Source organism: Coregonus clupeaformis, chromosome 25, assembly GCF_020615455.1.
Source record: "Coregonus clupeaformis isolate EN_2021a chromosome 25, ASM2061545v1, whole genome shotgun sequence".
Taxonomy (NCBI): Eukaryota; Metazoa; Chordata; class Actinopteri; order Salmoniformes; family Salmonidae; genus Coregonus; species Coregonus clupeaformis.
This window is the reverse complement of record NC_059216.1, coordinates 35369663-35496588: the sequence shown is the minus strand read 5'-3', so window position 1 is coordinate 35496588 and position 126926 is coordinate 35369663. Positions and strand designations below refer to the sequence as shown.

General features: G+C 42.5%; 5 protein-coding genes across 8 annotated transcripts; 4 read left to right on the top strand and 1 right to left on the bottom strand.

The window, feature by feature from the left end:
• The first annotated feature begins 21339 nt into the window (after window positions 1-21339).
• LOC121538889 (dnaJ homolog subfamily C member 5B) lies at window positions 21340-28851 on the top strand. The gene is made up of 5 exons (XM_041847061.1): window positions 21340-21486; window positions 22798-22928; window positions 25957-26170; window positions 26478-26628; window positions 28295-28851. The coding sequence occupies exons 2-5, from the start codon at window positions 22813-22815 to the stop codon at window positions 28348-28350; spliced, it is 537 nt and encodes a 178-aa protein (XP_041702995.1). The 5' UTR covers window positions 21340-21486; window positions 22798-22812; the 3' UTR covers window positions 28351-28851.
• Window positions 28852-54383: 25532 nt separating this feature from the next.
• Window positions 54384-69724, bottom strand: LOC121539619 (putative deoxyribonuclease TATDN3). Of its 3 annotated transcripts, none has more exons than XM_041848255.2 (9): window positions 69543-69724; window positions 69390-69422; window positions 68296-68454; window positions 68131-68193; window positions 66285-66394; window positions 66088-66143; window positions 56838-56950; window positions 56499-56579; window positions 54384-54927 (listed from the first exon to the last, which is right to left on the bottom strand). In XM_041848255.2, exons 1-9 carry the CDS (start codon window positions 69594-69596, stop codon window positions 54784-54786), a joined length of 813 nt encoding a protein of 270 aa, XP_041704189.1. In that variant the 5' UTR covers window positions 69597-69724; the 3' UTR covers window positions 54384-54783. The 3 variants fall into 3 exon arrangements, with proteins under 3 accessions (XP_041704189.1, XP_041704190.1, XP_041704191.1); XM_041848256.2 differs by having other exon boundaries at window positions 56499-56576; XM_041848257.2 differs by lacking the exon at window positions 69390-69422.
• Window positions 69725-69794: 70 nt separating this feature from the next.
• On the top strand, window positions 69795-76974 carry fuca2 (alpha-L-fucosidase 2). The gene is made up of 7 exons (XM_041848254.2): window positions 69795-70089; window positions 70319-70506; window positions 70684-71023; window positions 71598-71808; window positions 72385-72575; window positions 75426-75534; window positions 75823-76974. Exons 1-7 carry the CDS (start codon window positions 69896-69898, stop codon window positions 75958-75960), a joined length of 1371 nt encoding a protein of 456 aa, XP_041704188.1. The 5' UTR covers window positions 69795-69895; the 3' UTR covers window positions 75961-76974.
• Window positions 76975-81185: 4211 nt separating this feature from the next.
• On the top strand, window positions 81186-96357 carry LOC121539620 (human immunodeficiency virus type I enhancer-binding protein 2 homolog). Its single transcript, XM_041848258.1, has 7 exons — window positions 81186-81380; window positions 84303-88334; window positions 90366-90535; window positions 94102-94277; window positions 94484-94582; window positions 94772-95616; window positions 95817-96357. Exons 2-7 carry the CDS (start codon window positions 84303-84305, stop codon window positions 96282-96284), a joined length of 5790 nt encoding a protein of 1929 aa, XP_041704192.1. The 5' UTR covers window positions 81186-81380; the 3' UTR covers window positions 96285-96357.
• Window positions 96358-109435: 13078 nt separating this feature from the next.
• Window positions 109436-118707, top strand: LOC121539621 (beta-taxilin). Of its 2 annotated transcripts, XM_041848260.2 has the most exons (11): window positions 109436-109536; window positions 110548-110794; window positions 110958-111049; window positions 111317-111487; window positions 112455-112649; window positions 115267-115386; window positions 115642-115716; window positions 117178-117270; window positions 117435-117530; window positions 117840-118424; window positions 118455-118707. In XM_041848260.2, exons 2-11 carry the CDS (start codon window positions 110563-110565, stop codon window positions 118605-118607), a joined length of 1812 nt encoding a protein of 603 aa, XP_041704194.1. In that variant the 5' UTR covers window positions 109436-109536; window positions 110548-110562; the 3' UTR covers window positions 118608-118707. The 2 variants fall into 2 exon arrangements, with proteins under 2 accessions (XP_041704194.1, XP_041704193.1); XM_041848259.2 differs by having other exon boundaries at window positions 117840-118707.
• The last annotated feature ends 8219 nt before the right edge of the window (window positions 118708-126926 follow it).

The window sequence follows — 126926 nt, the reverse complement described above, 5'->3', positions numbered from 1 at the left end:
CACAAAGGTTACTAGGAAACAGTGTACAATATAAGAAGATCAGGTTCCTCCCCCAAAACATTTTTTTATAACTGCTTTTCTGACCTGACTTGAATGCAATACTTCTTTCATAGGGTTGTTTTCCATTTGCACACTACAAGTGTTGTCAAGTGTTTTCAGAAAGGTGTTTATTTTCTGGCTTAGCTTATCCCTCTGACATTGAGTCTCTCCTTCTCTCCTCTAGCATGTTGTTGTTGGCTGGCCAGCTCCTTTTCATAGATACAGCTAATAGTGGACATTTGCCTCAGTTTCATGATAGAAAACACCCCTGCCTTGCTGTCTCTCTCTGTACTTCACAGAGTGCACTGCCCCTACCTGTGTCTCTCTGTGCTTGGCAGAGTGTACGGTTTTGGCCTGCACTGACTGAGATCTCCTCGAAATCAGCAGTGGTGTTCCTCGAGCCTCGACCCCAACCGTTCTAGGTTTCTCTAGAATGAGATTACTGTGCGATGTCTGGCAACGTGAGACTAGTTTTCCTCCGTCACTGGAAAGAGATTAACTGGAGTCAATCTTCTGTTGTCAGAGACCGAGGCGGCACAACCCACCCTTGCCTTTTTAGTTTTGGATCTCTTTCATGGTTTTGTAGTTAGTGGCGCAAGGTTCACAGACTTCACAGAGAATAAGTCGTTTTTTTTGTGTTCCGTCATCAGTGTCTCCTGAGGATGTACCTGTGCCTCGTGTCTAGCAGGTTCAGTTGTGTTGAAGAATAACATCCTCCTGGTGATTCAGAAACCTCACATCCAAAACAGACTTTACAGTTCTCTGGGAATTGTTGAACTCTGTTGGTATGAAGCCTAAAAATATGCTTTAAATGTTATGATAATACTTGAAAACAACTTGGCTTTGCTGTACCACAGCCGAAGCCTGCCAGCAGCCTACCATTACAATGTAGAAAATAGTTATCCATATTACCGGAGCTTAATCGTTCTAATTCTTTCTATGGTGGATTCGCAGCTGCAATTTATGGAAGATGCCAAAACTTTGGAGATAACAATAGATGGTGACGTCAAACACTTCAGTGGTTACCATCTGGGGCAAAGTTGTTCAAATCCAGCTCCAGAACCAGCCATAGAACCAGCTGGCTAATATTCTGAATACGGTATAGTAAAAAAGAAAACATCAACAACAGATAACATTAGCAAGCTAGATAAGGTCAGCATGCTGTTGTTGATGTTTATCAACTTCACCTGGAAATTCCCACACCCAATTTGTGAATATGTATAAGTAACCTAAACGTGCATTTAATCTCTAGGACCGGAAATTACGTCGAAATAGTGGCGGCAACTTCTTCTGGAGGGGTGGCTTTTAATTTGGATAAAGATAATTTTGGTGCCCTAAGGACAGACTTCAAGCACAAAAGGTAATACCAAAAAGTATTTACTGCTGCTATCTCCAGGAAGACGAGGGGTGGTGGTCTGTGTCTATTTGTCAATAACAGCTGGTGCGCGAAATCTAATATTAAAGAAGTCTTGAGGTTTTACTGGCCTGAGGTAGAGTACCTCATGATAAGCTGTAGACCACACTATTTACTAAGAGAGTTTTCATATATATTTTTCGTAGCTGTCTAATTACCACCACAAACCGATGCTGGCACTAAGACCGCAACTCAACGAGCTGTATAAGGCCATAAGAAAACAAGAAAATGCTCATCGAGAGGCGGCGCCCCTAGTAGCCGGGGACTTTAATGCAGGAAAACTTAAATCTGTTTTACCTCATTTAACCATTTACATTACATTACATTTACGTCATTTAGCAGACGCTCTTATCCAGAGCGACTTACAGTTAGTGAGTGCATACATTATTTTTTTTATACTGGCCCCCCGTGGGAATCAAACCCACAACCCTGGCGTTGCAAACGCCATGCTCTACCAACTGAGCTACATCCCTGCCGGCCATTCCCTCCTCTACCCTGGGCCAATTGTGCGCCGCCCCATGGGTCTCCCGGTCATGGCCGGCTACGACAGAGCCTGGATTCAAACCAGGATCTCTAGTGGCACAGCTAGCACTGCGATGCAGTGCCTTAGACCACTGCGCCACTCGGGAGGCCCAGAGGGAAAAAAACTTCTAGACCACCTTTACTCCACACACAGAGATGCATACAAAGCTCTCCCTCGCCCTCCATTTGGCAAATCTGACCATAATTCTATCCTCCTGATAGTGACTCGCTCAATATGGAAGTGGTCCAATGACGCAGATGCTAAGCTACAAGACTGTTTTGCTAGCACAGACTGGAATATGTTCCATGATTCATCCGATGGCATTGAGAAGTATACCACCTCAGTCACCGGCTTCATCAATAAGTGCATCGATGACGTCGTCTCCACAGTGAACGTACATACATACACCAACCAGAATGGATTACAGGCAATATCCGCACTGAGCTAAAGGGTACAGCTGCCGCTTTCAAGGAGCGGGACTCTTAACCCAGACAATTACAAGAAATCCCGCTATGCCCTCCGACAAACCATCAAACAGGCAAAGCGTCAATACAGGACTAAGATTGAATCCTACTACACCGGCTCTGACGCTCGTCGGATGTAGCAGGGCTTGCAAACTATTATGGATTACAAAGGGAAGCCCAGCCGCGAGCTACACCGTGACACAAGCCTACCAGACAAGCTAAATTACTTCTATGTGCGCATCGAAGCAAGCAACACTGAAGCATGCATGAGAGCACCAGCTGTTGCGGACGACTGTGTGATCACGCTCTCCGTAGCCGATGTGAGTAAGACCTTTAAACAGGTCAACATTTACAAGGCCGCAGGGCCAGACGGATTAACAAGATGTGTACTCAGAGCATGCGCTGACCAACTGGCAAGTGTCTTCACTGATATTTTCAACCTGTCCCTGACCAAGTCTGTAATACCTACATTTTTCAAGGAGACCACCATAGTCCCTGTGCCCAAGAACGCCAAGGTAACCTGCCTAAATGACTACTGGCCCATGGCACTCACGTCTGTAGCCATGAAATGCTTTGAAAGGCTGGCCATGGCTCACATCAACACCATCATCCCAGAAACCCTAGACCCACTCCAATTTGCATACTGCCCCAACAGATCCACAGATGACACAATCTTTATTGCACCCTCAACGTGATGAAGACAAAGGAGATGATCGTGGACTACAGGAAAAGGAGGTCCGCGCCCCCATTCACATCGACGGGGCTGTAGTGGAGCAGGTCGAGAGCTTCAAGTTCTTGGTGTCCACAACGCCAACAAACTATCATGGTCCAAACACACCAAGACAGTCGTGAAGAGGGCACGACAACGCCTATTCCCCCTCAGGAGACTGAAAAGATTTGGCATGGGTTCTCAGCCTGGTATGGCAACTACTCGGCATCCGACCACAAGGCGCTACAGAGGGTAGTACGTACGGCCCAGTACATCACTGGGTTCAAGCTTCCTGCCATCCAGGACCTCTATACCAGGCGGTGTCAGAGAAAGGCCCTAAAAATGGTCTAAGACTCCAGCCACCCTAGTCATAGACTGTTCTCTCTGCTACCGCAAGGCAAGCGGTACCAGAGCGCCAAGTCTATGTCTAAAAGGCTCCTTAACAGCTTCTACCCCAAGCCATAAGACTGCTAAATAGTTAATCAAATGGCTACCCAGACTATTTGCATTGACCCCATTTTTTTTACATCACTGCTACTCGCTGTTTATTATCTATGCATAGTCACTTTACCCCTACCTACATGTACATATTACCTCAACTAACCTGTACCCCTGCACATTGACTCGATACTGGTACCCCCTTTGTATAGCCTCGTTATTGTTATTTTATTGTGTTACTTTCTTTTTACTTTTGTTTATTTAGTAAATATTTTCTTAACTCTTATTTATCTTAAAACTGCATTGTTGTTTAAGGGCTTGTAAGTAAGCATTTCACGGTAAGGTCTACAACTGTTGTATTCAGCACATGTGACAAATAAAATTTGATTTAAATCTACACTGGAGTTGCTTATCAAGAAGACAGTGAATGTTCCTGAGTGGCCAAGTTACAGTTTTGACTTTAATCTACTTGAAAATCTATGGCAATACCTGAAAATGGTTGTCTAGCAATCATCAACAACCAATTTGACAGAGCTTGAAGAATTCTGAAAATAATAATGGGCAAATGTTGCACAATCCAGGTGTGGAAAGCTCTTAAAGACTTACCCAGAAAGACTAACAACTGTAATAGCTGCCAAAGGTTATTCTACAAAGTATTGACCCAGGGGTGTGAACATTTATGTAATTGAGGCATTTCTGTATTTCATTTTTAATACATTTGCTTTGTCATTATGGGGTATTGTGTGTAGATTGGTGAGAAACAAATATCAATTTAATCCATGTTGAATTCAGGCTGTAACACAACAAAATGTGGAATAAGTTAAGGGGTATGAATACTTTCTGAAGGCACTGTAGCACACATAGAACAGATCTACCGCTTCTTAAACTTGCTTTCAATGAAAATGACAGATCTATAACACACATGTATTTGAATTTGTTTGGGTCACCCAAAAAGTTACATATTGCAGCTTTAAACAGTGCATTCAAATGGCTGCCAAAACTTTTTTTAAATGACCTTTTGAGGTTGGCCTCAAATGACCTTGACCCAAACTAACATTTCTACCCCAGGGCAGCATAAACAGTCTGTTCCAATTTTTAGGTTTATATTGCTTATTAAACTAAACTAAAGGTACAATGCAGCCGTTTTTATCTCAATATCAAATCATTTCTGGGTAACAATTAAGTACCTTGTTTTCAATTAAAATTGTCAAAAAGAAACAAAAATAGCTTCTTAGCAAATGGTAATTACTCAAGCAAGAATTTTGCTATGACTCTCTGGGAGTGGTCTGAGTGAGGAGGGGAAAACTGAAAATGAGCTGTTATTGGTAGAGAGGTTTGGAACTCTCTTTCTTATTGGTCTATTAACTAATTTACTGCACGGTGATGTCACCATGGAAGGCCAAAATTCCACCCCACCAAAACAGGCTGAACTTTCAGGCTGTCTTTTCAAACAGCTCTTACACTAAAAGGGTATTATCATAATTTTCACAAATTCACAGTATTTTTCCAACCTCATAGTGTGGAAATATATATAAAACACATGAAAATCAAGTTGACTACACTGGGCCTTTAATAAAACAAACGTTAACTGACCTACTGGCAGGTTTTGGGACCTAACTTGCTAGCTATTTCTGTTTCATAATTCAACATTAGTAGGAGGTAGCAATCTGCTCAGCTAAGCTACATTTAGCATTTTACATTTCTACCCCCAGGGAAGCATAACAGTCTATTCCAATGTGTATGCTTATAAAGCTTATTCAACTAAATATTTTTGCTAAAGTAAGTGGGAGCTGATTTACTGGTATATTTGAGATCTAGCTAGATAGCTCTATTCTATGATGCAACATTAGAAAGATATAGCTAGCTCCTAGCCAACCAGCTCTGTTTAGCTTAGCATTTTACATTGCATTTACATTGCTGGGGCAGCATAACTGTCCATCCCCGCTCTTTTAAGTTCATATAGCTTATTCAACTTAACATTTCAATAAAGCAAATGTAAGCTGACTTACTTGTATATTTTATACCTAGCTAGCTATCTAGCTCTATTTATTAATTCAACATGAGTAGCTAAGAGGTTTGTAAATGCTTCGCTAGCTAGCGTGCTCTGATTAGCTTAGCATGTTGCTGCTAGCTTGCTACATTTTACTCTTTGCTTCAAGTCAGGAGACCAGTTGTATATTAGAGATATTGTCACATTTGTCTGACTACTGAAACACAATAATGATTTCAAAACGTTACAATTTGTAACTCAAGATTCTCAGTTCAAACTTCCTCCATATGTTTTCAAAAGTTGTGCATCTCCACCCATTGACTCCATCCATTGACCTTATTATCAGAGGTGGGACAAAGTCATTGTTATGCAAGTCACAAGTAAGTCTCAAGTCTTTGCCCTCGAGTCCCGAGTCAAGTCGAGTCAAAGATGAGGCAAGTCCCAAGTCGAGTCAAAAGTCAAAGCCATCAAGTCTCAAGTCGAGTCCAAAGTCCTACCATTTTAGTTTCGAGTCATTTCAAGTCCTCTTACCACAGAAATAAAATGTATACAAATCATGTATGTCTGTAAGATTTGTATTTATTTAAACCTTTTATACAATAACATTAATCAAATACAGCAAAAAACATAACATTTAATTTTCACAAAAAAAATGCTTGTATTTGAACAGCATATTGCACTAGAACAATGCAGAGAGAGAGAGAGAGAGAGAGAGAGAGAGAGAGAGAGAGAGAGAGAGAGAGAGAGAGAGAGAGAGAGAGAGAGAGAGAGAGAGAAAATGGTTTACGGGGAAGGACAAACACCAAAGCTCTGGAAGTAAAAACAGTGTGGGAACCTGCACTGCAAATGAACAGATCTTACTCCATGTGAAACTCCTACCACAGGAGAGAGAGAGCTGTGTGGACAGGTGATGAGCAGAGAGTGAGTGTGTAGATGCGCATGCGTGCTGTGGACAGGTGGAGGGAGGCCCCTATACTGCATTGCATTTGCAAAGATCAAATTGGCCAAAAGTCTGTCAGTCATTTGTGCACGATGGGGGACGCAGAATGATGCCACCATGGCTGAAAAACTCGCTCCACTGGAGCACTAGAAGCAGGCACTGCCAAGACTCGGATGGCTACTTGAAAGAGTGAAGGAAGAGTCTTACTGTTCAGTGCCCAGAACAAAAGGGCATTCTGTCCTTCTGCCATGTCAATGTAGTGACTTAGCTGTACTGCTGGTGGGGTCCCAACATCCCTTTTCTGCCTCTTATGGTATGCAGCAAACAGCCCTTCTCCTTCCATGTCCTCTAGTTCTTCTTCAGCAGGCACCGGCACAGGCTGCTCTGTCTCTGCAGCATCTTGCAGGATCAATTCTAAAAATAAAACGTGTCACAACAGCAGAAACAAAAGAGCCCTTATTTCTGATGTTGATGATACTGTTCAAGACTGAAATTTTTATTATTGTTAAAGTCAGATTAATATCACATTAGATCCTATATCAGATTAAGATCAAATTATTGTACGTTGCATTTAAGTTGCATTGCAAGTCAATAATATTTACCTTTAACTCGTTGTGCCACCTCTGCCTTGATGTCACGGTTGACCAGCACATGGGGCTCAATCCACAGCAGACAAAAGGCTGGATCCAAGGCAGCTGCTTTCAGGTAGACTGTGTCTGAAAAGGGGGCAGTGATCCCTTCTTGAGACTGGGCCATTTTTACATTAATGAAGATCCCAAGAAATCTTTTTTTCAGGGATGCCTGCAGACCTCTGACCAGGCCACTCAGGAAACGAACTTGAGGCTTCAGCTTCTCAAGATGGTGATTGAGGGACAAGATGGATGGAACAACTGCACTGATTGTAATGACTTTCCCCTGTGTCAAATCAGTTGCTTCTCCGAACGGTTTTAAGATGTCCACCAACTCCTTCAGCAGATTCCACTCTCGTGGTGTGAATGACAGTTCTTTATGCCCGGCCTTCTCAAGAACTGCGCAGAGCTTTTGCTGATCACAATGAAGGACTGCTTTTACCCGCCGCAGTGTGGAATTCCACCTCGTGCTCACTGCAGCAGGGATGCCTCTGTGCTCCCAAATTCACCATCGAAGATGTCTTTAAACGTTGTGCTTGTGTGGAGCAGGGAGCTAAGTTTTGATAACTTGGAGAGAGAAGGACATGCCGCTTTTGTTTCTTTCAAACCGTCTCCCACAACCAGGCTGCAATGTGTGTGCAAAAACACTGCAGGCGCTGTTTCTTTGCCATAGCAGCATCGACGGTTTGCTGGTCTTCTTGGGTTAAGTCATGCCATAGCTCAGGATCATCAAGATTATCTCCAGCATCTTCATCTTCCTCCTGTTCGCTGGGGAAGCAGACTGTAAATGCCTTGCGCATGTTAGCAGCATTGTCACTAATTATATAGTCCAATTTAGCTTTGATGTTGTATTCATCACATATTGCCTCAAATTGGTCACAGATTCGCTCTGCTGTGTGAGAGCCTTTGAAGCGGTTGCAGGCCAAGAGATTAGTCTTTAGCTGTACCCTCTCTGCATCTCGCCTCCATCCAGTGCACAGTGACACCAAGGAATCCCCTCATCTTTCGATCAGACCAAATGTCCACAGTGACTGAAACATGGTCAGTGTTGCTCAATTGAGTTTTTAACTTTGACCGTCTCTCCTCAGCAAGGGTGCCGCGAGGGGGTTCTAGGGGGGCCATGGCAAGTTGGCATGAAAAGTATAGAAAAACAAAATAATTGAATAAATTAAATAACTAAAGTAAACCAAAATAAACCAAAAATAAGCTAAACAATATTCCCATTAGTTAAGAACTGCACTATAATAATCTATTGCATCTCTGAACATTACTACTATAATCGTTATTATTTTATTATATACTGTATATATCCCAGTGGTGCGCTGCCTCACAGACCTACTGTAGACTACGGTAGCACCTCTGTCCATGCGCTGTCTGCTGTTTGGGCATGATATGAAAAGGGAAGGCTAATGGTGGATCTACTGTGACTGTGTTATCATTTTCCTCTTTACAATGTATACGTCTTAATGTATCTTAAACCCATTCAGTATAACAGGAAACATAGTAAGACGGTCTTACTATGTTTCCTGTTGTACTTGGATGGGTTTAGGGATGCACCAACTACATCCGAGTTGTGAAAGGGGGTGCATTCATTGTTTAATTGTGATATTTTGTCTTCAGCGACAGTTCTGCTTAGTTGTGATTAACCAAAATTACATAAACGACCTCAATGAGGCAGCACACCAGCAACTCTGAAACTGAATTCAAGCTTAACGTGAAAAAACGCTTAACGTTGCTTAATGCCTAATATACTAAGACAGTAATATTATAAGACCAAACTCTGCAAATATCATATTAATAAAGCATACTATGTACAAAACATCAGATGAGCCCCAGAATTGAACGCAAACGCGTTTAATAACACGTTGCTTTTCCTCCATAGAAAACCATTATAAGAAAAAGGCTTAACGTGTCTTATGTACTAAGACAGTATATTAAAAGACCAAACTAAGTAAATATCATATCAATAAAAGTATACTATGTACAAAAACATCAGATGAGCCCAGAATACATAGTAGCCTACATAAGACATGTTAAGCCTTTTCTCATAATGGTTTTCTATGGGAGGAAAACACTTAACGTGTTGTTAAACGTGTTTGCGTTCATATTCTGGCCTCATCTGATGTTTTGTACATTTAGTATACTTTATTAATATGATATTTATAGTTTGGTCTTTTAATATTACTGTCTCAGTATATTAAGACACGTTAAGCCTTTTCTTATAATGGTTTTCTATGGGAGGAAAAACGCAACGTGTTATTAAACGTGTTTGTGCGTTCATATTCTGGGCTCATCTGATGTTTTGTACATAGTATACTTTATTAATAAGGATATTTACAGAGTTTGGTCTTTTAATAACACTGTCTTAGTACATTAAAGAACGTTAGCGTTTTTCACGAAAGCGTTTTAGAATGTCCATATAATAGCAGTTCAAAAATCCATATTTTTGTAAGCATGAACCAGCAAGGGAGACGTGCGTTTGTCTCGTTGATACAGTAAATATGCAGCAGCTAGCTAGTAAGTTACGGTACATCCGATAAGGTGCGTAGCATTCGTTCAAAACTTACCTTTCTTTGTGCAACTTCAGGTGTCGAACAAAGTTGGACGTTGTGGCAGCTCCGTCTGTAATCTTCGATCCGCATGTTTTGCAGATTGCAACTCGTTTTTTGTCGACTACCTCGTAATTTTTATAGCCAAACCAAACTATCTTCGGTATCATTTTGACAACTGGCGCGTTGTTGCTTGATGTGCTTCATTGGTTGTCTTGCAATGTGCCTGCTTAGATGCTGTCGAATCAAAACAACGTGGGACTACAGTGATTGGATAACGTGCAGGCAGCGGCGCTCTCTGTATGCATACAGGTGGATGGTGCACATTTTTTCACAGATGCAGATAAACGGAGAGCGGCGCGGCCGTGTGAAAAATTTTTTCCCCAGTTTTCATGGGAAGTAGCAAGTCTTCTCGAGTCATAAGGTGCAAGTCCAAGTGAAGTCACGAGTCATTGATGTTGAAGTCCAAGTCGAGTTGCAAGTCTTTGTACATTTTGTCGAGTCGAGTCTGAAGTCATCAAATTCATGACTCGAGTCTGACTCGAGTCCAAGTCACATGACTCGAGTCCACACCTCTGCTTATTATTCTGTGGGTTTTATGGCAGACTACATCCCAGAAAGGTGTATTGCTGCCACCAACTGGACAGGTTGAAAAAAAAACAAGGTAAGAATAATATCCTTAGGTGATGGGGGAAAACTAACTTAATCCACACAACCAAAACAAAACTCCAACTTCTTCCGTCCTTCAAAGCTTCATATCTCCCTACTCAGGCTCTGGGGCCTGAGAGGGTGGTACTGCTCGTGACAATAGTATATGCATCTCCTCCCCTGAGAATTCTTCCAGTCCCAGGAACCACTCTGCTGCATCCAAAATGATGGCTATTTTCCTGGACTTCCTCTCCACTTTGGCAGTGCCGTTAACCACCATACATACAGATGTAGGACCTTAATTTGAGCCAGCAGGAAAATTATCTTGCAACAACAGGACATGTGAATTACTTTGTGGATTATAATTAATGGACATTTTTGTTCTCCCCTCAGCAGCCTCCTGTGCTTTCCACATGCCCAAAATCTCTACAGTGATCACACTGCATCGGTTTTTGGATAAACCCTCTAACATGGTCATTCATATACCCCAACTGCACCTGGGTAAGGATGGACTCCTTTTCAAAAAAGAAGACAGACAGACTTCACCTTCTCTCCATTCACCACATGATTCATCCGACGTGCATCAATCACTCCAGGGATACTTTTCATTTCAAATTCCCACGAGAAACCAGATATTACTCCCTTTTATTTATTAACTTTTATTCATTCAAGGTAGCCCAAATGAGACCAGTGTGTCATTCCCAATGGTGCCCTGCATACAAACATTTTCTCCCAACAGGAATAACAATTTACATTACAATTAAAACAAGAAGAATAAAAATAACCACAAGGAACAACCTCTACACCACAATTTCAACGAATAAACCACTACAATCAATCGAAACCACTGCAATCCTCAATGAATTCATTCAACACCTGAGTCCTAAACTGCCCTAGTGGCACCAGGGAATCAAGATGCAAGGAATTTTGTAGGTTAGTCCAACAATGGGGGGTTTGGTTTGCTCATTATTTTATACGTTAGCAACTAAGTTAGGTAAATTGGAAACTTGTGTAGCTGGGCTTTGTAAACAAAACGGGAGAAATTAATTGATCTACGGGACTTTAATGAGGACCAGCCAACCTTTTGATACAGGATGCAGTGGTGAGTATTAAAACTGTCACTAGTGATAAAACAAATGGTGCTATGGTAGACGGCATCAAAAGGTTTAAGAGTGGTGGCTGCTGCAATCTGGTAAATGGTGTCACCATAATCAAGAACTGGCAGGAAAATTGACTGTACAATCGGCTTCCTGCTATTTAGGGAGAGGGAAGATATATTCTAAAAAAGAAGCCCATCTTTAAATCTTATCTTTTTAACTAGCTCATCCGTATATTTTTTAAACATGACATTTTTGTCAATCCAAATGCCCAGATATTTATAGGCGGGAACCTGATCAATGGGAGAACCATCCAATGAATAAATATGTAGTCCATCTAACTAGAGAACAACATGTATTTAGTCTTACCCGCATTATGTACAAGTTTTAAACCAACCAGGGCTTTCTGTCAGGTAACAAGGTCAGATTGCAGCTCTAACAGCCTGGTCAACAATTGGGGCAATGGCATACATAAGTGTTGTCTGCATACAGATGAATATTACACGTTTTAACAGATAGACCAATATTATTTATATAAATATTAAAGAGAACAGGTCCCAGTTCTGACCCCTTGAGGGTGCCCTGCCTCAAAGAGCCACGCACTACATGGCAACCCTCTCGAATCGGGTGAAACACAAAACACGCTCCTTCTGTTCCTCAGAAGTACAAGAAATCAGAACAAGTCTACTTCTCGTAATCCTCACAGAATGTATTTTACCGATCACTCTTTCCACCAGTCTGGATATCTCAAATGGGTTCCTCAGATTTGGCAACTTGATCCGCTCCTCTTCAACAAACCGTACTCCTCCTATAAGACAAGAGGGGACATTCACAGAACTGGACGTTTTATTTTCGAACAATACTCTGCTCTGTTTTCTATTCTTTTGGACAACAGTCTTCCTTGATTCCACTGCCATTAGTTCCAAGATACACACCTGCTTCTGCTTCCGCCATCTTGCCGGTTGAGATTCATCTTCTTCTATGGTATAGAATTTTATATGCATCCCGCCACCTACTATGCGGGATGGAAACAGGATTCCCCCAAAAAACGGAACTACCGAAAAACGACAACAAAATTAAAAATAAAATTAAAAAACCAAACAACTTTTCTGTAAAACTAAATAAATTAAAACAGATCTGATCCCCACACAGCCTCAAGGGGAACCTGGGAGGGCAGGTCTTCCGGTGCCAGTACCCCTTGCAAGTCTTTCGATGTAAAATCCTTGAGTCCCAAAACGTTTCTGCTGCAGCCACAATAATGTCTAGTTTCTTCGACTTCTTTGAGACTTGTGCTGTACAGTTTATAACTGTGGCAATGAACACAACAACATCCACCTTTTTAACACACAGGGTAAATTTTGTCTGGCAGCAAACATTTACTACAGGCTGTGGTGCGTCCACTACCATCTCTTCACTAGCATCACTTGTTTTCTCAACTCTTTTAATCGCCTCCGCATAGGAGATTCGATCGACCGCTCTAACTTTTGCCACCTCAATTTCCTTCACCCTCACAGGGCACTCCAGGAACTCAGGATCATGATCCTCACCACAATTGCAACACCGTCGTCCTTCTACACATCTTTCTTCAGTATACTCTGTTCGTCTGCACACACCTGAAACATGGCCAAATCCTTTACAATTCTTACACTGCAGTGGTTTGGGGACGAAAGCTCTTACGGCGTATCTTACGTAACCAAGCTTCATATGTGTAGGTATTTGCTCTTTATCAATAAACAACAGGACCGACAGACTTTCTTCTTTTTCTCCATTCACCCAGCGGGTCAGACGCCGGACACCAACCACACCAGGAATTCTCTTCAGGTATTCAACCTGAACATCTGTCGTCACCCCTGAGATGACTCCTTTGACGAGTGATCTACTCCGAAATTCAAAACACAAAACTTCTGTTGTCCGGATTCTTTTGAGGCACATTGCAATCTTCCTCTGCTCTTATATAAGAGCACTCTGACAGACCCCACTTTTCCAAGCGCATACTTCACCATTTGACACCTCAAACGAGTTTCCCACATACGCATCCTTACTCAACAAACGCATCACAACAAGAAGAGATTCATTATCATTTACACACGTATCCTCCACTCCAATTTTAGACAATTTATTTTTTGTTCCAGTTTTCGATATTACTGTTGTCCATTCAGAACATTCATCTTCACCAAATTTACTAGACGCGCTGCTTAATTCGAACTCAGCATCCACTTCCGCCATCTTCCCTCGATCATCCTTCCCGGTTGAGATTCGACCTGTTTGCCCATTGAGCTTCTTCTTCTTCTTCTTCTTCTTCTTCTTCTTCAGTGGGGTTTATCGGCGGTTGGCATCCAACGTTATGGTGCATTATCGCCACCTACTGTACTGGAGTGTGGGCCAGAGACTTGGAGAAACTAAATCCTACCTGCCAGACCCGTTGCTCTTAAGAAATATAACAAAATATTTGAGACTATATCTAATGACGTTCTACTCAATATACTCTTGAAACTAATTTCCTGTATCCCCTTCTCCCTCATACCAGATCTCAACCTCTCTCTTTCCCTCTGATACTGCCCACACTGTAGCAATGCATGCTCCACGGTCTCTGTTTCCTGACAATAATCACACTTTCATGTTGGATGCTTTCCTATCACATTTAAGTACTTATTCAACTGGCTGTGTCCCACCCTTAATCTTGTAAAATAGCCTCCCTCTTCTGTCCCTTCCTGCCGTCCTCCCCTCCCCGACTTTCCTCTGTACTTGAAATAAATGCCTGCCCTTAGTATCTCTATTCCACTGCTCCTGCCATCTCTGCACCATCACTGTATATATCAGGCTTTTTGCCTTTGCCTTGCTCATTGAAACTACAACCTCAACATCCCCACTACTAAGTGCTTGTTTAGCCAGTACATCAACTGCCTTGTTCCCCTCCACCCCCACATGGGCTGGGACCCAAGTAAATCTTATCTGTATACCCATCTGTCTAATCCGGCAATGGGTTTGTAGCACCTCATAAAGCAGGTCTTGTCTGCTACGTGAGCTAAAGGACTGGAGACTCATCAACACTGCACATGAATCAGAGCAAATAACTACTCTGTCTGGCTTGACTTCACCCACTGCAAGGCCAACAGTATGGCCATCAGCTCCGCTGTATATACAGCCAGATGATCTGTAATACGTTTCCTGACTGCCACCCCACATTCCTGCACTACAAATGCTGACCCAGTATGTCCTGTCCTTGGATCTTTAGAACCATCTGTGTAAATGGCAACAATATCCAGACGTCTCTTAAACAAATCAGATGGATCAACACCCTCCCTATCTTTCTGTAGTCTCTCCAACACTTCTAGATCAACTACTGGAGGCGGGAGTAGCCATGGTGGATTTACAGGAATAGCTACCGTTGGACTAAACTCCCTTCCATACAGTCCCATCTCCTTCGCTCTGGTATTACCCACCCACCCAAAGCTTGTATTCTGTCTTCGCTCATGTTCCCAGCATGCCTGTAAAATCCCTTTCACAGGATGAGACACACAATGTCCCTGTATGTTGACCCAATAATTCATTGCCAGCTGCTGTCTCCTAATCTGCAATGGCATATCCCCCATCTCCACCTGTAGTGCAGACACTGGGGAGGTCCGAAACACCCCCACTTCATATTCTGAGTCCTTGCCCCTGTATGACATCTAGCCTTTCCAATGAGGTCCGGGCTGCCGAACCATACGCATAACTCATCTCCCACCTTCCTCCTGGTAAAGAACAGTCTGAGTTTTCTCTACAGAGAACCTGAATCCCCACATTAATGCCCACCGCTCTACCTCATCAATTGCTTCCTGTACCAGCCTGACTATGTATGGCACATTTCTTCCCCTCTTCCATAAGGCCCCATCATCTGCAAATCACGACCTCCCAATATCCGTCCGTACCTGAGAGTAAACATCATTGATCATGATTGAGAACAACAGAGGACTAATCACGCTCCCCTGTGATGTATCGTTATCCACCAGGTAGCTGCCTGATAGAGACTTCCCCACCCTCACCTGGATAGACCTTCCAAACAGGAAGTCCTTTATCCAGTTGTACGTTGTTCCTCCTACCCCCATAATCTCAAGCTTGATTAACAACCCCTCCTTCCACATCATATCATACACCTTCTCCACATAAAAAAAGACAGCTACAACAGTTTCCTTGTTCACCTGAGCCTTCCTGACCTCTGCTTCTAAGCAGAGCACTGGGTCCATAGTTCCCCTACCCTTCCTGAACCCACTCTGATGTGGCAATACTAGCCCCCTGCTCTCCAGGAAGTAAGTTAGCCTCTCCGTGATCATACGTTCCATACTCTTACATACATGTGATGTTAAAGCTATTGGCCTATAGCTTGTTGGCCTCGTTGGGTCCTTCCCTGGCTTCCGGATTGGTACCACTACTGCCTCCTTCCAACTGCCTGGTAGTTTCCCCTCCTCCCACACTTTGTTGTACAACAACAATAACTTATCCAGTGCCTCATCACTAAGATGGGCCAACTAAGATGGGCCAACATAGCACACCTCATCTTTCCCAGGTGAAGTTAACCCAGCCTTACTTATTGCCCTTTTCACCTCTGCCATGGTAAATGGTGCACTCAACGCATCATTTACATCCTCCCTCCTATCCAGCACTCCAGGATGCTTCTCTTTCGTTCTCTCTCTCCCCCTCTGCCCCTCCTCTGACAAATTTGCAGAGCTATGCACTTGGACAAACGCTTTGGCCATCTGTTACTGCCACATCCTTCCCACTCGTCTACACTGGATAATCCCACTCCCTTCTAACCCCACTCATCCTCTTAATCATCCCCGACACTTCTCCCACAGGTGTCGCCATTCCAATGGTGTCACAGAACCGACGCCAACATGACCTCTTTGCCTGACGGATAGTTCTCCCCACCAGGGCGTGCTTATACTGAATCAGATGTTGGAAGTTATGCATCCTTTTCAGTTCTTTAAATGCCCTGTTCCTACTTCTCACCATTGCCCCACACTCCTCCATCCACCATGGGACTGCTTTCCTCCTCCTCCTCTCTGAACTCTTAGGTATAGCCTCAGTGGCTGCCCCCACTAACGCTGTTCTCACCCAGTTATTCATACTATCCACATCCCCTCTAATATCCACCCAAGCCATCACCTTCTCAATCAGCTCCTGAAACTGATCCCGCTTTGCCCTTCCAAACACCCACCTGCCTCCTCCATCCACTGACACCTCCTCCCTCCAGCCTACTGTGCATACTATGGGGTAATGATCACTCCCTACTGTCGACTTCTTCCATACCTCCCACTCACAGATTCATGCCATCGCACTAAATACCAGAGTGAGGTGCAAGGCAGACTCTTTCCCTGTGGCTACATCATCCTGGTCCCTCGGCCATCATTCAGGCACACCAGATCTTTCATTTCTATCAGATTTTCCATCGCTTGGCCATTTCCATCCATCCGTTTCCCCCCCCAGAGCGTGTTGTGGGCATTAAAATCCCCACACCACATGACCTTACTTCTATCCTGACACTCCACCCTCTCCAGCACTTCCAGGTCCAATATCTGACACAGATTATAGTAGTTCACTACCACTAGCACCCCTCCTCTCAACCACACCTCCACCACCACATATTCCTGTTCAATACCTTTGCCTTGCATCCTGTAAGGAAGTCCTTGCTTTATGAAGGTGGGCACATCCCCCCCTCCCCCTACATCTCTGTCCCTACGAACCACTACATATCCCTGTATGATAAACTCCACAGTCGGTTTGAGCTATGTTTCCTGCACACAAATCACATCAGGCTTAGCTGGCATATCTATAATGAACCGCTTGAACTCCTGCCCATTAGCCAACAGGCTTCGAGCATTCTATTGTAGTACTACCACCATAACTAAGATCCAGTAAAACATGACTCCACCCTCGGCTGATTGAGGTCATCTCGAACCTCTTCCCATGTCAACCCTGTCATACTCAGATGTCTCCCAGCAGCTTTCACTATTAGCTGAATCCTCTCTGTTTTAGACTCTACTTTAGCAGTGCTATTGATAGCTCCTGCTATGAACGTCATCAGCTTTCTCTTATCTATGTATACCATATCGCTGCCCTCCTGCTCCGTAATCCCCGGCCTAGATGCTCCTACCCATCTCTCCCTTGAACCTGTATCTCCCTGGACCTGGACCACCCTCACTGCCTCAGCATATGACACCCTTCTCTCCACTCTCATTTGTAGCACATCCACTGTCTGCTTCATAGCCTCACACCCACTATATGCCACACTATGAGCCCCATTGACCTTTCAAAACATATCTAATTTGTTCTGCCCTAAACCACTCAGATTATTTTAGGCCCTTAGAACAAAATTGACTACACTTTGTCAATCTGCATATTGAAGGTATTGCAGTGTTGCACAGGATCACAAATTAGATCACTAATTGGACTGTAGACCTAGGCCTATATATATCACCAGCTATAGCAAGCTGATATAGAGGAGAACGTTCACCAGGCTCAATTTCAAACTGAACACTGTAAAGTGAATTGCAAATATTCTATTAACTATCATTATGGTACGATAATAAAGTTGTTTCTATTTTTTACAGAGGAAAGGACTGTACCTCGCTCCACCAGATGAGAGTAAGGTCCTGGGTCTGGAGGTGGCTGACACGGGGGCCACAATAAAATAACAATAATGAGGCTACATAAAAGGAGTACCAGTACCGAGGCAATGTGCAGGGGTATGAGGTAGTTGAGGTAATTGAGGTAATACAGTATGTAAATGTACACTGAACAAAAATATATAAACGCAACATGTAAAGTGTTGGTCTCATGTTTCATGAGCTGAAATAAAAGATCCCCGAAATGTTCCATACGCACAAAAGCTAATTTCTCTCAAATTGTGTGCACAAATGTGTTTACATCCCTGTTTGTAAGCATGTCTCCTTTGCCAAGATAATCCATCCACCTGATAGGTGTGGCATATCAAGAAGCTGATTAAACAGCATGATCATTACACAGGTACACCTTGTGCTGGGGACAATAAAAGGCCACTCTAAAATGTGCAGTTTTGTCACACAACACAATGTCATAGTTGTCTCAAGTTTTGAAGGAGCGTGCAATTGGCATGCTTACTGCAGGAATTTCCACCAGAGCTGTTGCCAGAGAAGTGAATGTTCATTTAAATGTTGTTTTAGAGAATTTGGCAGTACGTCCAACCGGCCTCACAACCGCAGACTACGTATGGCGTCGTGTGGGTGAGCGGTTTGCTCATGTCAACGTTGTGAACAGAGTGCACAATGGTTTGCGGTGGGGTTATGGTATGGGCAGGCATAAGCTACAGACAACGAACACAATTGCATTTTATCAATGGCAATTGGAATGCACAAAAATACAGTGACGAGATCCTGAGGCCCATTGTGAGGCCCTTTTGTTTAAGGTATCTGTGACCAACAGATGCATATCTGTATTCCCAGTCATGTGAAATCCATGGATTAGGGCCTAATGAATTTATTTCAATTGACTGATTTCCTTATATGAACTGTGCCTCAGTAAAATCAATGAAATTGTTGAATGTTGTGTTGATATTTTTGTTCAGTATAGGTAGGAGTAAAAGTGATTAGGCATTCAGGATAGATAATAAACAGAGTAGCAGCAGCCTGTGTGGAGAGTGTGAAAAAAGTGTGTCTGTGTGAGTGTGTGTTTTGTGTGAGCGTATGTAGTGTATGTGTGTATGTGTATGTGTGTGTGTGTGTGTGTGTGTGTGTGAAAATAACAGTCTATGGGTGGCTGGAGTCTTTGACAGGGTCAAAAGCCTTGGCCAGGTCAATGAAGACGGCTGCACAGTACTGTCTTTTATCGATCGCGGTTATTAAATCGTTTAGGACCTTGAGCGTGGCTGAGGTACATCCATGACCAGCTCGGAAACCAGATTGCATAGCGGAAAAGGTACGGTTTGATTCGAAATGGTCGGTGATCTGTTTGTTAACTTGGCTTTCAAATACTTTCGAAGGGCAGGATGGATATAGGTCTGCAACAGTTTGGACCTAGAGTGTCACCCCCTTTGAAGAGGGGGATGACCGCGGCAGCTTTCCAATCTCTGGGGATTTCAGACGATACGAAAGAGAGGTTGAACAGGCTGGTAATAGGGGTTGTGACAATTTCGGCGGCTAATTTTAGAAAGAAAGGGTCCAGATTGTCTAGCCCAGCTGATTTGTAGGAGTCCAGATTTTGCAGCTCTTTCAGAACATCAGCTATCTGAATTTGGGTGAAGGAGACGCGGGGGGGGCATGGGCAAGTTGCAGCAGAGGGTGCAGAGCTGGTGGCCGGGGTAGGGGTAGCCAGGTGGAAAGCATGGCCAGCCGTAGCAAAATGCTTGTTGACATTTTCGATTATCGTAGGTTTAACGGTAGCGACAGTGTTTCCTAGCCTCAGTGCAGTGGGCAGCTGAGAGGTGCTCTTATTCTCCATGGACTTTACAGCGTCCCAAAACTTTTTGGAGTTAGTGCTACAGGATGCACATTTCTGTTTGAAAAAGTTAGCCTTTGCTTTCCTAACTGATTGTGTATATTGGTTCCTGACTTCCCTGAAAAGTTGCACATCGCGGGGGCTGTTCGATGCTAATGCAGTACGCCACAGGATGTTTTTGTGCTGGTCAAGGGCTGTCAAGTCTGAGGTGAACCAGGGGCTATATCTGTTCTTAGTTCTGAATTTTTTGAATGGGGTATGCTTATTTAAGATGGAGAGGAAAGCACTTTTAAAGAACAACCAGGCATCCTCTACTGACGGAATGAGGTCAATATCCATCCAGGATACCCGGGCCAGGTCAATTAGGAAGGCCTGCTCGCTGAAGTGTTTTAGGGAGTGTTTGACAGTGATGAGGGGTGGTCGTTTGACCGCGGACCCATTACAGACGCAGGCAATGAGGCAGTGATCACTGAGATCCTGGTTGAAGACAGCGGAGGTGTATTTAGAGGGTAAATTAGTCAGGATGATATATATGAGGGTGCCCATGTTAACGGATTTAGGGTTGTACCTGGTAGGTTCCTTGATAATTTGTGTGAGATTGAGGGCATCTAGTTTAGATTGTAGGACGGCCAGGGTGTTAAGCATATCCCAGTTTAGGTCACAAAGCAATACGAACTCTGAGGATAGATGGGGGGCCAATCAATTCACATATGGTGTTCAGGGCACAGCTGGGGGCTGATGTAAAAAGGGCTTTATAAATACAATTTGATTGATTATTCAATCATTGCACCCACACTGCTAGCCTGTCAACTTGGTTCTATTTGTGACGCTGCAAGTCCCGCCTCTCCCATCTCCTCATTGGTTTTTAGGAGCATATTCCCATGTGGGTGATTGAAAGATGAACTGAGGTACACACTCCAGTCCAGTTGGTAGGGGTAATGCACCTTAAAGTTGGTTGCCAATCGCCATATAAAGTCCAAAGTGGAGATAACTAGAAACAAACTCTGTTTATCCTTTTATTTGTGGATTAATTGTCAGAGTAGAGGACCTTGTGCGTTTCTATCCCAGGACAAATTAGCTAGCAACAGCTAAATTGACATAAATGTTTAATGCTTTTCGACCTGTCCCCAAATTAATATAGTTGGTTCAGAGTTCGTTTTGATATTTCAACCTGCGCATCCTGATCGCGTCTGGTGAGGGTGGACAAAATTAACATGCGCGCGATGGCTAGTCAGCATGTTACAGTTACATGTTATACTGTGTGTTCCTTTTCCGTATGTCGCGGATAGAAACATATGGCAAAGATTCTATGCACATGGCCGCAATTACGTTCCATTACAATGAGAGCGCGTGTGTGATTTTATGCGCAAACCCGCCACAAGCTAACCCCGTGACTACAAACCGGAATTGGCAGGCTATACTTAAATTTTCTACTTCCTGCATTCACCGGCAACTTTTGTTTTGGGAGGGAGATTGTTTCTGTGAGTCTACACTTGTTATTTTTTTTTATTGGCAATTGCGTCAAAGGTAATTGTGCCACAGACACCACCAAATTCTAGGGACACCAGGAGACTATCGACCCCCGTCGAAAAAAAGTGGGTAGAATGTGTGTGATTGTTTGGTCTTATGCATTTTACTTCCTCATGCATAGTTTATCTAAACAACTGAAAGTGTAACTTTCCCACAATCTGTTTCAGGATCAGTCTTTAAAGGTGGATGGATTATTGTATTTTTTTCTCATCGATGTTTTCATTGTCTCAAATTAATAAACTACAGAGGTTCATTCAAGGAGCATGCATGATCGAGTGTGAATGGTTATGCGGTAGGTCAGTAGGTGGGGTGGGGTTAGCCCGGAATCTGTGCGTTAGAGATGTCGACGATGAGTATGACGTGTCTGTTCGCTAACGCCCAGGACACTGATTCAAACTCCCATTAGACTGCTCTACAAGCGTTATGATGTCAAAATCAGTGGTGTAGGCAGAAAAATCATCATTAAATTATCATAAATGCATAGCCCACCCTATACCCTACTATAATCGATCGCACCCAACAAACCATCTAACATGTGATTTTGCATTACAGACCAATATAGTCTTGTAGGCCTTCGTAAATCCATGACTCTTACATTTAACATGCAACTCACATAGACCTACACATAATAAACCATAGGCCTATAATTAATGAGAATAGAACATAATTCCCTGATATAACAGTAATAATCACGATAGGCTTGGCAACCTCTCACTGGCTCAACCAGGAGATGGTAGGCAAGGCTCAGCGACCAGGAGATGGTAGGCAAGGCTGCCGCAAATGTAACCATTTAACACTAGGTGAGCTGAGAGCTTCATATTGACTCAAAACAAATTTACTTTTTAAAGTACTCTGCCATTTTTAAAGTTGTCTCCCCGTCCTTGACTTATCCTAAATAAGTGTAACACACTATCTTTGTTAGAATCTTAATATCACAAACATAATTTATGTTATAAGCAGTTTTAAGAGGACATGTCATTCCCCCCCCCTTGTACATGTTGTTTATTTAGAGCTTTTTTGGAAGTACATACTGGGAGTAAATGAAGATAGTTGCTCAGCTAAACTCCATTTGGTGAGTAACGAACATATTTTTACATTATAATGCTTGCAGAGCTGTCTAATGGGAGTTTGAATCTGAGCTTCCAGGGCGTTAGAGAAGAGACAGGTCATACTTATCGTCGACATCTCTAACACACACTGGCACCGGGTGGGGTTAATGCATCATTGAAGGGGTGAAATGCAGGCTGGTGACAGACAGAAAGATAAGTTGGCAAATTGTTTGCATCATTGTGTCATGAGCTAAAACACAAGCAAAGTCTATGATCTTTCACAATATCCTCATGGCATACCTGTCATAGCTGTTGTATTTATCACAGTTGCAGGTCTAAAACATGGCGGAACCAAACCAAAGGCCTCAACGTAAGATGTCCACCGCAGGTGACAGTCTATACAAGATACTAGGACTGGAGCAGGGGGCATCCGCAGAAGAAATAAAGAAGGCATACAGGTATAAACGGGACCTCCTAAACATTTTATGGGCCTAATCATAGAATTACATATATAATCCCTATTAATTCAATATAATGTATGTGGGCCTAGTTGTAAAGATTTGTAATTTAACTTTTAAAATGTATTACCATTTATTGTGGCATAAACATAACCAGTCATTATGTTTTTATCTGATTGTCAAACGATCACTTCAAAGGGCTCCTTTACTAGGCTACCCGCACATGTTCATCCACTGGCAACATATTTCCAGCCTCCAAACAGTGGTGAATGAAAGAGACATCTGTTTCACAGAACACCAAAAAGTGTAATGACATTTGGCGATTGTCATTAGGCCAGAATTTATGGGTCCACTACTGTCTGCGTGCGTCTCTGTGTGGCCCACTCATCTCTGCCTTGGCAAAATGTCAGCGTTCTCGTCACATTTTGGAGTTTAGGCTATACCAGTTGCCTGTTTTGCATGTTATTTTGGCATTAATACGTGCCACATATCAGTTTGCAAACAATGTAAAATAAAATAAAAAATCATTGAGTTAATATAACCTCCATACAAACATGGTCTCTTTTTTGCTTTCTTGAGTAAGTCAGCTCCAAAATAATAATAATAATATGCCATTTAGCAGACGCTTTTATCCAAAGCGACTTACAGTCATGTGTGCATACATCTTTACGTATGGGTGGTCCCGGGGATCGAACCCACTACCCTGGCGTTACAAGCGCCATGCTCTACCAATTGAGCTACAGAGGACCACAAAATGCAGGTATTTCAGCCTAGCTTAGTGCTTCCTGTGGTGGTGGGGCAGCCAGCGGAAAATACGGAGCCTACAGGTTGGTAATGGTCTCTAGTTGCGCCGTGATTGGCTCAGTGTTCTGTCACTCATGGGGACACTAGTCACTGCCAAATCTACTGGTAGTGCTCGAAAATTCAAGCCCCTTGGGTGCTGCCATAGAGTTACATTAGAAGTGCCCATCCAAGAAGGCTCAAGGTCATTGGCCACAGATAAAATGATGTCAAATCACGTTATATCTACAGTAGCTTTGATTGGACTGATAATTTCAACATCATACTTTCAAAATGTTAGTTAGCAGTCATCATCATGAATCAAGTCGACAATATACTGGCAAATATTTTTTAATCCTTGTCATATGAAGATAAATAAGAGAAATTATAGATAAAACGTATCGGTGCTCATCGGCCATTGGACATAAACAATACACAACAAGTTGGAAATTGCAAATTCAACAATAAGTGGTTTGGAAGGAATCAGTGTCTAACTGCAAGTATTGCAAAGCAATCACTAGCCTGCTATTCAGTGGAGTGGGTGTGTGGTCCCAATTCTCAGTTTAAGGGTCTCTTTTCCAAGCTTAAAATGATAAACATTCAACATTGGCCATGCTGTCAATCCAGCATGATTTCTGCCGCGCTCAAAACAACTTTTAACTCTGAACTGGGAAATCTGACTTCAGTGAGTTCAAGACAACTGAGAACTCAGGAAAAAACGAGCTCCGACTGGGAAAATACGTTTTGAACGGTCATCCAACTCAGAATTGTAAGTCTGGAACTCGGGCCTCTTTCTAGAGCTCCGTCCTGAAGATCACTGACGTCATCATGGTTCGACCTTGTTTTTTTCCGAGTTCCCAGTTGTCTTGATAACAAAGTTTGATGACAAAATTAGCCCACGAAGGACCGCCACGCCTGTTCAAGTGAGCACAGCACAACAAGGTGAGTCCAGAAATTTATTGTATGCTGCTGCATAAATGATGTAATATGCCAGAGAGATATGTATACTGTAGCTAAGAAAGTAATACTAAGTGTATGTTGTGTAGTAAGCTGTTAGTAGCCCATGTGCCTCACCGTAATAATTTGGTCTATTTTCCTCTCTTAATTACGCCTACTGTTCTGACTTGTTGGTGCACATGTAGCCTATAACCTGTTTTAGAGAAATGTAATCATCAAATATTGTAAGAGCTTTCATTGTCTGCTTATATGCCCCCTTTATTTATCCTACGGTTCTGACTTGATGTACAGGGAGAACACTGTAAGAATGGCCCATGTTATGAATTTTGTCGCTGTACATTTCAAAAGTGCTGAACAAATAGTTATGTTGACTACGTCCGTCCTAGCTCGCTCATTAATGTCTTAATCGAAATTATGGATTGCCTCTTATCCGCTTGTCGTCCCCTTATGCCATAGTTTGTACATCTCAGTTGTCAGTAGAAACAACATTTGTTTAAGCAAGTCAGCCATATCAGCTATGTTTTTTTTAAAAGGCAGTAAATGTGACAGAATTAATTGTTTCACTGTCAGACAAGGCTCTGCTGATAGCCAGGTGTAGCAGTGGTAAGGTGTTAGGGCCTACATAAAGCTGTCCCAACAGTTTGTGGGCACCGTTTGTCAGCGTTATAGTGCAATTAATGTATTGTTTAGTGTTGTGTAGTGGCTTTGCTGGCATGCATCCCCCCAAAATTTATTTTGTTTGCCCTACCAAGATTGACATGCTAAAATCGCCACTGGGCTGTACCACCCGCTTTCAAGTACATTAGCTCATTTTTCATGCCTCTGACATGCGGTAATGATAAATAATGGTGTAATAGCCTACCGTTTTCTTGACATTTTGATTGAATTATTGTGATAGGCTCATGTTTTACCGGTGCGTACCCCCACTAATTATTTTGCCGGACCGTATCGCCTTACTTTCACCACTGGTTATAAAACTCTCAACCACAGACAAAAGCTTTGAGAAAGACTACAGAACAGTTAAAAACGCATCTGTTTTCTTAATGAAAGCACCATTAACTGAAACTATAGCATAGGCTGTCCTTACTCTTTTTGGAAGTATCTAGTAATATAAAAAAAAAAAATAGACATATATTTGCACACTGGTAACCTGATCACCTGCTCTGTGGTTTTTGCAAATGAGGTCAAATGATTATTCTCTTTATTTATAAACTCAAACTTTCCCAAAAAGTAGAACACGACTTTCAGTTTCCCTGTGACAATATAAATAAAAGTCTCCTCCTCCTCCCAGGAAACTAGCACTGAGGCATCACCCTGACAAGAACCCAGACAACCCAGAGGCAGCTGAGAAGTTTAAGGAGATCAACAATGCCAACTCCATCCTCAACGACGAGACCAAGAGGAAGGTCTACGATGAGTACGGCTCCATGGGCCTCTATGTGGCTGAGCAGTTTGGAGACGAGAGCGTTAAATATTACTTCCTCATGCACAAGTGTTGGTTTAAGGTGAGAAGTATTTTAAGGTTATACACATTTTCATATGTATACACTTTGTAGATGCTTATACCCAAAGTGACTTATTATACAGTGAGTGCATACTGTACATTTTTATTAAGTGTATGTGATCCCCTGTTAGAAATGAACTCATGACCTTGGCGTTGCTAAATTGTACTGAATGTTAATCATTAGGGTCATTAGGGTTCACAGAAAACAAAAATTGGGTTATTATAGTTTTCTAACACTTACAAGTGTATGCATGACAACTCATGTCAATTATGCCCTGTGTGAAACAAATTCCTTCTTTATTTTCCAGACCCTGATGGTGTGTTGTGGGATCTTCACCCTCTGCTGCTGCTGTTGCTGCTGCTGTTTCTGCTGTGGCAGGTGCAAGCCACTGGAGGAGGAGCACGGATACGTAGACCCAGACGAACTGGAGGCTCAGATCAGAGCTGAGCAGGACAGGGGTGAGTGGGGCAAGGCCTGGGGGGAGGTGCATGAGGGAGTACTAGATGGTCCTTTAAGTATTAGGCAGAGGCTGCGGATCCATAGGTAACCGCCTCGACCTGCCCCCTGGATCCCTTTTCCCAGAACTGAAGATCCGAATCCCGTTCGTGTGGTCTCCCTCCCTTCACATTTCTCAATGTCAACCGTGAATGATAATTCTTCAAGTTTTACCGGTGAAACGTCCATGCAGCATCTACATACCAACCATTTGATCTCATTCAGTTTCATGGGGATATGCATTTAGATCTTCTTGAGTTACACAGTGTTGTTTCAAAGTAGCCTACAGTGTTGTTTTGAATGATGTACAGTGAGCGGATTTTAGAGCAGACGGTGTAAACAAACTGTAGCATAGCCTACCTGTGTTTAAAGCACATGTTTTGCTACTGGGGCATGCTGTTGAGTTTTGGCCACTTGAGAGAAAAATGCGACCAATCGCACAATCATCCTAAAATCTCATAAGGAATTAGGTGGTGTTTTTTGTCTTACAGTAACGTTATACTATGCTATTATATTCGGTTCTGTTATGTTGAATACTAACATTATGTGATTTTTGCAGACATTGATTCAGCTTTGAGCTAACTTTATTAAACGAGCACCATTTGCCACCAGTAGCCTGTTGTCTGCAAATGGTGCGTAAAGTAGAGAATCCCGCACATACGCAAAACCTTTGGGACCTTTAGCCATCGGGAAGAAGGGTCCAGAAAAGTCAGATCCGCAGCCACTCCATAAATATTATGTCTGTGTGGGTCAATGAGGTAAACAATACATCTTTAGAAGCTAGTTTTAGAATCCGCCTCTTTGTTTAGAGCAACCAGCACATCACTTTTAAGATGGTTCCAGTGCACTATAACATGCTGAAAGTGCTGAGACTATAATAATAATGACTCAGTCAGGCCCTAGGGCAGCCTCTGGCAACTCAGTTGAAACTCCAAACTAGGTTGGCTTTAACACTCTTTGTGCATTTTGTACACTGTATTACGTGCTTACTGCTTACACCTATTGATTAGTGCTATTGTGGGCTATGTACTGTAGCAGCTTTTTAACCCATATGCTTCTGTTTTGTTCTCTTTTGGCAATTGAGCTTCGAATGTGCTCAGTAACTCTAACTGTACTCTAACTGTGCCAGTGTGCTTATCACTGTGATTGCTTTTGTTGTTGGGAACTTTCTTTAGTCTTGCATGCTACAGCTCTATCTAAAAAGCTTGTCGTGTCCCTTCACACCACTAGCTGAACTAATGCCAATGCTTTCCCCCATTGCCAACCATGCGTTCTTGTTACTGTTTGTTTGTGATGTTGACATGATTAAGGCAATGCTTTCGTTCTGTTAATCAATGGCTGTGTTTACACAGGCAGCCCAATTCTGATGTTATTGGCAAAACGCTGATCTGATTGGTCAAAATACCAATTAGTGGAAAAAGAATGCAGCCTATGTTTACAAAACAGGTTTTGAAAATGTGGATTATCATTACTAAAAGGAAGGGTTGGTTAAAAAAAGCAGAATACACATTTTCATTTCATATGGATTAATAAAAGTTTATTTTTCTAATAGGTAATTGCTGCCTGCTTGTGTCCTGGCTTGGCCTAGAAGAGCTCAGTGAATTAACAGTACATATGTTCTCCCTGCAGGTGAACATGAACCCATTGTGATCCAGCCTCATACTGCTGATAATGAGAAGACCTAGTCCGACCACGACCAGTCTGCAGCCAAACCGCTCTGACCCAATACTCACCGCAGCGGACCAGTAAGAACCTGTCAGCGAGGCGTTTTCCCATAGCCTGGTCCCAGATCTGTTTGTGCTGTCTTGCCAACCCCTATGGTCATAAGGACTTAGCAAGACAGCACAAACAGATATAGGACCAGGCTAGTCTGCCCACTCTGGTTACTCCCATCTAGGGTTCCAAATTCTTTCCCAAAATTCACAGGTTTTCCTGAAATAAGGAGGGACTAAGCAGGAAATCCGGAATCCTCCATCCAGGATATCTAGAAAACCAGGGAATTTGACAATACTGTGATCAATTTCTGTGGTTCCTTTTTTAATCAGTGGCAGGTGCTTAAATCATGCAGTCAGCCCACCGTACTATATGTGGCCAAAGCCTTCTATTTGGATATACACTCAGCAAAAAAAGAAACGTCCTCTCACTGTCAACTGCGTTTATTTTCAGCAAACTTAATATCTGTAAATATTTGTATGAACATAACAAGATTCAACAACTGAGACATAAACTGAACAAGTTCCACAGACATGTGACTAACAGAAATGGAATAATGTGTCCCTGAACAAAGGAGGGGTCAAAAAGTAACAGTCAGTATCTGGTGTGGCCACCAGCTGCATTAAGTACTGCAGTGCGTCTCCTCCTCATGGACTGCAACAGATTTGCCAGTTCTTGCTGTGAGATGTTACCCCACTCTTCCACCAAGGCACCTGCAAGTTCCGGGACATTTCTGGGGGGAATGGCCCTAGCCCTCACCCTCCGATCCAACAGGTCCCAGACGTGCTCAATGGGATTGAGATCCGGGCTCTTCGCTGGCCATGGCAGAACACTGACATTCCTGTCTTGCAGGAAATCACGCACAGAACGAGCAGTATGGCTGGTGGCATTTTTTGAAATTATTTTTTTATTTCACAAGTTCTCATTTACAACTGCGACCTGGCCAAGATAAAGCAAAGCAGTGCGATAAAAACAACAACACAGAGTTACACATGGGATAAAACAAAACATACAGTCAATAACACAATAGAAAATCTATATGCAGTGTGTGCAAATGTAGTAAGTTATGGAGGTAAGGCAATAAATAGGCCATAGTGCAAAATAATTACAATTTAGTATTAACACTGGAGTGATAGATGTGCAGAAGAAGATGTGCAAATAGAGATACTGGGATGCAAATGAGCAAAATAAATAACAATGTAAATAACAATATGGGGATGAGGTAGTTGGGTGGGCTAATTACAGATGGGCTGTGTACAGGTGCAGTGATCGGTAAGCTGCTCTGACAACTGATGCTTAAAGTTAGTGAGGGAGATAAGTCTCCAGCTTCAGAGATTTTTGCAGTTCGTTCCAGTCATTAGCAGCAGAGAACTGGAAGGAATGGCGGCCAAAGGATGTGTTGGCTTTGGGGATGACCAGTGAGATATACCTGCTGGAGCGCATACTACGGGTGGGTGTTGCTATGGTGACCAATGAGCTAAGATAAGGCAGGGATTTGCCTAGCAGTGATTTTATAGATGACCTGGAGCCAGTGGGTTTGGCGACGAATATGTAGTGAGGGCCAGCCAATGAGAGCGTACAGGTCACAACGGTGGGTAGTATATGGGGCTTTGGTGACAAAATGGATGGCACTGTGATAGACTACATCCAATTTGCTGAGTAGAGTGTTGGAGGCTATTTTGTAAATGACATCGCCGAAGTCAAGGATCGGTAGGATAGTCAGTTTTACGAGGGCATGTTTGGCAGCATGAGTGAAGGAGGCTTTGTTGCGAAATAGGAAGCCGATTCTAGATTTAACTTTGGATTGGAGATGCTTAATGTGAGTCTGGAAGGATAGTTTATAGTCTAACCAGACACCTAGGTATTTGTAGTTGTCCACATATTCTAAGTTAACACAGTGTCCAATGAAGGGCCAGATGTATACAAAATGGTGTCGTCTGCGTAGAGGTGGATCTGAGAGTCACCAGCAGCAAGAGCGACATCATTGATATACACAGAGAATAGAGTCGGCCCGAGAATTGAACCCTGTGGGACCCCCATAGAGACTGGCAGAGGTCCAGACAACAGGCCCTCCGATTTGACACATTGAACTCTATCTGAGAAGTAGTTGGTGAACCAGGCGAGGCAGTCATTTGAGAAACCAAGGCTATTTAGTCTGCCAATAAGAATGCGGTGATTGACAGTCGAAAGCCTTGGCCAGGTCGATGAAGACGGCTGCACAGTACTGTCTTTTATCGATCGCGGCATTGTCATGCTGGAGGGTCATGTCAAGATGATCCTGCAGGAAGGGTACCACATGAGGGAGGTGGATGTCTTCCCTGTAACGCACAGCGTTGAGATTGCCTGCAATGACAACAAGCTCAGTCCGATGATGCTGTGACACACCGCCCCAGACCATGACGGACCCTCCACCTCCAAATCGATCCCGCTCCAGAGTACAGGCCTCGGTGTAACGCTCATTCCTTCGACGATAAACGCGAATCCGATCATCACCCCTGGTGAGACAAAACCGCGACTCGTCAGTGAAGAGCACTTTTTGCCAGTCCTGTCTGGTCCAGCGACGGTGGGTTTGTGCCCATAGGCGACGTTGTTGCAGGTGATGTCTGGTGAGGACCTGCCTTACAACAGGCCTACAAGCCCTCAGTCCATCCTCTCTCAGCCTATTGCGGACAGTCTGAGCACTGATGGAGAGATTGTGCATTCCTGGTGTATCTCGGGCAGTTGTTGTTGCCATCCTGTACCTGTCCCGCAGGTGTGATGTTCGGATGTACCAATCCTGTGCAGGTGTTGTTACACGTGGTCTGCCACTGCGAGGACGATCAGCTGTCCGTCCTGTCTCCCTGAAGCGCTGTCTTAGGCGTCTCACAGTATGGACATTGCAATTTATTGCCCTGGCCACATCTGCAGTCCTCATGCCTCCTTGCAGCATGCCTAAGGCACGTTCACGCAGATGAGCAGGGACCCTGGACATCTTTCTTTTGGTGTTTTTCAGAGTCTGTAGAAAGGCCTCTTATGTGTCCTAAGTTGTCATAACTGTGACCTTAATTGCCTACCGTCTGTAAGCTGTTAGTTTCTTAACGACCGTTCCACAGGTGCATGTTGATTAATTGTTTATGGTTCATTGAACAAGCATGGGAAACAGTGTTTAAACCCTTTACAATGAAGATCTGTGAAGTTATTTGGATTTTTACAAATTGTCTTTGAAAGACAGGGTCCTGAAAAAGGGCAGTTTCTTTTTTTGCTGAGTTTATATATTTTTATGTCTCAATATAAGGGTCTGTATGTGGCTCATTGTAATTATATATTGGGGTATATGTTTACAAGAATCGTACATTCTTATGATTGTCCAACTGCCACGTTTACCTTAATGCTTTCTTTGTAGATTTGAAAAATTTAGCATTTTTGAATAGTACGGAACAATATGTACAGAGTAACGGCTTCTATGCATTCTCAATGGAGAGTGTAGGGAGGGTGATTGAATAGAAACTGATGTGCCTCCCAAATGGCACCATATTCCCTATGTGTAATGCACTATTTTTGACCAGAGCTATGTAGTGCACTACTTTTGATCAGGGCCCATAGGGCTCTGGTCAAAAGTAGTGCACTATATAGGGAATAGGAAGCCATTCGAGAAGGAAGGGAAGGGAAAGCACAGCCTGAGTCTGAAGTTGTAAATTAATGTGCACTTTAAACACCTTCTAGGTCGTTCCACAAAATTAGTCTATTTTGGGTCGTGTAACTTGTTAAAAAAATATATACATTTCACATAATTTTGTCATAAAGAGTACATGTTCAACTTAATAAAAAACATGTTTTCCCATCTCGAGGTTAAATAAAAAAAAGTAAAACAAATCGAGGTTAAATAAAAAAAAGTGGGTTAAAATCTTCCTAGAAGTCACAGAGGGTGCACAAAGGAACATGCCAAAATGCTGAATCTTTGCACTTTAGAAAGATTCATATTAATAATCAGATATATTGAAAGTTACATGTTAAATGGCACTTCATTTAATGTTTTTTTTGTAAATATTGGTGCACAATTTCTACTTTAAATATTAAAGGGACTCATTTTGTGGAACGACCCTTCTAAGCGTAATCATCCAGTTATAATAAGGGCTGCTGTGGACTGCCACTACCCGTTGTGTGGGAGCCAATAACTGCAGCTTTAACCTATGAACCAATGTGAAGAGACGCCAAAAGTTTGAATGTGGTGTTTATATGTTTGTTTTAGGCATTATTTTGGCTGTTTGTTCAGACTTTATTTTCTGTTTTCCAAAGCTTATGATTCCAATTGTAGGAACTGCCATACATGTGCTCACTTTTTTTCATTTTCTCATATTAATCTCTTATACCTCCCTCTCTCTCTACATGGAATAATATTGTAGTTCTTGTCATTTAAAACTCACTCTGTATTTCTTCCTGACCCATATGACTTCCCATTTCTTCTGATGTTCTCTTGTGTGATCTGGATTCAGTGTCAAATTTTGTTTCTGTGCAGTATAGTGTACACTCTATTTTTATATTGAGCTCTTCCTAAGCACACCTGCTTGACTTTTTAAACACTTGGACACCAAATAATGCCATTTGTTGAAAGGCATTGTCTCACACACCAGCGATCCTCAGATTTTAAAGTGGCTTTCTTTTGTAGTTCAGCAGTATCATATTCAGTGAAAACTGAAGAAAAAAAATCTATTGCAGTTAAAACATATTGCTGTGATTATTTCTTTCATTTCTCTCCTTGGGGATTTAACTGTGTCAAATGCTGTTGATATGATATTTTGTCCATAGCTCTTTCATTTTCCCAACCTAATATGCAGGATTCCTCAAAGGCTTTATTGTTAGTAATACATTAATTCAAATTCTCCTTTAATTAAAATGTTTCCTTTTGGTTTTTATCCTACTTTCTATTTTATATACTGTTGATACTGTAAAATATATTTATATAAGTGTATGTTGAATAAATTGGGGGTTATGTAAAGAATTGTCTGCCTATTCTGCTTGTTTATTTCTCAGAGGTTCTACATATTAACTTATTTTTCATGAAAATACCATACTTCTACAGTATATGAATGTGTGTAAAGATCCTTGTAGTAAAGAAGAAGAGACACTTGATGCTCAAGTCAATCGGTAACAGTAGCCACAATAGACAACTGACTTGGTGTGAGTTGGCTTGTTATGAAAGGCTGACTGTGTAATCATGGCCCACAGTCATTGAGTTAGCTCCCAGTCCCCATACAAAAACCACACCTGATGAACAGGTGGCAGGTTTTCCACAGACGCAGGCATGAACCAGATCAATGTTAAGAGACTGGCAGTTAAGTTGGAGATTTCTATGTGTTGTAAACCTCGAGGCAGCAATGCCATAAGGACAGTGGTGTTTCCTTTTAGTTTTAGAGGCACTTGTTAGCCTGTTTGATTCTTTCTAAACTTTCAGTTGCTGTTTTGGAGGAGAATGACACTCGTTCCGATTATGGATGTGAGAAACACCATCTCATCGAGGATGATACTACAACATACTCAATGACATTACTGGGGTATGTAGCACTGGCGTACCGGACACCCCCCCGCAACCCCTGCAATGTGGGGAGCCCGCAACATCTGGGGGCCCATGCGCCTGTCATCTGTCTGTTTTTATTTAATAAATAGTTTTGACAGTAACCCTCTAAAAAGTTATTCATAAACCTTTTTAATTTCCAAATGTACTAGGAAGCTAAGCGTTTGTTTCTTGGGCTTCAAGAATGTGACTGAAAAAGTGAAAAAGAAACTGATTGAAAGTACAGTATGAGGGGATATCAGTGAACAAATGTTGTAGTCAAGGCTACGACGGCACCAGTGCAATGAGTGGAGCTTACTCAGGTGTTCAAAAGTGCATATCAGACTGAGAGCCTAATGCTTCTTAGGTAGTTCTTTATGAGTTTTAGTTTAGAAAACGATCTCTCCGCAGAAGCGATAGTTACAGGTGTGGTAAAAACAGCTTGATTGCTGTAGCAACGCCAGGGAAACTGGGCAGAAGGGAGTTGTGCTTCAAATACAGCAGTTCTGTAACGTTTTTAATTGAGCGGAGCCTCTCATTCTCCTTAATTTCCGGCCTCGACACGTTACGGAAAGAGATTAACTGTATAGGAAGCTCTGGGGACAGGTTGTCTGGATACTGGACAGCCAATAAATTGGCCAATGCAAACAGAATATCATCTTTAGCAGACAAAAGTTATTGGCTGTCCAGTATCCAGACAACCTGTCCCCAGAGCTTCCTATACAGTTAATCTCTTTCCGTAACGTGTCGAGGCCGGAAATTAAGGAGAATGAGAGGCTCCGCTCAATTAAAAACGTTACAGAACTGCTGTATTTGAAGCACAACTCCCTTCTTCCCAGTTTCCCTGGCGTAAGATGTTTGTGATTTCTTTCATACTGGTGAACTGGCATTTGAGTTGTGTGGTTACAATATCAACAGTCCCTTATCTATGGTATATCTTGTCATGCATCATTCAAGACTAAGTTTAAATTGTGTGCAGCGCAATGGACAGGTCTCAGGAAAGTGCGGCGATGCTGATTTTAATTACAGACGGCTATATCAGTCCGCTAATACAGGACTAGTAAAGGCCCAGTGCACTACTTTTTTTCTAAATTGTTGTATTTGTTATCATGTTTTTTTATTTCATTCAGATTTTTCCGGGGGTGCTGCAGCACCGTTAGCACCCCTACTTCCTGCGGCTATGCTCAGTATACTAAACAATAGGGCCTGCAACCTCGACCTACAGGCCGTGGTGAAATTATTTGCACACAAAAAAGGAGAACATCAGGACACCAGGGGAGTCTCTCAAGTTGGTTTTAATTTGATTTACCTTGAATATTGCAGCCCATTTGTGTAGGCTATTAGCCAGACAAAACAACAATAAATAGTGGCTGAATTTATCCTCAAGCCGACTACTTTTTTCCTCATTAGGCTATTTGATGTCATTTTTTATAAAAAGTTTATAAGTAGCAGCTAAATACAGTATATACAGTTGAAGTCGGAAGTTTACATACACATACAAACGTTTTCTGTAAGTCTTCACAAGGTTTTCACACACTGTTGCTGGTATTTTGGCCCATTCCTCCATGCAGATCTCCTCTAGAGCAGTAATGTTTTGGGGCTGTCGCTGGGCAACACAGACTTTCAACTCCCTCCAAAGATTTTCTATGGGGTTGAGATCTGGAGACTGGCTAGGCCACTCCAGGACCTTGAAATGCTTCTTACGAAGCCACTCCTTCGTTGCCCGGGCGGTGTGTTTGGGATCATTGTCATGCTGAAAGACCCAGCCACGTTTCATCTTCAATGCCCTTGCTGATGGAAGGAGGTTTTCACTCAAAATCTCACGATACATGGCCCCATTCATTCTTTCCTTTACACGGATCAGTCGTCCTGGTCCCTTTGCAAAAAAAAAAGCCCCAAAGCATGATGTTTCCTCCCCCATGCTTCACAGTAGGTATGGTGTTCTTTGGATGCAACTCAGCATTCTTTGTCCTCCAAACATGACGAGTTGAGTTTTTACCAAAAAGTTATATTTTGGTTTCATCTGACCATATGACATTCTCCCAATCCTCTTCTGGATCATCCAAATGCACTCTAGCAAACTTCAGACGGGCCTGGACATAAACTGGCTTAAGCAGGGGGACACATCTTGCACTGCAGGATTTGAGTCCCTGGCGGCGTAGTGTGTTACTGATGGTAGGCTTTGTTACTTTGGTCCCAGCTCTCTGCAGGTCATTCACTAGGTCCCCCCGTGTGGTTCTGGGATTTTTGCTCACCATTCTTGTGATCATTTTGACCCCACGGGGTGAGATCTTGCGTGGAGCCCCAGATCGAGGGAGATTATCAGTGGTCTTTTATGTCTTCCATTTCCTAATAATTGCTCCAACAGTTGATTTCTTCAAACCAAGCTGCTTACCTATTGCAGATTCAGTCTTCCCAGCCTGGTGCAGGCCTACAATTTTGTTTCTGGTGTCCTTTGACAGCTCTTTGGTCTTGGCCATAGTGGAGTTTGGAGTGTGACTGTTTGAGGTTGTGGACAGGTGTCTTTTATACTGATGATAAGTTCAAACAGGTGCCATTAATACAGGTAACGAGTGGAGGACAGAGGAGCCTCTTAAAGAAGAAGTTACAGGTCTGTGAGAGCCAGAAATCATGCTTGTTTGTAGGTGACCAAATACTGATTTTCCACCATAATTTGCAAATAAATTCATAAAAAATCCTACAATGTGATTTTCTGGAGAAAAAAAATCTCAATTTGTCTGTCATAGTTGACGTGTACCTGTGATGAAAATTACAGGCCTCTGTCATCTTTTTAAGTGGGAGAACTTGCACAATTGGTGGCTGACTAAATACTTTTTTTCCCCACTGTACACTCAATTAGTATTTGGTAGCGTTGCCTTTAAATAGTTTAACTTGGGTCAAACGTTTTGGGAAGCCTTCCACAAGCTTCCCACATTAAGTTGGATGAATTTTGGCCCATTCCTCCTGACAGAGATGATGTAACTGAGTCAGGTTTGTAGGCCTCCTTGCTCGCACACGCTTTTTCAGTTCTGCCCACAAATGTTCTATAGGATTGAGGTCAGGGCTTTGTGATGGCCACTCCAATACCTTGACTTTGTTGTCCTTAAGACATTTTGCCACAACTTTGGAAGTATGCTTGGGGTCATTGTCCATTTGGAAGACCCATTTGCGACCAAGCGTTAGCTTCCTGACTGATGTCTTGAGATGTTGCTTCAATATATCCACATAATTTTCCTTCCTCATGATGCCATCTATTTTGTGAAGTGCACCAGTCCCTCCTGCAGCAAAGCACCCCCACAGCATGATGCTGCCACCCCCGTGCTTCACGGTTGGGATGGTGTTCTTCGGCTTGCAACTACCCCCTTTTTCCTCCAAACATAACGATGGTCATTATGGCCAAACAGTTCTATTTTTTGTTTCATCAGACCAGAAGACATTTCTCCAAAAAGTACGATCTTTGTCCCCATGTGCAGTTGCAAACCATAGTCTGGCTTTTTTATGGTGGTTTTGGAGCAGTGGCTTCTTCCTTGCTGAGCTGCCTTTCAGGTTATGTCGATATAGGACTCGTTTTACTGTGGATATAGATACATTTTTACCTGTTACCTCCAGCATCTTCACAAGGTCATTTGCTGTTGTTCTGGGATTGATTTGCACTTTTCGCACTAAAGTACGTTCATCTCTAGGAGACAGAACGCGTCTCCTTCCTGAGCGGTATGACGGCTGCGTGGTCCCATGGTGTTTATACTTGCGTACTATTGTTTGTACAGATGAACGTGGTACCTTCAGGCGTTTGGAAATTGCCCCCAAGGATGAACAAGATTTGTGGAGGTCTACAATGTATTTTCTGAGGTCTTGGCTGATTTCTTTTGATTTTTCCATGATGTCAAGCAAAGAGACACTGAGTTTGAAGGTAGGCCTTGAAATACATCCACAGGTACACCTCCAATTGACTCAAATGATATAAATTAACCTATAAGAAGCTTCTAAAGCCATGACATCATTTTCTGGAATTTTCCAAGCTGTTTAAAGGCACAGTCAACTTAGTGTATGTAAACTTCTGACCCCCTGGAATTGTGATCCAGTGAATTATAAGTGAAATAATCTGTCTGTAAACAATTGTTGGAAAAATTACTTGTGTCATGCACAAAGCTATACACAATCCTGTCTCAGAGCTCTACGGACAATTCCTTCGACCTCATGGCTTGGTTTTTGCTCTGACATGCACTGTCAACTATGGGACCTTATATAGAGAGGTGTGCCTTTCCAAATCATGTCCAAACAATTGAATTTAACACGTGGACTACAATCAAGTTGTAGAAACATCTCAAGGATGATCAATGGAAACAGGATGCACCTGAGCTCAATTTCGAGTCTCATAGCAAAGGGTCTGAATACTTATGTAAATAAGATATTTCAGTATTTATTTATTCATTTTTTGCAAAAAATTCGAAAAATCCTGTTTTCGCTTTGTCATGATGGGATATTGTGTGTAGATTGATGAGGGAACTATTTAATCCATTTTAGAATAAGGCTGTAACGTAATAAAATGTGGAAAAAGTCAAGGGGTCTGAATACTTTCCGAATGCACTGTATGTAGCCTACTTAAAGACAGATATGACAACACTTTAACAGGACTTTTGAGAATTGGACATTCTTATTCATGAGATCAGGAGAAGTGAAGGAGAGACTACATCAGTAAAGTTTCACAGCCGTTAAACTATAGGCTCCCTAATCAGAAGTGGACCGGCCTGGTTACAGATTAACACCCGCTCTGGACAGTGCCAGGACAATATGTGACCGACCGGCTCGATTCGGTCTTATGTAGCAAAATTTGAAATTGTGTTTTTTACATTGAATAAAAGTAGAGACTCAGAGCTAGAAAATGGTATATCATTCACTACAGTTGAGGAACAATGGGAAAGTAATTATGCTTTGAAAGTTAATAAACTTGTAACCTCTCTTTTGAGAAAATGGCCCTTGAATGTTTTGGTACACCTACTGGAGAGCTCTTCTTTGTCAACACCCATTCAGCATCGTTCACACCCTCTTAAGCCTTAGCCCCACCCATCTCTTTAAGGATTCACGTGAGGCCATGTACTAAACAACCAGAGATTTCAAGACTAAAGGCTGGTTTATACCACGGGTGTGTTCGTAAATTCAAGCTGGAGTGCCAGAGTGTGCTCAGAGTGCGCCCTGGGCGTTTGTGAACTCAGAGCGTTGTCAGATTGTCTGTTTGTAAATTCTGAGTGTTTCGCTCTCGAAGCGTTCAGAGTGCACACTGGATGCTCTGGCCCGAGGAGTAGGGTTGATCTGAGCGTTCTGACCAAACAACAGCAGTCAACACCCAAGCTAACTGGCTAATGTTGGCTAGCTTGCTAGCTACTTCCAGACACAAATGAGTGAACACTGACCATTTTACTCGCCCTAGCAGAGCTGGTTAGGCAGTTTTTATGTTATCCAGAGCATTGGTGACTGCAACTGTGCTGCTGGCAACAATTTAATTACGCTTTTTTGCCAATGTTTACTGACACTGGCCATATATATACATGTATATGTGCTTTCTTGAGCAGGAGGACCTTGCGGGCGCTGCAGGATTTCAGTCCTTCACGGCGTAGTGTGTTACCAATTGTTTTCTTGGTGACTATGGTCCCAGCTGCCTTGAGATCATTGACAAGCTGAGATTAGGGAGTGCTCCTAATCTCAGCTTGTTACCTGTATAAAAGACACTTGTCCACAGAAGCAATCAATCAATCAGATTCCAAACTCTCCACCATGGCCAAAACCAAAGAGCTCTCCAAGGATGTCAGGGACAAGATTGTAGACCTACACAAGGCTGGAATGGGCTACAAGACCATCGGCAAGCAGCTTGGTGAGAAGGTGACAACAGTTTGGTGCGATTATTCGCAAATGGAAGAAACACAAAAGAACTGTTAATCTCCCTCTGCCTGGGGCTCCATGCAAGATCTCACCTCGTGGAGTTGCAATGATCATGAGAACGGTGAGGAATCAGCCCAGAACTACACGGGAGGATCTTGTCAATGATCTCAAGTTAGCTGGGACCATAGTCACCAAGAAAACAATTGGTAACACACTACGCCGTGAAGGACTGAAATCCTGCAGCGCCCGCAAGGTCCCCCTGCTCAAGAAAGCACATATACAGGCCCGTCTGAAGTTCGCCAATGAACATCTGAATGATTCAGAGGAGAACTGGGTGAAAGTGTTGTGGTCAGATGAGACCAAAATCGAGCTCTTTGGCAGCAACTCAACTCGCAGTGTTTGGAGGAGGAGGAATGCTGCCTATGACCCCAAGAACACCATCCCCACCGTCAAACATGGAGATGGAAACAGCACAACTTCACCGCATCAAAGGGACGATGGACAGGGCTATGTACCGTCAAATCTTGGGTGAGAACCTCCTTTCCTCAGCCAGGGCATTGAAAATGGGTCGTGGATGGGTATTCCAGCATGACAATGACCCAAAACACACGGCCAAGGCAACAAAGGAGTGGCTCAGAAGAAGCACATTAAGGTCCTGGGTGGCCTAGCCAGTCTCCAGACCTTAATCCCGTGAAAATCTGTGGAGGTAGCTGAAGGTTCGAGTTGCCAAACGTCAGGCTCGAAACCTTAATGACTTGGAGAAGATCTACAAAGAGGAGTGGGACAATATCCCTCCTGAGATGTGTGCAAACCTGGTGGCCAACTACAAGAAACGTCTGACCTCTGTGATTTCCAACAAGGGTTTTGCCACCAAGTACTAAGTCATGTTTTGCAGAGGGGTCAAATACTTATTTCCCTCATTAAAATGCAAATCAATTTATAACATTTTTGACATGCGTTTTTCTGGATTTTGTTGTTGTTATTCTGTCTCTCACTGTTCAAATAAACCTACCATTAAAATTATAGACGGATCATGTCTTTGTCAGTGAGCAAACGTACAAAATCAGCAGGGGATCAAATACTTTTTTCCCTCACTGTATATCCATCCTGCCCTGCCTTTCGAAAGTATTTTAAAGCCAAGTTAACAAACAGATCACCGACCATTTAGAATCCCACTGTACCTTCTCCGCTATGCAATCTGGTTTCCGAGCTGGTCATGGGTGTACCTCAGCCACGCTCAAGGTTCTAAACGATATAATAACCGCGATCGATAAAAGACAGTACTATGCAGCCGTCTTCATTGACCTGGCCAAGGCTTTTGACTCTGTCAATCACTGCATTCTTATTGGCAGACTAAATAGCCTTGGTTTCTCAAATGACTGCCTCGCCTGGTTCACCAACTATTTCTCAGATAGAGTTCAATGTGTCAAATCGGAGGGCCTGTTGTCTGGACCTCTGGCAGTCTCTATGGGGGTGCCACAGGGTTCAATTTTCGGGCCGACTCTATTCTCTGTGTATATCAATGATGTCGCTCTTGCTGCTGGTGACTCTCAGATCCACCTCTACGCAGACGACACCATTTTGTATACATCTGGCCCTTCATTGGACACGGTGTTAACAAATTTCCAAACGAGCTTCAATGTCATACAACACTCCTTCCGTGGCCTCCAACTGCTCTTAAATGCTAGTAAAAATAAATGCATGCTCTTCAATCGAATGCTGCTTGCACCCGCCTGCCTGACTAGAATCACTACTCTCGGCGGCTCTGACTTAGAATATGTGGACAACTACAAATACCTAGGTGTCTGGTTAGACTGTAAACTCTCCTTCCAGACTCACATTAAGCATCTCCAATCCAAAGTTAAATCTAGAATTGGCTTCCTATTTCGCAACAAAGCCTCCTTCACTCATGCTGCTAAACATGCCCTCGTAAAACTGACTATCCTACTGATCCTTGACTTTGGCGATGTCATTTACAAAATAGCTTCCAACACTCTACTCAGTAAATTGGATGTAGTATATCATAGTGCCATCCGTTTTGTCACCAAAGCCCCATATACTACCATACATACATATCACCGTTGTGCCCTGTTCGCTCTCGTTGGCTGGCCCTCACTACATATTCGTCGCCAAACCCACTGGCTCCAGGTCATCTATAAATCCCTTCTAGGCAAATCCCCGCCTTATCTTAGCTCATCGGTCACCATAGCAACACCCACCCGTAGTATGCGTTCCAGCAGGTATATCTCACTGGTCATCCCCAAAGCCAACACCTCCTTTGGTCGCCATTCCTTCCAGTTCTCTGCTGCAAATGACTGGAACGAACTGCAAAAATCTCTGAAGCTGGAGACACTTATCTCCCTCACTATCTTTAAGCATCAGTTGTCAGAGCAGCTTACTGATCACTGCACCTGTACACAGCCCATCTGTAATTAGCCCACCCAACTACCTCATCCCCATATTGTTATTTATTTTGCTCATTTGCAACCCAGTATCTCTATTTGCACATCATCTTCTACACATCTATCACTCCAGTGTTAATACTAAATTATAATTGTAATTATTTTGCACTATGGCCTATTTATTGCCTTACCTCCATAACTTACTACATTTGCACACACTGTATATAGATTTTCTATTGTGTTATTGACTGTACGGTTTGTTTATTCCATATGTAACTCTGTGTTGTTGTTGTTTTTTCTGCACTGCTTTGCTTTATCTTGGCCAGGTCGCAGTTGTAAATGAGAACTTGTTCTCAACTGGCTTACCTGGTTAAATAAAGGTGAAATAAATAAAATAAATAAAGATAGACCTGTATTGTTTCAATTTTCGTTGCTTCTGAGTAAGACAAAGAGCCTTAGAGTGACCACAGTTTTCAGTTCATCCTGTCTTTTACTATCTTCCAAGGGCACAGCTGTGTGGAGATATGGGCAGTAACGGAGCTAATGTTATTACTTGTTTGTGCGCTATGATCCGATACACATAGCCACAAGAAGAAAACACGGTGGCTTCTGATCTGCCAGGGAAGGGAGGGCTAGTATAAAAAGCAGAAATTGTTCTAGACACTTTGCAGAATTTATGAAGAGATATACAAATCCTGTTGACTCTGTATTAACTTCTGCCTGCAATTGCATAACTAAAGATATTTTACATATACTCAGAAGCCGTTGTCTGTGTCATTTTCTAAAGTTTAAAGTTTGTTTAAGAATAAGAGAATATCAGCACTGTGCAAAGAATCCTCAACAGGAGACTCAAAGAAGGCAGGCTCTAATGGCCGGACAGTGTGACACGGGAATGCCCCGATGATCCGGACAACCCCGCAAATTAATATTCTTATGAGATAAACCTGAGACTCATCTTTTTCTTGTACAGAAGACAGTTTCATAATCTTTAACATAGAATACGTAGCCTGTAGAGTCCAAACACTTCTTGTGTAAAATCTATACATTTTATGTTACACTGAAATACCAATTATACTTATTTTATAACATAGGAAAATCAGAAGAAAGATATCACATTGTTTCAGGTTACATCAACATGTCATGAGTCCTTCAGTTTTAATACAGTTTAGAAAACATGTTTAAATGTCCTTTTGCGCTCTTGGTGCCATTTTCTCTTTGTTATAAGAGTAACAATTCCTGATTCTCCTCTTGGGATACACATGCAGATCACCAGGTGGTCTGCTGACTTTGCAGAAGGTTTATGTCTCCTGACCTGCTCAGGGCCATTCAGAGTCGTAAAGAGATAAATGGAGAGAAGTTTATTGGTCTTGTGATGGGTTGAAAGGGGGCACCGTCAATTACAGAACTGTAAATCTTGGCCTAGAATGTGGTATTCTGTCCACTCGTGGGCTCTCATTACAACAACACTTAACTAACTGATTTAAGTCGTTTAAGTTCTGACTAGTATTTTTCATAACACCCACGACATTCAAAACCTCCTGCGACCCACCAGTTGAGAATCGCTGGTCTACTGCATGCAGTACCAGGACCCCACGGACTGACACCACTATCACTATGGGGGTTGAGACTGAACTAAAGGGCTATGGTGGAATGACTGAACCCATTATGCGTTCAGTCATAGGGAGATCTTACTGATGTATTCAGCATGAACCCAGAACAAAATCTAGCATGTGCTGGCTGGCTGCTTGATAAACATTTATGTTAACAGTGAGTGACTTAGTTATTCTCTAATACCTTGTTGTATACCTCCTGAATGTAAAATATACAATTCAATCTCTGTAAAATTGCTGTTTAAAAGCAGGCACATTTGTGACTGACCGCCTCGATTCTGTCTTATGTAGCAAAATTTGAAATTGTGTTTTTTAAATGGGATAAAAGTAGAAACTCAGAGCTAGAAAATGGTATATCATACACTACGGTTGAGGAACAATGGGAAAGTAATTCTGCTTTGAAAGTTGATAAACTTTATTATTATAAACTTGTAACCTCACTTTTGAGAAAATGGCCCTTGAATGTTTTGGTACACCTACTGGAGAGCTCTTCTTTGTCAACACCCATTCAGCATCGTTCACACCCTCTTAAGCCTTAGCCCCACCCATCTCTTTAAGGATTCACGTGAGGCCATGTACTAAACAACCAGAGATTTCAAGACTAAAGGCTGGTTTATACCACGGGTGTGTTCGTAAATTCAAGCTGGAGTGCCAGAGTGTGCTCAGAGTGCACCCTGGGCGTTTGTGAACTCAGAGCGTTGTCAGATTGTCTGTTTGTAAATTCTGAGTGTTTCGCTCTCGAAGCGTTCAGAGTGCACACTGGATGCTCTGGCCCGAGGAGTAGGGTTGATCTGAGCGTTCTGACCAAACAACAGCAGTCAACACCCAAGCTAACTGGCTAATGTTGGCTAAGCTTCAGCTACTTCCAGACACAAATGAGGAACACTGACCATTTTACTCGCCCTAGCAGAGCTGGTTAGGCAGTTTTTATGTTATCCAGAGCATTGGTGACTGCAACTGTGCTGCTGGCAACAATTTAATTACGCTTTTTTGCCAATGTTTACTGACACTGGCCATATATATACATGTATATGTCCTTTCTTGAGCAGGGGGACCTTGCGGGCGCTGCAGGATTTCAGTCCTTCACGGCGTAGTGTGTTACCAATTGTTTTCTTGGTGACTATGGTCCCAGCTGCCTTGAGATCATTGACAAACTGAGATTAGGGAGTGCTCCTAATCTCAGTTTGTTACCTGTATAAAAGACACCTGTCCACAGAAGCAATCAATCAATCAGATTCCAAACTCTCCACCATGGCCAAGACCAAAGAGCTCTCCAAGGATGTCAGGGACAAGATTGTAGACCTACACAAGGCTGGAATGGGCTACAAGACCATCGGCAAGCAGCTTGGTGAGAAGGTGACAACAGTTTGGTGCGATTATTCGCAAATGGAAGAAACACAAAAGAACTGTCAATCTCCCTCGGCCTGGGGCTCCATGCAAGATCTCACCTCGTGGAGTTGCAATGATCATGAGAACGGTGAGGAATCAGCCCAGAACTACACGGGAGGATCTTGTCAATGATCTCAAGGCAGCTGGGACCATAGTCACCAAGAAAACAATTGGTAACACACTACGCCGTGAAGGGACTGAAATCCTGCAGAGCCCCGCAAGGTCCCCCCTGCTCAAGAAAGCACATATACATGCCCATCTGAAGTTTGCTAATGAACATCTGAATGATTCAGAGGAGAACTGGGTAAAAGTGTTGTGGTCAGATGAGACCAAAATGGAGCTCTTTGGCATCATCTCAACTCGTGTTTGGAGGAGGAGGAATGCTGCCTATGACCCCAAGAACACCATCCCCACCCGTCAAACATGGAGGTGGAAACATTATGCTTTGGGGGTGTTTTTCTGCTAAGGGGACAGGACAACTTCACCGCATCAAAGGGACGATGGACAGGGCTATGTACCGTCAAATCTTGGGTGAGAACCTCCTTTCCTCAGCCAGGGCATTGAAAATGGGTCGTGGATGGGTATTCCAGCATGACAATGACCCAAAACACACGGCCAAGGCAACAAAGGAGTGGCTCAAGAAGAAGCACATTAAGGTCCTGGAGTGGCCTAGCCAGTCTCCAGACCTTAATCCCATAGAAAATCTGTGGAGGTAGCTGAAGGTTCGAGTTGCCAAACGTCAGGCTCGAAACCTTAATGACTTGGAGAAGATCTGCAAAGAGGAGTGGGACAATATCCCTCCTGAGATGTGTGCAAACCTGGTGGCCAACTACAAGAAACGTCTGACCTCTGTGATTTCCAACAAGGGTTTTGCCACCAAGTACTAAGTCATGTTTTGCAGAGGGGTCAAATACTTATTTCCCTCATTAAAAATGCAAATCAATTTATAACATTTTTGACATGCGTTTTTCTGGATTTTGTTGTTGTTATTCTGTCTCTCACTGTTCAAATAAACCTACCATTAAAATTATAGACGGATCATGTCTTTGTCAGTGGGCAAAGGTACAAAATCAGCAGGGGATCAAATACTTTTTTCCCTCACTGTATATCCATCCTGCCCTGCCTTTCGAAAGTATTTGAAAGCCAAGTTAACAAACAGATCACCGACAATTTAGAATCCCACTATACCTTCTCCGCTATGCAATCTGGTTTCCGAGCTGGTCATGGGTGTACCTCAGCCACGCTCAAGGTTCTAAACGATATAATAACCGCGATCGATAAAAGACAGTACTATGCAGCCGTCTTCATTGACCTGGCCAAGGCTTTTGACTCTGTCAATCAATGTGTCAAATCGGAGGGCCTGTTGTCTGGACCTCTGGCAGTCTCTATGGGGGGGCCACAGGGTTCAATTCTCGGGCCGACTCTATTCTCTGTGTATATCAATGATGTCGCTCTTGCTGCTGGTGACTCTCAGATCCACCTCTACGCAGACGACACCATTTTGTATACATCTGGCCCTTCATTGGACACGGTGTTAACAAATCTCCAAACGAGCTTCAATGCCATACAACACTCCTTCCATGGCCTCCAACTGCTCTTAAATGCTAGTAAAAATAAATGCATGCTCTTCAATCGAACGCTGCTTGCACCCGCCTGCCTGACTAGAATCACTACTCTCGGCGGCTCTGACTTAGAATATGTGGACAACTACAAATACCTAGGTGTCTGGTTAGACTGTAAACTCTCCTTCCAGACTCACATTAAGCATCTCCAATCCAAAGTTAAATCTAGAATTGGCTTCCTATTTCGCAACAAAGCCTCCTTCACTCATGCTGCTAAACATGCCCTCGTAAAACTGACTATCCTACTGATCCTTGACTTTGGCGATGTCATTTACAAAATAGCTTCCAACACTCTACTCAGTAAATTGGATGTAGTATATCATAGTGCCATCCGTTTTGTCACCAAAGCCCCATATACTACCCACCGTTGTGACCTGTTCGCTCTCGTTGGCTGGCCCTCACTACATATTCGTCGCCAAACCCACTGGCTCCAGGTCATCTATAAATCCCTTCTAGGCAAATCCACACCTTATCTTAGCTCATCGGTCACCATAGCAACACCTACCCGTAGTATGCGTTCCAGCAGGTATATCTCACTGGTCATCCCCAAAGCCAACACCTCCTTTGGTCGCCATTCCTTCCAGTTCTCTGCTGCAAATGACTGGAACGAACTGCAAAAATCTCTGAAGCTGGAGACACTTATCTCCCTCACTATCTTTAAGCATCAGTTGTCAGAGCAGCTTACCGATCACTGCACCTGTACACAGCCCATCTGTAATTAGCCCACCCAACTACCTCATCCCCATATTGTTATTTACATTGTTATTTATTTTGCTCATTTGCAACCCAGTATCTCTATTTGCACATCATCTTCTACACATCTATCACTCCAGTGTTAATACTAAATTATAATTGTAATTATTTTGCACTATGGCCTATTTATTGCCTTACCTCCATAACTTACTACATTTGCACACACTGTATATAGATTTTCTATTGTGTTATTGACTGTACGGTTTGTTTATTCCATATGTAACTCTGTGTTGTTGTTGTTTTTTCTGCACTGCTTTGCTTTATCTTGGCCAGGTCGCAGTTGTAAATGAGAACTTGTTCTCAACTGGCTTACCTGGTTAAATAAAGGTGAAATAAATAAAATAAATAAAGATAGACCTGTATTGTTTCAATTTCTCGTTGCTTCTGAGTAAGACAAAGAGCCTTAGAGTGACCACAGTTTTTCAGTTCATCCTGTCTTTTACTATCTTCCAAGGGCACAGCTGTGTGGAGATATGGGCAGTAACGGAGCTAATGTTATTACTTGTTTGTGCGCTATGATCCGATACACATAGCCACAAGAAGAAAACAAGGTGGCTTCTGATCTGCCAGGGAAGGGAGGGCTAGTATAAAAAGCAGAAATTGTTCTAGACACTTTGCAGAACTTATGAAGAGATATACAAATCCTGTTGACTCTGTATTAACTTCTGCCTGCAATTGCATAACTAAAGATATTTTACATATACTCAGAAGCCGTTATCTGTGTCATTTTCTAAAGTTTAAAGTTTGTTTAAGAATAAGAGAATATCAGCACTGTGCAAAGAATCCTCAACAGGAGACTCAAAGAAGGCAGGCTCTAATGGCCGGACAGTGTGACACGGGAATGCCCCGATGATCCGGACAACCCCGCAAATTAATATTCTTATGAGATTAACCTGAGACTCATCTTTTTCTTGTACAGAAGACAGTTTCATAATCTTTAACATAGAATACGTAGCCTGTAGAGTCCAAACACTTCTTGTGTAAAATCTATACATTTTATGTTACACTGAAATACCAATTATACTTATTTTATAACATAGGAAAATCAGAAGAAAGATATCACATTGTTTCAAGTTACATCAACATGTCATGAGTCCTTCAGTTTTAATACAGTTTAGAAAACATGTTTAAATGTCCTTTTGCGCTCTTGGTGCCATTTTCTCTTTGTTATAAAGAGTAACAATTCCTGATTCTCCTCTTGGGATACACATGCAGATCACCAGGTGGTCTGCTGACTTTGCAGAAGGTTTATGTCTCCTGACCTGCTCAGGGCCATTCAGAGTCGTAAAGAGATAAATGGAGAGAAGTTTATTGGTCTTGTGATGGGTTGAAAGGGGGCACCGTCAATTACAGAACTGTAAATCTTGGCCTAGAATGTGGTATTCTGTCCACTCGTGGGCTCTCATTACAACAACACTTAACTAACTGATTTAAGTCGTTTAAGTTCTGACTAGTATTTTTTCATAACACCCGCGACACATTCAAAACCTCCTGCGACCCACCAGTTGAGAATCGCTGGTCTACTGCATGCAGTACCAGGACCCCACGGACTGACACCACTATCACTATGGGGGTTGAGACTGAACTAAAGGGACCACTATGGTGGAATGACTGAACCCATTATGCGTTCAGTCATAGGGAGATCTTACTGATGTATTCAGCATGAACCCAGAACAAAATCTAGCATGTGCTGGCTGGCTGCTTGATAAACATTTATGTTAACAGTGAGTGACTTAGTTATTCTCTAATACCTTGTTGTATACCTCCTGAATGTAAAATATACAATTCAATCTCTGTAAAATTGCTGTTTAAAAGCAGGCACATTTGTGACTGACCGCCTCGATTCGGTCTTATGTAGCAAAATTTGAAATTGTGTTTTTTAAATGGGATAAAAGTAGAAACTCAGAGCTAGAAAATGGTATATCATACACTACAGTTGAGGAACAATGGGAATGTAATTCTGCTTTGAAAGTTGATAAACTTTAGAAAATGGCCCGTGAAAGTTTTGGTACATCAACTGGAGAGCTCTTCTTTGTCTATACACATTCAGCATCGTTCACACCCTCTGAAGCCTTAGCCCCACCCATCTCTTTAAGGATTCACATGTGATGCCATTTGCTAAACAGAGTGATTTGTTTAGTTACGTAAACAACCAAAGATTAATCACCCCCAGACACACCTGGCTAACTTGATGGGTCATGTAATCTGGCGAAGTGTTTTGTTTAGACATGTAGCTCGCTAGCTAGCTAGCTAAACAATGAACCGGCATAATCCCAACTCTTACTACTACCAACCAATACAAACATTGTCATAGCTGTAGTATGAATCTGCAGGTAGCTAAAGCTAACCAACCAGGTTCAATGTTAGCTAGCTAACATTAGGCTATAACTAAGAATGCTAATTTTTTTATGATTCTAATAATATTACTACACAGATCATACACGTAATGTTAGCTAGCGAGCCAGCAAGCTAACGTTCGCTAGCTAACAGTACGCTTTAACTTGCAATGAAAACGACTTTCTGACAAAATTAGAAACTTAAAATACCTGAAAATGTAGCTAGACTCTTACCCGTGTACATGGATGAATGCTTCATGGCAGACTGGAACCATTTAACTAAGTTTTTGGTTGGCCAGCGTTGTGTCAAGTCACTCCGGTTCACACTGACTGTGGCATGTGCAGAAAGTAGCAAATCACTTTTATCTGTCGATAGATTCAGGGCATCAATATTGTTGAGAAAAGTAGCAAAACTTTTGTAGTTCTCGATGGCTAGCGTTATATATTTCAAAAGACGGCGCGGTAGAAAGGACTATCAACACATACTGAGCAGCTCATGTTATAAACAGAAGCATGCTACATGGCAGACCAGAACTCCCGGCATGTCCAGCCATTATCTCAGCCAATCATGGCTAGCGGGAAGGTTCCTGTCTTTTTCCGTGGCTAAACCAACTAGGTTTCGTAATTTAACAATTGTATTTGCATTTACGGATGGAATACAAGTTTGTTATTAAGGCACATGAAAGTTCACATCCAGAAGGAATTTCTGCCAAAAAATGCAAAAAATTCCTCTCCTGTGAAGTAGTGACGTGTGACATACGCCTAGTTTCCTGAAACAAGTCACATTTGTCCGTAAATAATGTAGTGCTACTGTAATTTCATGAATAAGTCATTACTGTGTATTTATGGTTTTCTCCAGGTTATGCTATAAGGTAGTGTTCCTGGTGTAGCACTTCTGTGGGAAAGCTCCTGTTTCAATCAATATAGATTTTTCTATTAAGATAACAGACAAGGTCTACCGAAACTAAATATATTGTCAGGTGTTGCTGTAATTAGTGCTGTTGCGGTGACCATATTACCTCCACACCGGCGGTTACGAGTCATTAAGGCAGTCAAATTCGACGTGACCGTTTAGTCATGGTAATTAGACTTGTTAACTGCCTGGTACTCAGCACTCTATTGTCCCTCTAATCACTCTGACATCAATGCAAATGTGATCGAAAATCGAATCAAACAATTCATGAGAGCCCATGAGCTCATGTTGCGCAACATTTCTATAGGCTATGCAATTGCGTGAGAAAACAGATGGCCTCTACTAAAAAGAGGAGGATCCCATCAGCTTTCTATAGGCTAGGCCTACTATATTTATTTCTCTACTTTCCTAATATTAAGCACATTGCTTATATTTACAACAGGAGTATAGCGTACCTGGCTGGCATGAAAATGAACCATGCGAAAAGCGTCCTCCATTCGCTATTTAAGTGCATAGATTACATGTGTTTTTTCCCGCTGCCCGTTACGATCAGGTGCATGATAATGGTCCATTCTAAATCAAAACAAATTTCACACATATATTATTTAGTATATGTGAAGACAAGATTAAATCAAGAATAGTCTGATGGGTGACAATATTAGCCTATCACCTGTGAATTATATATTATCACTTGTGAATGATGCCCAGCATAAGAAACAATGCCTTTTTTTGCGACTTTTTCTAATCATAGTCACACACCTCATGTAGCCTAGCCCATTGGCCTATATGTTTTGATAAGGTTTGTATCACAACTAAAGTGGCCAAATAACTTCTTAAAATGAAGCACATTAATCCGCTTTACAATGGGTGTAGAGCCTAACTGGCATACATAAGCAGCGCGTGAGTTTCAAGTTTGGGGAAGATAATTTTCACCATAAAAATGCACCTTTATAATAAAAGCATTACATGCATAATTGCATTTGCAGTCACTTTTGATATACTGTTTTGATATACTGATATCTGTTGCTTTTTTTTAATGCTAGTGGTTGTATTAATTTGGGATCTATCGCATCTCACAACTGTCCCAGACTATGTTTGGAATATTTATTTCTCGCACAGAATAGAATAGGTTGACTTTTGTACGATGGGGGATAGTAGATTGACATATACTAGTGCTTTTTCTGTTTGTTAGGCTTACTCATCTTGTTGGCTGATGAAAAGTTCTTCCAATATCTTCAATATGCACCTCGGAATTGGATATGGACACGCGCAGTTGCGTCCCCGATGTGTCAGTCTTCACTTGTAGCCTGTGAAAAAGGCCCGATCACCTGATGGAGAGCCATGTGAGTGAGAGGTGATTCGGAGCACTCAGGGAGAAGGGCACAACGGCCACTGGCCGCAAAAGGCATGTGCAACGCAGGTCAACTAATGTTGAATACTTATCGTTACTAGTGATATTCCAGTAACCAAGCATATTATATTGTGATATGTTTAAAAGTTGACAGCTATTACAAATCAGCTGTCAGAAGCTGCATGACGAGCAGTTCATTTTGAGCCAATCAAAACTCAATATTCTATCTTAGTCCCTCTCCTAACCTCACGTTCTACACCAGTGGGCAACAACATGTTGAAAACGAGCTAGAACGGAACGTGAAGAGCTACCGCCATTCTATGGAAGAAAAACAAAGTTTCAAATCGTTGTGAGAAGTTGTATAAAACTGAACTAAAAAGAGAAAACTGATATTAACACTCACTTATCTATACGAACGCGCTGTGAAGGGGTTGAGGGAAAGATTGACGCCAGGATTTGGTGAGTTTTCATAAGAGAATGAGCTGCTAGCGATTAGCCTAGCTAAGCTATTGCTAGCATTTTTTGCATGTTCATACTGAACCAAGCATATGCACAAGCCGTTAACATTTAGGCTAGCTCAGCTATCGATCAATTGAAATAGCAAACGTTAGTGATCATGCTAATCATGCATGCAAATATTTTAGTTTTCATACTTTTATCAAATGTGATTAGCTATTATCATAATCCATTTTGGTAAACAGTTATGTTTTAGATTACTTTATAAGAAGTTGTGTATAGGTGTAAGCACTAGTACTTTCCATTTACCCAGGCTAGTCTATTGTTCAGTCCACGTGAGCCTGGTGCTGTAGTTGTGTAAGGTCCTTTGCATTGCCCAGGCTAGTTTATTGTTTAGTTCATGTGAGCCTGATGCTGTAGTTAAAGTGTAAAGCATTTTGACTAAGTTTTATTTTCTTAGTCCTTTAAGAGATTAAAGCTAAGAGCTATGTTATTCCATCTCATAGTGGTTTATGTCAGTTGTTGTGAATTTGGTTGTGTTTTTCTGTGGATTCAACTTTGAAAGCTGAGATACCCTCAGATTAAAATAGTTGGGTGCACCCTAGTAAACTATAGGCAGGATATATGACCGATATCTAAGTCTATTGTACTGTTGATGTATTGAATTCATATTGAGCTCATTGTACAAATTTCACATATCAATATTTACAAGGTGATTTTTTTTGTAATAATTTTTATTTACAAAATACACGCCGGCATTCTTTTCCTAAATTAATCAGTTGTGCGGTCTTCATTTCTCCCTACTGCTCCAGTAGCGAACCTAACTGGTCTAATATAGTTTAAGCTTAAACATACAGTAGCCCATAGTGTTAAGCAATTGTTACACATTGATTTTTTTAGGGTGCATTACAGCCACACAAAGGGGATGCCGCCATGAAATTCTAGGCATTATCAAGTGCTTGTCAAATTGTGAATGATGTAGTGTTTACAGTTTGTGCAAAAACAAAGCAGAGCTCATGCCTTTCAAGCGACTTTTTTCAAATCATCATTAGAGTCGCATCATGCAGCCTTACAATGTATTAAAAATCTAAACATATAGCCCAACGTTTGTAGAACAACTAAAGTTACATTAATAACTCTAAATTAAGCATATAGGAATACCTATTTCTTTGTTAACCGCTCAACACACAATAGCCGTATGTGCGCACTCCCTCAAATCGTTTGGAGAAAATATCCTTTCTATTTTATTCAGCTTTGTTCAATTGTATTCTTCATGCTATAAAATAATGTCAAATCTTGTCTGCTAAATTAACTAGTGTAGCCCACAGCCATTTGGCATAGCCAGATCAGGACCTAACATAATGACAACTCAGAGTATGCTATTCTGTTCTTCTGAAATAGACTACATTTTCTTCATATCATGCTTCTTTAGACCCGTCTAAAATAAATAATGGATTTATTGTGAAGGTGTAGGCTATATTACATGGATTTATTAGACTTTTTCAAATGTAGATGTTCCAGAGGTCTGCATCAGTGGCTTGTAGGCTGTGCGTGGAAGCCAGGAGATGCTAAATGAGTTCGTTAATTAACGGTCAATTACCGTGAGACCGACAGTTATTTGCTTGACTGTCACCGGCTGACGGAATTTCGTGACCACCACAGCCCCAGTTGTAACACATAATTAACATATTTATTTAAAGAAATACATGTATCATATTTACTTAGTTTGTTAGATAACAGATGTTGGATATGAACATAAATACTGAAACATTTCAATCTCAGTTTATTTTTTTAACTGTACACCTCAACTCCAAGGCATACACTGAGAGTCCAAAAGCAGCTCCAACTTGAAAGTCATTATAAATGCTGTTCAGTTTGTAGGCCTTTCGGTTGCCTTATTTCCCTCTACATCCTTGCTGATATAACACCAAGGTGTGACTTTCAGGGACTTCACCCAAGAGGGTGAGATTCAATCCAAGGCCTCTTATAGAGCAGCGCACTGGACAGCTGAACATGCGCCTTTGAAAGGAAATATCCCTGACGTTCGAGGGTATCACATTCACGGTAAACACTGTGCATGTCAGCTCAAGTATAAATTACCTTTAAAAGTCAAGAGCCATGCGCTGCTATATAACGTGCCTTGGATTGAATCCCAGACTTGGTTGTTCAGGCTCTGAGTAATGTCTTGAGCCTGGGGAACAGGCGCAGGGCATTCTGTGTCGTCACCTCCATCACCGTCTCCAAGGGAACCCCTTTGATCTTACTGATGTACTCAGCACAGACAGAGATATTCTTCGGCTCATTTCTCACCTATGTTTAAGACGCAAAAGCATGACTAGTGTTAGTAATACCATCTCTAAAAAATATTCTTAGATGTATAAAATCACTTTCAAACATTCTTTGATGTACAACCACTTTCAAACCAGGATAAAGTCAATGTTCTACACTGAACAAAAATATAAACATTTCAAAGATTTTACTGAGTTACAGTTCATATAAGGAAATCAGTCAATTGAAATGAATTCATTAGGCCTTAATCTACGGATTTCACATGACTGGGAATACAGATATGCCTCTGTTAGTCACTGATACCTTTAAAAAAAAGGTAGGGGCGTGGATCAGAAAACCAGTCAGTGTCTGCTGTGACCAACATTTGCCTCATGCAGCGCAACACATCTCCTTTGCATAGAGTTGATCAGGCTGTTAATTGCGGTCTGTGGAATGTTGTCCCACTCCTCTTCAATGGTTGTGCGAAGTTGCTGGATATTGGTGGGAACTGGAACATGCTGTCGTACACATTGATCCAGAGCATCACAAACATGCTCAATGGGTGGCATGTCTGGTGAGTATGTAGGCCATTGAAGAACTGGGACATTTTCAGCTTGTGTACAGATCCTTGCGACATGGGGCTGTGCATTATCATGCTGAAACATGAGGTGATGGCGGTGGATGAATGGCACGACAATGGGCCTCAGGATCGCGTCACGGTATCTCTGTGCATTCAAATTGCCATTGATAAAATGCAATTGTGTTCGTTGTCCGTAGCTTATGCCTGCCCAAACCATAACCCCACCGCCACCATGGGGCACTCTGTTCACAACGTTGACATCAGCAAACCGCTCGCCCACATGAAGCCATACACGTGGTCTGCGGTTGTGAGGCCGGTTGGACCTACTGCCAAATTCTCTAAAACAACTTTGGAGGCAGCTTATGGTAGAGAAATTAACATTCAATTCTCTGGCAACAGGTCTGATAGGCATTCCTCCCTCAAAACTTGAGACATCTGTGGCATTGGGTTGTGTGACAAAACTGCACATTTTAGAGTGGCCTTTTATTGTCCCCAGCACAAGGTGCACCTGTGTAATGAGGGCGGCAGGTAGCCTAGTGGTTAAGAGCGTTGTGCCAGTAACCGAAAGGTCGCTGGTTCTAATCCCCGAGCCGACTAGGTGAAAAATCTGTCGATGTGCCCTTGAGCAAGGCACTTAACCCTAATTGCTCCTGTAAGTCGCTCTGGATAAGAGCGTCTGCTAAATGACCAATTATTATTATTATTATTATTATAATGATCATGCTGTTAGTGATCATGCTGTTTAATCAGCTTCTTGATATGCCACACCTGTCAGGTGGATGGATTATCTTGGCAAAGGAGACATGCTCACTAACAGGGATGTAAACACATTTGTGCACAACATTTGAGAGAAATAAGGTTTTTGTGTGTATGGAACATTTCTGGGATCTTTTAGTTCAGCTCATGAAATATGGGACCAACACTTTACATGTTGTGTTTATATTTTTGTTCAGTATATATAAACTGTGTTATGTTTTATGTATATTGCACTTTGTTTTTGTGTGTAAATAAATAAATAAGTTAACAATCCTACCTGTTTCTCTGGACCCAAGGCAGGTGAATCGGTTTCTAGACACATGCTCTCCAGCGGCAGCTGTTTCACTAGCTTCTGCTTCTTGTGGGAAAACACATTTAAAAAAAGAAAGAGACATAAGTTCAAATTAAGTGACATAGTTCAGACAGTACAAGACTCACATCTGTTCAGATAAAATGCATCAAAATTTTTTTTTTTAACAATGTGTGAACAAGTGCTGTAGTGTTAGTACTACTAAGTGTGAGAAAACAAATCAAATTGCAATTTATTTAAATCCATTTAACAAAAGCCTCAATACACTTAAAGACAAATAAAGTTCTAATTTAAAAAACTCTTTACCTGTTCACTTCTTACTATAGATGGAGGAATGGAGAAGAAATACCCAGCCTTCACTCCCTCCATGGCAACTGAGGGTTTCCCATCAAAAGCATGAAGAAGAGCTTTCTCAACACCTAGTGGAAAGTCAAAAGACATGCATTGTTTTCTATATGAATTATTTTGGCAAAGTATTCACACCCCTTGACTTTTTCCACATTTAGTTGTGATACAAGGTGGGATTAAAATGGATGTCCTTTTTTTGTCAAAGTTCTACACTAAATACTCTGTCAAAGTGGAAGAAAAATTATAACGTTTGTAAAAATTAAAAAACACGAATATATCTTGATTACATACAGTGGGGAGAACAAGTATTTGATACACTGCCGATTTTGCAGGTTTTCCTACTTACAAAGCATGTAGAGGTCTGAAATGTTTATCATAGGTACACTTCAACTGTGAGAGACGGAATCTTAAAAAAAATCCAGAAAATCACATTGTATGATTTTTAAGTAATTCATTTGCATTTTATTGCATGACATAAGTATTTGATACATCAGAAAAGCAGAACTTAATATTTGGTACAGAAACCTTTGTTTGCAATTACAGAGATCATACATTTCCTGTAGGTCTTGACCAGGTTTGCACTCACTGCAGCAGGGATTTTGGACCACTCCTCCATACAGACCTTCTCCAGATCCTTCAGGTTTCGGGGCTGTCGCTGGGCAATACGGACTTTCAGCTCCCTTCAAATATGTTCTATTGGGTTCAGGTCTGGAGACTGGCTAGGCCACTCCAGGACCTTGAGATGCTTCTTACGGAGCCACTTCTTAGTTGCCCTGGCTGTGTGTTTTGGGTCGTTGTCATGCTGGAAGACCCAGCAACGACCCATCTTCAATGCTCTTACTGAGGGAAGGAGGTTGTTGGCCAAGATCTCGCAATACATGGCCCCATCCATCCTCCCCTCAATACGGTGCAGTCGTCCTGTCCCCTTTGCAGAAAAGCATCCCCAAAGAATGATGTTTCCACCTCCATGCTTCACCGTTGGGATGGTGTTCTTGGGGTTGTACTCATCCTTCATCTTCCTCCAAACACGGCGAGTGGAGTTTAGACCAAAAAGCTCTATTTTTGTCTCATCAGACCACATGACCTTCTCCCATTCCTCCTCTGGATCATCCAGATGGTCATTGGCAAACTTCAGACGGGCCTGGACATGCACTGGCTTGAGCAGGGGGACCTTGCGTACGCTGCAGGATTTTAATCCATGACGGCGTAGTGTGTTACTAATGGTTTTCTTTGAGACTGTGGTCCCAGCTCTCTTCAGGTCATTGATCAGGTCCTGCCGTGTAGTTCTGGGCTGATCCCTCACCTTCCTCATGATCATTGATGCTCCACGAGGTGTGATCTTGCATGGAGCCCCAGACCGAGGGTGATTGACCGTCATCTTGAATTTCTTCCATTTTCTAATAATTGCGCCAACAGTTGTTGCCTTCTCACCAAGCTGCTTGCCTATTGTCCTGTAGCCCATCCCAGCCTTGTGCAGGTCTACAATTGTGTCCCTGATGTCCTTACACAGCTCTCTGGTCTTGGCCATTGTGGAGAGGTTGGATTCTGTTTGATTGAGTGTGTGGACAGGTGTCTTTTATACAGGTAACGAGTTCAAACAGGTGCAGTTAATACAGGTAATGAGTGGAGAACAGGAGGGCTACTTAAAGAAAAACTAACAGGTCTGTGAGAGACGGAATTCTTACTGGTTGGTAGGTGATCAAATACTTATGTCATGCAATAAAATGCAAATGATTTACTTAAAAATCATACAATGTGATTTACTGGATTTTTGTTTTAGATTCCGTCTCTCACAGTTGAAGTGTACCTATGATAAAAATTACAGACCTCTACATGCTTTGTAAGTAGGAAAACCTGCTAAATCGGCAGTGTATCAAATACTTGTTCTCCCCACTGTAGGTATTCAGCCCCCTAAGTCAACACATGTTAGAATCACCTTTGGCAGCGATTACAGCTGTGAGTCTTTCTGGGTAAGTCTCTAAGAGATCTGGATTGTACAATATTTGCACATTATTATTTTTAAAGTTCTTCAAGCTCTGTGAAGTTGGTTGTTGATCATTGCTAGATGGCCATTTTCAAGTCTTGCCATAGATTTCCAAGCCAATTTAAGTCAAAACTGTAACTAGGCCACTCAGGAATATTCAATGTTGTCTTGGTAAGCAACTCCAGTGTATATTTGGCCTTGTGTGTTTTAGGTTATTGTCCTGTTGAAAGGTGAATTTGTCTCCCAGTGTCTGTTGGAAAACAGACTGAACCAGATTTTCTTCTAGGATTTTGCCTGTGCTTAGCTCTATTCTGTTAATTTTTATCCCAAAAAACTCCCTAGTCCTTGCTGTTGACAAGCATACCTATAACATGATGCAGCCACTACCATGCTTGAAAATATGAAGAGTGGTACTCTGTGATGTGTTGTGTTGGATTTGCCCCAAACATAACGCTTTGTATTCAGGACTAGGGCTGTTACGGTGACTGTATTACCGCCACACCAGCGGTTACGAGTCATGACGGCAGTCAAATTACACGTGACCGTTTAGTCACGGTAATTAGGCTTCTCCAACTCTGATGCTGCTGATGGTCATTAGTAGCCTACCAAACTTGCTAACTGCCTGGTACTCAGCACTCTATTGTCACTCTTATCACTCTGACATTAATGCAAATGTGATCGAAAATCTAATCAAACACTTCATGAGAGACCATGAGCTCAAGTTGCGCAACATTTCTATAGGCTATGCAATCGCATGAGACAACAGAGTGATGGCCTCTATTAAAAAGAGGAGGATCCCATCAGCTTTCTATAGGCTAGGCCTACTATATAGCACACTGCTTCTCTTTACAGCAGGAGTATAGCCTACCTGGCTGGCATGAAAATGAACCATGGGAAAAGCGTCCTCCATTCTCTATTTAAGTGCATAGATTACATTTAAAAAATTCCGCTGCCCGTGTTTCGAGACAGGTGCATGATAATGGTCCATTCTAAATAAAAACAAATTTCACACATATTATTTAGTATATATAAAGACAATATTAAATCAAGATGGGTGACAATATTAGCCTATCACTTGTGAATTATATATTATCACTTGTGAATGATGCACAGCTTATGGCAAGAAACAGCGCATATTTTTTGTGTGACTTTTTCAAATCATAGTGGCACACCTCATGTAGCCTAGCCCATTGGCCTATAAGGTTTGTATCACAACTAAAGTGGCCAAATAACTTCTTAAAATGAAGCACATTAATCCACTTTACAATGGGTGTAGAGCCTAACAGGCACACATACGCAGCGCGTCAGTTTCATGTTTGGGGAAGATACTTTCACCAATAACTCTAAATTAAGCATATAGGTGTACCCGTTTCTTTGTTAACCGCTCAACACAGAATAGCCGCATGTGCACACGCCCTCAAATCGTTTGGGGAAAATATCCTTTCTATTTTATTAAACTATGTTCAAGTGTATTCTTCATACTATAAAATAATTCCACAGAATTCGAATCAAATCTTGTCTGCTAAATTAACTAGTGTAGCCAACAGCCATATGGCATAGCCAGATCAGGGTCTAACATAAGGACAACTCAGAGTATGCTATTCTGTTCTTCTAAAATAGACGACATTTTCTTCATATTGTTAACTCAAAATGACACAACGACTAGGTTCCAGTTTAACAACGTTTACTTCACCGTATTTCCACAGTCCATAGTTGCCATCACACTCAGGCCAGGTCTATCTCCAGTGAGACTACTGCGCAGGTGCACTAATAACAGAGTGATAGTGCCGTAATAATAACATAGGGATATTTAACACATGAACTTAACACATATCATGTTTCTTTAGACCTGTCTAAAACAAATAATGGATATATTGTGATGGTGTAGGCTATATTACATGGATCTATTAGACTTATTAAAATGTAGATGTTCCGAAAGGTCTGCATCAGTGGCTTGTAGGCTATGCGTGGAAGGCAGGAGATACTACATGTGTTTGTTAATTAACAGTACATTACCGTGACACCGGCAGTTATTTGCTTGACTGTCACCGGCTGACAAAATTTCATGACCGCCACAGTCCTATTCAGGACATAAAGTACATTTTTTGCAGTATTACTTAAGTGACTTGTTGCAAACAGGATGCATGTTTTGGAATATTTTTAATCTGTACAGTCTTCCTTCTTTTCACTCTGTCATTTAGGCTAGTATTGTGGAGTAACTACAATGTTGTTGAACCATCCTCAGTTTTCTATCACAGACATTAAACTCTGTATCTGTTTTAAATTCACCATTGGCCTCATGGTGAAATCCCAAAGCAGTTTCCTTCCTCTCCGGCAACTGAGTTAGGAAGGACGCCTGTCTCTTCGTAGTGACTGGGTGTATTGATACACCATCCAAAGTGTAATTAATAACTTCACCATGCTCAAAGGGATATTTAATGTCTGCTTTTTTTTTAACCCATCTACAGTACCTATAGGTGCCCTTCTTTGCAAGGCATTGGAAAACCTCCCTGGTCTTTGTGGTTGAATCCGTGTTTGAAAGTCACTGCTCGACTGAGGGACCTTAAAAATAATTGTACAGTGGCTTGCGAAAGTATTCACCCCCCTTGGCATTATTCCTATTTTGTTGCCTTACGACCTGGAATTAAAATTGATTTTTGGGGGTTTGTATCATTTGATTTACACATCATGCCTACCACTTTGAAGATGCAAAATATTTGTTCTTGTGAAACAAACAAGAAATAAGACAAAAAAACTGAAAACTTGAGCGTGCATAACTATTCACCCCCCCCCAAAGTCAATACTTTGTAGAGCCACCTTTTGCAGCAATTACAGCTGCAAGTCTCTTGTGGTATGTCTCTATAAGCTTGGCACATCTAGCCACTGGGATTTTTGCCCATTCTTCAAGGCAAAACTGCTCCAGCTCCTTCAAGTTGGATGGGTTCCGCTGGTGTACAGCAATCTTTAAGTTATACCACAGATTCTCAATTGGATTGAGGTCTGGGCTTTGACTAGGCCATTCCAAGACATTTAAATGTTTCCCCTTAAACCTTGAGTGTTGCTTTAGCAGTATGCTTAGGGTCATTGTCCTGCTGGAAGGTGAACCTCCGTCCCAGTCTCAAATCTCTGGAAGACTGAAACAGGTTTCCCTCAAGAACTTCCCTGTATTTAGCGCCATCCATCATTCCTTAAACTCTGACCAGTTTCCCAGTCCCTGCCGATGGTGTTCTCGGGGTGATGATAGGTGTTGGGTTTGCGCCAGACATAGCGTATTCCTTGATGGCCAAAAAGCTCAATTTTAGTCTCATTTGACCAGAGTACCTTCTTCCATATGTTTGGAGAGTCTCCCACATGCCTTTTTGCGAACACCAAACGTGTTTGCTTATTTTTTTCTTTAAGCAATGGCTTTTATCTGGCCACTCTTCCGGAAAGCCCAGCTCTGTGGAGTGTACGGCTTAAAGTGGTCCTATGGACAGATAATCCAATCTCCGATGTGGAGCTTTGCAGCTCCTTCAGGGTTATCTTTGGTCTCTTTGTTGCCTCTCTGATTAATGCCCTCCTTCCCTGGTCTGTAAGTTTTGGTGGGCGGCCCTTTCTTGGCAGGTTTGTTGTGGTACCATATTTTTTCAATTTTTTAATAATGGATTTAATGGTGCTCCGTGGGATGTTCAAAGTTTCTGATATTTTTTATAACACAACCCTGATCTGTACTTATCCACAACTTTGTCCCTGACCTGTTTGGAGAGCTCCTTGGTCTTCATGGTGCCGCTTGCTTGGTGGTGCCCCTTGCTTAGTGGTGTTGCTCTGGGGCCTTTCAGAACAGGTGTATATATACTGAGATGTGGATATGCTCTGATGTACAGTTGAAGTCAGAGGTTTACATACACTTAGGTTGGAGTCATTAAAACTTGTTTTTCAACCACTCCACAAATGTCTTGTTAACAAACTATAGTTTTGGCAAGTCGTTTAGGACATCTACTTTGTGCATGACACAAGTAATTTTTCCAACAATTGTTTACAGACAGATTATTTCAATTATAATTCACTGTATCACAATTCCAGTGGGTCAGAAGTATATATACACTAAGTTGACTGTACCTTTAAACAGCTTGGAAAATTCCAGAAAATGGTGTCATGGCTTTAGAAGTTCTGATAGGCTATTGACATCATTTGAGTCAATTAGAGGTGTACCTGTGGATGTATTTCAAGGCCTACCTTCATACTCAGTGCCTCTTTGCTTGACATCATGGGAAAATCAAAAGAAATCAGCCATGACCTCAGAAAATAAATTGTAGACCTCCACAATTCTGGTTCATCCTTGGGAGCAATTTACAAACACCTGAAGGTACCACGTTCATCTGTCCAAGCAATAGTACGCAAGTATAAACACCATGGGACCACGCAGCCGTCATACCGCTCAGGAAGGAGACGCGTTCTGTCTCCTAGAGATGAACGTACTTTGGTGCGAAAAGTGCAAATCAATCCCAGAACAACAGCAAAGGACCTTGTGAAGATGCTGGAGGAAACAGGTACAAAAGTATCTACAGTAAAACGAGTCCTATATCGACATAACCTGAAAGGCCGCTCAGCAAGGAAGAAGCCACAGCTCCAAAACCGCCATAAAAAAGCCAGACTACGGTTTGCAACTGCACATGGGGACAAAAATCATACTTTTTGGAGACATGTCCTCTGGTCTGATGAAACAGAAATAGAACTGTTTGGCCATAATGAACATTGTAATGTTTGGAGGAAAGAAGTGGTGGCTTGCAAGCCGAAGAACACCATCCCAACCGTGAAGCACGGGGTGGCAGCATCATGCTGTGGGGGTGCTTTGCTGCAGGAGGGACTGGTGCACTTCACAAAATAGATAGCATCATGAGGAAGGAAAATTATGTGGATATATTGAAGCAACATCTCAAGACATCAGTCAGGAAGTTAAAACTTGGTCACAATTGGGTCTTCCAAATGGACAATGACCCCAAGCATACTTCCAAAGTTGTGGCAAAACTGCTTAAGGACAACAAAGTCAAGGTATTGGAGTGGCCATCACAAAGCCCTGACCTCAATCCTATAGAACATTTGTGGGCAGAACTGAAAAAGCGTGTGCGAGCAAGGAGGCCTACAAACCTGACTCAGTTACACCAGCTCTGTCAGGAGGAATGGGCCAAAATTCACCCAACTTATTGTGGGAAGCTTGTGGAAGGCTATCCGAAACGTTTGACCCAAGTTAAACAATTTAAAGGCAATGCTACCAAATACTAATTGAGTGTATGTAAACTTCTGACCCACTGGGAATGTGATGAAAGAAATAAAAGCTGAAATAAATCATTCTCTCTACTATTATTCTGACATTTCACATTCTTAAAATAAAGTGGTGATCCTAACTGATCTAAAACAGGGAATTTCTACTAGGATTAAATGTCAGGAATTGTGAAAAACTGAGTTTAAATGTATTTGGCTAAGGTGTATGTAAAAATCTGACTTCAACTGTATATACTGAGATCATGTGACATCATGTGACACTTAGATTGCACACAGGTGGACTTTATGTAACTAATTATATGACTTCTGAAGGTAATTGGTTGCACCAGATCTTATTTAGGGGCTTCATAGCAAAGGGGGTGAATATATATGCACGCACCACTTTTCTGTTATTTATTTTCTGGAAAAAATAGTTTTTTTCACTTCACTTCTAAACTGAAATATGCTTTAAATATTAAATATGAGTGTTCGTGACTATCGTGTTCGTAATAGCCTTCCACGGAGTGGTCATAATAGTTTGTAGGTCAAACCATTCGGACGCTACAGATGTTTTCGTGAAAATACCGATTTTCAGGATGTCTCATGGTCTGATAAACACCGCTCTAGCTCTGCCACCTTTCACTGCAGATGCGGAAGTGTGACATAGGCGGATGCGGTTGATTGACACGGATTTTGATGGGGATTTTTTTATTATTTTACTTAGATTGACGCACCGCTGCGTCAATTGACTCTAGGGGGTTAAACACTATTATTGCACACAGACTGAGTCCATGCAACTTATTAAGCACATTTTTACTGCTGAACTTATTTAGGCTTGCCATAACAAAAGGGTTGAATACTTATTAACTAAAGACATTTCAGCTTTTCATTTTTAATTAATTTGTTTTAAGAAATCTGGGAAAATGTGGAAAAAGTCAAGGGGTGTGAATACTTTCTGAAGGCACTGTATATGCATGTGAACAGAAATATGTAATATTGATCATAACCCAGAACCATATGGAGATACACTATATATACAAAAGTATGTGGACACCCCTTCAAATTAGTGGATTTGGCTATTTCAGCCACACCCTTTGCTGACAGGTGTATAAAATCGAGCACACAGCCATGCAATCTCCATCAACAAACATTGGCAGAATAATGCCTTACTGAAGAGCTCAGTGACTTCCAACATGGCACCGTCATAGGATGCCACCTTTCCAACAAGTCAGTTTGTCAAAATTCTGCCCTGCTAGAGCTGCCCCGGTCAACTGTAAGTGCTGTTATTGTGAAGTGGAAACAGCTAGGAGCAACAATGGCTCAGCCGCGAAGTGGTAGGCCCCACAAGCTCTCCGAATGGAACCGCCGAGTGCAACACTCACTACCAAGTTCCAAACTGCCTCTGGAAGCAACGTCAGTACAGTAACTTTGTCGGGAGCTTCATGAAATGGGTTTCCATGGCCAAGCAGCCGCACACAAGCCTAAGATCACCACGCGCAATGCCAAGCACCGGCTGGAGTGGTGTAAAGCTCACTGCCATTGGACTCTGGAGCAGTGGAAACGCGTTCTCTTGAGTGATGAATCACGCTTCACCATCTGGCAGTCCGACGGACAAATCTGGGTTTGGCGGATGCCTGGAGAACACTACCTGTCTCACGGTAACTTGACTGGCCTGCACAGAGCCCTGACCTCAACCCCATCGAACACCTTTAGGATGAATTGGAACTCCAACTGCGAGCCAGGCCTAATCACCCAACATCAGTGCCCTACCTCACTAATGCTCTTGTGGCTGAATGGAAGCAAGTCCCCGCAGCAATGTTCCAACATCTAGTGGAAAGCCTTCCCAGAAGAGTGGAGGCTGCTATAGCAGCAAAGGGGGGACCAGATCCATATTAATGCCCATGATTTTGGTATGAGATGTTCAATGAGCACGTGTCCACATACTTCTGGTCATGTAGTGTACATAGAAATATGTGCAATTACCTTGCTCCTTTAGCAGGTGGATAGTAGGTCTGCCTGCAGATCTTGAATGGACATTTCTAAACAATGGATACATGTTACAGAAACCATGTGACAATATATATTGATTAAAACAAACAGGCGTTGAGGAAAATGTATCAATACAAACAACAACGCATGCTCAATCATTTTGATTTGGTTTATATTAGTGTGAGACTCACAGTGGAAGGTCCAATTGTTTTGCAATCTCTGCCTGCCGAATAAGCACCTGTCTTTGACTGTCTTTGTCCGTGTCACCACTGACAAATCTGGGGGTGAAATCCAAGCCTACCTGTCAGTGAAGGCAATGAACTGATTATCAGTGATGTAAGATCATCAACCAACCACTTACTACCGGTGTCGCCCCGCTTACTGCTAGCTACTCCGGGAGGCGGGGGCGACACCGTTTGCTACGAGTTACTGTCTAGTGTGGCTCTAACTCCAGCCTCATATAGTGCCTTGCAAAAGTATTCATACCCATTGGATTTCTTCACGTGTTATTGTGTTACAAAGTGGGATTAAAATGGATTTAATAAAAAAATCTGCAATCTACACAAAATACTCTATAATGTCAAAGTGGAAGATATAAAAAGCAGAAAAAAGATGAATAGACATTAAATAACTAAGTTATTAGCTCCCCGAGTCAATACATGATAGAAACACCTTTGGCAGCGATTACAGCTGCGGGTCTTCTTGGGAAGGTCTCTAAGAGCTTTACACAACTGGATTGTGCAATATTAGCCCATTACTATTTTCATAATTCATGACTAGACAGCAATTTTCAAGTCTTGCTATTGATTTTCAAGCAGATTTAAGTCAGAACTGTAACTTGGCCACTCAGGAACATTCATTGTCTTCTTGGTAAGCAACTCCAGTGTAGATTTTGTCCTGCTGAAAGGTGAATTACTCTTCCAGGGTCTGGTGTAAAGCAGAATGAAGCAGGTTTTCCTCTAGGATTTTGCCTGTGTCTAGCTCCATCCTGAAAAACGTATTGGTATTTGCCAATGTCAAGCATACCCATACCACGATGCAGCCACTACCATGCTTGAAAATAAGGAGGCAGTTACTCAGTAACGTGGTGTGTTGGATTTGCCCCAAACATAAAGCTTTGCATTTAGGCCAAAATGGTTATTCCTTTGCCGTGTTTTTTTGCAGTATTACTTTAGCGCCTTGTTGCATACAAAATGCATGCATTTGTATTCTTTTCACTCTGTCATTGAAGTCATTATTGTGTAGACACTACAATGTTGTTGATCCAACCTCAGTTTTTTCCTATCACAGCCATTGTAACCGTTTTAAAATCACCAATGGCCTCATGGTAGCATCCCTGAGCACTTTCATTTCTGTCCTGCAGCTCAGTTCAGAAGGACGACTGTATCTTCAATGTGTCTGGGTGGTGTCATACATAATCCACAACATAATTATTAACTTGACCATGCTTAAAGAGATATTCAGTGTCTGATTTATTATTGTTACCCATCTACTAATCACTGCCCTTCTAAATGAGGCTTTCGAAATGCTCCCTGGTCTTTGCAGTTTAATCTCTGCTTGAAATTCAATACTTGACTGAGGGACCTTACATATGTTGTATGTATGGGGGACAGAGGAAGGGTTAGTCATGAAAAAAAGCATGTCAACCCCTATTATTTCACACAGAGTGAGTTCATGTAACTTATTATCTGATTTACTAAGCCAAATTCGACTCCTGAACTAATTTAGGCTTGCCAAAAACAAAGGGGCTGAATACTTATGCAACAACTATCTTTTAGTTATATTAATTTGTATTAATCTTTTTTTTTTAAATATACATTTTCTACCACTTTGACATTACAGAGTATTTTGAGTAGATTGTTGACAATGAAATTACAATGAAATACATTTTAACCCCACTTTGTAACACAATAAAATGTGAAGAAATCCAAGGGGTATGAATACTTTTGCAAGGCACATAGAGAAATTTGCCTGCTGGACGAGATTAGTGTGGATCTGTTTCAATCTGCACACAAAATCAATACAAAGACTACTTACCTCCCCAATAGCAACAAGATGGTCTTTATATTTCTCTATCAGGGGCAAAGCAGCATCTAAATCCTGCATAGAGAAAATATGACCATTTAACATACAGTGCCATAGTAGACAAGCATTATGATGGTGATGGCGATGAAGATGATGATCTTTGTTTGGGGCACATACCTGGAGTAAGGCTCCTCTCTGTGGCTCAGGAGCTGTCCCCTGTACAGGATGGACACCTAAACAAGGGAAAATAAAGCCTGGGAACCTCTGTGACAGCTGTATGATCTTTTCAAACTCTCCGGCATTTTCTGCTACTGCTAGTAGTGCTAAAAGCCCAGCCTGAAACAAAATAAAGTTGTATTGGTCGCATACACATATTTTGCAGATGTTATCGTGGGTGTAGCAAAATGCTTATGTTCCTAGCTCCAACAGTGCACTAATACCTAACAATACAAAACAATACACGCAAATACAAAAAATCAAAAGAAAGCATTTTGGAAATATTAGAGTCCGGAATATAAATATATATTTACACTGAGTGTAGAAAACATTAAGAACACCTGCTCTTTCCATAACATAGACTGACCAGGTGAATCCAGGTGAAAGCTATGATCCCTTATTGATGTCACTTGTTAACGCCACTTCAATAAGTATAGATGAAGGAGAGGAGACAGGTTAAAGAAGGATTTTTTCAACCTTGAGACAATTGAGACATGGATTCAGAGGGAGAATGGGAAAGACAATTGATTTAAGTGCCTTTGAACAGGGTATGGTAGTAGGTGCCTGGCGCACCGGTTTGTGTCAAAAACTGCTGAGTTTTTCACACTCAACAATTTCCTGTGTGTATAAAGAATGGTCCATCACCCAAAGGCCATCCAGCCAACTTGGCACAACTGTGGGGGGGTTCCTAATATTTTTATGGTGTGTATAGACATTATGGACAGTATATGAACAGAAAAGGTGTGTACAGCAGTAGTTATATAGAATGAGCCTTGACTAGAATACTGTATATACATATGAAGTTGGTAAAACAGCAACGTAAACATTCTTAAAGTGACCAGTGTTCAATGACTATGTACATAGTGCAGCTGTCTCTAAGGTGCAGGGTTGAGTACCGGGTGGTAGCCGGCTGGTAACAGTACTAAAGTTCAGGGCAGGGTACTTGGCAGAGGCCGGCTAGTGGTAAAAATGTATATTATTAGGACTTGCCAATGACTAGGGGCCCTCCCCAGGACGACGACATCAGCAATAACAACTGAACAAGTTACAGTTACCTTTTTAGAATTCTCAATCACATCTTCTATGTCCTGAAAGATAATACAATAAATTGATTCAAGCATTAGACAAAACACACAGACTGTCATATCTAACACAGAACCAACAATTGGTAAAACTTTAATAAAATATCCGTTATGTAAAAGTCCTACCTTGTCAAAATCTCCTGCAGAGATGTGACAGTGGCAGTCAATAAAGCCCTTCATGGATAACTTATTTAATTTAAAATTGAAGCAATTGGGACTAAATAGGCTATCATTTTCATAGAAACATCCTCTGCAAAAGCTCTCCGCAAAACGTCATGTAAACGAAATATTGTGGATTCCATTTCCTGGTTCGTCACTGTTTTCATTGTCCAATCAGCGTCCAATGGGCAGCGTAAAGGTGTTCCTGTTTTTGTCATGTGATTAATGTGCGGGAAGCATCATGTGATATCAGCAAGCTATTTTAGTACAAAACTCAACTAATTGAACGCTGCATTCGTCTACATGACTTCGTAGGAGCCATGGCTTCCTTAAAGTTAGCCCTAATTTCTGTCGCACTGCTCCTGATGATTACCGTATGCAGTTGTAAATACGAGCCTACCTGGGAATCCATCGACTCCCGACCTTTGCCAGAGTGGTATGACCAGGCCAAGTTCGGAATATTCATTCACTGGGGAGTGTTTTCTGTTCCAAGCTTTGGCAGCGAGTGGTTCTGGTAAGCTGGTTAGCCAATACTTTTGTGCAATACAGAAAGTAATTAGTTGTTTCTTCATCATAAGGCCTACTTTAAATGCACAATCTACATTTCCTGTTGTGGTCAATTCAATAAATGATATAAATTATTGAAGAATTTAAATGCTTTGATGCAACTGTACCTCACTCCCCAAGCCCATTTGTTTAGTTATTATAATTTTTTAAAGAATTTGTGTGGATGTTTATTCCAGGTGGTATTGGCAGAAGCAGAAGCAAAAGCCCTATGTTGACTTCATGCAGAAGAACTATCCTCCAGACTTCAAGTATCAAGACTTTGCCCCACAGTTTACAGCTGAGTTCTTTGATGCCAAAGAATGGACTGACATATTTGCCTCATCCGGGGCAAAATATATTGTCCTCACCACGAAACACCATGAAGGTAGGCTCTTTGTGTGTGTGTGTGTGTGTGTGTGTGTGTGTGTGTGTGTGTGTGTGTGTGTGTGTGTAATGCATTCTCTACTGAAGCCATTTTAATAAAAATAATCATTCTTATGATTCCACTAGATTAGGCCTATAAAATTGTATTTGTGGTTTATTGTTATTGTCCTATCTGCAGGCTTCACTCTATGGGGTTCTAAGAACTCCTGGAACTGGAACGCAGTGGATGTAGGTCCTAAACGTGACCTAGTCGGAGAAGTGGCTGGAGCACTCCGAGCCCACAGCGACCTGCATCTGGGACTGTACCACTCTCTGTTTGAGTGGTTTAACCCGCTTTTTGAGCAGGACGCTGCCAACCTGTTCACTACCAACCTCTTCCCCACCACTAAGACGCTGCCCGAGCTCTATGAGATCATCAACAAGTACAAGCCGGAGCTGCTGTGGTCCGATGGAGACGGGGATGCTCCTGATAAATACTGGAACAGCACCGGATTCCTGGCTTGGCTGTACAACGAGAGGTACAGTCATAGAGATAATAGGCTGAATCTACCGCACTCCCAAAAACTATTAGTGAAGGTGCTGGAGGCAAAATGCAAAACTGGAGAAAGCAGAAAAAGTCTGCACACTTCCAGTCAGATGCACATTTATTTTAATAGTAGCTGAACTTTCAGTCAGTCGACCTCCGTCAGAGCATATCCACAAACAAAAGTGGGAACAGTCATAGAGATAAAATATGATGTAATATGTTTAGGGAAATAATATACAATAAGTGTTCTAAATCCACTTGCCTTTACAATGAGAGGTAGGGACATTATGGGCTAGGACACAGATTAAGTCTGGTCCTGGACTAGAACGCACTTTTAATGGAGATTCTCCATTCAACATGCTTTTTAGTCTAGGACTAGGCTTAATCAGTGTCCAGGGAAACTGGCCCTAAATGTATAAAAATATACACCGATGACTTTTTGCAGTTATAGGTCTATTTAAAGTGTCAGTTAGTGCTATGGAGTATGCTGTATGCACCAACAGTATGAACATCACATGCTTCATGATATGTTTTAATTTAATGTGTCGTCTTCCCTCCCCCCAAAGCCCAGTGCGAGAGACCGTGGTGACCAATGATCGTTGGGGCTATGGCAGTATCTGTACCCATGGAGGCTACTATACCTGCGCTGATCGCTACCAGCCTGGACACCTGCTCAAACACAAATGGGAGAACTGCTTTTCAATAGACAAAGCTTCCTGGGGTTACAGGAGAAACGCCCAGCTTAAAGACTACTCCACTATCGAGCAGCTTGTTGCGGTCAGTTTTAAATGGTTCGGATAGCACTTTAGTTTTTACGGTAAACAGGAGATTCAGAACCTTAAGATCACTTACTACCCCACAAAACTTCTTCCACTACCATAACAAACTTTTTGTAGCTGAATCAGTCATAATCCTGTTTGTATATGATATAGTATAACTCATAAACAGCATAATTTAACTGTAAAGTGCACTCAAAGACTAAAGTCTTTTGACTTGTTTTTGAAATCGCTGCTGGTCCCGTGTGTTTCTTGTGTAACACTTTACAACTGTGTTTTTTGGGTAACCTAAATGCTGTACTCTACAGCATGACTTGCTTGGCTTCACTCTTCTCTCCTAGATCGAAAGATTGTACACTACAGTAGAATATGTGCGAAGCTAGTAGGAATCTATTTTGTTATAGGGGAGACTGAAATGTGGTTACTTTTCCAGCCCCACACAACTAAACTACCCAACAAAATGTTGCTGGGAACAGTGCAGGGTCGGCTGTATTCCTGCCTATGGAAGATGTTATAATATTTCATGTAGCTGTCATAAAGGCTTTATGAGTGCATACTTGTGTCCTGCGTGATTCAGACGTTGGTGGAGACCGTGTCCTGTGGAGGGAACCTGCTGCTGAACATTGGACCTACGCACGACGGACGCATCGCCCCCATCTTTGAGGAGCGTCTGAGGCAGATGGGTCAATGGCTGGTGGTCAATGGAGAGGCCATCTACAACACCACCGCATGGAGGGCCCAGAACGACAGCATCATACCTGGCATTTGGTCAGTTCATAATGATAATATTAATAATAACTAGAAATTGTACTTTTTTCATGAAGAAAAATTGACTTTCTTCAGCTGTCCAGAAGTAGTTTTGTGTTAGTGGAAAAAGTTTAAATTGTTGGAGGCTAGTTTAAAAACAATAATGAGGGTAGCGTAGTAGTGATTTGTATTTTAAATAGTAGTGGGAGAGTAGCATTTAGTGACTGTAGCCCAGAAGTAGTAGAAGTTGGAGTATTGACTGTGGTAGAAGTAGGCCTAATATGACATTTCAATTTTATTTTACCAGGCTAGTCTCATTGAGATTAAAAATCTATTTTGCAAGAGAGACCTTGCCAAAAAAGCAACATTTACAACATAAAACACAAAGCACTACAGTTTAATAACATCAGTTTACATATTGAACACTTTGGCACATGGTTTTGGGAAGAATGGTTCAGTTAGGGGTCAAAACATTGACAGCCCCCTAAATCATTTTCCACCACAGATTTTACCCTAGCTTTAAAATCATTTAAGGAGACGAACTCCTGTAGTTTCAAGTCCTTTTGTAGCGCGTTTCAAGTAGAGGGGGAGCAGAGTACTGGAACGCTTTTTTACCTAGCTCTGTACAGGCCGTAGGAACCGTCAAAGAGATACAGTCCTGTGAGCGTAGGCGATAATTGTCAAACTTACCAATGACTTAGTCTCCAAAGAGCTAAGGAAGGCCAGCCCACTCCCGAATAGAGGGTACAGTGATGGGTGAGCGCTTTGGAGTTTGTAACAAACCTCAGCGCCCCATGGTACACAGTGTCCAGCATACGTAATGACTCCACTGGGGCAAAAATGTACAAGGTATCACCATAGTCGGTAGAAAAACAAGTCTCCTTCTCGCTTCAAAAGAAAAACATTACTTATTTCAAAAATAAAAACCCAACTTGAGCTAGATCTTTTTCACAAGACCTACAGTATAGTATGTGGGGTTTAAAAGTAAGACACTCATGTAACAAGAAACCCAGGTACTTGTAAGTTGATACCCTTTCTATTTGCTTGCCCTGCATAGTGACTATACATGGAAGAGTCTTGAGGTTTCATCAGAAATTTCCTGAAAACCATCAACTTTGTCTTATCAGCATTTAAAAGCAACTTCAGCTGACAGAGCTGAGCCTGGACAATAGTAAAGGCACATTGCAAAATGCCTTATAAATGTAAAGTTTGGGTTAGGTCGAGGCAAGATAAAATGGTCAATTTGACTCACGAACACCAGACTACAAACACTACCACAGACAAAGCCTGACATTCTGCCATCTTGGATTCTCAGTCTATGTAGATTGAGTGTAATACTAGTGCCAGTTACTGTTGGCGGGTTCTACAATCCTGACGAGTTTCATCAAATTTGACAAATCGGAAATGGCCGTTATAGCCCTAAATGGAGTGGCCATATGACCACAATTACTATTCCTTCACAAACTGTCAGACAGTACAGAGACTGTGTCCGAAATCTGTACTACTTACTAAAATTACATACTGTGTACTAATCGTAATGCGTACTGTTTAGTAAAAATGTGAGCCAGCATGGTTTGTGGAGTTTGTGATGAGGATGCTTAAAGCCACACTCCTTGTCAATACCCTCAGACTGGGCCACCAACAAAAATGTTAAAAATGGAGCAAATGCATCCTATTACATTTTTGCATGCAAATAGCACTTGATTTACGTGCTACATCTGTAGTTCTTAAGTAATGACTCCTTGGCAAAAAGAGAGTTAATCAGAGCAGCCAGCACGCAGGCTCTTTCAACGTGATGGAAAATTCAACATTCAGACTGGTGTGCCCACACCTGATGCTTACTTCCAACAGAGGCACTGTGTGCAGATAAATGAAAGTTTAACCCTTTCCACATTTCATGGATTTTTTTCTGTTTCATGTGCTGAGAGATATGAGGAAGCAAAGGTTTAATAAAAAGAGGAATAGATTACTAAAATATATAATAACACAGCTGTATCTCCTGATTGGTAGAATATATTTATATTATGATTGCTGATTTGTAAAGCAGAAAAGTATACTAATATTTCATACTGTTGGGAAAGTGGTCACATTTTCAGTTGTGTTTAAGAGTTGAGAGAAAAAGTAGTTCACACCTTTACTAAAACAGCTGTATTGTTTGATTGGTAGAATATATTTCTGTTCTAATTTTAAGATTTGAATAGCAGAGAAGCATACCAAGTTTTCCCTTACATTTGAAGTTTTTTTTTCTCTAACTTGTTGGGAAAGTGGTCAAAATAGCTGATTTGTGTCAAGTCTGTGTTTACAGTGAATAGAATGTTGGAAGTTACATCTTAACAATGGGAGCTTTAGAATGTAAAGAAATCCCATTTATTCCCCCCCCCCAATTTTTTGGGACAAAACACTCACTAGTGGAAAAAGTATAAATGTTATCAAAAAGTTGTAAACAAGCAACCTGGTCCCGACCAGTCTGCCTGTTTTATTTTTAAGTTTGAATGGCATTTCAAGTCAGTAATAAATACAATATTTAAAGTGTGACTGCTAATAATAATAATAATAATAATAATGTATTATTAACACCACAGCATGGGCCCAGAATGACAGCATCACCCCTGGCGTCTGGTCAGTTCTTAGCTAGTCATTTAGTTCCCAGATTCGTGTGGAAGAAAGGATAGCCCTATATGTTATATGGTCACAGTATGCCTACCAGACACTCTCTCATGACAGGCTTTCAATATAAGCCCACAAAAGTGACCATATCTTCCAAAGCTTGTTAGTACTCTAGTATAAATCAAAGTTAACATTTCTTATAAAAAAAGGCACAGCTTTTCACTAATAAATGGCTCATTATTGCTTTTGACTGCGTTTCAATAGGTACACTGCTAAACCACAGGACAAGGCCATCTATGCAGTTCTCCTGGACTGGCCTCAGAGTGGATCTGTCGTTCTGAATGAACCTGTTGTTTCTACAGGAAAGACTCAGGTAAGATACAGGATCACACGGCTACTTTTTGTGTTCTTTGTTTCATACCTTTTCACATGTACAATGTGTAATTAGATTGAAAATATTGTATTATGATTTGTGAAAATAAAATGTATGATATACTGACTGTCTATTTAAACATATACAACCAGGTAGTGTTGGTTGACAGTTGATGAAAGGGAACAATGCACCAGGTTTTTTTACATCTGGAAAACAGGACAGACTGGTAGAACAAACAAGCTACCAAAGCTGCATTTCCACTCTGATTGCCTGTTGTTATTTGAACAGGTGGTGCTGCTTGGTCACAAGCCACTGGACTGGGAGCCGGTGAAGCCTCGTGGTCTGAGGGTGTTTCTGCCTCAACTGTCTTATAGTCAGATGCCATGTCACTGGGCCTGGACCCTACGCCTGACAGGTGCCGCATAGGAAAGAAGGCAGGGTCGTGTTCATTACTTTACAGTTTTAAAAGGTTTTGCAACAGAAAACAAAAACAAGAGGTTCTTATTGAACAAGTTCAGATATTTGGCGATCTCCCTGTTTGAGTCCTTTTTCTTCTGTTCCGTGCCTATTGAATATGACCCAGTTTTAAGCAGAGGGGTGCAGTGCTAGGCCACTGCAGACCTGGCGGGAGGGTCTCAATGTTAGGCTAGCTGGTTTTTCTTGCTTCTCAACTATGGGCGCATTTGTTTTGCATTTCCTGGTTCCAATGGTCCTAAAGTGAAACCTCCACCCACCTGGGGCACTGGGCAATTCAAATGAGCACACCCAGTTTTATAGAATTGTGAGGAAGTGAAAGAGCTTGTAGAGCATGTGCCACTCCTTTACAGAGGGGCCATTATTGTGAACTTTGCTTAGACCATGGTTTAAACCATTGGTCTAAAATGGTTAGCTGCTAGCTTTTCTCATAGGCCAACCTAGCCTATGAGAAAAGCTAGCAGTTGGCCATTTTAGACCAATTGTTTAAACCATGGTCTAAGCAAAAGTTCACAATAATGGCCCCAGAGTTTTTTAAAGTGTGTGGGGAGGACCTTTCTTTGTGTAGAACTGATGGTAATTCTGAAACTCAAGAGGCCAGTATAGAACCTGAATGTAAACAAAATTGTCATCTGTTTTTATTTTAAGTTAAGATGGGTAATGAAATGGATTTTAAATTAATTGAATAATTCTTGACAGGTGTTTTGTTTGCTTCATATAATTACTTTTGCACTTTTTTTAAATAAGGGGTTGATACTGTACTGTAATTGAAAATGTGAATTTCAAAGGATTTTATCAGATTACTTTTTGATTTTCTGTTATTGCATTGTGACTGACCTTCACAGCAACTTTTTAAACGAATCACAATCCATATGTAATTTTTAATAGGAATTGAATGCATTTGATACGTTTTAATTTTGTTGTATGGCTTTACAAATTACAGAAATAAAGTACATTTTAATTTAATTATCCTTTAACTGTTATCAACTATTTTGGACAACAGAATTGTATCCATAAATGCCACAGGTTTTTGTAAAACTGCAATGATGCATAGCATAGCCTCTTCCAGTTTCGGGAGAGAACGGAGATTATCATCTGTCAAATGCTTGGCCGATCAGCGGTACCCGAGCCCCCCCTTCTGGCTACGGTCAGCCACTATCAAGCAACATGCGGTACAATTTCTAATGAACCGACGCATGTGACAAATTGACAGACCAGCGCGTGCAGCTATAGAGAAGGGAGGCAAATATTCACTGCATCGCTCTCCGACTTTAAAACCAACCTTGAATAGGATACGATTAAATTATAACTAGTCTAGAACGAGTCAAGCACACATGATTCCAACACAGCTCCTGTATTCCGATATGAGTATGCGGTCTTTTTTTGTTGGTGTCTGCATGCTCAGTCGTTGTAGCCTACTTTAATTTAATTTCCAAAAGTAAAAAGGACGATTTTTTTTATTCGAAGCCTTCAATTGCCAATTGCGAGCATTGCAACGTGTCTCAATGTTGTCAATCTACCCCTATCTGTAATGCACGCGCGTGCCTTGTGACGTAAAAAATAGGGGTTTCGCAAGGGGTTCTCATGTTCCATCCGTCTTTTTTCATCACAACCTTATTCTTAAATAGAATAAATAATTGTTCCTCATCAATCTACACACAATACCCCACAATGACAAAGTGAAAACAGGTTAATAAACATTTTTGCAAATTTATAAAAAACAGAAATACCTTATTAAGTATTCAGACCCTTTGCTATGAGACTCGGAATTGAGCTCAGGTGCATCCTGTGGTAAATTCAAATGATTGGACATGGTTTGGAAAGTAGTAGTACTTATATCATTATTGGCTCACTACTAGAGGGTGTTGTACAGCATGTGTTTGGTTTTACTATCCTTGTGGGGACCAGAAGTCCTCACAAGGATCGTAAAACAAGGTAAATTGGGACAGTTCACAGGTCCCCACAAGAAAAAGGCTATTTTAGGCTTAGGGGTTAGGTTTAGGGTTTGGGTTACAATTAGGTTTAGGCGTTAGGGTTAAGTTAGGGTTTAGGGAAAATACGATTTTGAATAGGAATAAATTGTTTGGTCCCCACAAGGATAGTAAAACAAATGTGTGTGTGTGTGCACAGAGCACAGATAGTGGGAATGCCAAGCAGTGTGTGTGGAAGGTCTAGGGGACAGACCATGGCTGCATCCCAAATGGTACCATATTCCCTATATGGGTCCTGGTCAAAAGTAGTGCACAATATAGGGAGCAGGGTGCCATTTGGGACAGAGCATTATATTTATAGACTGGCAACTTGACCTTCACTGCACAGTATCAGCCATTTTAGTGTCGCTCCTCCAGATACTGAATACAGACAGGTAGCATAATGGATTTTAGCTGCAATGCAGTGCACTCATGTTTAGCTTCAAGCCTAAATTATTATCCCTATCTGTACTAGTACTACACTTAGTAAAGAAGTCCCAAATATATTGGCACTTTTTCTATTTGATATGTTGCATTTTGATTAATTTCATTTAGGGTAAATGTAGGTGGTTTTGTGGCTATGTTTTAAAAGAGGAATTTAATGCAAACACTGCATGCCTAATATCTGGACAGAACTGTAAAGTTTATATATAAAGATAAGTGCATTTATATTATTCTCATATAACTGTTACATCAGTTGAGTAAGCAACCCTTCGTTATGCTGTGTAGGTTTTATGTTACCAATAAGCATCTCCTAAAATGTTTTTAACTACAGTACTTAACTGGTGCAAACCCTACCAAAGACTCCTATTCATAGCAATTTCCAGTTGTTCTCACCCAATAGCACCTACTGAAACTGAAGAGGGGGGTCACGGCAGGTAAGGTATTCACAGTTGTGTTAATTGTATTGTATGAAAAGGGCAAAGATTCACACAAATGACAGATGCACATATTGTATCCATACAATTATGTTACACGTAATGATTTTGAGGAACACTACTGACTATTTGTGCACAGTAGTTCAAAAACACTATATATACAAAAGTATGTGGACACCCCTTCAAATTAGTGGATTCGGCTATTTCAGCCACACCCATTGCTGACAAGTGTATAAAATCGAACACACAACCATGCAATCTCCATAGACAAACATTGGCAGATTTATGGCCTTACTTTAGAGCTCAGTGACTTTCAACGTGGCACCACCTTTCCAACAAGTCAGTTCATCAAATTTCTGCCCTGCAAAAGCTGCCTCGGTCAACTGTAAGTGCTGTTATTGTGAAGTGGAAATGTCTAGGCGCAACAACGGCTCAGCCGCAAAGTGGTAGGCCACACAAGCGCACAGAACGGGACCGCCGAGTGGTAAATCGCGTAGCATGTAAAATCATCTGTCCTCAGTTGCAACACTCACTACCGAGTTACAAACTGCCTCTGGAAGTAACATCAGCACAATAACTGTTCTTCGGGAGCTTCAAGAAATGGGTTTCCATGGCCGAGCAGTTGCACACAAGCCTAAGCTCACCATGCGCAATGCCAAGCTTCAGCTGGACTGGTGTAAATAATGTTCTGGGGCTATTTTTCATGGTTCGGGCTAGGCCTCTTAATTCCAGTGAAGGGAAATCTTAATGCTGCAGCATACAATGACATTCTAGACAATTCTGTGCTTCCTACTTCGTGGCAACAGTTTGGGGAAGTCCCTTTCCTGTTTCAGCATGACAATGCCCCCGTGCACAAAGCGAGGTCCATACAGAAATGGTTTGTCGAGATCGGTGTGGAAGAACTTGACTGGCCTACACAGAGCCCTGACCTCAACCCCATCGAACACCTTTGGGATGAATTGGAATGCCGACTGCGAGCCAGGCCTAATCGCCCAACATCAGTGCCCAACCTCACGAATGCTCTTGTGGCTGAATGGAAGCAAGTCCCCGCAGCAATGTTCCAACATCTAGTGGAAAGCCTTCCCAGAAGAGTGGAGGCTGTTATAGCAGCAAAGGGGGGACCAACTCCATGTTAATGCCCATGATTTTGGAATGAGATGTTCGATGAGCAGGTGTCCACATACTTTTGGTAATGTAGTGTAGATCAAATTCAGTTTAAATTAGAAGATATCACTTTTTTTTAAAGATGAAAGAAATAATCTTAATTATGTTCCTAAACAATGCATGCTTAATAATTACTGATTTCAGTGACAGCAGATTGTTGATTGGGATCTTCTTGGTGGTGTAGACGTGACTGTTGTAGTATAAAGGCTGCACAGTATACAGCCAGCTCAGACTGAACAGAGCATGGATAAGGGAACAGAACGGAACAGAGCTTTATTGTCCATCCAAGGATGGAAAAGTTCCTTTGGCATCACCTTACAAGCTGCATGCTGCACGTCTATATAATAAGACAGTTTGCTCTCCTGAGGTTTGTGTCCTAATTTTAGCCAACAGATTATGCTTTGGGACATTTTCACTGTTGTTGGTCCACTTCTGAATTCAAACAGTTTAACCACCAGGTCAGGAAGATAGGCGTAGGAGCTAACCAGACCGTGGAAGAGTTGTGTTAGGCTATAGTGATTAAATCTCATTCAAATTGCACCCCCCTCTTAATATTGTAGAAGTGCATACCGGTTTGATGAGGATGCATGTCTTTGTAGTTGTCAATGATCACAGTGAATATTTGCCCATCACCCAGAGGTGAAGTAAGTGTCTGCTGTGTTTTGGCCCACTGAGGAGGGTAAAATCCCTAACTACACTGCACTATGAACCCTGATTTTACTTGGGTCTAGCTTCCCAGGTTATCAGACTAGTGCAATCAGGGATCCCAGACCCTGGGAAAATCCCTTTTGGTGTATTAAGGACCCACACTGAGAAAGTGTAGCTGAATATTCTATTCTATTCCCTCCTGGACCCACTGAGAAAGTTTAAGTGTCTGCTGTGTTTTGAAAATGTTGCTGTTCAAGACGCTGGTAAAAGCAGAGTTTTGGTATATGAAGGGCTTAAACATTGCTTTACCCCTACACTGAGAAAGTGTATCTGTCTGCTGTGTTTTGGACCCACACTAAAAAAGTGTAAATGCTGTGTTTGAGAAAGTGTCTTTTAACGTGGGCTGTTGTATAATCCCTCACAGGGCCCCTTTGCTATTTTTGTGGTTGGGTCTGTCCGCGTCATGCTTGGGTATTTTCTCTGGTGACTAGCTCACATCAATATATCTTATAATGTGAACTCAGTCAGCCAGCAGCAGCGGCAGAAAACGTAAGATTGATGAGATTTGACCCATCGCTAAATCTGATCATAATTGTTTATTGTTGTTATTACTATAACCAAGGGATGGAGAATGGACAGCTGGAATTTGCAATATGAGGTATGTCACATGTGACTGGCGATATGGGACAAGAAGGGAGTATACAAATGTCAGGTTTGTATGAGGATTATATTCGATATCTGCATGTCTACCTGTCTTGCTTAAGGATATACTATTTTCTTACCACATACCTTGTGGTTTAACTGCATGTATTCTGAGTAGAAAACCGTCTCTCACCTTGCATTGGTGTTCATTCTGTATGTTGTGTTCTGTGTGGGCTGTCATGCCATGGGCTTTCTGACTCAGTCCCTGGCACTATGTATTTTCCTTATAAGATGTATGGATGAGGGGCTAGTGTTGGACTACATGACTGTCATATCCCTGTTGGATAAGAGCGTCTGCTAAATGACTAAAATGCAAATGTAAATATGTTCTGTATAGCTTGAACATGATATGATGCAGTGGCATTATAAAGACGTTTTCCATAACCTACATACAGTATGCTTCCCATTGTCTCCATGCAACATGCTGCAGCAGTGTGGTTGTTGCTGTACCATGTCTTATCAGCATGTACAGTCAGGTCCATCATTATTGGCACCCTTTATAAATATTAGCAAAAAATACTGTGTAAAACAGATAATACAAATACTGAGCTATGCTATATGCTAAAAAAATGGGAAAATTGTATTATTTCATACTGATACAATTGCTCAGAGAAAGAGATTTTGTTTAATTACTAATTAAAAAAATATATACTCTAGCATCCCCCACTTGCAAGGATAACCACACTGAGCCTTTTTCTAAAATGTTTTATGAGATTGGAGAACACCTTGTGAGGGATCTTAGACCATTTCTCCAAACAGAACCTTTCCAGATCCTTAATATCCTTCGTCTGCATGGACTGCCCAATTCCATTCAAACCACAGGTTTTCAATGGGGTTCAAGTCCAGAGACTGAGATTGGTATTGCAAAATGTTGATTTTGTGGTCAATCAACAATTTCTTTGTGGATTTTGATTAGTGCTTGGGGTTATTGTCTTGCTGGATCCACTTGTGGCCAAGTGTCAACCTCCTGGTAGAGGCAACCAGGTTTTTTGCTAAAATGTCCTGGTACTTGTTAAAGTTCATGATGCCGTTGACCTTAACAAGGGCCCCAAGACCAGTTGAAGCAAAATAGCCCCATAACAGCAAAGATCCACCACCATATTTTACCGTAGGTATGAAGTACTTTTCTACATTTGCTTCTGTTTTTCAACATCAAACCCACCACTGGTGTGTGGGTGTGGCCAAAGAGCTCTATCTTCATGTCATCTAACCATAGCACCGGTTCCAATTCAAGTGCCAATGCTATTTACCAGGCGGTGCTATGTTCAGATTAAATGAAAATAGAGCTCTTTGGCTATGCACACCAGTGCCACAGTAGCACTGACTCACCATCTTTCTGTGAACAGTTTTGATATACCATGAATGAGATATATTACTGTAATGTGCGACACGACCGTTAGCTTTACCTACATGAGGAATATATAGACTTAAAAGAGGTTGGGAAGTGTACATACTAAAGTGTCTGTTCCCTTTCCTCTCTCTCTCTCTGGGGTGTAGTTTCAGAGGGGAGGTATGAATTGTTTCAGTGAGGCAGGCTTATCTCCCTGACACCCGGCACTTGTAGTTCCTCCTCTTATTGCTTTAGTTGGGAAGGATGGAAAAATACACAGCTATGAGGTCAGAACGACCTTGAGGATAGATAGATCCCCTGTACCCTCCCTCTCAAGGCTTACAATGTTGTCACCTCTGCCCTGAGTGACATGCCACTTTGGTTACCTCTAGAAACCTTCTCTCGTAGAATGTTCCAAAAAGCCACCTTTTACAGTACACAGTATATACTGGATTCTCCTCTTTGGTCTGTCTGTCTAAGCGAGGAATGCAAAACTCTATCTGATAACTGTAGTCTTTAGCCCTATGTCAAGTGGGTGGATAAAGCACTTCCCATTCGAATATTAATTGGACATTCTTGCAGTATATGCGCAGCCTCTTTGATTTAATGCATGTGTTATCTCTGCATCTTGAGTCACCTTGGATTTGTATCATCTCTCCGGTCTGAGCCTGGAGAGAGTACAATAGGATGTAATGGAGAGAGAAAATACTAGGATGGTTGTAACGAATAGAGAAAGAGAGAAAGAGTGCAGTAGGAAGTAACAAAAAGAGAGAGCGTCGCTCATAGAATGTCCTAATTAAGTGTAGCTCAGTGGATTTGAACCAGATAATCTTACATAACCTTGTTAAAGAGCACACAGCCTTTGATACTGAGAAGATGAGAATGATGTTCCCTCTGAGACCCAGCATACCATGGAGCCCCATGGTATAGAGCTGAGGTATAGGACAAGATTACATACCCGACCCCATTGTATATTGCTGAGGTATAGGACAAGATTACATCCCATTCTATGGGCCCTGGCCAAAAGTAGTGCACTATATAAGGGATAGGATGACATTTGGGATGCAGGCATAGTGTAATAGCTCATAGACCCAGGTAGCCCCATGGTATGGAGCTGAGATATAGGACAGGATAATCTACAGTACGCACATCCAGTATCTTTGATGAGTTTAGAGTCCAAGTGCACACACATACAGTATGCACACACACACACATTGTGATTGTAGTGCACCGGCCAGCAGTAATATGAGGTAACAGTATTTGAGAGAGTCTAGTAAAGAGCCTGATTCTTCTTTCCTGGTGTGAACACTGGTCATTATGTACCAAGTTTATTTGAGGAAGTAACTATTTTGGAAAATGAATTTGTGAGGTTATGATACTGTCTGGAAAGAAATCATTTGACAAATGTTTATATGACCTGTTTTTTGTTTCTTGTTGGGAGGAAGGGGTTTGCAAATAAAGTACAGTATTTTTGTAAGTAAGCTATTTTTGCATCTACTGATTAATCTTGTATTCTGTCGTTGGTAGGGATAATGCATGGGTGTCCTTTTTTGAGGTATGTACTTTCACTAATAATAATTTCAGTTTTCTGATTTCTTTCAGATGACACTTTCTCTCCATATATTACTACATTTACATAACAGACATTATTGTCTGTTGGATATCAACCCTGACGAGGAAGGTGACATTGGAATCGTCATGGAGTCACTAGAAACTACTGCAGAGGTGAAAGGCTCTAAAGAGGGTCTGGAAAAGACAGTTACACAGAGAAAGTGGGCAGCACCAGAGCCTATGACTGCCCAAACTAAAATAACCCCTACGGCTGATTCTGAGGGGGAGGGGAGGCACTTATGCCCACAACCTGAGGAGGACCAGAGTAGAACCACATGTGGTTCAACAGAAAGGTCTGACTCAGGGAAACTAAGACTATTAGAAGGGAAATCACTACGCCAATTACAGGATCAACCCTCCAGTCATCCTCATTACAATGTATTAACCTCGTATCCACCACAGGAGAGACAGACCGTTCCCTTTGCTAGACAGAAAACGGCAGATCACTTGGTTTCTGCGCTGCCACTATCCCATGGAAGCTGTGCAGGGCCCTCTCTTCAGAGGAGCTCCCCCAGTTTACCTACGTCTCTCCAACACTGTTCCCAGTCAGGGATAGAGGAGCTATCCAAGGACGTGTGTAGTAAGATGGAGCAGAAACAGCAGCAGAGGCCTGGGAAGTATGTTTGTGATTATTGTGGGAGGGCATGTGCCAAACCCAGCGTACTTAAAAAGCATATCCGCTCACATACTGGGGAGCGACCCTACCCCTGCGTTCCCTGCGGCTTCTCTTTCAAAACCAAGAGCAATTTATACAAACACAGAAAATCTCATGCTCACTCTGTCAAAGCTGGGACAGTGCCAATTTCAGAACTGGGTTCTTACAATGCCAACATGGAGGACCAGGGATCTTTAGAAGGAGAAGGAGAGTTATACTCTGATACTGAGCAGAGCTCTGACACGGATGAGGACGATTCATCGCTCTTGGACTCTGTATCAGTCGAGGAACCAGATAGCACCACTGCTGTAAAAGTACTGAATCTCATTGCCCAGAAACAGGGAGTTACATCAACATTATCTGAGGAGCGTTCATCCAGTCTCCCAGAGATCAATGGTGCTCAAGCTCCAGCTGTTTCTCAGGTCAGCCGTGCAATTCAATCTAGCGCCATCAAGCAGAGACTGGCACTCCGGCTCTCAGAGAAAAGGAGCAGTGACACTGACACATCTCTCTCCCTGCCTAGCCAGGGAAGCAAAAGCAGCACAGACTCAGGCTACTTCTCACGCTCTGAGAGCGCAGAACACCAAACCAGTGGTCCTCCCAACACAAATGCAAAGTCCTATCAAGAGATTATGTTTGGGAAGTGTTACAAACCGAACCCGAAACAGGCCATAACTGTTGTGACTTGCACTACAGACTTAATAAGTGATCGTAAGTCTTCGGAGCGAGGTGTTTCCCGTGTATTCACACAAGAAAAGGAATCAATGATTGAATCGATTAGAATAAACACACGTTCATTTACAAGGGAAGGAATTAAGGAGGCTCAACTAGAGCTCTCTGATTCTGGACAGCTGGTGCGGAGCAACTCGATGCCCACGTCCTCGGCTGCGTGTCTGGACATGCCACAAGGCCTGCGAGGCAGCCACTCCTTTGATGAGAGGGCGTCCCCTGGAGGTATTAGGAGACTTAGGAGACAGGCTGCCTTTGAACACTCTGCACATGATGGAAACACAGAACTTCCTGACCACTATGGAAACATCTCTGATATTTCCAACCTTGGAGTAGAGACGGAATGTGCGACGAGGAAACGACGGAAGGAAAAATGTGTTAGGGAGGAGGAAGATGTAGGAGGCCAGTATCACACAGACTATGGCCACTCTGAAGAGATGAGGGACAATGATTCAAAGCAAGTCTCTCAAGGTGCTCTAACCACTACTACTTCAGTGAAAGGACATGCCCAAAGCGTGCATACACAGAATAGACTGGACATGGAAATGTGGGAAGACACCACAGAGAGGAGAACTTTAGGTAATGTCATCTCTGTGATTCAACACACAAACTCCCTAAGCAGGTCTCACTCTGACGAGTCTTACAACTACCAGAGACAGGAAAAGCCTTCCTCAATGAAAGTGGTGGAGCAAACCGAAACTCGTGAGATGCGTAAAAGGACTGAGATCTTTGCACACCAGTTGAGTGACAGTAGATTGTTAGATCAATCATATCAAATGACACCTAAGCTAGTCCGTCAGTCCAACATACAGGTCCCAGAGATCAGGGTGACTGTAGAACCTGACAGTCCAGAGAAAGAGAAAGCAGCTGAGGTAAAACAGGTGAAGGCGAAGGAGCCCGATAGACATGTAGAGGAGTTCCAATGGCCTCAAAGAAGTGAAACTCTGTCTCAATTCCCTCCAGAAAAACTCCCTCCAAAGAAGAAGAGACTGCGCTTAGCTGACTTGGAGCACTCCTCTGGTGAGTCTAGCTTTGGATCGACCTGTACGAGCCTCTCCCGAAGCCCCAGTCAGGACAGCAACCTATCCTACTGCTCCACCTTCTCGTTTGACCGAGAAGAGAGAGAGCGAGAGCTGATCCCCAAGCCAGCTTCCCCGGCTGCTAGACAGGATGAGTTTGGAAAAGCGTTGGAGTTCTTATCTGTGCCAGGAAGCGGCCACTCCCTCTCTGTCCTGAACCAGCGTCAACAACATGAAATGAGACGCTCCTCTTCAGAACAGGCAGCGTGCAACTCTCAGCGTAGAGAGCTCCCAGAGGTTCGCAGTGTATCGTTTGACTACGGCAGTCTCTCTCCAATGGCCAAAGTTAGACATGCGGAACTCGGCGCCAGTTACTCAGAACCCAGACGGAGTAACTTGGTAAGACAGGCGTCCTTGAATGTTGACCCTGAATTTACACATCCAGTCCTTCCGCTAAATATTCTTCCTCAGTACTTCAGAAATGCCCTGTCGTTCTCAGCCACTGCTCTGCTCTCTCAGTCTCTGCCAATGTTTGCCCCTCAGCCACCACACTCCGGTCTCCTAGTTCCTGTTAGAATACAGACTCACGTGCCGTCTTACGGTAGCATTACGTACACCACTGTGTCACAGGTTGTATATGATCCATATGAAAACTCTCTCACTTCTCACTTTGCACATTTATCCACAAATTTAGATGCATCTAAAGCATTATTAGGACACCCCCGAGGACTGTTGACCAACCCAGCCCAGGTTCAAGTTCTAGATATGTCACCAGCTAAGCTCAAGACAGGCATCCCTCTCTCCCTGACCTCCAGGACTATCTCCACCACCAACTGTGGATCCAGTGGTGGATCCAACAAGCGCATGCTATCGCCAGCCAGCAGCTTGGACCTGTTAATGGAGGTAAAACAGCAGAAACGCGTCAAAGAAGAGAAAATGTACGGTGAGATAGTGGAGGAGTTGGGTGCTGTAGAGTTAGGGAATTGTAATGTGACCGAAGAGAGCAAGTACAGTTTAAAGACAGAGTTTAAAAGTGACACCAACCAGGGAGCATCACTGTCAGGCCTTCCTTCTATATCCTCTTTGTCTGTGCCATCCTCACTTCATTCTCAAGACGAGCCAGCAAGTGGAAGCTTCAGCTCACCTCAGCAACAAGGGTCAGAATGTCCTCATTCCCATATGGATAGCTCCCCAACCGAAACAAGCCTACATCCACCCTCTCTGCTTTCTCTAAATGATTTCAAAGAGTCTGGCATGGACAGCAAGGCACATATGGACATGCTGGTGCAGTTAGTCAAAGGTCAGGGCATCCTCATCTCTGACGGTGAAAACACCAAACTGATATCTCAGTTTCCAAGTCTTCGCACAACGACAGGTGTGAGTTGGTGCTATCTGAACTACACCAAGCCAAACAGCACTCACTACACCTCTCCTATGTCCTCTGTGTACACTATGTGGTGCGTCAGTTCCCATAACCCCAACCCTCCTAACCTCAACACCAGTGCAACCCTGGCTCTGCTCTGCTCCAAACAGAAGACTAACACATGGGTGTACACCATGGCTGCCATGTACCAACCTGGGACTGGGAAACTGGTCTCCTCCAAGCAGAGGTTTGAGCTGGTGAGAACCTTTATTGTTAATTAATTATTTTGTCCAAATCACCCTTGCATTTCTATATTGAATGTACACTACCGGTCAAAAGTTTTAGAACACCTACTCATTCAAGGGTTTTTCTTTATTTTTACTATTTTCTACATTGTAGAATAATAATGAAGACATCAAAACTATGAAATAACACATATGGAATCATGTAGTAACCAAAAAAGTGTTAAACAAATCCTAATATATTTGATATTCTTCAAATAGCCACCCTTTGCCTTGATGACAGCTTTGCACACTCTTGGCATTCTCTCAACCAGCTTCATGAGGTAGTCACCTGGAATGCATTTAAATTAACAGGTGTGCCTTCTTAAAAGTTAATTTGTGGAATTTCTTAACTTCTTATTGCGTTTGAGCCAATCAGTTGTGTTGTGACAAGGTAGGGGGGGTATACAGAAGATAGCCCTGTTTGGTAAAAGACCAAGTCCATATTATGGCAAGAACAGCTCAAATAATCAGAGAAACGACAGTCCATCAGGAGGTGTTATGGTGTGGGGGTGCTTTGCTGGTGACACTGTCTGTGATTTATTTAGAATTCAAGGCACACTTAACCAGCATGGCTACCACAGCATTCTGCAGCGATACGCCATCCCATCTGGTTTGGGCTTAGTGGGACTATCATTAGTTTTTCAACAGGACAATGACCCAACACACCTCCAGGCTGTGTAAGGGCTATTTGACCAAGAAGGAGAGTGATGGAGTGCTGCATCAGCTGACCTGGCCTCCACAATCCCCCGACCTCAACCAAATTGAGATAGTTTGGAATGAGTCGGACCGCAGAGTGAAGGAAAAGATGCCAACAAGTGCTCAGAATATGTGGGAACTCTTTCAAGACTGTTGGAAAAGTATTCCAGGTGAAGCTCGTTGAGAGAATGCCAAGAGTGTGCAAAGCTGTCATCAAGGCAAAGGGTGGCTATTTGAAGAATCTGAAATATAAAATATATTTTGATTTGTTTAACATATTTTTGGTTACTACATGATTCCATATGTGTTATTTCATAGTTTTGATGTATTCACTATTATTCTACAATGTAGAAAATAGTAAAAATAAAGAAAAACCCTTGAATGAGTAGGTGTTCTTAAAGCTTTGACAGGTAGTGTATGTTTACAATCCTTGACTCAAGTTACATCATAAACATATCATCTAATATTGTAACAATATTACATTGTTATTATCCTGTATTACTGAACTGCATTACCTAAACATATCTAAACTGCATGTTAACAGAATGTTTATTCTTGGCCTCCGAGTGTCGCAGCGGTCTAAGGCACTGCATCGCAGTGTTGCGGCGTCACTAGAGATCCTGGTTCGAATCCAGGCTCTGTCGTAGCCGGCCGCGACCGGGAGACCCATGGGGCGGCGCACAATTGGCCCAGCGTCGTCCAGGGTAGGGGAGGGAATGGCCGGCAGGGATGTAGCTCAGTTGGTAGAGCATGGCGTTTGCAACGCCAGGGTTGTGGGTTCGATTCCCACGGGGGGCCAGTATGAAAAAGAAAAAAGAAATGTATGCACTCACTAACTGTAAGTCGCTCTGGATAAGAGCGTCTGCTAAATGACTAAAATGTAAATGTACTACAGCCTGGGGTTCGATCCCAGGCTGTATCATTACCGGCCGTGACTGGGAGTCCCATAGTGCGGCGCACAATTGGCCCAGCGTCGTCTGGGTTAGGGGAGGGTTTTGCTGGGGGGGCTTTACTTGGCTCATCACGCTCTTGTGACTCCTTGTGGCAGGCCGGGCGCCTGAAGGCTCTTATGTTGAACGGTGTTTCCTCCGACACATTGGTGCGGCTGGCTTCCGGGTTAAGCGAGCGGATGTTAAGAAGCGCGGTTTGGCGGGTCATGTTTCGGAGGACGCATGACTCGACTTTCGCCTCTCCCGAGCCCATTGGGGAGTTGCAGCGATGAGACAAGATCGTACTCACGAAATTGGGGAGAAAAAGGGGGTACAAATTACCAAAAAAAAATCATGTTTATTAATCTATCTAATTTAGCTACAGAGCAAACCGGAGCTCAAAGAGCTGGATGTGATCTCCTATGGAAGGAAAGTGAAGGATGCCAGCTGCAGGGTAAAAGCAGCGAAGGAGGACTGGAAAGACATGGAGGTCTCCTCGAAACAAACAGCAGTGCTAACACCAACCCAGATCAAAATCTTTGAAGGAGGGTCAGTTATGATACTATCACATTAAGCAATAGAATATTACTTATAATGTTAGTTCGTAATGTGTACATGTTTTATATAGGGGTAACGCCTGGTGGTACAAATTATTTAACCCGGTAGTCCTATTGTGGTCAGAAGACCTCTTTCCCAAGGGAGACCTGGAATTAGATTAAATATACAGTACCAGTCAAAAGTTTGGACATACAGTGAGGGAAAAAAGTATTTGATCCCCTGCTGATTTTGTACGTTTGCCCACTGACAAAGACATGATCAGTCTATAATTTTAATGGTAGGTTTATTTGAACAGCGAGAGACAGAATAACAACAAAAAAATCCAGAAAAACGCATGTCAAAAATGTTATAAATTGATTTGCATTTTAATGAGGGAAATAAGTATTTGACCCCTCTGCAAAATATTACTTAGTACTTGGTGGCAAAACCCTTGTTGGCAATCACAGAGGTCAGACGTTTCATATAGTTGGCCACCAGATTTGCACACATCTCAGGAGAATTTTGTCCCACTCCTCTTTGCAGATCTTCTCCAAGTCATTAAGGTTTCGAGGCTGACGTTTGGCAACTCGAATCTTCAGCTCCCTCCAGAGATTTTCTATGGGATTAAGGTCTGGAGACTGGCTAGGCCACTCCAGGACCTTAATGTGCTTCTTCTTGAGCCACTCCTTTGTTGCCTTGGCTGTGTGTTTTGGGTCATTGTCATGCTGGAATACCCATCCACGACCCATTTTCAATGCCCTGACTGAGGGAAGGAGGTTCTCACCCAAAATTTGACGGTACATGGCCCCGTCCATCGTCCCTTTGATGCGGTGAAGTTGTCCTGTCCCCTTAGCAGAAAAACACCCCCAAAGCATAATGTTTCCACCTCCATGTTTGACGTGAGGATGGTGTTCTTGGGGTCATAGGCAGCATTCCTCCTCCTCCAAACACGGCGAGTTGAGTTGATGCCAAAGACCTCGATTTTGGTCTCATCTGACCACAACACTTTCACCCAGTTCTCTTCTGAATCATTCAGATGTTCATTGGCAAACTTCAGACGGGCCTGGATATGTGCTTTCTTGAGCAGGGGGACCTTGCGGGCGCTGCAGGATTTCAGTCCTTCACGGCGTTGTGTGTTACCAATTGTTTTCTTGGTGACTATGGTCCCAGCTGCCTTGAGATTATTGACAAGATCCTCCCGTGTAGTTCTGGACTGATTCCTCACCGTTCTCATGATCATTGCAACTCCACGAGGTCAGATCTTGCATGGAGCCCCAGGACGAGGGAGATTGACAGGCCTTTTGTGTTTCTTTCATTTGCGAATAATCGCACGAACTGTTGTCACCTTCTCACCAAGCTGCTTGCCGATGGTCTTGTAGCCCATTCCAGCCTTGTGTAGGTCTACAATCTTGTCCCTGACATCCTTGGAGAGCTCTTTGGTCTTGGCCATGGTGGAGAGTTTCGAATCTGATGATTGATTGCTTCTGTGGACAGGTGTCTTTTATACAGGTACTCCCTTTAAGAGTGTGCTCCTAATCTCAGCTCGTTACCTCTATAAAAGACACCTGGGAGCCAGAAATCTTTCTGATTGAGAGGGGGTCAAATACCTATTTCCCTCATTAAAATGCAAATCAATTTATAACATTTTTGACATACGTTTTTCTGGATTTTGTTGTTGTTATTCTGTCTCTCACTGGTCAAATAAACCTACCATTAAAATTATAGACTGATAATTTCTTTGTCACTGGGCAAACGTACAAAATCAGCAGGGGATCAAATACTTTTTTCCCTCACTGTACCTACTCATTCAAGGGTTTTTCTTTATTTTTACTATTTTCTACATTGTAGAATAATAGTGAAGACATCAAAACTATGAAATAACATATATGGAATCATGTAGTAACCAAAAAAGTGTTAAACAAATCAAAATATATTTTATATTTGAGATTTTTCAAAGTAGCCACCCTTTGCCTTGATGACAGCTCTGCACACTCTTGGCATTCTCTCAACCAGCTTCATGAGGAATGATTTTCCAACAGTCTTGAAGGAGTTCCCAGATATGCTGAGCACTTGTTGGCTGCTTTTCCTTCACTCTGCGGTCCATCTCATCCCAAACCATCTCAATTGGGTTGAGGTCGGGTGATTGTGGAGACCAGGTCATCTGATGCAGCACTCCATCACTCTCCTTCTTGGTCAAATAGCATTTGAATTAACAGGTGTGCCTTGTTAAAAGTTAATTTGTGGAATTTCACTCCTTATTGCGTTTAAGCCTGTCAGTTGTGTTGTGATAACGTAGGGGTGGTATACAGAAGATAGCCCTATTTGAAAAAATACCAAGTCCATATTATGGCAAGAACAGGTCAAATTAGCAAAGAGAAACAACAGTCCATCATTACTTTAAGACATGAAGGTCAGTCAATCCGGAAAATTTCAAGTGCAGTCGCAAAAACCATGAAGTCCTATGATGAAACTGGCTCTCATGAGGACTGCCACAGGAATGGAAGACCCAGAGTTACCTCTGCTGCAGAGGATTTATTCATTAGAGTTACCAGCCTCAGATTGCAGCCCAAATAAATTATTCACAGAGTTCAAGTGACAGACACATCTCAACATCAACTGTTCAGAGGAGACTGTGTGAATCAGGCCTTCATGGTCGAATTGCTGCAAAGAAACCACTACTAAAATACACCAATAAGAGGAAGAGACTTGCTTGGGCCAAGAAACACGAGCAATGGACATTAGACCGGTGGAAATCTGTCCTTTGGTCTGACGAGTCCAAATGTGAGATTTTTGGTTCCAACCGCCGTGGCTTTGTGAGACGCGGTGTGGGTGAACGGATAATCTCTGCATGTGTATTTCCCACCGTAAAGCATGGATGAGGAGGTGTTATGGTGTGGGGGTGCTTTGATGGTGACACTGTCTGTGATTTATTTAGAATTCAAGGCACACTTAACCAGCATGGCTACCACAGCATTCTGCAGCGATATGCCATCCCATCTGGTTTGCGCTTAGTGGGACTATCATTTGTTTTTCAACAGGACAATGACCCAAAACACACATCCAGTCGGTGTAAGGGCTATTTGACCAAGAAGGAGAGTGATGGAGTGCTGCATCAGATGACCTGGTCTCCACAATCACCCGATCTCAACCCAATTGAGATTGTTTGGGATGAGTTGGACCGCAGAGTGAAGGAAAAGCAACCAACAAGTGCTCAGCATATGTGGGAACTCCTTCAAGACTGTTGGAAAATCATTCCTCATGAAGCTGGTTGAGAGAATGCCAAGAGTGTGCAAAGCTGTCATCAAGGCAAAGGGTGGCTACTTTGAAGAATCTCAAATATAAAATATATTTTGATTTGTTTAACACTTTTTTGGTTACTACATGATTCCATATGTGTTATTTAATAGTTTTGATGTCTTCACTATTATTCTACAATGTAGAAAATAGTAAAAATAAAGAAAAACCCTTGAATGAGTAGGTGTGTCCAAACCTTTGATTGGTACTGTATTTTTTCACTTACCTTGCATGTCTAAAGCTACTTATAGAACATCACATTAAGGATTGTTTTCCTCCCTCAGGTTCAAGTCCAATGAGGACTATGTGTACGTGAGGGGCAGAGGCCGAGGAAAGTATATTTGTGAGGAGTGTGGCATCCGCTGTAAGAAACCTAGTATGCTAAAGAAACATATACGCACCCACACTGACGTCAGACCCTACGTTTGCAGGGTCTGCAACTTCGCTTTCAAAACAAAAGGTGGGTATCCCTTCTTTTTATTCCATTGAAATGAATGAAACAAGAGGTATAAAAGCACTTTGTGACAACTGCTGATTTAAAAAGGGATTTATACATTTGATTGATTGATGACAACAGGAACATTTATTTCCAAAAAGGTACAATTGAATGGTAATGAATATAATAAGCTCAACAAGATGAATCTTTAAATGTTTGTTGTCCTACAGGAAACCTGACCAAGCATATGAAGTCAAAGGCTCACATGAAGAAGTGTCTTGAGCTTGGGGTGTCAGTCATAGTGGATGATACAGAGACACATGAATCTGGTAAAATATTGACCAATGACCAGGATACTATACTTTACTCCCTAATATGAATTATTCAGATATTTAACACTGATTGTGTCATCCATGGTAACTGTTTGAAATAGCAATTGATGTTCCACAGAATTAATGACAGAAAGGAATTTGATATATCCTTTGTCTTTCTTTTTTCTGTTCTTTCAAACAATACAGATGACGTCCAACAACACTCGAAGACCGGGGTCTTGAGCTCAGCCAAACACCAGTTCTCAGATGCAGACGACTCCGATGGCATGGATGAAGAGATAGATGACATCGACGAAGATGACGATGATGACTACGACGGTGGCTCCACTCCAAAGATCCGCTCTCGGAGCACCAGCCCTCAGCCCTGTGGCATAGCCTCTCTGTCGGTCACCCAGAGTGTGTCGTCAGCTCTCCATGGCTGTACCCTCAGTACCTTCCGTTCTCTCCCCAGCTGCCTCACCAACTCCATCGTGCCTGGCATCGATGTCCATCCCCATCCCTCCATCTCAGGCAGGAGGACAGGGCCAGACCGGAGGACTGTCTTGGCCTCCAGCCTGGACAAGGAGCAGAGTGAGAGAGAGAGGCTTGTGGATGAGGACTGTAGCCTGGCCATGCTGTCTCCTGACCAGGGTTGTCTGTTCTTCGACCACACCTGTCTGCTGTCCCCTGGCTGGGAGTCCCCTCTGAGGGAACCGTCCCCCTCCCGGCTCTGCTACCCATCACCCCGTAGAGACCTCTCCCCCCGGGGTCGCTCCTCACCTCGATGGGACACCTCCCAGCTGAGGCCCAGCTCCCCCAACCTCACCCCCATCCAGCACCTCTCCCCGGTCTGCATGGAGAGGCCCCTGTCCACAGGCGGAGTGGACCTGGCTGGGAGGAGGGAGCCATCGGCCCGGGGCAGACAGAGGGTGGTGCTGAGGGCTGTGTCTCCACGTAGAGGGGGCTCACAACAGAGAGGGTCTGGCGATAAAACCAGGCAGCAAGCCAAGGCTGAACTGGTCCACAAGGGAGGAGCCATTGAAATGGATTTGGTATGTAATTGACTAGATTGACTAGTATGCTTGTCCATGCAAAACTAGTTGCACTGACTTCATTTCAACCATCTTTGTCAGCTGGGTTGTTAGTATTCTTGATATAAAACCTTTATTAATGTTTTTTCCACCATTGGAGTCCCTGCATTAAAACTGTAGAAAACTGTCTTCTGGTAGTCACTATAACTTGTTGTTTTTAGGATCAGAGGAGAAGCATGCCCCCCAGCCTGCCTGGTCCCTCCAGCTCCAGTTGTACCCATCAGAACCTCCTCAGCCACCTTCCCCTACACTCCCAGCAGCAGGCTCGAACTCTTCTCCCCATGGTCCCTATCGGGGGGATCCAGGTACTGCGCACTTTGCCCTCCTGCAGCTCTGACCGGACCCATCTGTCAGCCCTGTCCCCTCAGAAGACTGAGCAACACCAGGACAGCACTAAGGAGGGATCTGTCTGCGTAGCGGGCCCAGGTGCAGAGGACTCAGTAGCCCAGCAGCAGGAGAAGGAACGGGAAAGGGAGAGGCCGTCCCCCTACCAGACACCCTGGGACTCTGAGGAGGAGAAAGACCCTGTCTCTGTCCTCACGGTTAGGGACCCTAAGCAGGAAGAGGGTCTTCAGACCTGCACCAAGGCCATCGCCTCCCTCAGGATCACTTCTGAGGAGCATCTATAGACTGGGGTTGCATACCAAATGGCACACAATTCCCTATATAGTGCACTACTTTTGACCAGGGGCCCATAGGGCTCTGGTCAAAAGTAATGTGCTCTATAGGGAATAGTGTACCATTTGGGACATACACTACATTACCAAAAGTATGTGGACACCTGCTTGTCGAACATCTAATTCCGCAATCATGGCATTAATATGGAGTTGTTCCCCCCTTTGCTGCTATAACAGCCTCCACTCTTCTGGGAAGATTTTCCACTAGATGTTGGAACATTGCTGTGGGGACTTGCTTCCATTCAGCCACAAGCATTAGTGAGGTGGGGCACTGATGTTGGGCGATTAGGCCTGGTTCGCAGTCGGCATTCCAATTCATCCCAAAGATGTTCGATGGGGTTGAGGTCAGGGCTCTGTGCAGGCCAGTCAAGTTCTTCCACACCGATCTCGACAAACCATTTCTGTATGGACCTCCCTTTGTGCACGGGGGCATTGTCATGCTGAAACAGGAAAGCGCCATCCCCAAACTGTTTGCAACAAAGTTGGAAGCACAGAATCGTCTAGAATGTCATTGTATGCTGCAGCGTTAAGATATCCCCTTCACTGGAACTAAGGGGCCTAGCCCAAACCATGAAAAACAGCCCCAGACTATTATTCCTCCTCCACAAAACTTTACAGTTGGCACTATGCATTGGGGCAGGTAGCGTTCTCCTGGCATCTGCCAAACCCAAATTGTCCTTCGGACTGACAGATTGTAAAGCGTGATTCATCACTCCGGAGAACACGTTTCCACTGCTCCTGAGTCCAATGGCGGTGAGATTTACACCACTCTCCAGCTGACGCCTGGCATTGCGCATGGTGATCTTAGGCTTGTGTGCAGCTGCTCGGCCATGGAAACCCATTTCATGAAGCTCCCGACGAACAGTTCTTGTACTGACGTTGCTTCCAGATGCAGTTTGGAACTCGGTAGTGAGTGTTGCAACCGAGGACAGACGATTTTTACGCGCTTCAGCACTCAGCGGTCCCGTTCTGTGAGCTTGTGTGGCCTACCACTTCGCGGCTGAGCCATTGTTGCTCCTAGACGTTTCCACTTCACAATAACAGCACTTACAGTTGACCGGGGCAACTCAAGCAGGGCAGAAATTTGACAAACTTGACTTGATGGAAAGGTGGCATCCTATGACGGTGCCACATTGAAAGTCGCTGAGCTCTTCAGTAAGGCCATTCTACTGCCCATGTATGTCTATGGAGATTGCATGGCTGTGTGCTCGATTTTATACACCTGTTAGCAACGGGTGTGGCTGAAATAGCCGAATCCACTAATTTGAAGGGGTGTCCACATACATTTGTATATATAGTGTACCTTGGAGCTTCCTCCAGGAGCAGCTGAGCCTCTCATCCATCATCCACTCCCCAGCTTGCCTGGTCCTAGATCTGTTTGTGCTGTCTTGCCAACTTCTATGGTAGTTGGCAAGAGAGCACAAGCAGATCTGGAACCAGAATACATCCACAGTCCCTCTCAACCTCATTCCTCTAGACAGACAGACAGACAGACAGGCAGACATACAAAATGACTTCATCCAGACCCTTTTGGTTGGATGTTGGAGGCTCTCCTCTCAGTCGGTTCAGGTTTCTGCATGTTAGTAGTGTAAAGGCCATGCGTCTAACAAGCCCCTCCCCTCCCGTCTCCCTCCCACAGACTATATCTATATCTGAGTGAAGAACAAACCTTCATGCTCTCTATGAATTTCTCAATGAATTAATCGTTTTTGAACATTTAGGTCAGCAGAATCCTTGTAGCAAAGGACAAGCAAAAAGTCAGTTGAAGCGGTGGACACAGATGCAATACATTAAAGTAAATGCTTATACATTAATTAAGCTTGCATACACTTGCACACAAACAGAATTTTTGATATTGATTATACCCCATAACCCACTCTTAACACATACAGTATGTGCATACACATGTACAGTGGGGAGAACAAGTATTCGATACACTGCCGATTTTGCAGGTTTTCCTACTTACAAAGCATGTAGAGTTCTGTACATTTTATCATAGGTACACTTCAACTGTGAGAGGCTGAATCTAAAACAAAAATCCAGAAAATCACATTGTATGATTTTTAAGTAATTCATTTGCATTTTATTGCATGACATAAGTATTTGATCACCTACCAACCAGTAAGAATTCCGGCTCTCACAGACCTGTTAGTTTTTCTTTAAGAAGCCCTCCTGTTCTCCACTCATTACCTGTATTAACTGCACCTGTTTGAACTCGTTGCCTGTATAAAAGACACCTGTCCACACACTCAATCAAGCAGACTCCAACCTCTCCACAATGGCCAAGACCAGAGAGCTGTGTAAGGACATCAGGGATAAAACTGTAGACCTGCACAAGGCTGGGATGGGCTACAGGACAATAGGCAAGCAGCTTGGTGAGAAGCAACAACTGTTGGCGCAATTATTAGAAAATGGAAGAAGTTCAAGATGACGGTCAATCACCCTCGGTCTGGGGCTCCATGCAAGATCTCACCTCGTGGGGCATCAATGATCATGAGGAAGGTGAGGGATCAGCCCAGAACTACATGGCAGGACCTGGTCAATGACCTGAAGAGAGCTGGGACCACAGTCTCAAAGAAAACCATTAGTAACACACTACGCCGTCATGGATTAAAATCCTGCAGCGCACGCAAGGTCCCCCTGCTCAAGCCAGCGCATGTCCAGGTCCGTCTGAAGTTTGCCAATGACCATCTGGATGATCCAGAGGAGGAATGGGAGAAGGTCATGTGGTCTGATGAGACAAATATAGAGCTTTTTGGTCTAAACTCCACTCGCCGTGTTTGGAGGAAGAAGAAGGATGAGTACAACCCCAAGAACACCATCCCACACCATTGCTTTTCTGCAAAGGGGACAGGATGACTGCACCGTATTGATGGGAGGATGGATGGGGCCATGTATCGCGAGATCTTTGCCAACAACCTCCTTCCATCAGTAAGAGCATTGAAGATGGGTCGTGGCTGGGTCTTCCAGCATGACAACGACCCGAAACACACAGCCAGGGCAACTAAGGAGTGGTTCCGTAAGAAGCATCTCAAGGTCCTGGAGTGGCCTAGCCAGTCTCCAGACCTGAACCCAATAGAAAATCTTTGGAGAGAGCTGAAAGTCCGTATTGCCCAGCGACAGCCCCGAAACCTGAAGGATCTGGAGAAGGTCTGTATGGAGGAGTGGGCCAAAATCCCTGCCGCAGTGTGTGCAAACCTGGTCAAGACCTACATGAAACGTATGATCTCTGTAATTGCAAACAAAGGTTTCTGTACCAAATATTAAGTTCTGCTTTTCTGATGTATCAAATACTTATGTCATGCAATAAAATGCAAATGAATTACTTAAAAATCATACAATGTGATTTTTCTCACAGTTGAAGTGTACCTGTGATAAAAATTACAGACCTCTACATGCTTTGTAAGTAGGAAAACCTGCAAAATCGGCAGTGTATCAAATACTTGTTTTCCCCACTGTAAATGTGGACTACTTTGAAAATAGGCTGTTATTGGATTAATACCGAGTGATGATAGTTAAGGATTTGATTCTTGAAGAAATTGGAGAGGAAATAACAAGGAAAGTATCTGAAATATGAAAGTATTTGAAAACTGAGTCTGACCAAATTTAGCGTAGACTTGCTTCTTGTCCAGTTTGGTGCTTTTGATTGAACAGCAAAGGTCTGTCTGTGCCTTTTCTTTGCTTTCTACGTATGCTTAAAACAAGCATATTAAGCAAGGGAAAAGTGATTTTTATTTTTAAGGAACTTTTAATTAGAATTATCTGACGTAACAGTGTTATTTATTATCAGTGAATATTGCACTAAAACATAGCTTTTACTTCGTGGAATTAAATTGCTGATTTGTGCAGCTACATGTAAATGTATCTATTTTAAATGTTTTATGTTGCAGATTCTCAATGTTGTGTTTTTATCTTTTTGGACAAAATGCATGAGTTTTTGCTATTGCACAAATAGAGAAGTGAATATTATGTATACTGTAAGATGTCTTTATATATTAGAAAAGTACTCTCTTATCGATGATGGAAAATATTTCTATTTATAAGCTGTATATTATCTACACTTATGCAACAGTGTGTCCCACTGGCCGATGCTTATGAGATGCTTATGAAGTCATGTCATTGCTTTATAACTTATGGCTTAATCAAAAAAAATGTTTTTGTTATTCTGGCCTTTGAAACTTTATGAATTTAAATAAGCACTTTCATCCTGTCTTTGATAACTGACTGAGATGGTTAGGAAGGAGAAATAAAAACAATCACGCGAGTTCAAACATTCCACTTCTTTTAAGTGATCGTTATCTACAGTGCCTTCAGAAAGTATTCACACCCCTTGACTTTTTCCACATTTTGTTTTGTTACAGTCAAAATTGATTAAATTTAGATTTTGTGTCACTGGCCTACACACAATACCCCATAATGTCAAAAATGATTTTTTAATTTTTTTTTTACAAATTAATTACAAATAAGTATTCAACCCCTTTGTTATGGCAAGCCTAAGTATGTTCAGGAGTAAAAATGTGCTTAACAAGCCATATAATAAGTTGTATGGACTCACTCTGTGCAATAATAATGTTTAACATGATTTTTGAATGACTACCTCATCTCTGTACCCCACACTTAATTATCTGTAAGGTCCCTCAGTCGAGCAGTGAATTTCAAACACAGATTCAACCACAAAGACCAGGGAGGTTTTCCAATGCCTCGCAAAGGGCACCTATTGGTAGATGGGTTAAAATAAACAAATCAGACATTGAATATATCCCTTTGAGCATGGTGAAGTTATTAATTACACTTTGGATGGTGTATCAATACACCCAGTCACTACAAAGATACAGGTGTCCTTCCTAACTCAGTTGCCGGAGAGGAAGGAAACTGCTCAGGAATTTCACCATGAGGCCAATGGTGACTTTAAAACAGTTCCAGAGTTTAATGGCTGTGATAGGAGAAAACTCAGGATGGATCAACAATATTGTATTTACTCCACAATACTAACCTAAATGACAGAGTAAAAAGAAGGAAGCCTGTACAGAATATAAATATTTAAAAACATGCATTCTGTTTGCAATAAGGCACTAAAGTAAAACTGCAAAAAATGTAGCAAAGAAATTAACTTTATATCCTGAATACGTTATGTTTGGGGCAAAATCCAACACAACACATCACTGAGTACCACTCTTTATATTTTCAAGCATGTTGGGGGCTGCATCATGTTATGGGGATGTTTGTCATTGGCAAGGGAGTTTTTTTGGGGATAAAAATGAGCACAGGCAAGATCCTAGAGGAAAACCTGGTTCAGTCTGCTTTCCAACAGACACTGTGAGACAAATTGACCTTTCAGCAGGACAAAACCTAAAACACGAGGCCAAATATACACTGGAGTTGCTTACCAAGACTACATTGAATGTTCCTGAGTGGCCTAGTTACAGTTAAATTAAATTTGCTTGAAAATCTATGGCAAGACTTTAAAATGGCCGACTAGCAATGATCAACAACCAACTTGACAGAGCTTAAAGAATTTAATAAAAAATAATGTGCAAATATTGTACAATCCAGGTGTGCAAAGCTTCGAGACATACCAAGAAAGACTCAAAGCTGTAATCGCTGTCAAATGTGATTCTAACATGTATTGACTCAGGGGTGTGAATAGTTATGTAAATGAGATATTTCTGTATTTCATTTTCAATAAATTTGGAAAAAGATAATAATCAAAAAACATGTTTTCACTTTGTCATTATGGGGTATTGTGGGTAGATGGGTGTAAAAAAATATATTTAATCCATTTTGAATTCAGGCTGTAACACAGCAAAATGTGAAATAGGACAAGGGGTATGAATACTTTCTGAAGTCACTGTAAGTGTGCATGTACAGTGCATTTAAGTTTTACAGTTTTCTTCCCTTTAATTTTAAGTGTGAATGTTCTTTTAGGTTTTAGGTAAAGAAGATGGGTGGATTGATTAATTTGTTTCAGCTAAAAATGTAAATACTTGTACACTGAAATTCATATTTCCTTTATGTGCAATTGTTTTTGTCTGTATTGAATTTGCAGTGTTGAATTCACAACTTTTTAGGTTGATTGTAGATATATTTTAAGAGGTAAAAAATTGTGGCTGCATTTCAAATATTGAAGTTAACATGATGTTAGCAAATCTATTTGACATTTCCAGTTTCACAGTTGAGACATGAGTTTGTGGATTGATTTAAAATACACAACTCAACACATGATTACATTACAGGCACAGTGTTATACTCAGCTTTAACTCTCACCATGATGTCTGGGGTGGCTATCACTTTAACGACTCAATTTACATGCTATCACAGGTCATACTGTATGGCAGTGGCGATTTTAGCATGTCAATCTTGGTGGGGCAAACTCCCATTTTATTTTTTAGATGCATGCCAGAAAAGCAACACAATACTAAACAATACATGAATTGCACTATAATGGTGACAAACGGTGACCACAAACTGTTAAGGGCCTACATACAGGGGCTTGTGAAAAGTATTCACCCCCCTTGGCATTTTTCCAATTTTGTTGCCTTACAACCTGAAATTAAAATGGATTTTTTTGTGGGCTTGTATCATATAGATTTACACAACATGCCTACCACTTTGAAGATGCAAAATATTTTTTGGGGTGAAACAAACAAGAAATAAGACAAAAAAACTTGAGCGTGCATAACTATTCACCCTCCCCCCAAAGTCAATACTTTGTAGAGCCACCTTTTGCAGCAATTACAGCTGCAAGTATCTTTGGGTATGTCTCTATAAGCCTGGCACATCTAGCCACTGGGATTTTTGCCCATTCTTCAAGGCAAAACTGCTCCAGCTCCTTCAAGTTGGATGGGTTCCGATGGTGTACAACAATCTTTAAGTCATACCACAGATTCTCAATTGGATTGAGGTCTGGGTGAGAGGTGTTGGGTTTGCGCCAGACATAGCGTTTTCCTTGATGGCCAAAAAGCTCAATTTTAGTCTCATCTGACCAGAGTACCTTCTTCCATATGTTTTGGGTGTCTCCCACATGCCTTTTGGCGAACACCAAATGTGTTCTCTTATTATTTTCTTATGGCCACTCTTCCATAAAGCCCAGCTCTGTGGAGTGTACGGCTTAAAGTGGTCTTATGGACAGATACTCCAATCTCCGCTGTGGAGCTTTGCAGCTCCTTCAGGGTTATATTTGGTCTCTTTGTTGCCTCTCTGATTAATGCCCTCCTTGCCTGGTCTGTACGTTTTGGTGGGTGGCACTCTCTTGGCAGGTTTGTTGTGGTGACATATTCTTTCCATTTTTTAATAATGGATTTAATGGTGCTCCGTGGGTTGTTCAAAGTTTCGGATATTTTTTTATAACCCAACCCTGATCTGTACTTCTCCACAACTTTGTCCCTGACCTGTTTGGAGAGCTCCTTGGTCTTCATGGTGCCGCTTGCTTGGTGGTGCCCCTTGCTTAGTGGTGTTGCAGACTCTGGGGCCTTTCAGAACAGGTGTATATATACTGAGATCATGTGACATATCATGTGACACTTAGATTGCACACAGGTGGACTTTATTTAACTAATTATGTGACTTTGAAGGTAATTGGTTGCACCATATCTTATTTAGGGGCTTCATAGCAAAGGGGGTAAATACATATGCACGCACCACTTTTCCGTTATTTATTTTTTAGAGGTTTTGGAAACAAGTTATTTTTTAAATTTAACTTCACCAATTTGGACTATTTTGTGAATGTCCATTACATGAAATCCAAATAAAAATCAATTTAAATTACAGGTTGTAACGCAACAAAATAGGAAAAACGGCAAGAGGGATGAATACTTTTGGAAGGCACTGTAAAGCTGTCCCAACAGCAGAGCTTTCTTTTCAGCACCATGGAGTGAATCCTTACCACTGCTACACCTGGCTATCAGCCTTGTCTTGCAGCGAAACAGTTCATTCAGCCTCATTTACTGCCTTTCAAAAAAAACATAGCTAATATGTCTGACTTCCTTAAACAAATGTGGTTTCTACTCACAATTGAGATGTACAAACTATGGCATAAGGGGACGAGGGGCGGATAAGAGGCAATCCGTAATTTTGATTAAGAGAATGAGCGAGCTAGGACGGTCAATTTAACTATTTGGTCAGCCGTTCTTACAGTATTCTCCCTGTACACAAGTCTGAACCGTATGATAAATAAAGGGGGCATATGAACAATGAAAGCTCTTACAATATTCGATGATGATATTTCTCTAAAACAGGCTATAGGCAACATGTGCACCACCAAGTCAGAACAGTAGCCGAATTTAGAGGGGAAAAGGGACCAAATTATTAGGGTGAGGAACATGGACTACTAACAGTTTACTACACAACATACACTTAGTATTACTTTGTTAGCTACAGTTTACATATCTACCTGGCATATTACATCATATATGCAGCAGCATACAATACATTTTTGGACTCACCTTGTTGTGCTGTGCTCACTTGAACAGGAAGGTGGCACGGCGGTCCTTCTTGGGCAAATTTTGTCATCAAACTTTGTCATCAAAGTCTGTCATTCTCTGGATTTAAGGTGCTTTCAAGACAACTGGAAACAAGGTTGAATCATGACATCAGTGATCTTTAGATCGGAGCTCTAGAAAGAGGCCAGAGTTCCCGACCTGGAATTCCGAGTTGGATGACTGTTCAAAACGTATTTTCCCAGTCTGAGCTAGTTGTCTTGAACTCACTGAAGTCTGAGATTTCCCAGTTCCGAGTTTCCAGTTGTTTTGAACACGGTAGAAGTCATGCTGGATTGACAGCATGGCCAATTTATGCAACCTTTTCTGGCCCATCATTTGAATGTTTATCCTTTTAAACTTGGAAAAGAGACCCTTAAACCCAGACTTGGACCACACACCCACTCCACTGAATAGCAGGCTGGTGATTGCTTTGCAACGCTTGCAGTTAGGCACTGATTCCTTCCAAACCACTCATTGTTGAATTTGCGATTTCCAACTTGTTGTGTATTGTTTATGTCCAATGGCCGATGAGCACCGATACGTTTTATCTATAATTTCTCTTCATATACATGTGACAAGGATTGAAAATGATTTGCCAGTAGATTGTCGACTTGATTCATGATGATGACTGCTAGCTTGCTTGCTAAGATTTTGAAAGTATGATGTTGACATGATCAAAGCTACGGTAGATATAACGTGATTTGACGTCATTTTATCTGTGGCCAATGACCTTGAGCCTTCTTACATGGGCACTTCTAATGTAACTCTATGGCAGCACCCAAGGGGCTTGAATTTTCGAGCTCTACCAGTAGATTTTGCAGTGATGTAGTGTCCCCATGAGTGACAGAACACTGAGCCAATCACGGCGCAACTAGAGAACATTACCAACCTCTACGCTCCGTATTTTCCGCTGGCTGCCCCACCACCACAGAAAGCACTGAACTAGGCCGAAACACCTGCATTTTGGAGCTGCCTTACTTTAGAATGCAAAAAAGAGACCATGTTTGTATGACGCTTTATCAACTCAATTATATATTTTTGTACATTGTTTGCAAACTGATATGTGACACGTATTAATGCCAAAATAACATGCCCTGAATGACGGGTCACCACTGCTGTATGGTAGCACATAGCTACAGTACATGTTATGTGTGTATACAGGCAGGGAAGGTAAATTGGAACCGATACTGTTGCATTTGACTGCAAATTATTAGTGTGTATCTTCTTTCCCTCCTGCTGCTGAACCTAACTATACTATTTTTTGTTGTAGAGGATTGTTGTGTGTTTGATTCGGCTGTGTCCTAACCATTGAACTGCCTTGTGCCTCTCACGTTTGTAATAAAATCAAATTGTATTTGCCACATGCTTCGTAAACAACAGGTGTAGACTAACAGTGAAATGCTTACTTATGGGCCTATCCCAACAATGCAGAGAGAAAGAGAATAGAGAAATAATAGAAAAGCAAAACACTTAATAACGTCACCTACAAACAAGCAAGATTTCTGGCTCTCACAGACCTGTAACTTCTTCTTTAAGAGGCTCCTCTGTCCTCCACTCGTTACCTGTATTAATGGCACCTGTTTGAACTTGTTATCAGTATAAAAGACACCTGTCCACAACCTCAAAAAGTCACACTCCAAACTCCACTATGGCCAAGACCAAAGAGCTGTCAAAGGACACCAGAAACAAAATTGTAGGCCTGCACCAAGCTGGGAAGACTGAATCTGCAATAGGTAAGCAGCTTGGTTTGAAGAAATCAACTGTGGGAGCAATTATTAGGAAATGGAAGACATACAAGACCACTGATAATCTCCCTCGATCTGGGGCTCCACGCAAGATCTCACCCCGTGGGGTCAAAATGATCACAAGAACGGTGAGCAAAAATCCCAGAACCACACGGGGGGACCTAGTGAATGACCTGCAGAGAGCTGGGACCAAAGTAACAAAGCCTACCATCAGTAACACACTACGCCGCCAGGGACTCAAATCCTGCAGTGCCAGACGTGTCCCCCTGCTTAAGCCAGTACATGTCCAGGCCCGTCTGAAGTTTGCTAGAGTGCATTTGGATGATCCAGAAGAGGATTGGGAGAATGTCTTATGGTCAGATGAAACCAAAATATAACTTTTTGGTAAAAACTTAACTCGTCGTGTTTGGAGGACAAAGAATGCTGCGTTGCATCCAAAGAACACCATACCTACTGTGAAGCATGGGGGTGGAAACATCATGCTTTGGGGCTGTTTTTCTGCAAAGGGACCAGGACGACTGATCCGTGTAAAGGAAAGAATGAATGGGGCCATGTATCGTGAGATTTTGAGTGAAAACCTCCTTCCATCAGCAAGGGCATTGAAGATGAAACGTGGCTGGGTCTTTCAGCATGACAATGATCCCAAACACACCGCCGGCAACGAAGGAGTGGCTTCATAAGAAGCATTTCAAGGTCCTGGAGTGGCCTAGCCAGTCTCCAGATCTCAACCCCATAGAAAATCTTTGGAGGGAGTTGAAAGTCCGTGTTGCCCAGCGACAGCCCCAAAACATCACTGCTCTAGAGGAGATCTGCATGGAGGAATGGGCCAAAATACCAGCAACAGTGTGTGAAAACCTTGTGAAGACTTACAGAAAACGTTTGACCTGTGTCATTGCCAACAAAGGGTATATAACAAAGTATTGAGAAACTTTTGTCATTGACCAAATACTTATTTTCCACCATAATTTGCAAATAAATTCACAATGTGATTTTCTGGATTTTTTCTCTCGCATTTTGTCTGTCATAGTTGACGTGTACCTATGATGAAAATTACAGGCCTCTCTCATCTTTTTAAGTGGGAGAACTTGCACAATTGGTGGCTGACTAAATACTTTTTTTCCCCACTGTACATACTGTATATACTGAGCAAAATTATAAACGCAATATGCAACAATTTCAAAGATTGTACTGAGTTACAGTCAATATAAGGAAATCAGTCAATTGAAATAAATAAATTAGGCCCTAATCTATGGATTTCACCTGACTGGGCAGGGGTGCAGCCATGGATGTGTCTTGGGGGATAGAGGCCACCCACTTGGCAGCCAGGCTGGGGATCCAGGCCCAGCCAATTAAAATGTTTTTTCCCCCCACAAAATGGCTTTATTACAGACAGAACTACTCCTCAACTACTCCTAAAAGTCAGTGTTACTGTTAACTCACCAAGTTACAGATCATTTACCTCTTAGATCAGATATTAAAGCAGTAGCTAATTCCCTTGTTTAGTTATTGACATCATTACAGGACAGTCAGGATAGAGAAAACACAGTGAGGTTTCAGATGGTATCATACTTGTCCTGGGAGGGAGAACTCTCCAGAATAAAGTGAATAGATATTTATATTCTACTGGCATTCTCTTGTGATGAAAAATCACTACAGGCAACTGTTACTTTGAGAAAGGGGAGGTAATTCATAAGAACGTCACTTGCACCTAAACACAATCCTTCATACTCCAGCCACTGTTACTAAGCGTAGCATGATCAATTATAAAATGTGTGTTTTAGTCCCCAATTTTTTTCGCTGTCTATTAATTCAGTTCTAATATGCTGCAGGGTGAGCAAAATATGATAGCTGGTTGTATAGTTTATGAATCTACATAGTTCCAGGGGTCGCATTAACTTTCAGAAATCAGCATTTTCAAAACGCAGACCATAAAATACATGCGTTTTAAACCATTTCACCTGTGTTTTATATTGAAAGTCAACAGTGGTGTTTTGCTTCATTGGAGTGATAAGGGGTGTGCAAGAACTAAATGATGCATGGCCATCATATTTTGAATGTTTATCAAAGAAAGAATGTAGCCAGCTACAATGCAAATAGTCCGGGTAGCCATTTGATAAGCTGTTCAGGAGTCTTATGGCTTGGGGGTAGAAGCTGTTAGGAAGCCTTTTGGACCCAGACTTGGCGCTCCGGTACCGCTTGCTGTGCGGTAGCAGAGAGAACAGTCTTTGACTTGGGTGGCTGGAGCCTTTGACAATTTTTAGGGCCTTCCTCTGACACCGCCTGTTATAGAGGTCCTGGATGGCAGGAAGCTTGGCCCCAGTGATGTACTGGGCCGTACGCACTACCGTCTGTAGTGCCTTGTGGTCGGAGGCCGAGCAGTTGCCATACCAGGCAGTGATGCAACCAGTCAGGAGTGTAGAAGTGCAACTAAAGCACAAAATTAGTCCTTTTACATTCATGATTTGGAGCGAACACTGACTGAAGCCGAGCAGAATTTACAATAAAGCATTTTAGATCTGAGTTTATAAAACGCAACAAGATATAGCCTATTTTCTGCGTTTTATTTTTCCTTTTCTGCGTGATAAATGCGAATCCTGCGTTAACGCGACCACTGACAATACTGTTGCAAAGTCCTTAAAGTTTCTTGGTAAATATCAACATAACTCTTGTCTTAGGTCATTACAAGCTTAGAGGCATAATGTTTGTGTGGTTTCATTGTGAGACGTTCTGAACAGGGGATGTTATTCTTTCTCTGTCACCTCTCTCTTTCTGTGTTGGTGTCGTTATGTTCCCCTGTCTCTCTCTGTGTTGGTGTCAGTTGTGTCCCAGTGGTTTATTTTGAGGTCTTCTTCACAGCTGTTATATCTGTGGGGCCAGAGCGAGAGTCCCCCCCCCCCCACACACCCTCTTTCTCTCTCTCTCTCTCTCTCTTACCCCACTCCTCACGTCTCCTTTCCCCTCTCCTAAATCCTGGACCTTTTGGTAAGAAGCAGTTCAATATCTTCTCTGTGTTTGTTTGCAGATATTTGAGTTTTGGATGGTGTAGAATGAAATATTTTCATGGGTATATGTTTTCTGTCTTGTGCATTGTAAGGATAGTTTGAATGTATTTTGGATAAGCTTAATTTTTGGGGGGAGTGGGTGACTTGTCACTCGTGAAGTAGTTGTTTCTATCATGATGGAACAGGGCCTCTTGTTCCATCATTATGAGAAGTTGTCAGCTACAATATAGGCCAAATGCATTTTTACATGTCCCATTGTATCAAATTAGTGTTCTGTTCAAAGTTTTTCTTGGAATGGATTAGTAAGGCAATAGAAATAGATATGTCTTAATTTCTTCTGAGTAAATTGAAACTCTAACTCAGTTGTGTAGTCACTTAAGTACTTTGCTGGATATTTAAAGTGCTGCTTTTAGTGTCATTAATCTATCAAGTACTTTAACAAATAATATGAGTATACTACAATTTACAACAATAAGAGTAAGATTGTGAAATAAATAAATAACATGCCCATATTAAGAAGCTCCTAAAATAGCATATGGGCCTAGAACAGGTGCCATGTGCTCTGACTACTCTGCTCTGCCTGTGAGTTGAGACTGAGTAGAGGGTATGCACCCAGGCAGCAGGCTAATTATATGCACATAAACAGGCCACAGTCAAGCACTACCAGACTTCAATAGACAAACAGACAGTGGAGGTTGATAGATTATAAATTGCTAATCTGATCGACTATGTCATTAAGGGTAATAAAATACATCAAGAAGAGAAAACAGTTTTAATAATATTGGAAAAGATTGTTTCAGCTATTCTGATAAAGATTGGTTTGACCTTGGCTTTTCTTATACAGTAGTATATACAATTACTATTAGTATATAGCACTGCTTTTAATTAGTCTCATTAACTATCACCCTTCACGGAAACATTGAACTTGAACTAGAATATGTCCATATTAGTTCAAGTAATTCTAATTCTATGCTGTATCATTATGTCTTAGTGTAAGCCTATCAGAATGGAGACATGTCAAGTGAGTGAACAGGGGGACCCAGCCCAGTGTCAGGGTCAGGTGGACCTGACAGAGGACCTGAGCAAGCAGCTAGAGGACATCATCAGTACCTACCAGGAGGCCAGTGAGGAGCCTGCTGAGCAGGAAGAGGTGGAAGAGGAGGTGCTGAAGGAGCAGGTCACCAAGAAGAGCTCCGCCAAGGACCAGAAACTAGAGAAGAAGATGCTGAAAAGCCTTGGTGTGTTGTTGTTGTTGTTGTTGTTGTTGTTGTTGTTGTTGTTATTGTTCTTCTTCTTGTTCTTCTTCTTCTTTTGTTCTATTCAGCATCAATAGTTTTTAGTGTTACAGTGTATCAATAGTTATAGTGTTATTAACTGTACTGTAACATTATCTCTATTCAGGCAAAGAGGCCATGCTATTGATGCAGAGCTTGAACAAGCTTGGCACTCCAGAGCAAAAACTGGAGGCCATCATCAAGAAGCACGCTGAGCTGGTGAGTGGACCATGCCAAATTATGCGCCAGAGGTAGTGTGCTGTGGTGTCTAGTAGGGAACTAGATGTGATCTTTGCCCATGTACATTTGTATTATCTGTTCATGCTAATTACGTTTTATATTATTCGTAGTGAAGCATATAGTTATATTTATCTAACTGGCTGCTAACCAGTACCATATCATTAGTCTACACCGATGTAGCAGTATTTGCTTATTCACATAGATTTGTTTGTGAATAAATAAAATGGTATGTGTGTGTGTTGGTAGCTGGAGGAGCACCGGGGTGACCAGAAGCAGCTGAAGGTTCTGCAGAAGAAGCTTCTTCAGGTGATGAAGGAGAAGGACCAGCTTCAGAGTGAACACAGCAGAGCCGTTCTGGCCCGCAGCAAACTGGAGTCCCTGTGTAGGGAGCTTCAGAGACACAACAAGACACTGAAGGTGAGCCTCTCGTTGTAGCATATACTGTAGTACTACAGTACCCATACTGCTCTGTGGAACGTCCTAGGTGAGGCTCTCTTCTTACAGTCTACTGCCAACCAAACTTAATCAAATGCATATATCAAATACTACTTTTACATACCTAAACTGTGCTTGATTTCATTTGCGCTATACAGTGGAACCAATGGAATAGTCCTGAAAGTTCAAACTCCAAGCTAAATCAAGCGCAAACTCCAAGCTCAAATACTGACCCAGGTCTGATGCAACAACCAGTGGCCCTCACTAAGTTAAATTTGTGTGGCATGTGTATGGTTAGGCTACAGTTAGGGCTCTATTCAATTTGTAAAGATGAAGCGTTACAGATTCCGCTGTTAGAAATGTAAAGGTAATTTCCGATTGAGCTGACATATGCAGCGTTTCCCGTGAATGCAGAACATTGCCTTTCAATTTCAATGATGCTGTAAAGCTGAACTTCCGGGATGCGGATTGAATAGAGCCCTTAGTATGTGCATACACAGTCTGTGTGTCTGCTTCTATGTGCAGCGACATTACAGTACATATTTCCTTGCATTATGAGTATATCTGTGAGTGTAACTTACTGTGCATCAGGTGTCTGTGAGTGTGAGATGAAGATACATTGCACACAAGGTCCAACCTAAATTTGACTTCCGCTTTTAACCCAACCCATCCGAAAGACACACATACATATAGAGGTTTTGGAGAGGTGCGGGGGGCTGCCACACTGGGCACTCAGGGAGCTGTTGTTGTGGGGGGTTAAGTGCCTTGCTGAAGGGCACAATGACAGGCAATGGTATCTAGGATTTGATACCAGCAACCCTCCGGTTGCCAGCTCACTTCCCGACAGATTTTCTTTCCCGTCGGACCCGGGATTCTAACTGGCAACCCACCGCTAGGCTACCTGCCGCCCAACTAACTGTGCATCATCCTGTATAATGTGATCATGCAGGAGGAGACCCTCCAGAGGTGCAGGGAGGACGACCTGAAGAGGAAGGACATCACCACTCACTTCCAGAGCACGCTAACGGACATCCAGGGCCAGATCGAGGAGCACAGTAACCGCAACACCAAACTCTGTCAGGAGAACAGTGACCTGGCAGAGAAACTCAAGAGCCTCATCTCCCAGTACGACGCAAGAGAAGCGGTATGGGGCCTTTTTACAGATGCTCTGGGCTGGAGCTTGTAGTGTAGTTTAAACTGAATGTGTTTACTTATATCTGCATGCTATAATAATAATATATTGATTTTATATAGCGTTTTTCAATACAACAAAACAAATGTTACCATGTGCGTCTCTCTAACAGTACGTCACATTTATTTTATTTTATTATTTCACCTTTATTTAACCAGGTAAGCCAGTTGAGAACAAGTTCTCATTTACAACTGCGACCTGGCCAAGATAAAGCAAAGCAGTGCGATAAAAACAACAACACAGAGTTACATATGGAATAAACAAAACGTACAGTCAATAACACAATAGAAAATCTATATACAGTGTGTGCAAATGTAGTAAATTATGGAGGTAAGGCAATAAATAGGCCATAGTGCAAAATAATTACAATTTAGTATTAACACTGGAGTGATAGATGTGCAGAAGATGATGTGCAAATAGAGATACTGGGGTGCAAATGAGCAAAATAAATAACAATGTAAATAACAATATGGGGATGAGGTAGTTGGGTGGGTTAATTACAGATGGGCTGTGTACAGGTGCAGTGATCGGTAAGCTGCTCTGACAACTGATGCTTAAAGTTAGTGAGGGAGATAAGTGTCTCCAGCTTCAGAGATTTTTGCAGTTTGTTGCAGTCATTTGCAGCAGAGAACTGGAAGGAATGTCGGCCAAAGGAGGTGTTGGCTTTGGGGATGACCAGTGAGATATACCTGCTGGAACGCATACTACGGGTGGGTGTTGCTATGGTGACCAATTATCTAAGATAAGGCGGGGATTTGCCTAGAAGTGATTTATAGATGACCTGGAGCCAGTGGGTTAGGCGACGAATATGTAGTGAGGGTAGTATATGGGGCTTTGGTGACAAAACGGATGGCACTGTGATAGACTACATCCAATTTGCTGAGTAGAGTGTTGGAGGCTATTTTGTAAATGACATTGCCGAAGTCAAGGATCGGTAGGATAGTCAGTTTTACGAAGGCATGTTTGGCAGCATGAGTGAAGGAGGCTTTGTTGCGAAATAGGAAGCCAATTCTAGATTTAACTTTGGATTGGAGATGCTTAATGTGAGTCTGGAAGGAGAGTTTATGGTCTAACCAGACACCTAGGTATTTGTAGTTGTCCACATATTCTAAGTCAGACCCGCCGAGAGTAGTGATTCTAGTCGGGCGGGCGGGTGCAAGCAGTATTCGATTGAAGAGCATGCATTTAGTTTTACTAGCGTTTAAGAGCAGTTGGAGGCCACGGAAGGAGTGTTGTATGGCTCTTATTCTCCATGGACTTTACAGTGTCCCAAAACTTTTTGGAGTTAGTGCTACAGGATGCAAATTTCTGTTTGAAAAAGCTAGCCTTTGCTTTCCTAACTGATTGTGTATATTGGTTCCTGACTGCACAGGCGAGCAGGAGGCATGGCTGTTGATTGCGCGTGCTAGCGGGCCGGGGCTAGCAGATGGATCTTCGTGGTCGTCGCAACGGGAAGCCTGTTGAAACCACATCAGACGATTACGTCAGCAGACCAGTCGTGATGGATCGGCGGGGCTCTGTGTCGACACTGGGAGGTCCCATCCGTTTGACAGAGAGGTAGATAGCCGGGAGATGGGCCTGGCTCGAGACTAGCTCAAGGCTAACTGGTACGTCGGGAAGTGGTGATTAGCCAACAACAGCCATTCGGTTGCAGCTAGCTAGTTGCGAAGGTCCGGTGTTAAGGTCCAGTGATTCAGTGATTCCGGCAGAAAATCCGATATGCTCTGGGTCGATAGCACGCTGTGCAGACTGGCCGATAATTGTCCAGGCTAGAGCTGGCTGGTAGGTAGTGCAGGCCACGGACAGTGGTGAAGACCGCTAACGGTGGCTAATAGCAAGTAGCTAGTTAGCTGGCTAGCTGGCTAGTTTCAGCCGTAGGATCTTGATAAAAAGAAAGAAATAATAGAATCCATTCCACATTGGGTGAGGCGGGTTGTAGGAAAGTATATTTAGTTAATTGATGGAAAGTGAGATATATAAATATATACGAATAAAAGACAAAAAACTAAAAAACTGGCTATTTACACAAGGACACAACACAATACTACGCCATCTTGGATCAGATTTCATACACATTTCAAATTCCTTAGCGACGGCATTCAATACTCAACTGAGATAGAGACCCCCTCAGGCCCATGCAACACCAGGAGTCAATGTGTGATGAGTCAAGACTCAAGAGCATGCTCAGTTTTTCATTTGTCTTACATTTATATTTTAGTAATTTAGCAGTGCATTAATCTTAAAATAGCTAGGTGAGACAACCACACATCACAGTCTTAGTAAGTAAAATGTTCTTCAATAAAGTAGCTATCAGCAAAGTCAGTGCTGGTAAGAAAAGAAAAGTGTGAGTGTTAGTGCAAAGAAGGCAAGGGCATTCAGTTTTTTTCACAGTGTTGTTAGGGTCTGATAAGCTTGGCTCTGTTAATTTTACACCATCTCCTCTGCATAAATGTCATAGTTCACCTTTCAAGTAAAAATGTTTCTCGTGTCTTACTGTGGCTATGTTGCGTCGAATGTGTAATGTTTGTCTCAGTGAAAGTGACCCAGTCTCCCTCTTCTTACCTTGCAGAACCTGGAAAAGGTATTCAAACATCGAGACCTGCAGCAGAAGTTGTTGGAAACCAAACTTGAACAAGCAAACATGATCATTAAAGAGGGAGAGGAGAAGCACAAGCGTGAGAGGGATCATGTAAGTTAGCATCTTTCAGCAAGTCTTGACTGACTTAATTGATGTTATACAATTTAAGATATTTTATTCATATGTATTTGTTATGTAAGAGTTTTTAATCACATGTTCAGTTTATTTGTATACTGTATAATATATAGATCAGTGCATGGAATAAGTTAGACACTAACATAAAATATTTTCAATGAGAAATTCTATTCAGTGATAAAGTAAAGAATTAGCAACATATTTTTTTAAATACATTTTATTTTTCCAAAGTTGATAAATAAGGCGGCACAGTCGCAGGTGAAGGTGCAGATTCTGAAAGAGCAAGAGGAAGGGATGCAGGCCCAGGTAAACAGAGACTGTCTCTCTGTCTCAAGTCTCTCTCTGTCTGTCCCCCCCCACCCCCCCCGTCCGTCTTCTGTCTGTAATGTATTTTTTGTTATGTGTCGGACTGTGTAAGACTAGCTGTCGCCATTGGCATTGGCTAATAGGTGGTAAGGGTAGGTAACAACACATCCGCCACGCTGATCCTCAACACAGGGGCCCCTCAGGGGTGCGTGCTCAGTCCCCTCCTGTACTCCCTGTTCACTCATGACTGCATGGCCAGGCACGACTCCAGCACCATCATTAAGTTTGCAGATGACACAACAGTGGTAGGCCTCATCACCGACAACGACGAGACAGCCTATAGGGAGGAGGTCAGAGACCTGGCCGTGTGGTGCCAGGCCAACAACCTCTCCCTCAACGTGATCAAGACAAAGGAGATGATTGTGGACTACAGGAAAAAGAAGAGGACCGAGCACGCCCCCATTCTCATCGACGGGGCTGTAGTGGAGCAGGTTGAGAGCTTCAAGTTCCTTGGTGTCCACATCACCAACAAACTAACATGGTCCAAGCACACCAAGACAGTCGTGAAGAGGGCACGACATAACCTATTCCCCCTAAGGAGACTGAAAGGATTTGGCATGGGTCCTCAGATCCTCAAAAGGTTCTACAGCTGCACCATCGAGAGCATCCTGACTGGTTGCATCACTGCCTGGTATGGCAACTGCTCGGCCTCCGACCGCAAGGCACTACAGAGGGTAGTGCGTACGGCCCAGTAGATCACTGGGGCCAAGCTTCCTGCCATCCAGGACCTCTATACCAGGCGGTGTCAGAGGAAGGCCCTAAAAATTGTCAAAGACTCCAGCCACCCTAGTCATAGACTGTTCTCTCTGCTACCGCAAGGCAAGTGGTACCGGAGCGCCAAGTCTAGATCCAAGAGGCTTCTAAACAGCTTCTACCCCCAAGCCATAAGACTCCTGAACATCTAATGATTTGGCTGCCCAGACTATTTGCATTGCCCCCCCCAACCCTCTTTTACGCTGCTGCTACTCTCTGTTTATTATCTATGCATAGTCACTTTAATAACTCTACCTAAATGTACATATTACTCCAATTACCTCGACTAACCGGTGCCCCCGCACATTGACTCGGTACCGGTACCCCCTGTATATAGCCTCGCTATTGTTATTTTTACTGCTTCTCTTTGATTATTTGTTACTTTTATTTAGTATTACTTTATATTGTATTTTTTTGTGTGATTTTATTGGGTATTCTTTCTTAAAACTGCATTGTTGGTTAAAGGCTTGTAAGCATTTCACTGTAAGGTCTACACCTGTTGTATTCGGCGCATGTGACAAATAACATTTGATTTGATTTGATTTAATAGGGATCCTAATAAAATAAAATAAACATCTCTGTCTCTCTCTCTGTGTCTCTCTTTCTCTCTATCTTTTACACATTAAAATGTCCAATTTCTCCCTCCAGTTGTCCATGTACTCTGAGAAGTTTGATCAGTTCCAGGGGACTGTGTCGAAGAGCAACGGCGTGTACGCCTGCTTCAAACAGGACATGGAGAAGGTAGCCTAAGTCTTGCTTTCCGTATATTACTATCTCCTATAATGATGACCTTATCTATGATCTTATATGAGGTCGATTTTGTTACCATGGCACAAATACATTCTCTTTGTTTACTCTTCGATTTAACTGACAAACTTTAAAATGTGATGGGTTTTGTCTTGTAGATGACCAAGAGGATGAGGAAGCTGGAGAAGGAGTCTATTCAATGGAAAAGCCGTTTCGAGGGCTGCAACAAGGCTCTTATTGATATGCTCACAGACGTAAGATACCATACACATAGCATACACTTTTCACCCATTTTTTTTATGTTACTTTTACGTTCACCCTCTGTCAAAGACATGAAAGACAAACAGGCAACAAAGAGTTAAATATGACTCTTCTTTGACTCATGGTGGAGATAGTCGCTGCATACCAAATGCACCCTATTCCCTAATGCACCACTCTTGACCATAGCCCTATTAACTATATGCACTATATAGGGAATAGGATACCGTTTGGAATGATACCTATGAGTGATCTTTATGAATCTCTGTACTGATTTTTACCCTGTATCTTTCTACTCCATTCAGAAAACCCTGAAGGAAAAGGAGTTTGAGCTCTTCACCCTGAAGACCCAGAAGCTGGAGAAACTGTGCCGGGCACTGCAGGAGGAGAGGAACAGTCTCTCTCATAAGCTTCAGGAAGCTAATCCAGCGGCTGCCACCAATGTAGCTGAAACAAAAGAAAATGAGACAAAGGAGAAGGAGAACCCAGAGGTACCTGTTGCTGAGAAGCCCAGTGAGACACCCTCTGAAAACTCCTCTAATGAAAGCCCTGCTCACGAAATACCTGTTGCTACAGAAACCCTTGCAGTCATAACTCCTGCTCCGGAAAAACCCGCTCTTGCAACACACCTGACCAGCGAGCTGGACAACCTGAAGGCCCAGAAGGCCCGTCTGCAGGAGATTCAAATGTCGTTCACCCTTTCCAATGTTGTGCCACCTGAGTTCTTTGACAACGAGGAAGAGGAGGAGACCACCACAAAGCCACATGGACACACTGAGGCCCCAGAGGTCAGTAGCGAGGCCACCAATGCCCCAGAGGTCAGCAGCGAGGCCACCAATGCCCCAGAGGTCAGTAGCGAGGCCACCAATGCCCCAGAGGTCAGTAGCGAGGCCACCAATGCCCCAGAGGTCAGTAGCGAGGCCACCAAGGCCCCAGAGGAACATCACATAGAGGGGTGTAATGGAGACAAGATGACAGAGGAGATCACCGGCCCTTCTTCTTCTTCTCCTGCAGTAGCTGAAAGAGACGAGGCCCAGGAGCAGAGAGATAGGGAACTGGAGACAGTTGACTAGACTATGGTGTAGTTACAGTAGGTTACAATCAGAGATGAAGAACATGAAGTGATCATAACTTATTTGACTGGAATTTTTAAGAATAAACAATAAAAACGTGCTCTTGTTGTCTTCTTTCTATGACTCCATGTTAGAAGAGAAGTTGAGAAGGGGGAGTTGTATAAATGGGAAGCCTAACACTGGATTGATTAGGAGTTATAATATAATATAATGTAATATGCCATTTAGCAGACGCTTTTATCCAAAGCGACTTACAGTCATGCGTGCATACATTTTTGTGTATGCGTGGTCCCGGGGATCGAATCCACTACCTTGGCGTTACAAGCGCCGTGCTCTACCAGCTGAGCTACAGAAGACCAGTTGTATATCTTGTATTTATTTCACATCTTTGCTAGTAGTTAATCATTAACCATACCACATGACTGAGAAGGAGACACTGTCCTAATCAATCCAGTGATTGATTAGGCTGTCTTGTGCGAAAGCTTTGACAAGTTTTGTTGAAAATGGAAAAGCCCTATTGAAACTCGCTGAACAGGAGAGCAAAGAGGGTAGGTTGTGTACTAGACTACAGCTAGGGCTAGAGCTATCACATCTATTAAAGATTCATGATTAATTCCTGTTCAATATGGACAATACGTAGAAGGCTATTGAGCTGTTGGAAAATGGCAACAGTAAGTTAAAGTCAGCCATGTGCTAAAAAGAGGTTATTACAGTTGTTTAAATAAACATGTATATCACAGCGGCATGTATTTAATTTATAGGACTGCTGCAAGACTACATCAGGAAGAAGATCAGTATTGAACTGGACCAATCACTACTGGGACTTATTCCAGCAGGGGCAAGGTTATTCACAAGGTTCTGTTTTACATTAACAAGTGAATAAACCTTTACAATCCGTTAGAAGCACGTCTGTGCCATCAAACTGACTCAGTCTTTCAGGCACTGAAAATATACTCAGGAAATGATGCAACATCTAGCCTATATAGATTCAATGATTATTATTGGAAATGACTACCAAATATGTTTGCAAACAATGAAAGACATTGAATATTATACACCACCAGCCTGTCTGGTGGGATGCTGATGAACTATGGAAGAGAAGCTACCAGTAAGACATATAGCAGATCTATGTTTCCTAATCAAAACCATTTACTTTTAATGTAAACACCTTTGTGAGATCAGCTTTATTAGAGTCAATGCCTTTAGTAATAATTAACTGTTTATCTCATTAGATTAACCTTTGAACAGCTCATACAGAAGTTACACAGATTCCCTATGTTTGATATTACTTGCATGATTTTGTGTAAAATCTCTTGTGTATTAACTTAGCAGGTTAGTGTTTTTTCTTGTTCTGGAGGCCGCTACCTTGCATTAACTTATCACTTCCTTCCTCCGACATCCACTGGATGTGCTTGGTAATAGGTGCAATGGGATGGTTTTCTGGAGTAGTTGGACAAGGAGCTACATCTGGGTGATAAAATCTTTGGTCAAGAGCCACAAGTAAAATGCCTGTCGCCTGACATACCCCTCATTGATGCCCAGACTGGAGCGTGAGTTTGATTACATTGTCTTACATGGCCTCTTCCTTGTGATAGATTATAGGTAAAACCAGGGCAATAACTTATGTCTGTCAGAAGTTACGTATTTCGTCTGTCTATCTGTATTTGTACAGAACTCTGACGTTAGGGAAGTACTTTGGGAGAGGTGAGTTAAGTTCTACTTGTGTTGATCCGTCAGTTCTCCTGCCTCTGTCGAATCCATCTGAAAGATCTGGAGGCCCATGTGTTGACAGTTGTATCTAAGGTTTATGATACATCTTGTTGACTCTTCTCATCAACATTAGTTCACTGTCCATAGCCTATAACCTTTATGGGTACACAGAACTGTGATAAATAAAAAATATGCATGTCCATATTCAGGTGCTGGACAGAAAGAAACGTATTCAAGTTGAGGCCATTATACAGAGCACTGTGCCTTGTGTTGCAGATTGCCCTGGATGCATGTTCAGTGCGAGTGGTGTTGGTGTCATTTGGCTGCAGAGAGGGGGCGTTGCATTGGCTAGCGGAGACAGGTTGCCAGTATGACATGCTGTTGGACCCACACAGGAAGGTTAGAGTTACCAGGCAGATTGATTGATTTAGAACCAGGCCCATGGCAGTGTAGAATGTATTTGATTCACTCACTTCCTAATACTTATCTGACTAAAATGATATGTTATACATACTATGTAGTACATTTACTACTACTATTAATTTACAATGCACTATAAACAGTCATGTTATGTTGGGGGATTGCAGGAATACAGCGCCTTTGGCTTGGGAACATCTCTAAAGGATGTGTTGAACTTCAACAACATGCTACTCTATGCTGAATGCGTTGTGGCAAACCTGGGGTTTCCAAGAGGTCTGTCGTCTATAGAAGATGATATGTTTCAGGTGTGGCTGTGAGATGATCAGATACATAAAGAATACATTTATTAAGGAGTGTACTTTTATGGTTATCTTTTTGTTAATTCTGTTTTCCATGTATTTCTCAGCTTGGAGGAGACTTTGTCCTGGATGACCAGGGGAGGGTGCTGTTCTCTCACTGTTGTGACAGCCCTATAGACAGACCTGCTGTAGAGGACATACTGAAATCCCTGTAGAAAGACCTGCAGTAGAGGACATGCTGGGTGCCATTCAGAAGGGATACCCAGACCTGTCAGGTTCAACATTACATGTACAAAAATAAATAAGCAGACCCAATCTCATCTGATACAGAAATGGCTTTATCACAGGGAGAGATCAGCTATAGACTATTGACTACACAAGCATTTCGCTGCACCTGTGAAAACATATGCAAATCTATATATGTGACCAATAAACTTTGATTTGATTTGAAAATGCAGCTAGCAAAACTAGCTGATATCAGATTTGAGTAAAATGAAATGTTACATTTGATCATATTTAGAAAATAGATTTCTGTTAAGAAATTCTTAATCCCCCAAAATATTTTTTCTCCAATAAAATTATCTAGAGGACTCCCAGTTTAACAGTAGGCAATTGGCATACTGGGACATTGTCCAAATGAGTCATTTCGATTCACAATTACATCCCATTACAAAATTATGTTGTAATGAGACGCTGAATATCGCACACATTCTGCAATGTAAACCTGTTTTATTGGTACAGTTGGTTCCCGCCTCATCTCTGCTGTTACACTTTGTCGGAATCGGTTCTGTTCACCATTCCCACCTCTGGTGGATGCACATGTTCATGGAACTCGAGTACTCGAATATTTGGCTTTGCATCTTCAGCATCGAACATTTTACATTTACATTTACGTCATTTAGCAGACGCTCTTATCCAGAGCGACTTACAAATAGGACATGTTTGTAGTCACTCTTGCTCTGCAGTTCTTTCGCCAGCACCTCCACTGAATGTTGTCACCCCTCGTTTGGTGACTCCCTTAAAAAACTCGCTTGAAAAACGAGAGAAAAGCGCCAATAGTACTGTTTGTCCATTTTGAGACGCCATAGTCAAAATAGTCCGAATTAATCTAAGATAACTCAAGACATCTGTCATTTATTTTAACCTTTTGCTGAGGACATCTTAGTCGCGCAATTTTACATCTAACTAAGATGTTTGGTGCATTATTTCTCAATGAGAAAATGTGCATGAAAACGAGTCGTCTATCGTTGAATGACAACAAAGACTTTATTGAAGAATCACTACTGTTGACCAATCACCAATGAAGGGGCGTAGACTTTGGCTATGGACTTCGGATTGCCTTGAGAACATTTTTTGTGTGCCTGAACAGCCAAAAACCTCCTATGTCTGCACACACTTGTCTGCACACACTTTTTTTATGAGCCGCGAGCTGCCCAGTGACACAAGCCTACGAGACGAGCTAAACCACTTCTATGCTCGCTTCGAGGCAAGCAACACTGAAGCATGCATGAGAGCACCAGCTGTTCCGGATGACTATGTGATCACGCTCTCCGTAGCCGATGTGAGTAAGACTTTTAAGCAGGTCAACATTCACAAGACCGCAGGGCCAGATGGATTACCAGGACGTGTACTCCGAGCATGTGCTGACCAACTGGCCAACCCTCTCACCGTCCCCCCCTACTCACAAGGCAGGCAATACGCTTGACTTCATCTTTACTAGATGTTGCTCTTCTACTAATCTCACTGCAACTCCCCTCCATGTCTCCGACCACTACTTTGTATCCTTTTCTCTCTCGCTCTCCTCCAACACTACTCACTCTGCCCCTACACAGATGGTAACGCGCCGCCGCAACCTTCGCTCTCTCTCTCCCACTACTCTCTCCTCTTCCATCCTATCATCTCTTCCCTCTGCTCAATCCTTCTCCCTCCAATCTCCTGATTCTGCCTCCTCAACCCTCCTCTCCTCCCTTTCTGCATCCTTTGACTCCCTGTGTCCCCTATCCTCCCGGCCGGCTCGGTCCTCCCCTCCAGCTCCGTGGCTTGATGACTCATTGCGAGCTCACAGAACAGAGCTCCGGGCAGCTGAGCGGAAATGGAAGAAAACTAAACTCCCTGCCGACCTGGCATCTTTTCACTCCCTCCTCTCTACATTCTCTTCATCTGTCTCTGCTGCTAAGGCCACTTTCTACCACTCTAAATTCCAAGCATCTGCCTCTAACCCTAGGAAGCTCTTTGCCACATTCTCCTCACTGCTGAATCCCCCCCCCCCTCCTCCCTCTCTGTGGATGACTTCGTCAACCACTTTGAAAAGAAGGTTGACGACATCCGATCCTCGTTTGTTAAGTCTAATGACACTGCTGGTCCTGCTCAGACTGCCTTACCCTATGCTTTGACTTCTTTCTCCCCTCTCTCTCCAGATAAAATCTTGCGACTAGTGACTGCAGGCCGCCCAACAACCTGCCCGCTTGACCCCATCCCCTCCTCTCTTCTCCAGACCATCTCCGGTGACCTTCTCCCCTACCTCACCTCGCTGATCAACTCATCCTTGACCGCTGGCTATGTCCCTTCCGTCTTCAAGAGAGCGAGAGTTGCACCCCTTCTCAAAAACCAACACTCGATCCCACTGATGTCAACAACTACAGACCAGTATCCCTTCTTTCTTTTCTTTCCAAAACTATTGAGCGTGCCGTCTTTAGCCAACTCTCTTGCTATCTCTCTCAGAATGACCTTCTTGATCCAAACCAGTCAGGTTTCAGGACTGGTCATTCAACTGAGACTGCTCTTCTCTGTGTCACGGAGGCTCTCCGCACTGCTAAAGCTAACTCTCTCTCCTCTGCTCTTGTCCTTCTAGACCTGTCTGCTGCCTTTGATACTGTGAACCATCAGATCCTCCTCTCCACCCTCTCCGAGCTGGGCATCTCCGGCGCGGCTCACTCCTGGATTGCGTCCTACCTGACCGGTCGCTCCTACCAAGTGGCGTGGCGAGAAGCTGTCTCCGCACCACGTGCTCTCACCACTGGTGTCCCCCAGGGCTCAGTTCTAGGCCCTCTCCTTTTCTCCCTATACACCAAGTCACTTGGCTCTGTCATATCCTCACATGGCCTCTCCTATCATTGCTACGCTGACGATACACAACTAATCTTCTCCTTTCCCCCTTCTGATAACCAGGTGGCGAATCGCATCTCTGCATGTCTGGCAGACATATCAGTATGGATGACGGATCACCACCTCAAGCTGAACCCTGGCAAGACGGAGCTGCTCTTCCTCCCGGGGAAGGACTGCCCATTCCATGATCTCGCCATCACGGTTGACAACTCCGTTGTGTCCTCCTCCCAGAGTGCGAAGAGCCTTGGCGTGACCCTGGACAACACCCTGTCGTTCTCCGCTAACATCAAGGCGGTGACCCGATCCTGCAGGTTCATGCTCTACAACATTCGGAGAGTACGACCCTGCCTTACACAGGAAGCGGCACAGGTCCTAATCCAGGCACTTGTCATCTCCCGTCTGGATTACTGCAACTCGCTGTTGGCTGGGCTCCCTGCCTGTGCCATTAAACCCCTACAACTCATCCAGAATGCCGCAGCCCGTCTGGTGTTCAACCTTCCCAAGTTCTCTCCGTCACCCCCCTCCTCCGCACACTCCACTGGCTTCCAGTTGAAGCTCGCATCCGTTACAAGACCATGGTGCTTGCCTATGGAGCAGTGAGGGGAACGGCACCTCCGTACCTTCAGGCTCTGATCAGTCCCTACACCCAAACGAGGGCATTGCGTTCATCCACCTCTGGCCTGCTGGCTCCCCTTCCTCTGCGGAAGCATAGTTCCCGCTCTGCCCAGTCAAAACTGTTCGCTGCTCTGGCACACCAATGGTGGAACAAGCTCCCTCACGACGCCAGGACAGCGGAGTCACTCACCACCTTCCGGAGACATTTGAAACCCCACCTCTTTAAGGAATACCTGGGATAGGATAAAGTAATCATTCTACCCCCCCAGTGGCTATCCCACTGGCTATAGGGTGAATGCACCAATTTGTAAGTCGCTCTGGATAAGAGCGTCTGCTAAATGACGTAAATGTGCCCTTGAGCAAGGCACTTAACCCTAATTGCTCCTGTAAGTCGCTCTGGATAAGAGCGTCTGCTAAATGACTAAAATGTAATGTAAATGTAAGTGTCTTCACTGACATTTTCAACATGTCCCTGGAGTCTGTAATACCAACATGTTTCAAGCAGACCACCATAGTCCCCGTGCCCAAGAACACTAAGATAACCTGCCTAAATGACTACCGACCCGTAGCACTGACGTCTGTAGCCATGAAGTGCTTTGAAAGGCTGGTCATGGCTCACATCAACACCATCATCCCAGAAACCCTAGACCCACTCCAATTTGCATACCGCCCCAACAGATCCACAGATGATGCAATCTCTATTGCACTCCACACTGCCCTTTCCCACCTGGACAAGAGGAACACCTACGTGAGAATGCTATTCATTGACTACAGCTCAGCGTTCAACACCATAGTGCCCTCAAAGCTCATCACTAAGCTATGGATCCTGGGACTAAACACCTCCCTCTGCAACTGGATCCTGGACTTCCTGATGGGCCTGTATATAGCCTCCCTACTGTTATTTTATTTTACTTCTGCTCTTTTTTTCTCAACACTTTTTTGTTGTTTTTTTATTAACTTTTTTATTAAAAAATAAATACATTGTTGGTTAAGGGCTGTAAGTAAGCATTTCACGGTAATGTCTACACCTGTTGCATTCGGCGCATGTGGCAAATAACATTTGATTTGATTTTGATTTGATTTAATCATAGAATTACATATAGAATCCCTATTAATTTTATAGGATCACTATGGGCCTAATAGTAAAGATGTTTCATTTAGCTTTGAATATATACCTTTTAATGTGGCATAAACACAACCAGTCATGATGTTTTCTAGGGGCGCAACTTTTACTGGGGACGGGGGGACATGCCCCCCCACATTCTGAAATTGCATTTTTGTCCCAACCCCCCCCCCAGTTTTATCATTGGAATGTGATACAAAACAAGGCAACGGTGTGCTTTAGGACCATGCAGACGCCCCCGAGCGGTCGGGAAGGCTGTTTGGAGTGTTTATCCGACGGGATAAAAAAAAACACTTCTAAAGCCAAAGTTGCGCCCCTGATGTTTTCATCTGTTTGTCAAACAATTACTTCAAAAGGAACACGTTACTCAGGGACTGCTGAACGACAGGGGGTGCAGAACAAAATAGTTTTAAAGCCTCATTTAGATATTTTCTGCTTAAAATTGAGGACATTTAGGGACCAGGGAGGTTTCCAAAAAACATCAGTTTGACCGGTTTAAAGGAGATGAAAAGCTGTGAAAATGATCCAACATGTTTCTAATAGTATTTCAGTTCCTCTTGAATGGATATTTTATGTGGTTGAAAATGAAATACTGTCAGCTTTTATGTCGCTGAAAGAAATGGCACGTTTAGGCTACACAACAGGTCCCTAAACGCATTCCCTTAAGATGCTGACAGAAATAAATCATATTTCTCCAAAATGTCAGTGTTATCTTCGAACCACACCACATTTTGGAGCATATTCCACAAGTTTTCAAGTCTATTCTCTCATTTGTCATGCGACTGATATGCGGTAATGATAAATAGTTTAATAGCCTACAGTTATCTTGAAATCTATGTTTTAATTATTGTGATAGGCTGATGTTTTACCGTTACTGCGTGCCACCATTATTTATTTTGGCCATACTCTGTACCGGACAGTTCCGGCTTACTTTCACCCCTGCTCGGGTGCAGCGTTATTGAAATATTGATCATTTATTTGACCGAGACACGCGCCGACAGAAAGAGGCATCAATCTCAGTTAAAGCATCCGAGCGAGTGAAACAGC

Bases quoted from the DNA above. Each gene is read 5' to 3' on its own strand.
- fuca2 (XM_041848254.2), top strand. From the start codon at position 69,896: ATGGCTTCCTTAAAGTTAGCCCTAATTTCTGTCGCACTGCTCCTGATG. The intron at 70,507-70,683 runs GTAGGCTCTTTG...TCCTATCTGCAG, and splicing joins CACCACGAAACACCATGAAG to GCTTCACTCTATGGGGTTCT. The intron at 71,024-71,597 runs GTACAGTCATAG...CTCCCCCCAAAG, and splicing joins GCTTGGCTGTACAACGAGAG to CCCAGTGCGAGAGACCGTGG.
- LOC121539619 (XM_041848255.2), bottom strand. From the start codon at position 69,596: ATGAAGGGCTTTATTGACTGCCACTGTCACATCTCTGCAGGAGATTTT. The intron at 68,194-68,295 runs GTATGTGCCCCA...TTCTCTATGCAG, and splicing joins AGAGAGGAGCCTTACTCCAG to GATTTAGATGCTGCTTTGCC. The intron at 54,928-56,498 runs GTAGGATTGTTA...TCTTAAACATAG, and splicing joins CCTTGGGTCCAGAGAAACAG to GTGAGAAATGAGCCGAAGAA.
- LOC121539621 (XM_041848259.2), top strand. From the start codon at position 110,563: ATGGAGACATGTCAAGTGAGTGAACAGGGGGACCCAGCCCAGTGTCAG. The intron at 111,050-111,316 runs GTGAGTGGACCA...GTGTGTTGGTAG, and splicing joins TCAAGAAGCACGCTGAGCTG to CTGGAGGAGCACCGGGGTGA. The intron at 117,531-117,839 runs GTAAGATACCAT...TACTCCATTCAG, and splicing joins TTATTGATATGCTCACAGAC to AAAACCCTGAAGGAAAAGGA.
- LOC121539620 (XM_041848258.1), top strand. From the start codon at position 84,303: ATGACACTTTCTCTCCATATATTACTACATTTACATAACAGACATTAT. The intron at 90,536-94,101 runs GTCAGTTATGAT...TTCCTCCCTCAG, and splicing joins ATCAAAATCTTTGAAGGAGG to GTTCAAGTCCAATGAGGACT. The intron at 94,583-94,771 runs GTAAAATATTGA...CAAACAATACAG, and splicing joins TACAGAGACACATGAATCTG to ATGACGTCCAACAACACTCG.
- LOC121538889 (XM_041847061.1), top strand. From the start codon at position 22,813: ATGGCGGAACCAAACCAAAGGCCTCAACGTAAGATGTCCACCGCAGGT. The intron at 26,171-26,477 runs GTGAGAAGTATT...TTTATTTTCCAG, and splicing joins TGCACAAGTGTTGGTTTAAG to ACCCTGATGGTGTGTTGTGG. The intron at 26,629-28,294 runs GTGAGTGGGGCA...TTCTCCCTGCAG, and splicing joins CAGAGCTGAGCAGGACAGGG to GTGAACATGAACCCATTGTG.